Genomic DNA, 121,896 nt, shown 5'->3' on the forward strand with positions numbered 1-121,896 from the left:
AGAGCAGTTTCTAGAAGGGTGCTGAACCTCATGTTGTATTCTCTGAGTGTATGATCTTGAGATTTTATATAAGCATTCATGTAATGAAAAGATTTAGAGAAAGGCTTTTCACATGATTATAGAAGAAAAGACAAAATGGGTCAAAAATTCAGCTCAGAACTAATTTTTTTTTATTAGGATTATGATACTTAACAACCTTGTGAAATTACAGTTGTACATTATTATTAGTCATGATGTAGTCAGAACAAAGTTTTGAAAGTGGTTCTAAAGAATTAGTTTAGAATGTTAGTGGAGTGTAAATGTGCTTTCCAGAGCACTTTGAATTAGTCATGTAAGTTATCTCTTTTAACTCTTACCACAAAATTGAGGCAAGTAATATTATTTCTTCTTTACAGATGGGTAAATCGAGACTCAGGAAGGTGTCTCACTTTCAAATATCACATAGATATTAAGGGAGTTTGAATCTGAACTCAATTTTTTCTCCAAAATCCATCCTCTGCCTGGTGGATCATAGTGCCTCCAGTAATTTTGTCAATTTTCTTCTGTGACCATCTGCTAACACATCTTTTGTTTTTAAGTCTTTTAATTCCTCTATTGTTTTAACACTATTATTTTATTACAAACAATTGTATTATTGTTTGGTTCTTTTAAATCAAAACAAATGTATTTAACAAATGTTCTACACATTCGTTGTAGAATAATTGTCGAATAAGAAAAGATCAAAGAAGGAAACGAAAACTGTACATGACCATACCATTTAAGATAATCACTGTTAACATCCGGGCAAACATCCCTTCAGTCTCTTCAAGATCACATTGTAACACTGTTTTGTAATCAACTTTTAAGACTTTACTCATTCAACAAGTATTGACTGAATGCTGAAATGTGTTATTATATAACAATACGTTGTGAACATTTGCCCATCATTAAATATCTTCTTTGGTCATACTTGTTAGACCACAAAATTTTAAGATCGATCTCTATCCTTTTGCTTTTTCAATGTCGGATATAAACTGATAATTTTGTATTTAATGAGAAACTCCAAAGAAATTAAATTACTAGTTTACTATTAGAGTCTCTGAGTTTTCTGCAGAACCATCCGTCGTTACATTTATAATTTGTTTTATCTGCCTTGAAGCCATTTCCTAAGGGTTGATATATGCCCAGGGTTGGCAAACTATGGCCTGTCAGCCAAATCTGACCCACTGTTTATTTTTGTTGTAGAGTCTATAAGTTCACAGTCATACTCATCTGGTTAGTTGTCTTTGGCGGTTTTTGTGCTATAACAACAGAGTTGCTGCCCCACAGAGAGAGTAAGGCTCAAAAAGCCTAAACTATTTAATATCTGGGCCTTTACTGAAAATATTTGCTGACCCCTGTTACTTAACATCAATGTTGATTCCTGCTCTGAAGCTTCTCTGGCCCATGTGCTCACAAATCACCATATTTTGGTACTAGAGAGATGATCCCAAATAGAGCTTCCAGGTTGCAACATATGTCCGATGTCTGATTCCGAATCTGTCTGTACAGCCCCCCTCAAATCCATAAAATCAACACAGTATGCAAATAAAAGCATATATTACTCAGCCTTGAGTATTAGCAGGAGATGGGGAACAGTTCAAACTTCAAATTAACTGTAAGCAGGAAAAAACACACCAAATTCCAACAGAACTCCTGCTCCCACAAGCTTTGGGGTACTGAGTAGAGGAAGTGTGTCTTAACTCCATTTAAAAGAAAAGATGGTAGGGAGGGCCCCATGGCGTAGTGGTTAAGTTTGGTGCACTCTGCTTTGGTGGCCCAGGTTCACAGGTTTGGATCCCAGGCATGGATCTAGACCACTTGTCAAGCCATGCTGTGGTGGCAACCCACATACAAAATAGAGGAAGATTGGCACAGCTGTTAGCTCAAGGCCAATCTTCTTCACCAAAAAAAAAAAAGAAAGAAAGAAAAGAAAAGATGGGACAAAGGACTTAAACAAACATAGACAAAAATTGCCTCAGCAAGAAAATGTCCAACACTATGTGTGAAAACTCAGGTCTGGGAGGTGATCATTCATAGTACTAGACACACGGAAGAGGCTTAAAGGTAACTGGGACCAGAGGCAGCAGCCTCGAAACCAGCATTTCTTCTAAGAGAGAGTCAGATGAACAGAGAAGAGGTGAAGCTCCTTGGAGACACCACAGTGAAGGGAAAGAAGAAGGTTAAATTAAGGATCCTGAAAAATAGGATACATCAACACTTCTACCCTCCAACACGACCACAGACTGATTTATTTTAAAAAACTGTACTTCCCTATCCTGGCTGAATTCATATTGTTTGCAAAATGCCTAGGAATAGCAAAAAATTAAACCAACTCCATACAAAGCAAGAAACGAACACAAATACAAAAAAAAATCACACTTTTAGCTGATGAAAATTCTCCCCCCAAAATCAATCACAAAGTAGTACACTGTAACACAAAACTCAACACTGAATTATATATTCTCAAACAAGCATTTAAGGTAATTTTTTAAACCCACGTAGAATCATAAATTCAAAGACTAAGAAGAGATACAAACCAAAAAGCAAAAACAAAAAAAAAGGAAGTCATGCAACAAGAATTGATCAAACTCAAGACAGTAATTGAAGAAAAAGGCATGTGTCTAAAAAAATGAAGGAAAGCTAAAAGATACCCAAGGAAGAAGGAATTCAAATAAAAATCTGAGAAGAAATGTTGAAGGAAGTGAGTAAAACAACAAGAGAATGAAACTGAGGTAAAGAAAAGGTCAGAGAAAATGTGATGGGAATGGAAAAGAGACACACACAAAATCAACATACAGATAATTGGAAGCTCTGAAGAAGAGAAGTGAAAAAATGGAATAAAACTGGTGTTTAAAATTAAAGAAAAAAAAACTTTCCAGAAGTGAGAAAACTTTAATGTAAGTATGAAAAACTTCAATATAAGTATTAATGTAAATATTGAAAGGGGCCGCCACATGCGTGGGAAAAATGACCCATTTTGATGAACTCTGAGACATAACTTAGAAAAATCACTAGACTTTAAAGGCAAAGGAAAAAGCCTCAGAGCCTCCAAGCATAAAGTTAACATTACTTATAAAGATAAGAAAATTAGGCTGGAATCAGGCTTCTCAAGAGTAACATACAAAACTTTTTAGAAACTTCAGAAAATATATAATTTCATGTCAGAGTAAATCCAATCCTCCTCAAAGAAAGAAAACAAAATCTACCACTCAACAATGAAGCATTCGCAATGTTCCAAATCCAGTTAAACATTACTCAACGTGCAAAGAAAATGTAATCCAATAAACTAAAATTGTTTTAATTGCAACAGACCCAGAAATAGTATGGAATTAGCAGATAAATCCTTTAAAACAACTTTTCTTTTTTTTAAGTTAATTTTTATTGAGTTTATGATAGTTTACAATCTTGTGACGTTTCAGTTGTACATCATTGTTTGTCAGTCATGTTGTAGGTTCACCCCTTCACCCTTTGTGCCCACTCCCCACCCCCAATTTCCCCTGGTAGCCACTAATCTGTTCTCTTTGTCCCCATGTTTAAATTCCTCATATGAGTGGAGTCATACAGAGATTGTGCTTTTCTATCTGGCTTATTTCACTTAACATAATTCCCTCAAGGTCCATCCAAGTTGTTGTGAATGGGATGATTTTATTCTTTTTTATGGCTGAGTAGTATTCCATTGTATATATATACCATATCTTCTTTATACAATCATCACTTGATGGGCACTTAGGTTGTTTCTACGTGTTGGTTATTGTAAATAATGCTGCAACAAACATAGTGGTGCATGGGACTTTTGGAATTGCTGACTTCAAGCTCTTTGAGGGGATACCCAGTAGTGGGATGGCTGGGTCATATGGTATTTCTATTTTTAATTTTTTGAGAAATCCCCATACTGTTTTCCATAGTGGCTGCACCAGTTTGCATCCCCACCAGCAGTGTATGAGGGATCCTTTTTCTCCACAACCTGTCCAACACTTGTTACTTTTTGTTTTGGTTATTTTTGCCATTCTAATGGGTGTAAGGTGATATCTTAGTGTAGTTTTGATTTGCATTTCCCTGATGATCAGTGATGATGAGCATCTTTTCATGTGCCTGTTGGCCATCCGTATATCTTCTTTGGAGAAATGTCTGTTCATGTCTCCTGCCCATTTTTTGATTGGGTTGTTTGATTTTTTGTTGTTGAGTTGTGTGAGTTCTTTATATATTATGGAGATTAGCCCTTTGTCAGATATATGACTTGCAAATATTTTTTCCCAATTAGTGGGTTGTTTTTTTTGTTTCAATCCTGTTTTCCCTTGCCTTGAAGAAGCTCTTTAGTCTGATGAAGTCCCATTTGTTTATTCTTTCTGTTGTTTCCCTTCTCTGAGAAAACATGGTGTCTGAAAAGATCTCTTTAATACTGATGTCAAAGAGTGTACTGCCTACATTTTCTTCTAGAAGCCTTATGGTTTCAGGTCTTACCTTTAGGTCTTTGATCCATTTAGAGTTTATTTTTGTGAATGGTGAAAAAGAATGGTCAATTTTCATTCTTTTACACGTGGCTGTCCAGTTTTTCCAGCACCATTTGTTGAAAAGACTTTCTTTTCTCCATTGTGTGCCCTCAGCTCCTTTGTCAAAGATAAGCTGTCCATAGATATGTGGTTTTATTTCTGGGCTTTCAATCTGTTCCATTGATCTGTGCACCTGTTTTTGTACCAGTACCATGCTGTTTTGATTACTGTAGCTTTGTAGTATGTTTTGAAGTCAGGGATTGTGATGCCTCCAGCTTTGTTCTTTTTTCTTAGGATTGCTTTAGCAATTTTGGGTCTTTTGTTGCCCCATAAGAATTTTAGGATTCTTTGTTCTGTTTCTGTAAAGAATGTCATTGGGATTCTGATTGGGATAGTGTTGAGTCTGTAGATTGCTTTAGGTAGTATGGACATTTTAACTATGTTTAGTCTTCCAATCCATGTACATGGAATGTCTTTCCATCTCTTTATGTCATCATCCATTTCTTTCAGGAAAGCCTTGTAGTTTTCATTGTATAGGTCTTTCACTTCCTTAGTTAAATTCACCCCGAGGTATTTTATTCTTTTTGTTGCAATTGTGAATGGTATTTTGTTCTTGAGTTCTTTTTCTGTTAGTTCATTATTAGAGTATAGAAATGCTACTGATTTATGTAAGTTGATTTTATATCCTGCAACTTTGCTATAGTTGTTGATTATTTCTAAAAGTTTTCCAATGGATTCTTTGGGGGTTTCTATATATAAGATCATGTCATCTGCAAACAGCAAGAGTTTCACTTCTTCCCTCCGTATTTGGATTCCTTTTATTCCTTTCTCTTTCCTAATTGCTCTGGCCAAAAATTCCAGTACTATGTTGAATAAGAGTGGTGATAGATGGCATCCTTGTCTCATTCCTGTTTTCAGGGGGATGGCACTCAGTTTTTGCCTATTGAGTATGATGTTGGCTGTGGGTTTGTCATATATGGCCTTTATTATGTTGAGGTAATTTCCTTCTTTCCCCATTTTGTTCAGAGTTTTTATCATAAATGGCTGTTGGATCTTGTCAAATGCTTTCTCTGCATATATTGAGATGATCATGTGGTTTTTATTCCTCAATTTGTTGATGTGGTGTATCACGTTGATTGATTTGTGGATATTGAACCATCCCTGTGTCCCTGGTATGAATCCCACTTGATCATGATGTATGATCCTCTTGATGTATTGCTGAATTCGAGTTGCCGAAATCTTGTTGAGAATTTATGCATCTTTGTTCATCAGCGATATTGGCCTGTAGTTCTCCTTTTTCATGCTGTCCTTGTCAGGCTTTGGTATCAGTGTGATGTTGGCCTCGTAGAATGTGTTAGGAAGTGTTCCGTCCTCCCTAACTTTTTGGAATATCTTGAAAAGGATAGGTATTAAATCCTCTTTGAAAGTTCGGTAGCATTCCCCAGGAAAGCCGTCTGGTCCTGGGGTTTTATTCTTTGGGATGCTTTTGATTGCTGTTTCAATCTCCTTCCTTGTGATTGGTCTGTTCAGACTGTCTCTTCTTCTTGACCTAGCTTTGGGAGATTGTAATTGTCTAAGAATTTATCCATTTCCTCTAGGTTATCCATTTTGTTGGCATAGAGTTTTTCGTAGTATTCTCTTATAATCCGTTGTATTTCTGTGGAGTTTGTTATTTCTCCCCTTTCATTTCTGATTTTGTTTATTTGAGCTTTCTCTCTTTTTTTCTTTGTAAGACTGGCTAGGGGTTTGTCAATTTTATTTATCTTCTCAAAGAACCAGGTCTTTGTTTCCTTGATCCTTTCTACTGCCTTGTTTGTTCCAATAGCATTTATTTCTGCTCTGATTTTTATTATTTCTCTCCTTCTGCTGACTTTGGGCTTTGTTTGTTCTTCTTTCTCTAAATCAGTTAGGCGTAATTTGAGGTTGCTTATTTGGCATTTTTCTTGTTTGTTAAGGTGTGCTTGTATTGCGATGAATTTTCCTCTTAATATAGCTTTTGCTGTATCCCATATGAGTTGGTATGGCATGTTATCGTTTTCATTTGTCTCCAGGTATTTTTTGATTTCTTCTTTAAGTTCTTCAATGATCCATTGCTTGTTCAATAGCATATTGTTTAGTCTCCACATCCTTGTGCCTTTCTCAGCTTTTTTCTTGTAATTAATTTCTAACTTGATAGCATTATGATCGGAGAAGATGCTTGTTATTATTTCAATTTTTTAAAATTTATAGAAGCTTGCCTTGTTTCCAAACATATGGTCTATCCTTGAGAATGTTCCATGTGCACTTGAGAAGAATGTTTATTCTGCTGTTTTTGGATGGAGTGTTCTCTATATGTCTATTAAGTCCAACTGTTTTAGCTTTTCATTTAATTTCACTGTTTCCTTGCTGATTTTCTGTCTGGATGATCTGTCCAATGATGTGAGTGGGGTGTTGAGGTCCCCTACTATTACTGTGTTATTTTTGATATCTTCTTTTAGGTTTGTTAATAGTTGCTTTATGAACTTTGGTGCTCCTGTGTCGGGTGCATAGATATTTATAAGCGTTATTTCTTCTTGATGTAGTGACCCTTTGATCATTATATACTGACCCTCTATGTCTCTCTTTACCTGCCTTATCTTGAAATCTACTTTGTTTGATATGAGTATTGTGACACCTGCTTTCTTTTGTTTGCCATTAGCTTGGATTATTGTCTTCCACCCCTTCACTCTGAGCCTGTAATTGTCATTGGAGCTGAGGTGAGTTTCCTGGAGGCAACAGATTGTTGGATCTTGTTGTTTAATCCATCTTGCCACTCTGTGTCTCTTTATTGGAGAGTTCAGTCCGTTTACATTGAGGGTGATTATTGATGCATGAGGGCTTAATGCTGTCATTCTGTCACTCATTTTCTGGTTTTCCTGCATTTCCTTTGTTTCTCATCCTGTGTGTTTTGGCCTACCCATTGACTTCTGCAGTCTCTTATTTCCTTATTTATTTTTTGTGTCTCTCTTCTGTTTTTAAGTTTAGTGGCTACCCTGAAGTTTGTATTCAGAATCTCGTGTAGAACATAGTCCATTTTCTGGTGGCCTCTTATTTCCTTAGCCTAAACTTATTCAGTCCCTTTCCTCCTTACCTCCTAATTTATTATTGTCATCTCTTATTCCAACTTGTGTTGTGAGTTTGTGGTTAAAGTGATAAGATTGTCTTTGTTTTGGTGTTTTACTTCCCTTTATCCTAATGCTATAGTTGTATATTTGCTATCCTATTCTGATTCTATCTATTTGTGTCCTTACTCTGTGTTTTGTGACCCTTTCTCCCTTTTTTTCTTTTTTCAGGTATGAGGGCCTTCTTGAGGATTTCTTGTTGGGGGGTTCTCGTGGCTACAAAGTCCCTTAGCTTTTGTTTGTCTGGGAAAGATGTAATTTCTCCCTCATATCTGAAGGATATTTTTGCTGGATAGAGTATTCTTGGCTGAAGATTGTTATCTTTTAAAGTTTTGAATATGCCATTCCAATCTCTCCTGGCTTGTGAGGTTTCTGCCGAGAAATCCACTGAAAGTCTGAAAGGGATTCCTTTGTATGTTATTTTCTTCTGCCTTGCTGCCCTGAGTATTCTTTCTTTGTCATTCACTTTTGCCAGTTTTACTACTATATGCCTTGCAGTAGGTCTTTTTACATTGACATACCTAGGAGACCTGTAAGCTTCCTCCACACACATTTCTCTCTTATTCCCTAGATTTGTTAAGTTCTCTATTATTTCTTTGAGCATGCTTTCTGCTCCATTCTCCTTTTCTTCACCCTCAGGGATACCAATTATTCTTATATTGCAGTTCCTCATTGAGTCGGCTATTTCTTGGAGATTTTCTTCTTTCCTTTTTAATCTTAGTTCTCTCTCTTCCTCTGTCTGGAGCCATTCAACCTGTCTATCTTCAATTATGATGATTTGCTCTTCTATGGCATCCAGACGGGAATTCAGGGAATCTGTATTATGTTTTATTTCTTCCATTGCATTTTTCATCTCTAGTATTCTGTTGATTCCTCTTTATAGTTTCAATCTCTTTTGTGAAGTAACTCCAGAACTCATTGACTTGTTTCTCTACATTTTCCTTTACCTTGCTGAGTCTTTTGACAATAGCTATTCTGAATTCATTGTCATTTAGTTTATTTATTTCTGAGTCCTCAGGACATAATTCTGGGTGCTTGCTTTCCCTCTCATCTGGAGATTTGATGAATTGACGGATGCTGGAAGGATGGGTCTTCCCCATTGTGATATTATTCAGTTGCATTTACAGCCTGTCACCACTCGTCCCAGCTCCTCCAAGAGGGGCTCCAGCCTCTCCACCCTCCATTGTTTAGCTGCTGTAGGTCTCCGAGGATTCCTGTGCTATTAGGATATTTTTTTGTTGGAATATGGCTGCTCCTTTTTGTTGTATGTTGGAGGGGAGAGAGTCCTGGGCAAGCTCACTCTGCCATGACATTGACCTCACTCCAAAACAACTTTTATAAATATGCTTAAGGATGTAAAGGAAAATGTGGCAGTAATGAGGTGAGAAATGGAAAATATAGAAAGAAAAAGCCAAATGGAAATTCCAGAGCTGAAAAAGACAATATCTGAAATTTCTTTTAAAAATCACTGAATGGGATTATCATATTAGACATTACAAAAGAATAGGTCATATACCTAAATATATGCAATAGAAATGGTTGCAAATGGAGGCACCAAGGGGGAAAAAAAGACTGGAAAAAGAAAGAATTTCGCTTCAGTGATCTGCAGGACAATATAAAGTTGTCTAATATAAGTTAAATTTGAATCTCAGAAAAGTGAAGGCAGAAAAATGTTTGAAGAAATAATAGCCTAAATGTTTTCTAATTTGCTGAAAAGTGTAAACCCACACATCCAAAAAGCTCAATGAACTTTAATCAGAAATTTGAAAAAAAGAAAACAACACCAAGTTGTGTCATCATCAAATTTACAGAAAACTATTTGTGTCATCATCAAATTGCTGAAAACTAGTGATAAAGAGAAACTTTTAAAAGCATTTGTAAAACAAAACACAGTAGTGGACCAAAGGTAACAATTACCAAAGACCGTTATCAGAAACAATGGAGCCAGAAAACAATCAAATGATATTTTCATTTTGCTAGAAGAAAAATTCTCAACCTAGAACTCTATATCTAGCAAAAATGGTTTGCAAAATAAAGGCAAAATAAAGACTTTGCAGATAAACAAATGCTGAGAGAAATTTGTTTTGCCTGCCAGACTTGTACTAAACAAGTATTTATGGAAAATTTAAGGAAATTTGTACCAGGAAAACACCACTCTACCAAAGAAGAACAGAGAGAAAGAGGAAATAAAGGGGCAGAGGAAGATACGAAGAAAAGAAGGAGCAGGAGAAGAAGAAGCAAAAACTAGAAGAGGAGACTGGAAGTCCTAGCCAGAGCAATTAGGCAAGAAAAAGAAATAAAAAGCATCCATATTGGAAATATGGAAATAGAGGAAAGCAAGGAAGAACTTGTGGTACCAGATTGGAATTGGAGATATCAGTATGAACTCATGATTTTCTGACTAGTTCTGTGAGGTGAAAGGGCCTAGAAGCAATGATACCCTAGTGGTGATAAGCACACTTAGCATCCAGATCATGGTTTCTGTATACTATTACCCACTAAAAGGATACAGGGCTCCTTAAAGAAATGACTAATCCCAGGGTTAAGGCAGGGAAGGTACAAGCTGAGCCCAGAATATCTTGTTGTGCCAGAAGGTAATAAAGTGCTCAAACAAAAAAAGTATAAAGCATGGGGAAAAGATACAGAAGTCAGCTTGAAGGGGGTCCTACTATCCAAGTCTGGGACAATTTAAGTACCAAAATAAATATGGATGGCAATGGGTTATAATTCATTGAATTAAATAGGATCCATGAGTCTATACTGAGAAGTAAATAAATAAGAAAGAAAAGCTCTTCCTTACTGTCAAATGCTCATTAATAAGTGTGGAGGGAGTGGTGGAATTGGATAAACACTATTTTGGTTTGGGCAAGAATTGTCAAGGAATGTTATATCTACGTTGATGAGGTCTTAAAGTGTCTTCCCACAGATTGCTTATTAGTTGCACAGGGAAAAATAGTGACTATACAGTGGAGAAACCAGACAATATCTTGACCAAGTCATCAAAATTAATATTATCAACCAAGAGCAGATGGACATCCTGTGCCTCCAAATGTGATACCCTGAGAAGAACACATTACTTACTTAGTATTTCTGCCAGAGAATGTATAACCTGAATCTGAATCTAACCATGAGAAAAGACAAATCCAAACTGAAGAACATTATGTAAAATAACAGACATATATTATTAAAAAATGTCAATGTCCTCAAAGATGAAGAAAGTTGAGGAATTGTTCCATATTAAAGGAGACTCAAGAATATGACAACTAAATGTAGTTTTCGATCCTGAGCTGGATCCTGCACTAGAGGGGAAGAAAATACTATACAGACATTATATTGTTGTGAACTCAGTTTGCTAGTACTTTTTAAAGGTTTTTGCATTTATGTTCACCAAGGATATTGGCCCATAGTTTTCTTTTCTTGTAATGTCTTTGTTGGGTTTTGGTATCAGGCTAATGCTAGCCTTATAAAATGGGTTTAGAAGTGTTCCCTCTTCTTCAATTTTTGGGAAGAGCTTAAGAGAGATTGGCACTAATTGTTTTTTAAATGATTCATAGACTTAAGCAATGTGGCCATCTGGTTCTGGGCTCTTCTTTGTTGGGAAGTTTTGGGGTTTTTTTTTTGAAGAAGAAGAAGATTAGCCCTGAGGTAACATCCACCATCAATCCTCCTCTTTTGCTGAGGAAGACTGGCCCTGAGCTAACATCTGTGCCCATCTTCCTCTATTTTATATGTGGGATGCCTGCTACAGCATGGCTTTACAAGCAGTGCGTAGGTCCACACCTGGGGTCTGAACCAGTGAACCCCGGACCACCTAAACAGAGCACACAAACTTAACTGCTATGCCACCGGGCTGGCCCCTTCTTTTTTGGGAAGTTTTTGATTACTGATTCAATTTCTGTATCCATTATTGGTTTGTTCAGATTTTCTATTTCTTCATGATTCAGTCTTGATAGGTTGTAGGTTCCTAGAAATTTATCCGTTTCTTCTAGGTTATCCAATATGTTGGTGTATAATTGTTCATAGCAGTCTCTTATGATCTTTTGAATTTCTGTGGTATCAGTAGTAATGTCTCTTCTGTCATTTCTGTTTTGTTTATTTGAGTCTTCTCTTTGTTTTCTTAATTTAGCCGTTTGTCAATTTTGTTTATCTTTTCAAAAAACCAACTTTATTTTCCTTGATTTTTTCTATTGATTTTCTCTTCTCTATTTTGTTTTATTCTGCTCCAATCTTTCTCATTTCCTTCCTTCTGCTAACTTTGGGCTTAGTTTGTTCTTCTTTTTCTAGTTAAGAAAGGTGTAAAGTTAGGTTGTTTATTTGCAATCTTTCTTCTTTTCTAATGTAGGTGTTTATCACTATAAACTTCCCTCTTAGTACTGCTTTTGCTGCATCCCATAAGTTTTGGTATATTGTGTTTTGGTATATTATTATTTTTGTTTGTCTCAAGGTATTGTTTTTTAAGATTGGCACCTGAGCTAATATCTGTAACCAATCTTCTTCTTCTTCTTCCTCTTCTTCTCCTCCTCCTCCTCTCCCTCCCCCCCTCCTCCTCCTTCTCCTTCTTCTTTTCCCCAAAGCCCCCCAGTACATAGTTGTATATCCTAGTTGTGAGTGCCTCTGGTTGGGCTATGTGGGACGCCACCTCAGCATGGCCTGATGAGTGGTGCCATGTCCATGCCCAGGATCCTAAGTGGCAAAACCCTGGGCCGCTGAAGCAGAGCACACCAACTTAACCACTCAGGTATGGGGCTGGCCCTGTCTCAAGATATTTCCTAATTTCCTTTTTGGGTTCTTCTTTGATCCATTGGTTATTTAGGAGTGTGTTGTTTAATTTCCATGTGTTTGTGAATTTTCCAGTTTTCCTTCTGTTACTGATTTCTAGTTTTATTCCATGGGTGTCAAGAATACATAATGGGGAAAGAATAGTCTCTTCAATAAATGGTGCTTGGAAAACTTTATATCTACATGCAAAAAAGAAGAAGAAATTGGACCCTTATACCATACACAAAAATCAACCAAAATGGATCAAGATTTAAACATAACACCTAAAACTGCAAAACTCCTAGAAGAAAACAAAGTAGAAGTCATGACATTGGTCTAGGCAATGATTTCTTGGGTATGAGAGGTAAAGCACAAGCATCAAAAACAAAAATAAACAAGTGGGACTACATGAAACTGAAAAGCTTCTGCACAGCAAAGGAAACAATCAACAGAGTGAAAATGCAACATACAGAAGGGAAGAAAATATTTGCAAACTAGATATCTGATAAAGTGTTAGTATCCATAATATATAAGGAATTCCTACAACACAATAACATAGAACCAAATAACCCAATTAAAAAATGGTCAAAGTGCTTGAATAGACATTTCTCCAAAGAAGACATACAAATGGCCAACAAATACATGAAAAGGTGCTCAACATTACTAATCAGCAGGGAAAAGCAAATCAAAACTACAATGAGATATCAACTCATATCTGTTAGGATGGCCATTATTTAAAAAAAAAAAAAAAAAAAGATAAGTGTTGTCAAGGATGTGAGAAATTAGAACCCTTGAACACTGTTGGTGGGAATGTAAAATGGTACTACCACTGTGGAAAACATATTGGAGGTTCCTCAAACAGTTAAGAATAGATCCAGAAATCCCACTTTGGGGCATATATCCAAAAGAATTGAAATCAGGATCTTGACGAGATCTCTTCACTCCCATATTCATTGCAGCATTATTCACAATAGCTAAGATATGGAAATAACCTAAATATACATTGACAGATGACTAGATAAAGAAAATATGATATAAGCATGCAATAGAACATTATTCAGCCTTAAAAAAGAGGAAATCCTGCCATTTTCAACAACATCAATGAACCTGGAGGACGTTATACCAACTGAAATAAGTTAGACATAGAAGGACAAATACTACATGATGCCACTTATATGAAGAATCTAAAATAGTCAAACGCACAGAGGTGGAGAGTACAATGGTGGTTGTCAGGGGTTAGGGAAAGGGGAAACTGGGGAGGTACTTGTTAAAGGGTACCAAGTTTCAGTTATAAAAAATGAATAAGACCTAGAGATCTACTGTACAGCATAGTTAACAATACTGTAGTTAACAATACTGTATTGTATACTTAAAAATTTGCTAAGAGGGTAGATCTTAAGTGTTCTTTCACAAAAAAATTATAATGATAATTAGGGTGGGATGAAACTTTTGGAGATGGATGTTGTTATGGCATAGAATGTGGTGATGTTTTCATCGATGTATACTTATGTCTGAGTTAATTATGCATCAATAAAATGGTTTCTTTAAAAAGAAAAGAAATTATAGAATAAAAATCTGGACTTTCCCAGCAATGTTGTGGTTAAGTTCATAGACTCTGCTTCAGCGGCCTGGGGTTCATGGGTTTGGATCCCAGGTGTGGACTTACACACTACTCACCAAGCCATGCTCTGGCAGTGTCCCACATACAAAATAGAGGAGGATTGGCACAGATATTAGCTCAGGGCCAATCTTCCTCACAAAAAAAGAAAGAATAAAAATCTATGGTATATTAAAAATTTGAAAAGAAGAAAAGAAAGAAGGAAATCCTGCCATATGGGACAACATGGATGACCTGGATGAAATAAGCCAGTTAGAAGGACATGTACTGCATGATTCCACTTACATGAGGTATCTAAAATGGTCAAACTCACATAGAGAGTAGAATGGTGGTTTCCAGGGGCTGGGGCAGAGAGGGAAATGGGGGAACTGTTGCTCAATGGGTATAAAGTTATACAAAATGAATAAGTTCTAGAGATTAGCCTATAGTTAACAATACTGTATTGTGCACTTAAAAATTTGTTAAGTGTAGATCTCATGTTAAGTGTTCTTACTACAGTAATAAAAAAAAAGACATTATAGCGATATCTGGCAAGACTGGAATATGGACTTCTGATTTGATAAAAGTATTACATTAATATTAAATTTTCTGATTTCCATAACTGTACTGTGGCTATATAAGAGACTATCCTTGAAAATAGATACTAAGTATTAAGGGGTAAAGGGGCATGATGCATGCAACCTACTCTCAAATGGTTCAGAAAAAATAAATGATAATATGTATGTAGATAAGATATAGATATAAATATGTAGAGGGAATGATAAAACAAGTTTAAATTCATGAACTTAGGTGAAGGGTATTAGAAAAGTGCTCTTTATTATTCTTGCAAATTTTCTGGAAGTTTGAAACTACTTCAAAATAAAAAAGTTAAAAAATAATCTATTCATGACTGCATACAAAAACTATACCTTGCCACTTTTGATGAGCATCACATGCTTCTATAGAATGTTGGGTCTGGTGACTATCATGACCTGACCTTAGTCTTTTCCTGCTACAGCAAGAATCCCAAATTCTTGGGATTCTGGTTGGAGAATCCTGGAACAATTGACTCCTTTATCCTAGGATCTATTTCAAATCTTATGGTTTAAACTGACTGAGGTAGAAGCGAAGCAAAAAATTAATTTCCTGACTAATTCAAACTGAACATGAGCAACTCTATTTGAATGCTAAGAAGCCATATGTCATTTGCTACAATATAATTGTAAATGGGTGCATACCAGTCCCCTGTATGCCATTGTACATTGTTTCCAATGTTTTGCTTATCGCAAGACCTTGAATAAAATGATGAAAACAGGGCATTTGAGGAAGTTTATGTGACTATTTCAAAAGCCTCTTCTTTCATAAGTCCCTCATTGTAGTCCCTTTACTGAATGCAATTTTCCCTTCTTTGAATCCCTCTATTCATTTGCTTTTATGTCTATTATGGAATTTACCATATTTTGCCGTGGGATTGTAAATCACATCCCTCAGTTTAAATTCCTGTGCTGCCATTTGTGATCTTGGGAACTACGGACCATCTTAGTACCTCACTCTCCCTAAATGTAAAACAGAGGTGGTAATGCCCACACTGTAGGCTTGTCGTGAGGGTTAAATTTGATGATATGTGTAGAGAATTTGGAACAATGTCCCGCTATGTGCTATAGACTACATAATTAAAATACAACTATCCCAAAAAGGAAAATAAAATCAATCCCCTAAAAAGTAAAAACAGACTTTAAACTAACTATATCTCAAGTTGATGGCACAGCTGCATAGAGAAAAGAATTAGATCAGATAGCTTTAAAACACAATATTTTGATTGTCTATCCCTAATGGGATGTATTACATAGACCAAAAGAATGCAACAAACTCTTAATTGGGATAAAGTGGATAAGTAATTATGTAAACACCATTAGGGAAAAAATCTTTAGGAGAAGAAAGACACAAATATAAGAATCAAAGAAATTAAGTTAAAACCCTGTAACCTTACATTTGAACTGGAATATTGTATGGATTCAAGATTTTTTCTCTTGAAAAAATTACCTATTCTCTAGCTCTGTTCATTGGGAAGACCTAGAAGCAATAGCCATCCAGTGGCAATGAGTACTCCTGATGGTGGTCTCTAACTGCCATTTTCTACTAAAAGGAACCAGGGCTCTTTAGAGAAATATCTGATTCCAGGTCAGGCACAGGAAATGCACAAGATGAGTCTGGGCCATCTTGTGCCAGAAAGTAAGAAAATTATTAAAGATTAATGTGAACACGTCTACAATAGACAGGAACCAACTTGAATAATTTCTCATTGGCCAAAAGTGGGACAATTTGATCATCCAAATGAATAATTAAAACAATTCAAATATATGAAAATCCATGCATTCACAATAATTTTTGAAAAGACCTCATTGGTCACAACTGGAAGTTGCTAGGGCACCAACTCGTTATTCTGAAAATTGATGAATAAAAAGAAATGAGCATTGAGCCTATCTTTCATCTACAAATTGTATTTCAGGGTAACCAAACAGTTGATGAAAAAAGTTCACCATGGTAGAATTCTGGCTTGTAAATTCAGAAGGAATTAGAAATTCATTATTGTGCAACCGCTAATGAAATATCTGATTTAGTCACAATCATCAGTTGCTAAAACAATCTGATGAAAGGCTGATGAAAAACTTATAATGTAGAAATCAAGTTGACACCACTTGAACCCATGAGCAATATTTCATCATGAAAAATAAAACTACCGGACCATATGTGCCTCAAGATGTGGGGGAATAGGAAGTACACAGCAAATAGTATGAAGTATTCTTACCCAAAATATAGAACTTGAATCTAAAAAAATTCTAGATCTAACTATCTATCTACAGAAAGAAGAGAAATATCACAAGGAAGCAATAAGCTAAATCTAGACTATGAAGCATTCTACAGGACAAATGACTTAGTTTCTCCAGTAGATCAATGGTATGAAAAAAAGGGAAGGATACTAGTAAAACTGAGTAAAAGGGACTTAAGAAATATGACAATTAAGTGTAATGTATGAATCTTGTTTAGGTCTTATCTTAAATAGAATAAAGGAACTGAAAAGAGAATCTGTGAGACAGAAAAAATTTAATATTTGTTGCATGATGGATGGTACTGAGGAGATTTTCTTAATTTTGGTGGGTATGATAATAGCATGGTGGATATGATTTCATTTAAATTTCTTATTGGACATGCATATTGAAGTGGGGATATGCTTTATAATACTTAAGCCAAAAAAAGGACAAAATTGGAAACTACTATGAATTATAAGCCAACAAATTAGACAACCTGGAAGAAAAGGATAAATTCCTAGAAACATACAACCTACCAAGATTGAATCATGAAGAAATGGAAAATCTGAACAGATCAATTACTAGTAAGGAGATTGAATCAATAATCATAAACCTCACAACAAAAAAAAGTCCTGAATCACATGGCTTCACTGGTGGATTCTACCAAACATTCAAAGAAGAATCAATACCAATCTTTCTCACTATCCCAAAAAATAGAAGAAGAGGGAACACTCCCAAACTCAATAGACCAGCATTACCCCAATACCAAAAGCAGACAAGGATGCCACAAGAAAAGAAAATCACAGGCCAATATCCCTGATGAACATAGATGCAAAAATCCTTAACAAAATATTAGCAAACTGAATTCAACAGTACATTAAAAGGATCATACACCATGATCAAGTGGGATTTATTCCAGGGATGCAAGAATGGTTCCATAGCTGCAAATCAATCAATGTAATACACCACATTAACAAAGTTAAGGATAAAAATCATATGATCATCTCAATAGATGCAGAAAAAGCATTTGACAAAATACAACATCCTTTCATGATAAAAACACTCAACAAAGCGGGTATAGAGAGAAGATACCTCAACATAATAAAATCCCTATAAGACAAGCCGACAGCTAACATCATACTAAATGGTGAAAAGTTGAAAGCTTTTCCTCTAAAAGGAGGAATAAGACACAGATGCCCACTCTTGCCACTACTATTTAACATAGTATTGTAAGGCCCAGCCAGAGCAATTAGGCAAGAAAAGAAAAAAAGGAATCCAAATCACAAAGGCAGAAGTAAAACAGACTCTATTTGCAAATAACATGATATTATATATATAGAAAACCTGAATACTCTACCAAAAAACTGTTAGAACTAACAAATGAATTCAGTAAAGTTGCAGGATACAAAATCACTATACAAATATCAGTTGTGCTACTATAATAACAAACTATCAGAAAGAGAAATTAAGAAAACAATCCCATTTATAATTTCATCAAAAAGAATAAAATACTGGAGGCTAGCCCTGTGGCCTAGTGGTTAAGTTTGGCACACTCCACTTTGGTGCCCAGGCTCAGTTCCCAGGCACAAACCTACACCACTCATTGGTAGCCATACTGTGGTGGTAATCCACATACAAAATAGAGGAAGATTGGCACAGATATTAGCTCAGGGTGAATCTTCCTCAAGCAAAAAGAGGGAGACTGGGAAAACAGATGTTACCTCAAGGCAAATCTTCCTTAGCAAAAAAATAAATAAAAATAAAATACTTAGGAATAAATATATCAAAGGAGGTAAAAGACCTGTACACTGACAATTGTAAGACATTGGTGAAAGAGATTAAAGAAGACACAAATACAAAGATATTCTGTGCACATGGATTGGAAGAATTAATATTGTTAAAATGTTCATACTACCCAAAGCAATCTACAGATTCAATGTAATCTTTATCAAAATTCCAATGATATTGGTCACAGAAATAGAAAACAAAATCCTAAAATTTGTATAGGACCACAAAAGACCCTGAAGAGCCAAAGCAATCCTGAGAAAGAAGAACAAAACTAGAGATATCACACTTCCTGATTTCAAACTATGTTACAAAGCTATAGTAATCAAAACAAACCTTGGGTGAAGAGGGTCAAAAGAAAAAAATATTTTCCCTAAAATGCAAAACTGTGGTCACTTTAACTGTACGTCCTTGGGCTATTTGCTCAGCTGCACAAAGACTGAATTGTCTTATATGTAAAACGAAAGTCCTAACAATATCTACTTCATAGTCTTTCAAAAGCATTGAATGAGAATTTGTGTGTGAAAGTCCTCTGTGAAGTGTACAAAGCTACATTAAGGTTAGCTGGGTGTTTACTTACATGTGCTTTTGTATACACACACTCTGTGAGAGTAACAAGATTTCAGACGATCTTTGTAGAAGGGTAGGAGTTAAATTGGCAGAGAACAGATGAGTTAGTTGTGGGAAAACCGGTATGATAGGACACAGAGGCATTTAAAAAAAAGAATGAGTTGGGTGAGAAAAAACATTTTTTTAAATTAAATAATGACTAAATATTAATAAGAATGAATGTAATAGATGAAAACATTCTTATTTAAAACTTAGACTGGGACTCCTTTTGCCTTCTGGAGGTGGAGAAAGATGTGTAAATAAACCATATCAGTAGGAATATAAATCCTATCTCACTTCCTTCCATATTCAGGCACTAGTAAACAGGCAAGTCTGAAATTTCAAATTAGGCCAAATTGGGGTACTCAAAAGAAAGCCTCTGAGAATATGGTCTTAGAGATAACATTAGTGAGCATTTGGATATCGGAAGGCCAACCCAGAGCCCAGGCGTCAAACTATATTGTTGTCTATAATAAGTGAGAAAAATTCAGTTTCCTGGAGAGGTTTAGTGTGAAGGGTCCCCAAAAATGGAGTAGCCAGAGCAACGTGAAGAGACTCCTGAGGGGGGACAGAAGAAGCAGAGGAAAGTAAAACCCTTTCCTTTCCCGAAAACAGCAATAAAGCCTGCTATGTTACCAAATGCTTTGAGTGACTAGATTTTTCTTTTGACAAGGGAGAATTATTTTGAAAAAGAGCTGAGTTTCAAATCTGGGTTCTTTTTGGAGCAGAAGGAAGAGAACAGAGAAAAGAGTGAGAGATCCTTAGTTTAATGGGAGCGGAAATTCAGAGTCAGCGATGGCCAAGAGAATGAAAACTGTGTCCCCCCTACCCCCATCTTCATCCCCACTCAGCCATTTCCAGAACCTTGGGGAGGGAACTTCCCATTTGATGTGGGATAGGATTGTCATGTAAGTTTAAATAAGAATGTCTCCTGGTAAAGAGACAGGACCAGGGAAAATGTATATAAAAGATTTTTGAAATCCACAAAAACCAGTATGATATTGGCAAAAAAAAAAACCAGACACATAGATCAATGGAACAGAATAGAGAGCCCAGAAATAAACCCATGCATATATGGTCAATTAATTTATGACAAAAGAGCCAAGAGTATACAATGGGGAAAGGATAGTCTCTTCAACAAATGGTGTTGGGAAAACTGGACGGCCACATGCAAAAGAAAGAAACTGGACCGCTATCTTTCACCATACACAAAAATCAGCTCAGAATGGACTAAAGACTTGAATATAAGACCCCAAACCATCAAACTCCTGGAAGAAAACATAGGGGGTGAGTTCCTTGACATAGGTCTTGACAATGATTTTTTGGATTTGACACCAAAAACAAAGGCAACAAAAGTAAAAATAAACAAGTGAGACTATATCAAACTAAGAAGCTTCTGCACAGCAAAGGAAACAGCAACAAAATGACAAGGCAGTCTGTGGAATGGGAGAAAATATTTGCAAATCATATATCTGATAAGGGCTTAATATCCCAAATATATTTAAAAAATCCATATAGTTCAATAGAAAAAGAACAAACAATCCAATTGAAAATGGTCAGAGGATCTGAATAGACATTTTCCCAAAGAAGACATACAAATGGCCAACAGGTACGTGAAAAAGTAGTGACATCACTGATCATCAGGGAAATGCAAATCAAAACCACAATCAGGGGCCAGCCTAGTGGCATAGTGGTTAAGTTCATGCATTCCACTTCAGTAGCCCAGGGTTCGTGGGTTCAGATCCCGGGTGCGGACATACACTGCCACCAGCAAGCCATACTTTGGTGGCATCCTACATACAAAATAGAGGAAGATTGGCTCAGATGTTAGCTCATGGACAGTCTTCCTCAAGCAAAAAGAGGAAGATTGACAACAGATGTTAGCCCAAGGCCAATCTTCCTCACCAAAATAACCCCAACAACAAAAAACCACAATCAGGGGCCAGCCCAGTGGCACAGCGGTTAAGTTCACACGTTCCGTTTCTTGGCGGCCTGGAGTTCACCAGTTCAGATCCCGGGTGCGGACACGGCACCACTTGGCAAAAGCCATGCTGTGGTAGGCATCCCACATATAAAGTAGAGGAAGATGGGCATGGATGTTAGCTCAGGGCCAGTCTTCCTCAGCAAACAGGGGAGGATTGGCAGCAGTTAGCTCAGGGCTAATCTTTCTCAAAAAACAAAAACAAAAACCGCAATCAGATATCACCTCGCACCTGTCAGAATGGCTATTATCAAAAAGACAAAAAATAGCAAGTGTTGGGGAGGATGTGGAGAAAAGGGAACCCTTGTGCACTGTTGGTGGGAATGTAAATTGGCGCAGCCACTATGAAAAACAGTATGAAGGTACCTTTAAAAATTAAAAATAGAACTACCATATGATCCAGCAAGTCCACTTCTGGGTATTATCCGAAGAAAACAAAAACACTCACTCGAAAGGATATTTGCACCTCCATGTTCATTGCAGCATTACTTACAATAGCCAAAATATGGAAGCAACCTATATGCATATCGATGGATGAATGGATAAAGAAGATGTGGAACATATATATACAAGGGAATATTATTTAGCCACAAAAAAGGAAATCTTGCCTTTTGCAACAACATGGATGAACCTCAGGGGCATTATGCTTAGTGAAATAAGTAAGACAGAGAAAGACAAATACTTTGTGATCTCACTTACATGTGGAATCTAAAAAAAAAACAAAACAAAACGGAACTCATAGGTAGGGAAAACAGATTGGTGGTTGCCAGAGGTGGGGTTGGGGAGCGGTGGGCGTTATGGATGGTTGTCAAAAGGTACAAACTTTCAGTTATATATTTATACAGAAGTAATTCTTGGGGATCTAATGTACAGAAATGGTGACTATAGCTAACAATAACTGTATTATATATTTGAAAGTTGCTAAGAGAGTAGATCTTAAAAGTTCTCATCATAAGAAAAAAACACTTGTAACTGTGAGGTGACGGATGTTAACTAAACTTATTGTGATAATCATTTCACAAAATATACACATATCAAATCATTATGTTGTACACCTAAAATGAATACAGTGTTTTATGTCAATTATAGCAGTAAAAAATAAATTTAGAAAAAGCAAAATGGGAGGGGACAAGAATGTAAAAATGTTGATAATTGTTGAAGTTGATAATTATTGAACTCATCAGGGTTGGGGCTGATTATACTATTATTTCTACTTATGTGTGTTTACATTTTTTCCAAAAAAGAGTTATAGAAAAAATTATTTAGCTGTCTTCAACCTGGGTTGGTATAAGTTTACTGATTGTGACTACACTAAAAATTGGTTCAAACTTAAGGTAATGTTTGTTAGTGAAAAAAAAATCTCATTGTGTAATTACATTAACATAATATATAGCATCCTATGTTTACGAGTAATAAAAAAATTCACTATGAGAAATGGTTGTAAAATTTTATCTTTCTTGAGATGAGGTGACCAATTTTTAACTGGATTAGTGGGTAAGTTTTAAATCATAAGCTGATAATGTTGGGTGACAGAAAAATGTTCTTGAGTATACAGAAAGTCTATTTAAATATTTTATTTTCATAAGGAAACAATCCTAGTAAACAGTAAAGCTGGTACGTGGGGACGCACACAGCTCATGTGTGCATCTGGCAGAACCCCCAGTACGGAAAAGAGCAGGTGCTGTTTACCATCAACACCTACTTTGCGTGTCCCAATACTATAGTTAGAAAATGGCTCAGATTTTTAGTTGCTTTTCCCAGAACTCAAAGATCGTCTTCCTGTTTATCTTGGTGGGATGCCTATGTTACACTTGTGATTCTTCTGTTCTCTGTAATGTATTAAAATAAGATTACCACAGATGGGGAAACGAGGTCATTCGTTAACAATCAGATGTTTGATTTCCTGGGCAGAAAAGATACTGTCTTGTGAATTTTTAACATATTTTTAAAGGAGAAATGAGGCTAGTCCCTTAAAGGTAAATCCTGTTCACTGAGCTTTCCTCAAGAATCAACACAGTCACTTCTAAATTCAGTTCCTCATTTAACTCTGTCCTCTGCATTTAATCTCAGCTTTGCCTCTATCTTTGAGTAAGTCTCTTGCCAGTTCGTAATGGTTACTGCTTTGTAGTTTAATAAACACTGCCAGAAGAGCAAAGGCAAGCCAAATAGGCGGTCAATTAACTCTGGTTCAAGTTGCTGTGATGTGGAGATGATGGCACTTTTACTTTAATTCATCCTTCAGTTTCTACAACAGTTGATCTTGATTAGAGTGTGGTCAGAACAAATTTGTAAGAATTCCTGGCTTTGGGAGACACAAGCCTTTTTCTCCCCAGAGTCTATTAGGTAACACACCTAGTGTTACTAACTGTATAAGCTTAAGAACTGGGGTGGGGGGGAACGCTCATCGCCTTGTTCTTGTTTCACCTTCTGTAAACGGCATAATAATAATACCCACCTCATGGTGTTACGAGGAGTAAATGAAATGAGTTAATAGTTGTAAAATGATTAGTACAGAGATGGGCACATAACAGTAAGCACCATATAAGTGTTTATGAGATAAATTTCTGCATGACCATGTGAATTTTCTCTACAGCATTTGAATAAGTGATGACTGCTATACTGCTGGTGGAGTTTCAGAGTCTTGTTGAACTTGTCACTAGCTATCGTGCTGCCCGCAAATGGTTTGGTGAAACCCCACTAACTTGGAACTAGTTCACAGATTATTGAGCCTGAATAAGTGAAAATTCTGAAATCATGGATCTTCGGAAATAGCTGAAACACTATTTTATTTTTGACAGTTCTATTTACAAAAACTTTGAAAATGTCATATTTGACTGATTTAAATATTTGCAAGATATACGTCTTCAGTTTGTGATTTTATACACTTAAGTGGAACAAAGTGAAAGCTAATAAGGTTTTGATATAGACATCTATTCTTTTAAGGCGATATCAGTGAAAATATATGAAAAGAGCATATAGAGATGTAAATACCATCGTCTGCATGCCATAGACCTAAATAGTAATTTTTAAAGATATTGTTGAACTTTTAATACCTACAAATAACTAAATTTCGAAGAATCAAGTGCTTGTAACATGTGTTCCCTAATAAAGTTCCTGCCCTTGTGGATAGTTAAGAATCATTTATAACCACTACGACAAAAGGAGGCCTAAGACGTATCAGATTTTACTCGTATTGAAATTATACTTTAAGTAATTTATGTATACAAAATGTTTTAAAAGTTTACTTTCTTAAGCCATTTTTAAGACTTTCTAAATAAATTTGCTTGGAATCTTGATTAGTTCAAACGGCAGAGCTAACAATTCCTTTTTCTTTCTTCCCACCCCATCCTATCCATCCATCTCTTAGGGCACTTGCTCCTAACTCTAGGTTGTCATTATTTGTTGACGTCTGCCCCCTGCACTGGACCATACACTGCCTGAGTGTATCTAGTATAAATACTTCATTTGTGCGCCAAAGACAGCCTGGCAGGTAGCGTGCTCCTAACACATTTGTTGAACAGCCTAATTAGTCATATCTGAAACAATGACATTTTACAGTATTTAATAAAGCTCTGAGAAAGTTGGATACACATCTGAGATACACCCAGGTCTTGATTCTTTATGGAAAGTTGGATTTTTAGTTTGCTTTGGAATTTGAAGCTGTTGAGTATAATATTTATCTCAGTCTTTCTAAAGCTAACCTAATTGGAATTACTGTTCTTTTTCACCAGATTGGATCCCCAGGACACTGCTTATTTTTGTAGCTGAAGTTAATGACAGTTTTAAGTTCTGCATAGTTGATGAAGCGCTTTCATGTTTTTGGACTCAGGCTAGTTTTTTTTTTTTTTAATATTCTGCAAAGTGGTTTATAATAATTCCCTGCATTCTTCTGCCTTTGACCTACACATTTCAGCTCTTGTGTTGTTAACCTGGAAGGCTATCATCTCACTGACTGCCGAAGTTACTTGCAATCCATTCCAATGATACACAAGTCTAGTGCAGCATTTTCCGCATTAGCAGATGTTCAATGAAGACTATGAAAATCTAAATCACAGAACTTTTTAAAGTGGCAGGCGGAAAGAAACACCCTTGGCTTATTGCTGGTAAGGTTTTTATGTTCTATAAAACAAAGAACTGTATTCATCAGCATAGCACAGTTTCTACGGAGATTTTTTTTTTAATTTAAAAAGTCGTTAATGTAGTAATACTTATTTGCCACCAAAATCCAATTCTCAGGAATAGTTCCATCCGTTTGAATTTAAGTGCCTGAATGTGGATATTGGAACGAGCATTGATTCCTTTAACTTGGTAGCCAAAAATTTCTTAAGGAGGTTTTAAACTCGGCAAGATTTCACAGGATTTAAAAACGACAAAAATACATCAAATTTCAGTACCTTTCAATTTGGATCAAATGGGGCAACAGGGGCTTGGATTAACACCGAAGCAATACTTATTTTTGTTTTTAACCATTTCAGGCCTTCTCGAAATAGAGGCTGTATTGGTGTAATGGAAAAAGCAGCCTTGGAATCTGACAGTCTGATTCCTGGATTCAGTCCTAGTTCTGCGTGACCTTTGGCAAGTTACTTTACTTCTCTGAATTTCCGTTTCCTCCACTGCAAAACGAGGACTGCAATAGCCACCTTGCATCCCAGGCTGGAGCGCGCCTAGAACACACCCAGGCGGTCCCAAACAAATAGCAGCCATATTACAAGCCCCCGCGCCGCGACGATCTCGCTCTCGCCAGCAGGTGTAGGCACCGTCCGGCTCGCTGAGCCCGGCGGAGGCTGAGCGGCCTCCGCCCTTCCGTCGTTCGCGGGCCGGGCCCTCGGCGTCCCCGCCAGGCCGCGGCGGGCGGTGGCAGCGCGCCATCCTCTCCGCCGCGCGACCCGCCCCGGGCTGGGCCGGCCGAGGGGGCTGGGGGGCGGGCGCCGGGCGCGGCCCCGAGGCCCAGCCCCGCCGCGCGCGGGCCTGCGGAGGCGGCCCCGGCGCCGCCCGTGCCCGAGCGTGCGCGCGCCGTGGCCGCCCCCTCGGCCCTCCCCCCGGCCCTCCTCCCGCCCCCTCCGCCCGCGCGCGCCGCCCGCCGGGTCGCGGCAGGGCCGTGGCGTACGTGCCGAGCGCGCAGAGCGAGTGGCGCCCGCACGCCCTCCGCTCCTCCGCTGGCCGGCCCGGCCGCCCGCGACGCTGAGGCGGCGGCGACAGCCGAGGCGGCCGGTCTCGCGCGCCCGGGCCCGCGTGCCGGAGCGGAGTCGCCGTCCGCCGCGCAGGCCGCGCTCCCTCAGCCCCTGGCGGCGATGAGGCGCTGAGGCGGCCGCCGGCGCTGCGCGGCCGGACCCGGAGGACGAGGAAGCGGCCGGGCCGAGGGCCCGGGGCTCCGGCCTCCCTGAGGCGAGGGGCGGCCGGTGCATGGCGCAGTGACGACCCCTGCTGCTCCGCCCGCTCCCCGGCCCCGGGCGAGGCCGTCCGGCCGCCACCCCTCCTGCTCAGCCGCCGCCGCCGCCGCCATGGCCAATGACAGCGGTGGGCCCGGCGGGCCGAGTCCGAGCGAGCGAGACCGGCAGTACTGCGAGCTGTGCGGGAAGATGGAGAACCTGCTGCGCTGCAGCCGCTGCCGCAGCTCCTTCTACTGCAGCAAGGAGCACCAGCGGCAGGACTGGAAGAAGCACAAGCTCGTGTGCCAGAGCGGCGACGGCGGCCCCGGCCAGGGGGCGGGCCAGCCCCGGCACGCCGGCTCCGCGCCGCCGCTCCGGGCCGGCGGGGCCGGGGCCAGGGAGGCCCGGAAGGCAGCGCCGCGCCGGGACAGCGCCGCCCCCGCCGCCGAGGCCGCGGGCCCGCCGGCCGCCGGAGGCGCGACCAAGGCAAAGGCAAAGGCCAAGCCCGCGGCCGACCCCGCGGCGGCCGCGTCCTCGCCTCGCGCGGCACCCGGCGGCCAGGGCCCGGCGGAGGCCGGGAAGGAGGAGGCGCTGGCCCGCTCGCCGCCGTACCAGGAGAAGGCGAACCTGTACCCGCCGAGTAACACGCCGGGCGAGGGGCTGAGCCACGGCGGCGGCCTGCGGCCCAACGGGCAGACGAAGCCGCTGCCGGCGCTGAAGCTGGCGCTGGAGTACATCGTGCCGTGCATGAACAAGCACGGCATCTGCGTGGTGGACGACTTCCTGGGCAAGGAGACTGGGCAGCAGATCGGCGACGAGGTGCGCGCCCTGCACGACACCGGCAAGTTCACGGACGGCCAGCTGGTCAGCCAGAAGAGCGACTCGTCCAAGGACATCCGAGGCGATAAGATCACCTGGATCGAGGGCAAGGAGCCCGGCTGCGAGACCATCGGGCTGCTCATGAGCAGCATGGACGACCTGATCCGCCACTGTAACGGGAAGCTGGGCAACTACAAAATCAATGGCCGGACGAAAGTAAGTGTGCGCTGAGGGTGTGCGCCGGCCGAGCCTGGCCCGGCGGGCGGCCCCCTGCCCGCGACAGGAGCCGCTTAGCGTGAAGAACGTGGTTCCTCGGCGAGAAAGTGATTTCATTCTTGTGTGGCACCCCGTAAAGAAAGCGGGTCCAATCCGTAGATGGGCGTTTATCCATTTACCCCCCTTCTCTGTGTGCACTTTTTCCCGTGCTGCCCGTCTGCAAACGCTCCGTCTCATTGCATGGTTTCCTGGCGAAATTTTGTGTCTCCCTTGAACTTTGCTGTCCTCTCCCTTTCGGTGCGCTGTTAGTCAATTCGAGCCTCCTTGGAGTGAGGGCCGCCCGATGGGGGGGATTAGAGTCCTACCCAAGCGAGAGCTGGTTCTGCATCGGCCTTGTGTTTGCACTCGCTCTTAGTTCTCTCTCGGGGTCGGGGCCCCTCATCCGATTCTGCCTTGCAGAGTGCACTGCTGGGTTTAGCTGCGAATCTGCCAGCTGACCACCCAAAAGTAAATGTAAAAGAAGCGTTTAGTGCAAGACTCACGCTCAGGGAGAGCTTGGCAGCTCCCCTCCGCCTATTGTGGCTCTCATCCCTCTCCCTGTCTCTGCTATTTTGAAACACACTGCAAAACGGGGAAAGAAGCATTTCTGTTTTCAGACCTCTCAGTGTAGGTAGGTTACATTTTTAGCATAGGTTTCCTTTATTTGCTTTGTTGATAGGATCCCTCTGTTGAAAAAGGACTGTTTTGCAGTTTCCTGGGGAAACCCCCCCCCACCCCCCTCACCCCCACGGAATTGGAGCAGGAGGGAGGGCTCATTCTAACGTCTTGATTTGGTGAAATCTCTTTGTTTTCACTTTGCTATTGTAGTTTTTCCCTTGCAGGTTCTTCAGTTGCTGTCTAGTCTAATCCCTCTTCCCTCCTCAGGGTGGGAAACCCCAGACACCTTCCTCCTTGATAGTCTCTTGCAGTACTCTGTTGCAGTTCTTTTTCGTTCTGCTTCCCAGATCTTAATGTTTTCTTTGTATCCGGCTCCACCCCGGGGCCACCCTGCTCCACCTTCCACCACCATCAATCTCTGATTTTGTGCGTTTTGGGAGCTTGTCGGAGGAGATCATCACATGAGCGTGTCTGTGCATACACACCAGCTCTTCCAGGTCGTTCTTTTGTGTGTGTCACACTGTCTATTTTAACAGTCATTATGTGTGACGCTCAGGCTTCCCGAAAGGCTGAGCATAGGCAGTGAGGAAAGTTCTAAACGTGACAATTTTGTGGGGGAAAACAGAAGGAGAGGTCTCATTTATGCGTTGGTGCTTCATTGCTGGATGAAGGCACGTCTTCATACCATGTAGTCTCAAAAGAGTGAACTATTTCTTCATATTAAGCTGGAAGATGAAAAGGGTGCCTGATTAAACTTCAGCGTCAGTATTTAACGAGATTTTTCATTTATATTTTTTAAAAACACTGTCATGGATCAAATTCGAATATAGTCATGAGCTGCAGAGCAGGAAAGGAGCTAGCTTGAAGGACTATTAAAATAGCCCTGTGAAAACAGACCAAAGCTCATAGTTGGGGCGGAAGCTTAAGGTAGTCGTGAAGAAAAGGTCCTAAATCTTCCTTGATCTGCTTTCCTTAGTTCATTTAGCTTTCCAAGTTAAGCTAAGTCCTTCCCTCTCCTGTCTTCCTGTTTCCACCTGTCCTCAGGGAAAGGGCAGCAGCCAGCCTAGCTCCTAGAGCAATGCTTCTTGTGGGGAGGCTGTTAGAAAATAGCCACCTCCTTCTGCAGGAGTCCCAGCGGCTGAAGGGAACAGTGGTTGAGGTTTTAAATCACTTGACAACACATATCATCATGTGATGGACTAGCTGAAAGAAGGATGGGTATTAAATTCTTTAGATTTGACCTTATGCCTGCATTAATTTTAGAGACACAATTTCAGGATCTATGAGTGATCTTAGGGAATCCCTTTCATTGCACTTCTTGGCTGAGAGTTTTTGGTGATCGTGTTTGATCCTGTAGTTTAAGTATTACTAAAAAAACCCAAAGATGCTTCCTTTGGAGGAGTGGGCAGCCAGTCAAATTACCAAATTACATATATTGAGCAGCCAGTGTACTAGGCTCAGTACAGACTTAATCACAGTAACCTTAGTCCTGTGAAGGAGGTAGTATTATTCCTAATTTACATTTGAGGCTATTTCAGCTCAGACTTGGCCAGAGCCTACCATTGATGATAACCTAGCTGGGATTGAGTCTTAGGTCATTCAGATATCAAGCTGCATACTTTTTCTGCTATACTGCATATAGGTAGGATATTAGATGAGAAGATGCAGATTACTTAACTTACTATTGGAACTAAAATTTGATATACATGTTTTGTTAATAGTGAATAGCGTTAGCCTTGTCTGTGAATAATTGTACTTTATGTTTGGGCTATATAAACTTTTTATTAGGTGACATACAATGTTTATTTCGGATGGTAGCTGTAAAGCTACTTTATAGTAATCCACCTGAATTATGCTCATTTCAGTGTAACTTTTTCTTTTAATAAAGATTTGCAGCTGAGCTAACAACTGTTGCCAGTCTTTTTTTTTTTTTTTTTTTTTCTTTTTCTCCCCAAATCCCCCCAGTACATAGTTGCGTATTTTAGTTGTGGGTCCTTCTGGTTGTGGCATGTGGGATGCCGCCTCAGCATGGCGTGATCAGTGGTGCCATGTCCACGCCCAGGATCTGAACCAGCGAAACCCTGGGCCGCCGAAGCAGAGCACGCAAACTTAACCACTCGGCCACAGGGTCGGCCCCAGTATAACTCTTAAGAGAGGTACAATATGGATGCTGTATGTGATTGCAGAGAGGTTCTTCAGCTAAGAATTTTAGTATCTTCTACAGCATTATAGTGACTTTAAACGTTACTTGCCTCAAATATGTAGTATTTTTCTCACTTAGATTTTTACAGCAACTCTGTAAAATAGATTGTTGGTGTATTATCCCTGTTTATAGATTAGAAAAGTGAGTCTCAGGAAAGTTAGTTCACTTGTTGGAGATCATGCAGCATACCAGGTCTTCAATTCCGGGTTTCTGATCAAGATTCTGATGTTCTTTTCATTTACATTATTCTGTAGGGTCTTTGTGTATGTCAGCGCCTGATAATCAGATGATGGATAATTGGCTGTGGCTTGTTCAGCGTAGGCTTTGATTTGCCCCAAGTTTCTACTTCAGACATACTTATCTGGCCACAGTTTATCCAACTGCTTTAAAAGAGGAACTACAGGGAAGGATGAAGTAATACAGGAGAAAAACAGGAACATGATTGTAGCCACTGATGTTAACTGAGCTCTGGTTTCCACTTTCTCTGGTCCTTTTTTCGGGGTTTCCCACGTTTTGCCCTTAAGCTGCCCTTCTATCCTTTCTTTCTCACACCCTTTCTTCCATCAAGAAGACTTGCAATGATGTCCAGCAGGAAGGAATCATGATCTGTTGATTTGTGAAAAGTAGTGTTGTTGTGGGCCTTTACTGGGGGGTAGAGGAGAAAGAAGAATGCAGAGGAGTAAAGATCATGGGAAAAGGTTGAAGTATTCAGCTAGAGTTTCTTAGCCACTCTGAAGGAAAAAATTTGCCTGTTAAAATAAAAATCCTAGAATCATATATATATTTTTGGAATTTTATCCAAAACTTACTGTTCACTTAAAATGTACATAAAGAAAAGGAATGATAAAATAGGTTGAGACCAATAAGTAGCAGATTGTATTCCTAAGATTTGTCCCTAGTACTGTATGTAGTTAATTAGCTCTGGCTGATTATGGCTTTTATTTTATTTTTATTTTTATTTTCATTTTTTTGGTGAGGAAGATTTGTTGTGAGCTAACATCTGTTGCCAATCTTCCTCTTTTGGTGTGAGGAAGATTGTCGCTGAGCTAACATCTGTGCCAGTCTTCCTCTATTTTGTATGTGGGATGCTGCCACAGCATGGCTTGATGGGCAGTGGGTAGGTCTGTACCTGGGATCCAAACCCGCAAACCCCCCGCCCCCCCCCCCCCCACCCGGGCTGCTGAAGTGGAGTGTGCAAACTTAAGCCGTATACCCTCAGGCTAGCCCCTGATTTTGGCTTTTAAAGAGCAGAGAATAGGATGAGGAAAATCCTGTTGTTTTATCATCACTACCATAGAGATGTGGTGATAGTCCTCTTAGATGTTACAAACAAAACTTCCTTCCCAATCTACTTCGGCCACTTTCTCTATATGCTTGGCATCCAGATGTACAAATTGAGGCAGCTTGTTTAATGTTTTAATAGCTATATCAGAATTCAACATCAGAGTCAGTTATTCCGTATGCAGAAAGGCTGACACTATTGCAACTGCAGTAATAACAGTTTTGCACAGTGCTTTAAAATTTAAAAGAGATACCTGTGGACTGAAAGAGTAGTCTTAATAGGTTGTGACTGAACCAAGTTCAACTTTGTAGGAAAACATTTTGTATAGTGAATTAGTTTACATGTAGTTTACATATAATGTAACTCTTTTAATTCTAACGGAGTTTTATTTAAGTTACAAGGGTTTGTGGTTTTTTTTGCATGTTTATAACTCCTAACTTATCTACTACCTAATAAGCCGCAAAAATACCGTGCAAGACCTTAGTCACACAGGAGGAGGGCATCTAAACATAGAAGGATAGTGGACTTTGTGCTGCTGTTAGATCTGCGTTGGGTTCTGGATCTGCAACTGTTTCTGTGTCCTTGAGCCAGTTAGTTAATCTTTCTGAGCCTCAGTTACTCCAGTTGTAAAATGGTGTTAAATGATACTGCCTTGTCTGCCTTTTAGGCTTGCTGTGAGGAGTACATATAATTATGCATGTAAAAGCACTTTTTAAATTGTAAAGCATGTGCAAAATTGTGGTTAATGATTATTATTCTCATTTTAAAATTTTTCTGGGGCTGGCCCCATGGCCGAGTGGTTAAATTTGTGCTCTCTGTTTTGGTGGTCCAGGGTTCACCAGTTTGGATCCTGGGCACGGACCTACACACCGCTCCTCAAGCCTTGCTGTGGTGGTGTCCCACAGAGAAAAACTAGAATGTCTTGCAACTAGGATATGCAACTATGTACTGGGATTTTGGAGAGGGGGAAAAAAAGAGGAAGATTGGCAACAGATGTTAGCTCAGGGCCAATCTTCCACACCAAAAAAAAGCATACCTTAAAAAAACAAAAAATTCTATTTTTCTGATTCTTTAAGTTTTGTGCTTTTGCTGTCTTTCCCCTTCTTATAAGCTGGAGGAAAAAAGACTTAGAATGATCACCTGTTTTTGACCTCAACCATGCCACTGCCCCTACCACACATAGATTTTTTTTTCAACAGAGAAAGTAAGTCCCAGAGAGGTTACGTGACTTGTTCAAGGGCATAGAGCTGGTTAGTGTCAGTTTTGTCACTTCAAAACTGTCAGTTCATTGTTATACCTGCAACTTTATGCTGCATCTCGTAAAAATTACGTATTGCTACTTAACTAATTTTGGTATTCTTTATGTCGTTTTTTGGGAGTTGCTTGAACATTTATAACTTCCCTTTCCTTCTCCCTTTTGCTTCTGTCATTCTACACTTTGGCTTCTGACATTCTAGTTTTAAGTTTTCATCGTTTAGGTAATTCCTCCCTAATTTCCCTTGGTGTTCTTTATTCATCTCCTTTCCTTTCCTCCAACATTGAAGCTGTCTTCCCCAAAGCAAGACTACCCTCTCTTGTTTCCTTAGTTGGAACTATCTTTCTGCTCTGTTTTTCTGATTTACATGTTCATTCTCTGTTTTCCTTTCTTGTTTTTTTTCCTGTCACCCTTGAAATCTATCTTTGTTCTTCTTCTTCCATGTTTTCTGAAGCCTGTGCCTTTCTTGTATGCCTTTGGATTGATGTTATCAACTTAGTAGCTTTTTGTTTTTTTGGGGGGTTTTTTTTGCTGAGGAAGATTTGCCCTCATCTAACATCCATGCCAGTCTTCTTCTGTTTTTTAGTATGTGGGCCGCCAGCACAGCATGGCATTGTAGATCTGCGCCTGGTAACTGAACCCAGGCCACCAAAGCAGAATGTGCTGATCTTAACCATTAGGCTACTGGGACTGGTCCAGCTTTGTTGTTTTTATTTTATCTTTTGCTTTAGGCCTTTAAAGTGACACCAAAAGTCTCAGTCTCCCTTTCATTTGAGCACATTCTTGGACAGTGTTCATAGATGCATTTTATTACTGTGCTTGCATCCTACCTCCTTTCCCCTATGCCCTTCTTTCCGCACTTGAAACATTTATGACTACAGGATAGCATTCACATCATGTATTGAGCCATATTCATAGCCTGTCTTTGACTCTTATTCCAGCTAAAGCCTTTCTGTTCTAGAAAATAGAATAAAAGAAACAAACGAAAAACTAATGGATGGTTAACCAAAGTCTTCCCTTACAATCGTTTATTTGACATCTGTATTTCCTAGTCCAAACTCTGAGCTATTCTGCTACCTTTGTTGGAATGTTTTGTACTTGATTATCTCATTTTTCTGGAACCAAATTATAGTTTTATTTCTGAAGAGCTTGGATGGTATTTGTATCCTCTGTTTGCTTATCAAAATCGCCATAAAATTTTCATGAGTTTGCAATTCTCATTTTCCTTATTCAGTGTCCCAAATCCCATTTCTTTACCAAAGCAAAATACGTGTGCTCTTGGCTCCTTCTTATTGTTATCTCTGAGTCCTGTTGCAATAATCTTTTAATTAATTCATTCAACAGATATGAAGTGAATACTTTCTATGTACAGGTACTGTTTTAGGAGCTAGGAACACCTGAACAACAAAAACAAAAAGAGCCCACTACTCATGAGTTTAAATTGTATTTGAGGTAGGTAAGGAGTAGGGAGAGACGGTCAATAAACAGATGTATAAGTAAATACACACTTGTTAGATGGTAGATATTGACAAAAAATAAATAAGGTAAGGACAGCGTGAGCAGGGGGTGCTCCTTTAGATAGGACTGATAAATAATAAGATGATATTGAAATAGAGACTTGAATGAAATGAGGAGCTGGGTTATGTGGGAGAAGAGCATTCCAAGTGAAGGTATGAAATAGCAAATACGATGGCCCTGACATGGAATGTGCTTCGTGTGTTCACGAAACAGCGAGGAGGAGGCCTTGTGGTTATAGCAGAGTGAGGGAGGGAACATGAGACGAGATGGGGTCAGTGAAGTTGTGGGATAGGCAAGGAGATTGTTTCATGTGGGATCTTGTCTTTAAGCTGTGACAAGAACTCTGGGTTTTATCCTGGGTGATATGGGAGGCCATTGGAGGGTTTGTTTTAAAAGATCCCTGTGGCTGTTGTGTGGGAGTAAACTAGAGGGGAGCAAGAATGGAAGCAGGATTACCAGTTAGGACATTCTTGTGATAGTCTAGGCTCCAGATGATAGGGACTTAAATTAGAGTAGTAGCTGCAGATGTGGTGAGAATTAGTTGGATGCTGGATGTGTTTTGAAAGTAGAGTCAGTGAGATTTGCTGACGGATTAGATGTGAGATATTAGAGAAAGGGAGGAGTCAAGAATGACTCCAAAGTTTGTGGCTTGAGCAATTTGAAGGAAGTAATTCTTATTTTATCTTGCCCTAAAATCTTCTGCTTGTCTTGTCTTGCCCCACTTTTTCAGTTTCCATTTATAGCAGATTATTGACACTTATATGGCACCCAAAGCCAGAAGGAAAAAGTTCTGTGCTCTACCTTTCCATATTCCTTCAAATTGGCTGTGCCTGCCACTACTGCTATTGACCTTAAAGCCCCATCCTTTCTTCTCCAAGGCTTTATGGCTGCTTTGCACAGTATGCTCTCATCAGCTCTCCGCTGGGGCTGCCTGCAGAAATTACTGCAGGAAATCTTGCAGCACTTCTGGTGCAGTCAACAAGTGTGTCTGTGCTGTCTTGCATGAACTACTCAAGATGGCCTGTAGATACAAATCCAAAAAAGAATTACACAGATTCTGAAATTTAGGGAAACATTGGAAAAAATTTAATGGTTCCACATGAGAAGCGAGCATAGATTTAGATTAAATGTCAAAATAAAGTGAGAAATAAAACATCTTTATTTAAACATGCTGTTGAAAATATAGCTACTATAGAAAACTGAGAAGAAGTAGAGTGACCACAAAATATAAAAAATAATTCCAGTGACTTATAGGTAGAAATGACTATGTGATAGCTTCCTAAAGTAGTAAATCAAGAAGCAGGAAGTTTGTGATGGCTTTGGGACCATATTTGATGGTCTGAAAAGATATCAGAGAAATATGAGCCCTCATCCCCTTGATGTGGAGCCTGACACTGGAATCAGAAATAACAGTACCAACTATCAAATAGGAACTGATAGTGTTAAAATTGGAACATAGTACTCAGGACTCTTAAAGCATAGGAAGCCTTGCTTTTGACTCCAGGGTAAGGGAGGTCACAAAAGTATGGGTAAATGTTAGCTTATCATGTATGAAATGGTTTTAAAAAATTAAAACGTGGGAGCCGGCCTGGTGGTGCAGTGATTAAGTTCTCGCATTCCACTTTAGTGGCCTGGGGTTCACTGGTTTGGATCCCGGGTGTGGACCTGTGTACCACTTGTCAAGCCATGCTGTGGCAGGCATCCCACATATAAAGTAGAGGAGGATGGGCACGGATGTTAGCCTGGGTCCAGTCTTCCTTGGCAAAAAGAGGAGGATTGTTGGCAGATGTTAGGTCAGGGCTGATCTTCCTTAAAAAAAAAATTAAAACCTGAAAGTTCAAACATGAGCAATGGAATCCAGGAACCTATAATCTCAACTTAATTCAAGCAATTTCAATTTAAGACTGATTTTTGTATAATAAAGCCTAGATTGGAAATATCAGTTCTAGCCAGTTAATTGAAAAGGTCTAATCAGGAGTTTGGAGTATTAAAAGATTGACCATGCATCTGAATTTTTTCTCATTAACATTGGTCTTCATCTCTCATCTATAAGTGGTCACTAGAAGTTCTGATTCTATAGGTTTGGCATATAATTATCTTCTATTCTATCTCTAGTTATTTTTTACCTTTGATTATATCTTCCACTGATTTCTCTTAGCACTATTCCTCTGAAATAGTGTCTTCAGGTTTTTTTTGGGGGGTTTTTTTTTGCTGAGAAAGATGGCTCTGAGCTAATGTCTGTTGCCTATCTTCCTCTTTTTGCTTGAGGAAGATTTGCCCTGGGCCAATCTTCCTCTGTTTTGTCTGTGTGTCTCCACCACAGCATGATTGCTGATGAGTGGTGTAGGTCTGCACCTGGGAAGCAAATCTGGGCCGCCAAATTGGGACATGCCAAACTTAACCCTTAGGCCTTGGGACGAGCCCTGAAAATTATTTTTTAATTAAAAAATGTAGGGATTTTTTTTCCTCTTAAACCAGGTTTGCTTCCTTCTTCAGTAGCACTATTAAGTACCCCACCTCTAAAATCTTTGACCACTCATTTACTAGCCTGAGTCTGAGCCTTTCAATTATTTTTCCTCATTATACTTTTCAGAGTTTTCCTTCTTTTCTCAACTTCTAGCTATAGTTTTTTCTTGAAGCTCAGTTCTTAGCTTTCTGCTGATCACTATCAGAAGATACATGTAGGGAGAACTTGAAACATCTATATTTCTAGATTTTTCTTCTCAGCATCTGTTACCTGTTGCTATGTAACAAATTACACCAAAACTCAGTGGCTTAAAACAACACACATTTATTATCTGACAGAGATCAGGAATTTGGGCATAGCCTAGCTGCATCCTCTACTGCTCTGTCTCTCCCAAGGCCGCGGTCAAGATGTTGGCCAGGGTCTGTGGTCTCTTCTGAAGGACGGAATGAGGAAGGATCTGCTTCCAAGTTCACTCGGGCTGTTGGCAGCGTTCAGTTTGTCGTGGGTTGTTGGAAGGAGGACCTCAGTTCCTTGCCATGTGGGCCTCTCCAGCATGGCCGCTTGCTTCATCAAAGTATGAAGCCAAGAAGACAGTAGAGAGTCTGCTAGCAAGACTGAAGTCCCAGTCTTTTGTAACCTAACCACAGAAGTGACATCCCATCTTTTTGTTAGAAGCAGTTACCAGATTCATTCCACTCTCAAGGTGAAGGAATTACACAAGGGTGTGAATACCATTTTTGAAGTTGCTTCTTCCTTTGCAGTGTCTGCCTCTTAAATGTTACTGTTCTTAATCGTCTGTGGTTTGTCTTTTTTTGCTGTAGTCTACCCTTTTTCTCCCTGGGTGATCTTATGTACTTAGGGAAGCACAAGTTCTTAAGTTAGTCTGCCTGTGTTCAAACCCTTGTTTTGCTGCTTGATTGTGCTTTCGTTTTAGGCACATTTTCTAGCAAAGTATCAGTTTCCTCATCAGTGTAATAAGAGTCAATAATAATACCTAGTTCAGTAAGGTTTGTTTGAAGGTAGATGAGATAATACATGAGAAATGCTCAGCAGGTAATTAGTACTCATTTAATATTAACTGTAATATAATAATAACAGAAGTAGCAAGAGGAGGAGGAGAGAAGCAACCGTGACTTCAGCTGTTAGGATTTGTTAAGACCCTGGCATCTGTAGAGGACTAATGGGTGTCACCTGAATGTTCTGGGAGTACTGCCTACTCAGTGGGATTGAGACTGAAGTTTCCTCCTGGAGGGGATGAGGGCTGGTGGGAAGATGGGGAAACAGGTTTAAAACTGATCCCATCTGTGAACTCCATCTATTTTTTGAACAGCTATTTACAGAGTGCCAAATATATGCCAGAATCAGTGCTATGCACTGATGGTACCACAGCGCCCAAGTCAAGGGAATTCCGTCTGCCCTTCTGGAGTTTTATTGTCTGAGGGGAAGAACAATGTTGAACCTGCAATTTCTTGTGTGGTGGATGTTTATGAGATGTACAAGATCCTGTGGGAGCACATTAGAGGAGACCTAACGTGGTCTGCATGCCAGGAAAGGTTTCCTTGAAGAAGTAGTTACTTAGACTGAGACTTTGAATGGCCGAGTCCCTCTCAGTGGAGGATGTCCACTGAAAGTCTCCAAGTCCGAAAAGAGCATGATATTTTAGAGGAACATACTTTCCATTAACAGTATGTGAATTTTACTCATTTAAAAATTATTTCTTATCTGTCTCTCATTTCTCATTCCCATTTACGCTTTCCTGTTGAGACCCATCTTCATCTCCGTCCTAGATATTATAAAAACCTAGTTTTTTTCTTGTATTTTTCCTTTCAGTCCATTCTATCCATTGCCCTGGTGTTGTCTTTCCAAAACACAGATTATATCATTCTCCTGCTTGAAAATACTTGCTTCTCCCAGTGTCTTGGTATGCTATAGAAAGTTTTTTTAAACTTTTCCCATCACGTACTTTTTACTCCAGCCCCTGGAGCCTACTTGCAGTTTCTTTGAACCTGTGTTCCTTTTCTACCTGTGTGAATTTCCCTGGCTCTCTTTGTGTGGGAAGGTGGTAGGGAGGTTTTTCTAACTTGCTTCTTGCCCCACTCCCTCTGAGCATAATTATAACTGTGCTGTCTGTTGCTATGGCACTTATCACTGATAGAACACTTTTCACAATGGTGGGTTTCCTCTACTAATTGTGAGCCACTGGAGGATAGGACCCTTGTCTTATTTGTGTTGGTATACTTAGCTTCTTGCATCAGGCATTCAGTAAGTGTTGTATTTGAATTTCCACTGCACCACCCTAATTAAGATTTTAATCACATCATACCCGGATTGTTATACGATGTTATTTTTTTCCCTTAATTCATTCTTTTCCATGTACCACCTATATATAAATCCATCTTATATAAATTTGGCAACACTTATGAAAATCTTAACGAAAATCTTCCAAGATTTATTTAAAGGATACAATTTAATTCTTATGCATTTAATGCTTCCCAACTGCTTAGGCCCACACTATCTATCCACTGTTATTTGCTATTCCTCTTTGAAGTACAACCACTATTTCAGCCAGACTGTTTTCCTCCTTATTGCTCCTCTTCTCACTCCTCCTAACACTAATCAGTGAATTCTTTGACTCGTTTATGACTCCCACACCCCTGCCCCAGCACTTCATATCTTATACATTCTTTAGGGTCTAGCTTAAGTCCCATTCCCAAAGAGCTCCCTGAACTCTGAACCTCCATTGATCTCGCTTTTTTCAGAAACTTTATATACCTTTTGTTCCTGAAGTATCTTCTCCAGAAAGTTATAAGGGCAGGGAAGCTGTTTTATGCTATTCTGTCTTATGCAAAGCACCTTTTGTGGTTATTTATTATTCATATATTAACACTTAGTTAATTGCCCTGAACTGATCTGCCCTGTACCTCGCCTCTGCTTCCCTTCTTTCCATCCATTTTCTAAAACTACAGTAAGACTTTGAAAGTCTATGAGGGTTTTTGTCCTATTGTGGTCAACTGTCCTTTCTCTGTTTACTATGCTGTTTCGAATCCCTATTTTCCAGATAAAAATAACCCAGGCCAACATGACCTAAACTATTTTTAACTCCCAAGTATGGGAGAAGGGTCTGCTCTGAAGGTGAAATGAAGTTTTACACCATTGTCTAGGCCCAAAGTCAGTTGATCAGGTTACAGATTGTGGTAGAATACTGCACAACCGTGAGTCTCAAGAGGAGAGCGCCCGCATAACTTCCCTCCCCTACCCCCACCAATGGCATGAGAATCCCCAGGGAACATGTGTCACTTCAAAACAAAGCAACACAATACACATGATGTTGAAAGTGACCTCTTGTATACTCTTTTACACGACCTAGAAGAGAGAAGCTTGTGGCTAGCAAGGTGACACAGCTCAACATTGATACCACATGATTGGTGTCTAAGTAAAAATTTTGAAGAGCAAAATTTTAAACTTCTGAAATTATTGTAGTTTTGATTTGGTTTTAGAACTGTAATTTATTCAAAATTTCAAATAACATTAAAGGAGGTTTAAGAGTTATATCTGACAAAAGAGGGCATAGGTTAAACAAGATGAGAAATTTCTTTATGATTAGACAACTTTCGCTTTAACCACACTTCTGGATTCAACGTTTAACCAACCTGGGGTAACCAGTTGATTTAACTGTGTTAAAAGAAGGCACTGGTAGTGCAGATGATATAGAAACTGGATGGTGTAAATGTCATTTGAGTTTGGTCTTGAAATGTAGTGAAATATTTTTATGCTTAAAAAGAATTCCACTTCCCAATTTTGCTTAACTTTGATGTTTAAAATGTGTTTTCATTCTCTGAGTCCAGTTTTTAGTTGGTAAGGAAAGTAGCCTGGGGTTAAATATTTACCACAGATAATTTATGTGCAAAGAATGGTTGCAGTTTTGGGTGGTTACAACTTAGAGTATTTTAGAATCAAATTTCTTGAAGAAAGAAAATCTTGGGGGCCAGCCAGGTCGTGTAGTGGTTAAGTTTGCACACTGCACTTTGACGGCCTGGAGTTTGCCCGTTTCGATCCTGGGTGTGGACCTACACACCACTCATTCAGCCTTGCTGTGGCAGCGTCTCACGTAGAAGGACTTACAACTAGGATATACAACTATATCTTGGGGCTTTGGGGAGAAAAAAAAAAGAGAGGAAGATTGGCAACATGTGTTAGCCTAGGGCCAGTCTTCCTCACCAAAAAGCATACCTTAAAAACAAAAAAATTTGGCAAAAAATCATGTATGATAAAAATAGCACCCCTCCCCAATAGCTTACAAGTTTTTTTCAAGGTAATTATGTAAGTTAGTGGTTCATACTTTGTTTTGCTTCTGGACCCGTTTAGGAATCTAATGGAAGCTATGCACCTTCTCATCCTAAAAATAAACATAAATGCCAAGTTTTTTTGGTGAGGAAAATTGGTTGTGAGCTAACATCTGTTGCCAATCTTCCTCTTTTTGCTGGAGGAAGATTGTCCTTGAGCTAACATCCATGCCAGTCGTTCTCTGTTTTGTATGTGGGACGCCACCATAGCATGGCTTGATGAGTGGTGTGTAGGTCTGTGCCCAGGATCCGAACCCGCGAACCCCAGGCTGCCAAAGCGGAGTGCACAAAATAACCACTATACCACCAGGCCAGCCCTGCAAAATTTTGCTTATAGTAAAACCCATCCATACCCTACATTAAGAACTCCTGTTGTAAGAGGAGTTCTAAAGAACAAAACAAAACAAAAAACATTTTTAAGCATTTCACGTCTGGTTATGGTAGAGCCAAGTTTCTCTGTTTATTCAGTTGCTATTCTTGCCCCATGTCTACAGAATTAGGCTTTGAGTTCCCTCCCCCCAACCATAGTAGTCAATTCAAGCTATAGAGACCCAGATAAGGGATATACATTATAACTTAAACTAGTGGTATATATGTACAGACTTCTGAAAGATGTTTACCTTGTATAATCTGGCTGTAAACCAAAGTGAAGTGAAATGGTATGACCAGGATGGAAGCCATGACCTTAGTGAGAATGTCTTCCCTGGAGGGCACACCTCTCCAAGCACACCTGCCAGGTTAATCCTTGCTTTAGAATTCTACATGTGCACTTTTACCATAAAAGACTGAGAGCCTTCATCACTAATGATTAACACTGGATTGTGGTTCTTTCTCTTTTCCCTCTTCCTCTTTAAACTGTCCTGTTTCCTGCTCCCATTGCATATGTTCATGTGTGTTTTGCTTTTGTTTTGTGTTTTTTTCTTGTAACTGGCATTTAAGTAAGAATAATCTGAATTTTTTTAAAAATAAAAACCTTAGTAATAGTGCACCAGGGCTGGGGGTGTTAGGGGATATTCTTAACTAACAAAACTGAAACTAGAATTCATATTAGTTGGTTTTGTTTATATTAGAAATAATTCCTATAATTGTTAGATCTGAAGCATCTCTTGATAGTTTTGGTAGAAAGTATCTTTAAAATATGTAAGAACAGTTTGTTTTCAACAAAAGAATTGCTAGTGTTCAGGAACTGTGCTTTGTTGCATAAAAACAGTAAGGTTTGGGGGCTGGCCTGGTGGCACAGTGGTTAAGTTTGCATGTTCCACTTCGGCAGCCTGGGGTTCGCCAGTTTGGATCCCAGGTGTGGACCCACACACCGCTTGTCAAGCCATGCTGTGGCAGGTGTCCCACGTATAATGTAGAGGAAGATGGGCCCGGATGTTAGCTCAGGGCCAGGCTTCCTCAGCAAAAAGAGGAGGGCTGGCAGCAGATGTTAGCTCAGGGCTAATCTTCCTCAAAAGAAAAAACCAATAGGGCTTTTCTCTAATGTATACTTACTGTAAAGATTCTTGCAATGGTCTAGGGAAAGGGAGAAAAGTAGGGGAGCAAAGGTGATTGTTGACAGAAGCCAGGAATAGGACCTGCTAGCACTGCTGTGGATTCGTGTCATCTGGCTTTCTTGGTGCTGAGCAAGTCACTCAGCACCTCTCCCATCTCATCGTCTATAAAATGGGAATAATTGACCTAATTAACAGAATAAAGGTTAGATAATTGATTATTATAAGAAGCTTTTAAAAAGGTGATTACATTTTTAGCTCTCAGCAGTGCCTTTTCAAGTTATTAGTACTTGGCCTTGCCTGCCCTTAATTCTAAACCTTTGCTCTTGTTCATCGTGTTGGTTAACATTAACATCACAAGTTTAAAGTTCAGTTTTAGATTCAGAATTCTTGACTTGCTTTTAATGAGATATCAGAATGTTATTTTTAATTAAAATGGATCTTTTGTTGCTTAGGCAGTTGGCACATAGCCTTGGCACTGTGAAAAAGAAAACTGGTCAGTGGATAAGGGCATCTTGAAGTGAATTTCAGATAGTTGTTTACATCGTGGATAATGAAATAGACTGAAGGACACTTTGATCAAAGCATCTTTCTCTTTCTCTCTCTCTCTCCATGCCCTCCCCCTTAGCAGAATGAAGTCAAATGGTGATAAATATTTTATTTATAATTGTTAATTTAATTATTTAAGGTTAATTTTAAAAATTGAAGCCCTTGAATGTTGATTAATTTTAAAAGCTAGTCATGCATGCAGATAAGCTAGTGCCTATAAAATGATTGGTCAGATCTCACAGAAGTGAATTTATACTTATTTTATAGTTTTTATTGATGTAAATATAGGTTAGATTGTTCTATAATTTGTTGATATTCCTTAGTATTTCTTATATTTACCATATAGTCTACAACTTAATAGGAAGCTTTTAAAACAAAATGCTAAAATTAATTCTTCTTTCTCTAAATTAATGGGAGAAGTTTGGGTGTTAGTTTTTCAGTCATGCTTTTATGGCTTCTTTACCCTTAATAATGTTGTCTGTGACTATTATTAATTCATAAAGTTACTTTGGTATCTGTGCTATTGAATTTGACTCATGTAGTTAAAAGCACAATGAGATACGCCTATACATACACTTAAATGGCTGAAATTTAAAATATCGACAATACCAAGTTTTGACAAAAATGTGGAGCAACTGAAATCCTCATACACTGATAAATTCATTATTTGCAAGAATGCAAAATAGTATAGCTACTTTGGAAAATAGGTCAGCCATTTTTCAAAAAGTTAGAGACTCATCATATGACCCAGCCATTGTACTCCTAAGTATCTACCAAGAGAAATGAAAACATGTCCACACAAAGAGTTGAGTATTACTTATTAACTGCAAAAAATGAAACAACCCAAGTGTCCTTCATCTCATGATTAGATAAAATGTGATATATCAAATGATGGGATACTATTCATCAGTAAAATGAAATGAACTACTCTTTTATGCAACAGCATGGGTGAACCTCAGAAACATTGGTGCTAAGTGAAAGATTGTACCATAAATTATTTAACTAGCTCCTTGTGGTGGAAGTTTGAGTTATTCTTAATTTTTTGTATGACAAGTAATTCCACTTTACATATTCTTGAAGGTATATCTTTGTGCATTTTTGTGAGGTTTTATAAGACAAATGTCTAGAAGTACAATTGCTGGGTTAGAGAAGATTTTTTACATTTATATTGCCAACATTGACTCAATGTTTATTATGTATCAAGCACCATTATATGTACTGTTTCTACCTAGACTATCTCATTTAATTCTCACAACAACCATATGGGGTGTTAGGTACTATTATTTTCTTCATTTTACAGTTGAGGAAACTGAGACATGGAGAGATCTTTTTTTAAAAAAACTTGTTCCAAATCACATAACTAGGAAGTAACAGACAGAGTCAGGGTACAAACCAGGATAGTCTGATTCTAGAGTTTGACCTCCTATCTGAGATGTGTGAAGTGTGTTTCTATTTATGCATGTTTTGGGGGATGCTGTATTTGTTTTCAGGTCTCCTACTTGATCTTACTCTATGCATTACAGAAATTTCTTAATTTTAAAAAGTTGGAGATAAGCCAAATATTTATCAAATGAGTCTTTCTCTTTCCTTACTGAAATAATTTCAGAAACACACCATTGGAATGTTGGTTAATTTCAACATAACTTATTTATACTCAAGAAAAATACCAACCATTCACTTAAAGGAACATTCTTTTGATAGTATGCAAATATACAGTTCTTTGAGCAGGTTAGTTTTTTCATGTAAATCATAAAAGGCATAGTTTAAGTAGTAAAGTTCATATTAGCCTTAACACTTCTTAAGATACTGTTTTCAAATAGGCAGTATATGCAGAGGGTGTCATAATTCCTTTAACTGTGTAAGCTTTGCATCAGAATGACATTAATGTGAGGGGCCCAATATAGATCATAATATTAATCGGAGATTTTCAGTCCAGGTGGGAGGCCAGACAACCTCTTAAAGCTTCACAGAGATTCTAATTCACATTCGGGTCTCAGAAATGGGTATAGGGCATTCTCTTAAATCAATAAGGGATATAAAAAATGTTATGTCTGGTAACTCAGATACCCAAAAGATGTTTGTTGAGTAACTATTCTAAATACCTCTTATAATCAATAAGTTAGCAAAAAAAGATCTTTTATGAACTAAAGCAACTGGTTTACATTTCCTTGGTTGTATTCATCCCATAAATTAATTAATATTCTCTCTCCTTCTGTCCAAAGGCTTCTACAAGTAGGTGGTACCATCTGCCTTTACTTGGTCATCACTTATTTATTCCTTAGCCTCCTTATAATGACATGGGCCTTCACGTGCTGTTCTGAATCTAGTCTTTTGAAAGTTATTATTCCCCTCTTGTAAAAGGATCTTTTTCTTTCTCCTGCCTTTTTTCTGCTTAGCCACTCATAGCACTTGATCCAGAGGTAGTATGGGGTATTGGTTAAAAGCGTAGGATTTGGAGTCAGGCTGCCTGGATTCAAAACTTTGCTCTGCCATTGGCTAGTTGTGTGATGCAAGTTATCTACCTTGTTTTCTTATTTGTTTCATGGGACAACTGTAGTACTTATGTCATGATTGTGGGGAGGACTAAATGAGCTAATGTATGTAAAGCATTGCACCTGGCACTAGTAACTATCAGAATCACCACTTTTGTTATTCTCTCCTCTCCTTTGCCTTTTCTTCTCCCTTGGCTGACATGATACTGCACTGTCCTGACTCTCTGTAGTCTCTTGAACCATTCCTTCTCTCCTGGCTTCTTTTCTTCTCACTAAATGTAGGTATTTCCGTCTGGTTTTGTGTCAGCGTTCTTAGGGAGAATGGCCACTGGCTTTGGTATCAGGTAGACCTAGGTTTCAGGTCTACCCCTGCTGCATATTAGCTGTATGACCTCAGAATTTTACCTGAATCCTTTTCAAGCTCAGGTTTCTGATCTGTAACTAGAGAGAGGTAATTCCTTTATCGCAGGATTGTTGGGAGAATGAAATAACAGAAAGGGCTCAGCATAGGGTCTGACACAGTGTGATTGCTGAGCAAATGGGATCTGCTGCTCATGCTGTCATGTCTAGCTTGTCTCATACACTTGATCTCATCCAGTTTTGTTCTTCAGATACCGTCACTGAACTGTCAATTCTTCTTTTTTTTTGATGAGGAAGATTGGCCCTGAGCTAACATACATTGCCAATTGTCCTCTTTTGCTTGAGGACAATGAGCTAACAATTTGCTTAATGGCCCTGAGCTAACATCTGTGCCAGTCTTCCTCTATTTTGTATGTGGGACACTGCCACAGCATGGTTTGATGAGCAGTGTGTAGGTCCATACCTGGGATCCAAATGTGTGAACCCCAGGCAGCCGAAGTGGAACACATGAACTTAACCACTATGCCATCAGACTGGCCGCAGTCGCTGAACTGTTGATTCTTAATTCTGTTTCTCTACTTGGATTTCCTTCTCGCACTGTTAAGATGTGCTGTCTGTATGTCTTATTGTTATTAGAATTTTCATATCTGATATCAAACTAATCTCTGTCACCTTCTCTCTGAAATTTGCTCTTTATTGTGTGTTCCATTCTTTTATTCATGTTCTTGACGTCTTCCCAGTCATGGTACCCTGGCATTGAATTGATTCGTGCCCTTGTTTCTCTCTGTCTCTGGTTCCTCTCGAAGTGTAGGTTTCATTCTAACCTGCACTGAGGCTCCAACAGCCAGCCATCTTTGGCTTTCACTTCTCACTATTGTGGTTTAGACCTTCATTACCTTTTTTTGTGTGTTTTTTCCCAGTAGCCATGAATGACTTCTCCCTGCCTCCATTATTCCTTGTCCTCCTAATCCTTTACATTCATCTTTCTCTTATCAGATTCACCTTCCTAAAGTGAGGGGTCATCAGTTTTTTTCCCAAAGGGCTAAATAAGTAGTAAATATTTTAGGCTTTGTGGGCCATAGTCTTTGTTGCATCTACTCAACTCCGCTGTTGCGAAGGGAAAGCAGCCAGGGACAGTATGTAAATAGATGAGAGTGGCTGTATTCCAATAAAGCTTTATTTACAAAAACAGATTGTGGGCTAGATTTGGCCCACAGGCCGTAGTTTGCTGACTCCTGTCCTAAACGAAAGCTCAGATTGTTATCAGTGCTTGCTTGCATGACTTCAGGCATTCTGTAGCTTGAAAAGTCAAGTCTGAATTCCTTAGAATAGCATTTAGATCTGCTGTTAATTGAGCTGTGGCCGCAATTTAGCTTTATTTCCCTCTACTCCTCATCGTGCATTCTTTATTTTAGCAAATGGAACTCTCTCCTGTTCCTAGGACATGCCATGCTTTATTAGGGCATCTCATGGTTCCAAATTACCACTCCATACAGTATTTCCTGAAATAATAATTTTTTTTAATACCGACTGCAAAGTGGGACAGTCTTCCTACCTCCCCACTTTCCTACTCTTACCTAAAGTATTTTGGTTTTAAGTGTTTTGCTTCTCAACATTTGGAGAAGAAAAAATATGATGCAATTACAAAGGTTCCAGAAATATTAACTCCCATAGCAATTGCTCTGAATGATGGTTCCTAACTCTTTCTTAGATGCTACTAGATGAATGTGTTAGTGATACAGTGCTATATGGAAGTTCTTTTGGAAGGCAGCTTTTAGGTCTGATGGGCTTATCAGTTTCTTTAGAACCTGCATTGACCTCTGTTTAGTAATAGTCTATTTCACCTATGTCGACGAAAATAATCCATAACCAATCTGTAAATGAAAATTTGGGTGAGTTTATTCTGAGCTGAAATCTGAGGACCATGGCCCAGGGCCTTTCTTCCCAAAGGAAGAAAGGGCACCGAAGAAGTGGGGTGCACAGAGTGGTTATATACCCCCAAACAGGGTGTTTCACATATGATTGAAATGTCCCTTCCACAATAGTCACAAGATTGCCCTGTCGGCACAGCACTTGATGGACACAGCAGGTAGTGGGTCTGCTATCTTGATGGGCGTAGCAGGAGGCAAAGTCTATTGTCTCGAGCTAGGGGTCACAGGTGAGCGCAGCAATCAGTTTCTAGCCTAAGGAAAGATGCTTAATCCTTAAGGAGACCCCAACGTTGGGAGGGGGAGGGAAGTTGGACCTTTACCTCATGGGCCTTTTGCTCTTGCCATAGGGAATCTCTAAAGCAGATATACAATGCATGCTCAACGGCCTCGGTCAGGCCCTTTTGGAAAGACAAGGTCAGGCCGAATTAGGTTTATACCAAATGGCTTCCTCATATTCTCCAATATATCCTATTGCTTGCCATTTTTATTTGTCACCTATCTTACCTCAACCTTTCAGACTTCACTGAGTGATGAAGGAATACCTCTATTTAGCCGCTGTGTATCTTCCATAGGGTTTGGGGGCATTCTATGTCAGTTTTGTGGACACGTGCCTTAGGAGTGCTTGGAGGTCTTCCTAGCTACATTACAATTCTTTAGGTTAAATATTTTTGAGTACTTTCTCTATTCTTGTGCTGGGATCTTAAAGACAAGTAAAATACAGTCTTAGCCTTAACAGTCTTCATGGTCTATTGCAGGAGTCAGCAGACTTTTTCCCAAAGGGCCAGATAGTAAATACTTTAGGCTTTATGGGCTACATGGTCTCTGTTGCAGCTATTCAGCTCTGCCATTGTAATTTGAAAATAGCCATAGGCAGTACATAAATGATTGAACTTGGCTGTGTTCCAGTAAAATTTTATTTACAAAAATAGATGGTGGGCCACATTTGGTCTGCCAGGTGTAATTTGCTGACCCCTGGCCTGGTGGCATTGTGCGAAGGGATATTTGAAGCCGCAGGTAATCAGTATGTCTGTCTTGAGTGTCAGTTTTACTCAGTTATGTGGAAAAAGTAGTTTAATTGGTAAGTAACTTAAAACAGTCTTTTAATAACATAAGTGGCTACCCATGGAATAGAATGTAAAATTAAAATGACTTTTTAAGGTAAAATTGGGCCTTGCAAGGAAAGTCTCGTTTGTAGTGAGCATCTTAAATCTGTATCTGCAAACTCTTTTGCCATTTGCTGGAAAACTTTGGAAAGCACTGCTAGGCATTGGGAGCCATTGAGGGATTAGAGGACAGCAATGACATCACATTTTAATTTTAGAAAGCAACTTGGGTGGAGTGTAAGGAATGGAGCAGGGCATGGCAATCCTGGAGGCACAGAGATGAGTTAGGAGGCTATTATAGTAATCCAAGCAAAAGAGAAGGACCTCTTTTAAGATAGAAGTAATGGAGATGGAGAGATTCAGACAGATTGGAGGCATAGCAAGGATATTTGATTTGATTCTGTGTAGGGTGAGGGAATGGCAAAGGATGAGTCAAGGATGATTTCTAAGTTTGTCCAGGGAAATTGGTTGAATAAAGATGCCATTTGGTAAAGGAAAGAATATAAGAAGAAGAGCAACTTGAAGGCCAGGGACGACATGCACATAAGTTGTTTTGGAATTGTTGAGTTTAATATGCCTGTGTTGTGCCTATGAGTGGCATTTGATTTTGTAGGTCTGAGGCTCCAGAGACCCATCTCCACTCTGGTGGTTAGCGTGTAAATAGTAGCTGAAGCCACAGGATTGAATGCAGTCCCCTGCGAAAAGAGTTTTGCATAGCAAGAGTAGTGCTGATTATAGAAGGCTTGGGGGAAACAAAACTCTACATTGGTGGTGAAGCGCGGGGGAGAGTATATTGAAAGAAAAGGAAGAAAACCAGAAGACAGTGGTGTTTCAAAAACCAAGGAAGAATAGAGGTACAAGAAGAAGATCAACAATATCAGACACTACAGAGAGGGTTAATTAGCATTGGAACTGAAAGACATGTATTGCTTTTATTTAAAAAGGGGGAGAGCATAATTTGGGACTTTGCCCAGGGTAATTTCAGTGGAGTTATGAGAACAGAAGTCATAATGAGGTGAGTATGAATGGTAGTGAGAAGGTGTAGGCGAGGACTATGGGTTGGCGCTTCTCACTTTAATGGGATCTGTGAGTCACTTGGAGATCTTGTTACACTAGAGATTCTCAATCAGTGAATCTGGGGTGGATCCCGAAATTCTGCATTTCCAGCAACCTCCCAAGCAATGGGAAAGCTGCTATTCTGAGGACTACCTAGACCTGCAGTTGTAAAATTGTGCATTGAGGCACTCTAGGGCACTAGCAAACTCACAAGAGTGCCACGGAACATTTTTAAATTTCAAGGGAAATACAGCAGCATCTCTTGGACACCACTGCATTAGATCACTGCATTCCTTTCAGTGATGTCATGCCTTTGTGAAGCTAGGTTTTCACTGCTTGTTCTGATAAAAAAAAAGTACGTAAGTACCACCTAAAAATCAGTGTGGAACAGGAAATGAGGCTGTCTTGTCCAATCTGATTCCAAGGTTTGAAAAGTTATACAGTGCCTAACAGGTGCTAAATTGTTAGGACTTAAGTACTTGCTAAGTGGTTTGGCCAGTACTACTAAATAGAACTATTAGATATTTCTTTGGCCTAGGAGTGCCATGAAAAAATTATTGAGACACTAAGGACTCTGAGAACCAAGAAACTTTGGGAGCCATTGACATAAACTGCTCTTCATAGAAACTTGCCTAAGGAGCCAAAGAGGTGAAAAGATGGGATAGCAGCTAAAAGAGGAACAAAGGAGGGTTTATCTTAAAATATAAGAAACAGGTATGTTATATGCTGGGGTAACAAGCAGCTGATAGAGAAACAGATTTTGAAGATACAGGAGATAAAGGTGTTGACTTAGAGTAAACAGTCTCTGAGGAGATGAGAAAGATGGAATCTAGACTCTGCTTTTCTAAGTATTGCCCCGAACCAGCAGCATTGGTTTGTTGGAAGAAATACAGAATCTGATGCCCCCCTCCAGACTTCTTGAATCAGAACATGGATTTTTAATAAGAGCCCTGGGTGGTCTGTATGTGTGTTACAATTTCAGAAGTACTAAAGGAGGCAGGATTAGCCCTCCAGGGAAAAGAATGCCTCTTTTATTTGTTCCATCACTGTATTGTGTATCTTGTACATGACAGCCATTCTGACTGAAGGAAGCAAGGTGATGGGGCTTATGGATTTAGACATGTTTAGAAATCTGGGAGGAAGGAGTTGAGAAATTTTCCACCTGGTTGCCTTTACCTCAGATAAATAGGAAACATCCCCACCTAGTGAGTTAAAAAGTTGGGGCTGAAATAGTGGCTGAGAGAGTTGGGTGATGGAGGTTTGGAATGACCACTTTGAGGAATGCAAACAAATTTGACGAGCAGTACAGAAATTGCTGAAATTCTGAAGATCCAGCTAAGGTCAGAGACAACTTTTAGTGGTGTCAGTCTGCGTGATTGTAACTTTTTCCGGTGGTGCCAAGTAGCTTGGTTGTAGGAGCTTCAAAGACTGGATTAGTCTAAATTTGTTGGTTTGTAGGGTGAGGTTAAGGAAAAAATAAGAGGGCTAGCAAAAAATCTATCCTGGATATGGAAAGAAGTGAAGCCACAGGGAGAAAGAGATGAGGAAAAAGAAGGGTAGAAGGAGGGGAGGTCTTCTTGAGAGCCAATGAAGAGGTCACACATCCTGGAGTAGGAGAAGGCCTGCCCTTGTTCTTACCCACCAGGAAGAAGAGAGTTCTTTCCTTTCAGGCTGCAGAGATTTAGCAGGACTTAAAGATTGATTGGCTAGAAAGAAAGAAGGCTCAGTCTAGAATGACTCCTAGGATTCTGGTATTAGACAGCTTAGAACACATTCTTATGAATCAATGAGAAATTGATCTCCAATGAGGGGTTTTTTTGGAGGGGCAAAAGGGTGTTATGGGGAAGTGTGGAGGCAGGATAAGATGAGATTTAGAAATGTTGAATTTGAGGTTGCACAGGGGACTATCTAGGTGGAAATTGCTAGACCACTGGAAGTATAGACATGGAACTCAGGAGTGGTCAGGTTTGAAGATGGATTTGGGAGTCAATGGTAATAATAATAGCTTTTACTAATTGAATGTTTACCCATCGTCAAGGCAAATGACTGAACAGTTTACATGCATTATCACATTTGTCTTCCCATCAACCCTTTGAGGTAGGTGTCACACTGTTTTACAGATGAGGAAGTAGGCTTAAGCAAATTTCCCATGGTTATGCAGCTAGTGGTAGAACCAGGATTAGAAACCAGGATTAGAAACGGATTCCAAATCCGTGCCCTTCACTACTAAGTTCTCCTACAGCCTGGATCACCAGCTTCTGGGAGGTGATTGGTACCAGGTATGTTAGCTCTTCTCAGATGCAAATAACAAAAACAAAATGAAAAATCCTTCAGATGGGCTTAAGCAAACCAAAAAAGGAGTTTCTTGGTCCCTGTAATTATAGGTCTAGTGATCAACCTTCTGGTATAGTTGGAACCAACAGCTCAAACAATATCACCAAAACTTGATCTCTCGCCTCTTCTTTTCTATATTAGTTATTCTCTTGTAAGCTCTCCTCGTGTGATAGCAAGATGGCCCCAATAGTTTCAGCCTTATATCCTGGAGATATACATAGAAAGAGAGCTTCTCTTTAGTAAAGGCTCTTACAAACATCCTGGAGTTGAGTCCCATTGTCTCTGATTGGCTTGGGCCATGTGCCCATTTCTAAAGCAATCTCTGGCCAGGTTTGAGCCACATTCTCACCGTGGAGGGTAAAGAGAGAACCTCATTCAAACATAGAGACTGAGGACGACAGAGGAGGGTTGCCCAAGGAAACGAGGCCACTGGAACGAGACAAGGGGAAACGAATGCTGGGAAAACAAAAGCAGATGTCCACACATGGGTAGGGATGAAATCCTCCTGTGACTGTGTGAGGAGTGTACCAAAAATGATGATAATAGCTAACAGTTATTGGATGCTTACTGGGTCCCAGGTGCAATTCTAGTCCTGTGTATACGTTCTATTTTTAATCCTTACAGAGGTCCTTTGAGCTATATATTGTTGTCCTTCCTACATACAACCAATAAGTAGTGGAGCTGAGATTTGAATCCAGGCTGGCCAGCTCCAAACCTTGATAGACCATTATGCTCTATGTTGCTTTACCTCCTCTGTACCACCGCAACGTTTTAGTTGTGGCTTTGTCATTGTAGTGTTCACATTTTGTTATGTGTTACAGAGTTAGGATGGTTGAAGGCATAGTCAGATAGCCCTAGGCCACCATTTATTCTACATAATATGCTCAATAAATAATTGTTAATGTGACTTAAATAACATCTACCTTACGTGTTATCTTATAGTGGAAATTGCTTGATTTTTTAAAATTAAATTCTTATTTTTTCTCTCTTAAAATATTTTGTGCTTTATATTTTAATCTCTTAAGTGGCTTTTTATATTTAGGCCTAGAACTCTTTCTTTTTTTCTAAGACTTTTTATACCATCCTTGAATATGTAAAATTCTAGTTGAATTGTTGCATTTTAGTATGTCTCCAGAGATTGTGAAAAATTTTTTGTTGGTCTTGGTTTAGCCTTTGTAACAATAGTTTCAAAATTTTATCCAGTATTTTTATAAATGCCATTTTCCCCCTCCCAAAAAAGCTAATAGTTCTACTTCATGTCTTTTATTATCAGAATAATGTATTCTGAGGTTATCCTGTTTATTTATTAGAATTGGGTGTATTCTTTATTATTCTTACTTGTTAGAATTCACAAAATGAAAAGATTAAATATCCCAGTGTGTTCTCATTTGAGGTGCTTGTTTTAAGCAGTAAAACCTGGTGTTTTGTAGGGACTAATAAAGTTTGAGTTTTAGAGTAATAAAAGTTACCAAGTACTGTTTAATTTTGGCATCCGTTATTTTGGGCTTTGTGATGCCAGTTATATTTCTTTTAATCCTGTTTGAAATATCTGTTTTGTGTCATTATAAAGGAAGCAATGCAGGACTGGAAGTTGGGAGACCCAGATTTTTGTCCTTTGGAATTCTCATCTCTCAATAAAGAGTTTGAGCTAGACCTTTATGATCTCTTTCAGTTTTAAAATTCTAGAGTTTTTGTTTTAAATCTTTGCTATATCAGAAGTGCTGTCAGATGGAGTGTATAGTCTTTGAGCTTGACTGGAAAATTGTGTAGTCCAAGTTCCTTATTTTAGAGATAAAGAAAGCTGCCCAGGTGATGTGGTCCAAGATCTCCCACCAGTTAGTTGCAGACGGGGCAGGAACAGAAGCATTTCTGCATCTGCTACATTACACTCCTCATTCCTCGACACAGTTGCACCAAGTTGAAGACAGCTAGCGTTCATTTATTTCATTAAAGAAACATTTATTGAATATCTTCTACATATGAGGTCTTTTACTAGGCATGTTGTTGACTGCCAAGATGTATAAATGAGGGAATGTTCATGAAAAGCCATATAGTGTGGAGGATCAAAATTGGGCTATAGAGTCCGCCAACCCTGGGTTCACGGTCTAGCTGACCGATTCTCTCTGCAGCCTCAGGTCACTTAGCCATTGCAAGCCTCTGCTTCCTTGTCTGTAAAATGAGGATAATAGTAGTAGGCATTTTGTACCGTTGTGAGGATTAAATGAGTTAATAAAGGTTATACTTAGCATAGTGCCTGGCATATAGTAGGCTCTCTTAGAGATTATAAGGTGTTTATGAAAGAAGAAAGGATTTAAGATTTACAGAACATTTTCCTTTGCTGTCTTGTTTAACTCACATCCCTATGAAGTAGATAGTGATAATCCTAATTTTTCAAATGAAGAAACAGTTCTGAACGCTTGGGACTTCTCCAATGCCTCTATTGGTCATAGCTAACATTAACATTATCTGTGCACCAGGCGGTATTTTAAGCACTTTTTACATACTGGTTTATTAGCCATGCAGGTGGTATACTGTTGTTATTTTCTCTTTACAGACAAGAGAAATCAGGCACAGAAAAGTTAAATAACTTGCCTAAAGTGACTCAGCCAGTAAGGGGCAGAGCTGGGATTCGAGTGCAGGCAGTCTGGCTTCAGAGCCCACTCTTCTTAGTCTCTGTGTTCTTCCTTTATTTCATGTGGTCTTGGGAAGGTCAAAGCCATTTTTCAGATTGGAAAGCACTGCGTAAGACGTGGTGCTATTTTCATCTGACTCGGTCCCTGTATTCTAGTGATTACAGTCCACCGGGAACATGTCTTCTCCAAGCTACATCTCCTCCCTTCCTGCACTGCTCCTTATTGGACTTTGCCTTCACCGTTTTGCCGCCGCCTTTTTTTTTTTTTTAATACTTACACCAGTTTGTCAGTATCCTTCCTGTAATGTATCCCCAGAAATGGAGATCAGCCTTCAGATATGGCCTGAGTAGTGCTGAATCTAGTAGAACTGTTGAATGCAGCTTAATGTTGCCGTAGCTTTTTAGTAGCACAGTGGCTCGTTTCATTTATGGTCAACCAAAACTCCTAGGTCTTGTTGGTTTTTTCTGTTTGTTTGTTTTTTTAACAATATCTATTTTGCCAAACCATCTTACCCCCATTTTATCTTTTACTCTGCAAGATGAGAATAATACCTGCTTCCCAGGGGTTGTGAGGATTACATGAAAGAATGAATATAAAGTTCTTAGCACAGTGACTGGCACATAGTAATACCTCAGTGAATGGTGGTGGTGGTGGTTTACTACTTTTGTATGGTATGGTTAGTTTTTGTCATTTTAAAACTAGGATTTACTTTTAGTCATATTAGAATTTATTAAGTTGGTTCCAGTTCACATCACACTGAATCGTCTTTCTTTTGTTTGTGGTATTGGCTCTCTTTCTTAGCTTGTATGAGCTATACATTTTCCTGTTGTGTCTCTTTATCTAAACTTTTCCTGCTCAGAGAAATTACATTGATAAATTCCTTTATTTCTATGATTCAAAATTGATAAAAATGTAGATTAGCTAGAGGCTAAAGACAGAATCAAGTCTCCTTCCAGGCTAATAGAGGGCTAGATGTGGGATTCATAGAGAAGCAATCTATTAGTTTGTCCAGCTCACATTTCACCATCTTATCAACCATATATGTGAGGTTTTTTCAAGATTCTTTAAAATGTATCTGGTTCCTTCCTCATAACTAGTTTACTTAAAATTCTCTCAAATTATATGCAAAAGTGGAGCCTCACCTTTGATGTTCCATCTTAAGACTTATAACATTCTCTTCAAATCAATCATATCCTTTCTGGTCCTCAATATTTGTCTTATGACCCATCAGTCACTTTGTTGGAGTCACTGGGCCCCATTACCTTCTAGAACTAAAACAAAACTTCCTCTTTTATCAACAGCACATTGAGACATAATATTGAGTAATAATCTCTAAAATTCTACCTGTAGTAGGTTTACATGTAATGATATTGATCAGATGAGCAGGCTAGATCAGTTATTAACAAGCTTCAATAAACACTGTGATGTAAAGATTAAGCCTGGGCCAGCAGAAAACTGTGGGTCAAATAAACAGTGGCTCTGAAGACTAGCGGGGAAGCAGCAGAGTGGCACAGATGCTTATTCTGGTGGTTAGTGGGAACAAGGTTTGAGAGAAATACTGGATATTTGTAGTTATTGGCAATACGTCTCAAAGTCACTAGGTTTATAAGTTAGAGAACTTGACTTTTTAATAGTTGTTATGGAAATCTTATATTCCATTTAGACTGTTTTTCTAAACCGCTCGCTAGGTATACTTGAACATTCTTAAGAATAAACTGTGCCAAGAGCCAAAATAAAATCATATGGTACTGAATGTCTGTAGGTGTACTTTAGTAACTCTGCCTCTTTACTCTTTATATATATATATAGTATGTGTGTCTTATTTTTGTCATCCTGTGCAAGTAGAAAGTTGTTGAACTTCCAATTTTTTTTAATAACCTAATAATACTTCTGTCAACCGTTAGCATAAGATAGTAGAACTCAACTTCTATTCTGAATTATATTAAAGTTGTTTACATTATTCTCCCATTCCCTCTCTCCCTTAATCATTAATTCATTCATTCATCAGATATTTAAGCACTTGTGTTTGGCACAGATTAATAAGACCTGGTTTGTGCTCCGTGGGAGTCTAAAATCTGATTGGGGAAACCCAGAAAGTAAATGTTACAAGGATGTCTAGGTATGGCAATTTATAAATAATTAAGCAACTTTTCTAAGAATGATGTGCAAAGCTAAGAACATTAAACTCATTCAAAATGATCAAAGTACAATAGAGGTTAATGTTACTTGAAACAGGGCCATCATTATTTTCTAAGACCAGATCCAATCTTTACATTGATTATACTCTCGAGCAGTGGTCATTAAACCACTAGGCAGATTAAACACTTCAGCACTTAAAACAAGACCCAGACAGAATAATTTGTAAAAGGGAGATAGTCACTTGCCTGCAAACTCGTGTTGCAGGACTGAAATGGGATGTGCTCTCTGCAAGCTCTGTAAACTAGAGTTCTGTATAAAGGAGCTTGTATTGTTGTAAGGGCTGTGATTTGAATCTCTGTCAGCCATGCCACAAAAACTTTTCAGAAGTGTTTGGTTATCTGCCTACAAAGGGAGTGGTACTATTATTACTGAAAAAAAATCAGCTCCCTGTTGGAGTTACTGATTTTTTTAAGAGTCTGATTTATAGGTTTTTATAACCAGTCTTAACAGTAAGAAGGAGTGCTGACTCTTATTAAGTCTTAAATTGAAATAAGCATTTTAATGATTACTAAGTATCTCTCCAAGCATTCAGGCTAGGGCTAAGTTTAAACTTTTAAGTACTATATTTGAGCTCATTCATTTTGAGAATTTAAAACAAAATCAGCCTTTTGTTATTTTTGCATTGATTTTGCATCAAGAAAATTAAATGCAAAAACTTTTATTCCTTTCTGGAGTAACCCAAAAGAGGAAATAGCTAGCTGTTTCCCAGCTCCAGTAATATAAGCAGACTCATTGCTTCACAGCTGTACTTCAAAACTGGTGCCACTCAATGGCCTACTCAAGCGACTGAAAACTTACAGAGCTGATTGTGTCACTTCCTTGCTCAAAACTCTTCAGTGGCTTCCCATTTACCCACAAGATCAAGTCCAAGTTAATTATCAAGGACTGCTAACCTTCCAGGTTGTGTCCACCCTCATCTATCACAACCCTTGCCTCACACTTTGGGCTCCCCCTGCTTGTAGTTTCCACACAGCACATGCCTGTGCACACACACCAGGCTGTTTCTTGTCTTCATTTGTGACTTTTTCTCTTCCCGGAACATTCTCCCTATCCAGCTTTGTCTGGCTACTTTGTATTCTTCCTTCAAGACCCAGTTTTAAGGAAGCTTTCCCTGACCCCACCTTCCCCCCAGTGGAATACCACTCAGTACCTAGTCTGGTCATTTTAATTGTTGAAATGATTAGTTTTCCTTTCTGTTCCACTGGAGTATAAGTTCTTTAAGAGCAGGAACTATCTTCCTGGTGCTGTGCCTTACAATACCCTAGCTGAACATATTCAAAACTAAACTCCTCATCTCTCACATCCTGCCATACTTAGGCTATGACACCTGTTGTCTTCATCTATTTCTGGTAATTACATTTTTCCAGCTTCTCAAGCCAAAACCTTAGAGTCATCTTCTCTCTCATACCCCATACCAACCCTTCTTACTTGTCTTTATTCTTTTTTTCACAACATTTATCTTCTAACATACTATATATTATACTCCATGTTGGCTTAATTAGTTTGTTTGTCCTTTCTCCTCCTACAGAATGTATGTTCCCTGAAGACAGCTACTTTTTTGTCTGTTCTGTTCATTATTGTATCCATAAGATCTAGAACAGTGTCTGACGTAGAGTAGGTGCTCAGAAAATATTTGTTGAATGAATGAACAAATAGTGGATTTTTTTAATAATTATTTTTCTTTCTGTCCTTCTTTCTTTTTTTTTTTTGAGGAAGATTAGCCCTGAGCTAACATCTGCCACCAATCCGCCTCTTTTTGCTGAGGAAGATTGGCCCTGAGCTAACATCCCTGCCCATCTTCCTCTACTTTATATGTGGGACGCCTGCCACAGCATGGCTTGCCAAGCGGTGCCATGTCTGCACCCAGGATCTGAACCAGTGAACCCCAGGCCACCAAAGTGGAAGGTGCACACTTAGCTGCTGCGCCACTGGGCCGGCCCCAAATAGTGGATAATTTTAAGGTTATTTTTTTTTTAAATGAGTTCTTCCTTCACTCTCACCACCTCAAATCATGTCTGTTTCATATTCTTCATTTTGCTTTAGCTGTCCTATCCTCTCTAGTCCCTCTCCCCTTCATTCAGGCTCTCCTCTCACATCTGTATGTCAGTAACCTCTTGTCCTATTCCATCCTCTACAAGTAGTTGAGTGATGTTTGTAAAATTGAAATATGACTCTTTTGCTACTGTTATTCAGAATTTGGCTGTTTGCTAATCAAATCCACTATGGAATGCTTGTTTAAAATTCCAAGATCCCAGGCCTCATCCCATACCTACTAAATCATGATTTCAAGTGGAAGGGTTGGGAATTATTATATTTTAAGAAATAGACCAGTTGATTCTTAATGAGCATGTTTGGCTACGCTGGCTTTTTAAACAAAGTCCCTCAGCAAGTCAGTAAGAGCCTGTGTGACCCACCCCTGTCTGTCTGTCCTGTCCATCTCCGGCTGCTCTGCACCGGGCACTTCATCTTCCAACAGGGTTTACCCATTTCCATTTCTCTCTGAGTGCCATATTTTTTCTTGCTTTTTGCAAATATTTTGTTCCCTCTACTTGGACTCTCCCCCTGCTCTGGAACACTTCTATTTTTATCCTCCAAAATTCTGCTCATTTGTCACTTTCTCCTTAAAGTCTTCTCTGACGCCCCATTCCCAAGAGAACATTAATCATCTTTGCTGACTGGGTACCTTGTATAAGACTCTGTTGTGTTTACACTGTCCTGGATGCCTTTGCTGACTGTCTCTCTGTTGTGACCCAACCTGAGCCAATTCAGTTGTTTAGTTATTAGGTTCTTTTTGAGAGATATTGCTCAAAAGTTTGCAGGCTACAAATAAGTGAGCGCTATAGATCTACTCCACCAGCACCCAGCTTCCCAATGGCATGTTACTATGAAAGCAAAACTCAGACTGAGTTCTGCTACACATACAAAAATTGATTAGCAAGAAAGCACAAAAATACTCTTACACTGTTTTCTATACTGGTGAAGTCTCTATTTAGGAACTTTGACAAGCACCTTTTATGAAAGATTTATTCCAGGCAGAAGTGCTAATCTGGTTTTAGGATTCAGTTTAACCTAATTGAGATCAGACAACAGAGTTCCCTTAGAGAGAACTAATCACAGAACCAGCAGGAATCCTCAGGCCTAGGGTGCAGTGCCAAAGAGTATGGGCCACTAGGTTCCCTTGAGTCATATGTATGTGCTCCTGGAAGAGCAGTGGTTCCCTATATGATATCTGTAGCCACCCACGTATCTTGAACACCACCCTTTTCTAATACTATAGTCATTTCTAGCGTCTATTATGCTAATTACCAAACTCTCAGGATTTGAGGAGAGATAGGGATACTGGATTGATCCCACATGAGTGAGGTTTTTGATTAGAAGCTTTCAACGTTAACCGATGACTGTGTATGGTCTGGTAGTGGTTTTGTAAATGTTAACTAACTGTTCCATGATGAATATCAGGAACCACTGGTCCATGCCCTCCAGTCCATTAAAACAAATACATATTGCATTCTTTATGCTGAAATAATTTAAATAACAGTTTAAATCACACCTCTCTTCTAGAGTCTGGAATTGAAACAGGTGTTGAATTTTTTGTCTTTATATCCCCATGCCTAGTGCAGTGCCTGCTCAGTGGACCTCGAGAAGTGCTGAAGTAAATGTTTGTAATGTTAAGCAGCTAGGTGTTTTGTTTTGTTTGTTCTGTTTTTATTTTTCTTTGAATGCTAAATTGTAAACTCTGTCAGGGAGTTATATTAATAATGTAAGAAGTTTGCCATAGCCGTCTGAGTATGTGTCTTACCAGTGGCATCTCTCTATATGGGCTGGAGTGAAATCACATAACTCCCTGGGTGGGGGTCAAGGCAAGGCCTGCTCAGATCCCCAGCCTCCTTGTGCAGACAGGTTGCTCAGTCCTCCTCCTCCTCAAGTTTGCACTGTGGGGTGTTGTGGGTAAGTGGCACAAATACAGATCCCTGCTTAGAACCTGAGGAAGAGCTGCATAGAGCTGGTGAGGTTATAGTCAAGGTTAACAAATTATAGGTCTCTGTTCTGACAGCAGAGCTAGACAGCTCAAATATAAACTGCTTCATCAGACAGATTCCTAATTTGTAAAGTATAACGTTATCAATTCCTTTCTAAAAGAGAAATGCAGAGTAGCAAGGCATTATTATGTGTATCCAGTTTACACTGCCTATTGGGAGCATTGCCCTTAAGCAAGTTGATTTTTAAATGTATGCTGAAGTTTTTTCTCTTAGGCTAGAATGAGAGCCCAGTAAGGAAAGCAGTGTGTCTGGTGTTAGATTAAACAGTCCATCATTCTTGGGCCATTTGGGGAGTGATTTGGAGCAATACTATTTATTATCTTTCCTTTTTTTCCTGCATTTTTCACATTCCTGTGAATACGGTCAGAAGAATCTCTTGGACTTTTTAAAACTTCAGTTTATATGAATAATTAATATGATTATACTCTGCCTTCCTGCACAAATCACTACCTTGTATTAAAATATTTTACAGAAGCATAGTAAAAACGCTGAAATGCACTCTTTTCCAACTTACATATTTATTTTAAGCTTAACTCAGATACTACTTCCATAAAGTCTGCCATGATGTCCTAATACTCTCAGTACCTCCTTTTATGTCATGTTCTTCTCTTTCTACTTAGAATTAGTCATGTAAGTTTTATATAATACTTACATGTCATGTCATGGCAGAAGGTTAATAGCTAAAGAGCCCTTAAAAATCAGTAGAGTAAGGATGAACAATTCAGTCAGTAAGTGAATAAAGGATGTGAGTAAGCAGTTAACAAAAGAATTAAATGGCCAATAAAAATATGAAAAATGTTTACTTTCACAAATTGACATGTAATTAAAACTAATATAATTTTTGTGTGTATGAGGAAGATTCACCCTGAGCTAACATCCATTGCCAGTCCTCCTCTTATTTTGCTTGAGAAAGATTAGCCCTGAGCTAACATCTGTGCCAATCTTCCTCTATTTTGTATGTGGGATGCCTCCACAGCATGGCTGATGAGTGGAGTAGGTCCACACCCAGGATTGGAACCAATGAACCAGGGCCACTGAAGCAGAGCATGCAGAACTTTAACCATTCGGCCATGGGGCCAGCCCCAATATTATAAATTTTTACCTATCAAGTTGAGCGGTTTTTAACAGAATGAGATAGCCAGGGTTGGCAAGTGGGTGGGAAGATAATGTGTACTCACACAGAGCTGATGGGAGTATAAGCTAATGTAACCATTCTGGACCTTTTGGCAATAAGAAAATTTTAAAATCTTATCATTTCATTTCCAGGAATTTAATTTTAGAAAGGTATCAAGGATGTTTACAGTGATAGCACTCCAAAACTGTTTTTGATCACAATATTGTTTATAATAGCAAAAAGTTTTTTAGAATATTTTAAGGAAACAACCTAAATGCACTTGAAAGTCGTATTTTATAATATGTCTTTATCATTTACAGTCAAAAAATAATTAGTAGAAAAATTAATAAAAAATTATTTACAGTTAGTCAACTTTTGACCAGTTATTTAACCATTTTCCTGTGATCAAGAAGGCAACAAAGCTTAATGAGTTCTTATTCTAAATGAGTGTATTCCATAAGAATCTGTCCTTTGTTCTCTTCTTTTCTCCCTACACTCTCTTACTTGGCAATCTCTGCAGCCACATGGCTTCAGGTGTCCCAAATGAAGATGGCTCCTAAATCTACAGCTCCGGCCATGACCTCTTTTTGGAGTTCCAGACTTGCATTTCCAACTGCCTTTTGAACATCTCCACCTGGATGGCCTACCAGCATGGCAAACTCAGTATGTCCAAAAAAATGAACTCATCTCTCCCAAACCCGTGTTCCCTACCTCCATTAATGGTCTGTTAATCTCAACCAGACACAAACCCTCTTAAACCACGTTTGATTCAACCCCATCCCTTGCTCTATCTGTGAAAGCACTTATCAAGTCCTTTCACTTTTCTCAAATTCGTTACACCTCCCCCCTCCGCCCGTTCCACTTTGCCTTCTCCATCTTTCCCTCACCCTTCCCAAAGCTGCTCCTCTAATATCAGACGATCGTTTCTTTTGTCTGTTGCAGCTCTGTTCTGACTGGTCTTCTCAGTGTTGTTTTTTTTTCCCGTCACCTTTCCCAAATCCATCTTACATTCTACCTGTCATGTTTCTGAAGCACCATTCTGATCATGTTGCTCCCCTACCCAAAAATGATGGCTTCCCTCTACCTTTAGAATGAAGGTCATACTCCTTAAGAAGGCGTTCAAGTTTGTCCACAGTCCAGTCCATCTTACCTTTTCAGTTTTCTTCCCCCTTCTCAAGAACTCTGTGGTTTAGCAAATCTGAATATTCCTTGTCACCAAATATGTTCTATATTTTCTCACGTTTAAAACTTCTCTTATATAATTCACTCTGTTTGAAATGCACTCTTTTCCAACTTACATATTTCTTTTAAGCTTAACTCAGATACTACTTCCATAAAGTCTGCCATGATGTCCTAATACTCTCAGTACCTCCTTTTATGTTCTTCTCTTTCTACTTAGAATTAGTCATGTAAGTTTTATATAATACTTAACTTCTGAATGGTCTTTATTGCCCCGTGTGGACTAGAGGGTTGTACCAAGAGAAACTGCCCTGGTTCTTATTGATTTATCCTTTTTTTCGGTGCTAGTTTCATTTTTGCCATGATACAGATTGAAAAATTTACCTCCCAAACACAGTCTGAGTTTATGGTGAGATATGTTATTTATAACATTAAAGTTTAGCAAATAGGTCAAGAGATTTAAAATTTTAAATGCACGTAGATTGCCCTTCCCCATAGCCCCCATTTAATATGCTAATTAATGCAATGAACAAAATTCATAACTCTTTATAAAGTTTTTAATTGTATCTTTTAGAAAATGAGATTTACCTAAACTAAGTAGGTATAATTAAAATCTGCAGTTTTAAAGATTAGATTGTTCTTTTTTTTTGCTGAGGAAGACTAGCCCTGAGCTAAGATCTGTGCCAGTCTTCCTCTACTTTATATGTGGGTCGCCACCACAGCATGGCTGATGAGTGGCGTAGGTCCACGCCCAAGATTTGAACCTGCGAACCTGGGCCACGGAACCGGAGCATGCTGATCTTAACACTACACTGTGGGGCCAGGACCTAAAAATTAGATTATTCTTATAGTAAATAACAACCTGCTCTTAGTCCAGTTCTTTTGATCATCTGTTTTTTTCTGTAGTTTGCTTAGGTTTATGTATACCTCAGAGGTCATGATAATGTGGATGGGTGTGCTTTGGGAATGGGTAGGGAAGAGACTTAAAATGTCTAACTATGGAGTTGGAGAAAACCTTATGCAGTCCATCTGTAGGTCAGAGAGTTAAGCATTATGCACGAGTGCATGTCACTATAGCAGGTAGGGGAGTCACTTGCAGGCCTCTGTTGCTAATTTCATCTGAACTCTTCAGTCAGACTAAACACAAACCTTACTGGAGCCAGGAACTGAGGAAGAATGCAGAAGGAGGTTATTTTTCCCTCTAGATCGCTACAGTTCCTATCCCACCTCTGCCACTTAAAAGTCTCTGAGACCTTCAGCAAGTTTTTTATTCTCACTGTAGTTCAGTTTTCTAATCTCTAAAATGGAGAGATTAACTGTACCTACCTCATAACTTTATTGTGAAGACTGAATGAGATAATCCACGCCTAGCCTGTGTTAAGTGTTTACTGTTAGCTGTATCTACAAAGGGCAGAGTGCTGTGTAGCCTGAGGTGATATATGTTAATAGGATAAACTTTCATATAGTAAACCTTTGCCCCTTATTCTGGGTAAAAATAGTACTTTGACAGCCCATAAAATTTTAGTTTTCTTAGCTTTGAATCAATGTTTCAAAATAATTTAGTTTAAAAAGGAAAAAAACACCTTTCCTGCTTCAGCTTCATATTGAATTACAAGCCTTCCAATGCCAGAAATAAATGTCTTCAGATTCCAAAGAGGTATCGCAAACCTCTTCCTTCCTTTTATTCTCAGAGTAAAAAAACAAATTTATGATCTTTCTTATCTTAAGAACGTCCTCAATCATGTATATTTTCATATGAAAAAGGAAAAAATAGTTTTTAATTGTTTTGCTTATGTTTAAATAGGCTTTTCCCAATGGGAAATTGAAATGTTTAAAGTTGGTATCTCAAAGAGATGGCAGATTAGGAACATACCTCAGAATTATACAGTGGGCCATTGCATTTTTTCTTTTTCAGGCAAGTGTCTAGACTTCTGCTGTCTTCCACCCTACACTTTATAGGAGTGTATAATCATGTCTAGTCCCGCCACTCCTCAGGAAGGACGGAAGCACAACCAGGGAGCATCACTTCAATTCCTAACAGATCTCTAGAGACAGGGATATTTTAATTTCTCTTGAGAGACTTCAATGCATTTCCTTGTCCTTAAAGCCAGTACATCTAACGTAAATCTCTTGGAACAGTTTTCTCCTTCATAGGTGTGTCTTAGCCCATTCGGGCTGCTATAACAAAATACCACAGACTAGGTAGCTTATAAACAGCAGACATTCATTGCTCACAGTCCTGGTGGCTGTAAAGTCCAAGGTCAAGGCAACTATGGTGGTCGCCTTCTGGTGATGGCCCCATCCCTTGTTCATAGCTAGGACTTCTTGCTGTGTCCTCCCATGGTGGGAGGGGCAGGATCCTTCCAGAGCCTCTTTTATAAGACACTAATCCCTTTCATGACTCAATCACCTCCCAAAGACCCCACCTCCTCATGCCCTTATCTTTGGGGGTTAGGATTTCAACATGTGAATTTGGGGCGAGGAGGCACAAACATTCAGACCATAGCAGTCTGCTTCATCTTAGAATCATCTTTCATATGAATTTTAGAATAAGGAAGCTGCCTTAAAAGCTTTCATTGTGGCCATCCCTGCCCAAGAACCACAGTGGCTCACTGTTGCTTACCTTTCATATCCTACTTCCTCTGCTTAATTTTCAAGATTTCATCTTTTTTCTACCAAATTAACTTTAAGTAGTTAAGTGACAGAGCAGACCATTATAAAATACCTCACTGTCACTTAACTGTTTCCTATATTTGTTATGCTTATACTGTTTGCTTTTCTTCCTGTCACCTTTCTAAATCGCATCTGTCCTTTAAAGATAAGTTTAGGTTTTATGTGTAGCTCAAAGCCCTGTCTATTATGTTATCCCACACGAATAGTTCCCTTTTTTTAGAATTCTTTTCCTGTTTGTTATTTGTACTACTTGGTTTATCATTTGTTTTGTGATTGCCCAGCTTTTTCTTTCTTTCCAGTTAAGTCCTTTCAGACAGATACCATAATGACCCTTTTTGTAGTATGATATGGTAGGTATGCCGTAAATGTTTTTTAATGCTGCTAATGACTTCTAGACTAATCAGGTACTCAGGCAGGTAGAATCAGGTGTAGAAGAGATTAAGAGATTAAAAGAAAATAAACTGAATTTACTAAAAGTATTGTGAATAAGAATGTTAGAATCTGCTGTGTATTAAAACAACAAAAAAAGAACAGCAATGTCAGAATCTTTTTTTCACAAATGTACATAAAATGCATCAGGAAAACCAAATTACCTATTAAGAAATCGTGCATGAATATTATTTCGAAACTGGAAAAGGTATGTTACATTTAAGGAACTTTAAAGTTTGTTAATCCAAACCATAGATAAAGATACCTTTGTTTAAATACAAATATTGGTTGGTTGGTTTGTTTTTGAGGAAGATTTAGCCCTGAGCTAACTACTGCCAATCCTCCTCTTTTTGCTGAGGAAGACTGGCCCGGAGCTAACATCCATGGCCATCTTCCTCTACTTTATATGTGGGACGCCTGCCACAGCATGGCTTTTGCCAGGCAGTGCCATGTCTACACCCAGGATCCAAACCAGTGAACCCCGGACCGCTGAGAAGCGGAACTTGCACACTTAACCGCTGCGCCACCAGGCTGGCCCCCAAATACTGGTTTTAAATGTAGTAGCTGTCAAATTTCATGAGACTAATACTATACCTTGTTATGTTTTCCAAAATCCAAATGGGGAGGAGTCTCAGTACATGCGTGAATTACTAAATGCAGTTTCACCATATCATTATTAGGACACACAGCTATTTGAATGAATTCATGACCCTTCCAAATCTTTGCAAGTTTCCTAAAAATTTCTCTTTCCCCAGAACCCCTAGGAGTTTGGCTTTTTCAGGTCTCAGATTTTTCCATGACAGTCTGGTTTTTCTGAGTTTGCTTAGGTTCTCCCTTCTCCTCTTAAAGTCGCTAGTTACAGGGACAGAGAGGCTTGGCAGTGCTCTAGGACTCTTACTCCTCTCAGACCAGGATTGCCTTGCTTCCTTCTCCTTTACGTAGCACTCTTATTGTATACCCACCAGCCTTTAGCTGTACTTATTGTAGGCTTTCTAGTTTACCAGGTTACACCGATGTTTTCCATTTTATCCTTTTTCAATTGTAATAATGTACTGCTGCCTTTTCTAGAACTAGTATTGACAAGTTGAGTTGGCAGATTAAATTCAGGCTATTAGTACTCATCCTCCTCTCCTTCCTTCCTTTCTCTTCATTTGGCAGTGTCCTTACTACCAGAGCAGAGCTAAAAGGGACCTAGGGAACGCCAAATAAGGCTAAAGTGATAATGGCCACTTCAAGTAATACATTTAGATGGAGGTAATTGAACTATATTAGGAATTGTAAAATTTAATTAACACAATTGTTTAAAGCTTTTCTTTTATTGCATGTTTTATTTTTTTCAAAAAGTCTCACTTGGAATTCAAATAAAGGAAACAGATAAATGCTGCCTCTAAGGCTGGGGCAGAACCTGCTCGGTTGGCCTCTTCACGTTTTACTTCCCACCAGTCACCACCCGCAGGTATTTCCATGTAATCCTAGGCCTCTAAAGAAAGCAGTTTAGAAGTGACTAATACAAACAGATCCCCCATTGAGGCGTAATCCTGGTGTCTTCAGTTTTGTTCTATTCTGGGATATCTGGCTCATCATGACCATTGTTGATAAACTCCTTTCCTACCCTGTGCATGTTATTAAAACTGCTCTTTCACCTGAAATTTCCATTTTAGCAAATGGTTAACTCCATTCATTCAGTTACATTAAGATGCAGACCTCAGCGTCGTCCTCAATCTTCTCACTTGCCACTTTAATCCGTTAGCAAACCATGTTGGTGTTCTGCCTTCAGAATACATCCCACTTTGCCACCCTGGTCAGCCTCTTTTTTTTTTTCTCTCCTAGAAACTGCAATACTTAACTAGTCCTCTTCTTTTTTTCACTCTCCACTCCCTCCCTCCCAAAATCTAGTATAGTGGTTAATTACATGGATTCCAAAACCAGATTTGCCTGCATTCATACATGGTTCCACTGTCATGTGACATTGAGAACATTAATTAACAGTTCTGAGCCCCATTTTCCTTAACGGTTAGATAAAGATGAGGATGATGATACTTTTTACCTCATACAGTTGTGTCAGTTGAGTTATTACACATAAATTACTTAGAATAGTGCTTGGCAAATAGTAAATATCCAATACATGTTAGGTAGTAGGTGATATTAAGGTTATTGCAATTATTATTTTTTATTCATACAGAATTGAAACTGACCTCCTTCAAACATTAATCAGATGTATTCTCCATTGGCTTCCTGTCACTTTTAGAACAATATCCCACGTCCTTACCATGGCTTGCGGGACCCTCTCTGATCATTGTTTTTCTCATTCTATCCCCACTGGCCTGCCGCTGTGTTCCACCCTGCCCAGCCACTCCTGCCTTTGCACTCATTTTTCTGCTGCCAGGTACGCTCACCCCACAGATATTTGCACAACTTGACGCTCCCTTCATTTAAATCTCTGCTCAAATGTCAGCTCCTCAGGGAAGTCTTCCCTGACCGCTGTTGTAGAATATCATCCTGACATTTTCTTTATCCTTCGACTTAAATTTTTTCGTAACTTACGAAAAGATATTTTATCACTACCTAACATTACATTATATATCTGTTTGGGGTTTGTTTTTTTTTTTAAAGATTGGCACCTGAGCTAACAACGTTGCCAGTCTTTTTTTCTTTTTTTCTGCTTTTTCTCCCCAAATCCAAAATCGCCCCAGTGTATAGTTGTATATTTTATTTAGTTGTGAGTCCTAGTTGTGGCATGTGGGACGCCGCCTCAACATGGCCTAATGAGCGGCTCCATGTCTGCGCCCAGGATCCGAATCGGTGAAAACCCTGGGACGCTGAAGCGGAGCGTGTGGATTTAACCACTTGGCCTTGGGGCCAGCCCCCTATTTATCGGTTATTTACTCCACTACGCTAGGTTCTGTAACAAATGAAAGCAAGGAACTTTGTCTGTTTTGTTCATCATATTAGCCCCAGGGCCTTTCATATACATAGGAGGTACTCAAGAGGTATTTGTTAAATGGATGGATGGGATGGGATGGGGTGGGTGAATGCAGAAAGATTTTCCCCTTCGTGCTTTGCATGAGAGATGCTCAAGTTACCAGAAAGTTGGAGAGGCTGAATGAACTCTTTTGAGATGAGATCACTTTAGGAAAGAGTTCAGGTGTGGTGTTTTTTTTTCCATTCTTTTCTGTGGATAAGAATGTATCATGTAATTCACCATAATTGTCTCAATTAAGTGGATTAATTGCATTGTTAAATTAGTACCTCCTATAGTTGCAGTTCAAGTTTGGCTACATATGCCTTTCCTTAGCAGCTAATGACAAGGAAATTGTTGGATTTATCTTTTATTAAGCATTATTAAACCTTCTAAACCTATGCCATTCTCCCTGTTATTACCAGCCTCAGGTCCCAAGAGGAGGAATTTAAGTCTGTCTGGAATCAGAAAAAATAGAGATGTCTAATGTTCACCAAAAATTCTGCTTCTGATAAAGAGCAGTAGGCCAGGGTGTCCACAAAAATGTGCTTTTTTTTTTTTTATAGCATTCAGGTTTGAAATGCTTTCTTGTATCTCAGAATTGGAACAGAGTTACCTATTCACTAATCAAGTGAACATGAATTTTAAAAATTAGCATTTGACATCTATCTTAAATAATGATGTAATTTAATTACTGTTTGGTAACTTTATGCTAATTCATTGACATTAATACTGATCCATGGGCTATAATACATGAAGAAATTGGAGAAATAAAGGATTTCAAAAATAACTGGTAACTTTGAACTTCTTTGTTTTTGTTTTCTTCGTAATTCCTGAGATTTTTTTTTAAGTCGTCCATACTAATTTCAGTTGATTATTATGTACTACATGCTGAGAACATGTAAGTTGTTTGGTGCTTTTTATTTTGGGCGTCTCTTCCACCTTCATGCTTAACACCCAACAATCTTCTGAACTACATCTTGTTGTGATTTGAGTGAAAAAATTACTTTCTTTCTGATTTGCAGAGGTCTTAGTCACATGCTCATTTATCATTGAGCCTTTTTTTTTTTAAAGATTGGCAGCAGAGCTAACAACTGTTGCCAGTCTTCTTTTTTTTTTCTTTCTGCTTTTTCACCCCAAATCCCCCCAGTACATAGTTGTATATTTTAGTTGTGGGTCCTTCTAGTTGTGGCATGTAGGGCACCGCCTCAGCATGGTGTGATGAGCAGCGCCACGTCCACACCCAGGATACGAACCAGCGAAACTCTGGGCGCCCGAAGCAGAGCGCGCAAACTTAACCACTCAGCCACGGGGCCGGCCCCCTAGCCTTTTTTTTTAAATCATTGACAATAAATGAGTTGAATGCTTGGAGTTGACCTTCTAAATTATGCCTGTCCAAATTGGTACCTTTCAGAGACAGTGTCAGATGGTGTGTTTGGCTGTCAGACAGTAATGTAGGTGTTCTGTGATGAGCTCAGGGAGGGTAGAAGTCTCCCGTGGAGCAGGACAAAAACTCAGTTGATCTTGATTACCAGTATGAGTAAAGATCATGACAGTGGGTTCTGCGATCTTTCTGATCTTTGGGGTTTTAAGCACGGGTAACTGACTTGTGACAGCCAAGTGTTCATAGCAATGTTGTTCTCTGATTCTTCGACGTCAGCCCCATCACTGTGAAGCAGGACTCACCAAGCCTTGGATTGTTTACCAATCTACCTTTGGATTCTTTATAAATGTCAACATAGAATATCTTTACCTCTTCTTTTCTACAAAATAGGGTTTTTATTAGAAGAATTTAAGTGTGGGTCAGAGTGGCCAAAAATCAGAGATCTCTTTTATAAGCTGTTTACCTTTTTTATTCATACTTGGATTTTTAAAATCGTTATTGTTATTATTATTACAGGCTATGGTTGCTTGTTATCCAGGCAATGGAACAGGTTATGTACGCCATGTTGATAATCCAAATGGAGATGGAAGATGTGTGACATGTATATATTATCTTAATAAAGACTGGGATGCCAAGGTATGCAACTTAATTGAGCATTTGTTTTTTTCTCACAAGTATTAAGATTCATACTCCTCACAGGTGAGACTGTCTTTAACAAATGAACAGTTAGAAATTTTTCTCTTAGATTTGTGCCAGTCTCAGGTTTTAGGAGTGGATCTTTGTAAAATGAAATAGTTACTAATACGTTTCAAAAAAAAGAGATTGCCTTATCTTCAGTTATTTAACTTTTACAAAAGTATCTTTATTAAAATATACTACTTTTAATAGTTTCTATAGAAACACTTCTGAGAATAATTGTTTTATAATGGCTTTTGAGGGAGATTATGTATAAATAATTATTATGGATTATTTCCTACTTACTCGTACATTTTATGCTTTGCATTGTTGGAAAGAGGTTATCTGGCATTGGGCTATTGAATGAATATTAGAGGCAGGATTCCTTCTTGCCTTGATTAGAGAAAAACTAAAAGTTTATCAATACTGACAAATCTTATAAAACCAGTTAGAATGTACAATACATTTAATCTCTCTTGTTTTAAATATATATTCCCTTAATATTAGCCTGCATTTCACTTAAATGAGTTAAACTTTAGAAGTATATCATGCATTATTGCATTGGAGGTTGTATAAACTAATTTTTCATTGATTTTTTTAAATCTTTTTTTTTATTTACTTTTATTGAAGCAGTTTATTCAAATAGAAAAGTGAACATAATGTACAGCCCAGTGGATTTCCATGGAGTGAACCTACCTATGTGGCCAGGGTAATTTTTAAAGATCAGCCTTTAAAACAACTCCCCCCCTATACACACACACACACACATATGTACACAGATGGAAACCACCAAGTTTTAAATGTGCAGAAACGTAGTCCTTTCCTAAAAGCATCTCCTAGAACTTAGGATATGCTCCCAGCGCTCCAGTAATCTTTTATACCGTAGTGATGTAAAGAGTTTCCTCTGTCCTGGTCCAAGTGCAAAATTGAGGTGAGTTTTACTGCTAGATAGATTTGGAGGCATTATGTCAACAACCGTGGTTTTTCTGTTATCGCTTTCAAAGTTTGAAATAGAGAAATAAATTTGATAATTCACCGTGAGCCCAACACACAAAACAGATTGGTTAACTCTGGTTAAAACTTAAAAATTTATTTTTTTTCAGATTTTGTGAATATCTAGAAAGCTAGAAATATGTTTAATCAACTCCTAACTTCTGTATTTTGTTCAGTTGTTTCTAGGTTGATCTCCTTTTAATTTTGATAGGACCTAGTCAAGGTCATTAATATATAGTTTTCAAATTTGTACATAAGCAGAAAAAAGTCTTTAGTATTTTTATATGTAGAACTGAAAACTTCCTCTGCAAGATTGCACTGAATATGTGCAGTGTGCTTGACACTGTTCTGGGTACTGGAGGTAGAGCAGAAATAGAAAAGCCCTCCGAAAGCTTCAGATCTACTGGAGGGTGCAGATCAGCAGATTGACAGTTACAGTGGGTTATGCCAGCAGGACACATTGCTGTGGGAGCATGCAGGAGGCTACCTAATTCAGAGGTCAGGGATGTTTTCCCAGAAGAAGATTGGGAAGCTTCAGCTATCTGTCTTTTTCAACATTTTCAGCAGATCACCTGTGATATTCTCAGTGACTCCAGTCAAAGGGAAGCGGGCAGGGGGAAAGAAAAGAAGACATGTTCTCGGTCACAGTTTAGAGGTTCTTTAGATGTTTGGTGAATACCGTGGGAATCACTCTGAACAACACTGGAACCTGAGGAAGGTGGGCAAAGGTACTAAGTAGCTTGAATTTAACCTACTTGAGGATGAGCCTGATAAACAGCTTTTCTAATTTTATGTTCTAGGAATGGGCTCAACCTCTATGACGTCTTTATCAAGTATTAAAGTTCCCTGCAACATAATAGTCTGCCTGCCTAGGAGTTTAGTTTCTCAAGTGTAAACAGCCACTCAGTTGGGTAGGTTTTGCCTCACTTTAATTCCCCCCAGATTATAAATACCATGAGGACAATCTCTCTCTGCATTATTCCCTCTCTGCACCCAGGGCCCACCACAGGTCCCAGAAGAATAGATACTCAGTCAATGTTGGAATGAATAGGTGAGTCCATATAATCCCAAATAGAGAAGGAAATATAATTTGGCAAACAGTAATATTCCTGTCTAGATGGAATCCAGTTTTATCAATGTGTCAGGCCCAGTCTGGAAAGGAAGAGCTGCAGTTTCTGATAACGACCATGATAATGATGATGATGATGATGATGATAAATGGTGACACTTTCTACTGATATATTGAATTCTTTAAATAAGAGGCATTACATTTATGACTGTCCTGTTAATTATCTGTTGAACTTTAAAATATGATGAACTATTTATGTGATATACTTAACCATCTGTAGTAATTTAATCAAGAAGATTTAAAATGGATACATTTTTAAGAGTAGATTAAGCAAATCAGTAGCATACATAAATAAATGTTTACTAGTTTTTAAAACTTCCAAGTGTCATTTTAAGACTTATGAATTCGATAAGTTTCATATGTTTTATCAAGTATTTACAAAAATCTCTGAAACAAGAAATGAATTTTTCCTTGTATCAGTGTATGTACTTGGAATCTCAGCTCACCTTCATACCTTGTTAATTGAGATATATTTATGAATAATCCAATTAAGAATTTTGATTCACTGATAGGGTCTTTTTCCTCCCTGAATTTAATTTTGTAGCATTCTTGTTTACTCATACTTACGTATTTGGCTCTTTTCCTAGGTAAGTGGAGGTATACTTCGAATTTTTCCAGAAGGCAAAGCCCAGTTTGCTGACATTGAACCCAAATTTGATAGACTGCTGTTTTTCTGGTCTGACCGTCGCAACCCTCATGAAGTACAACCAGCATATGCTACAAGGTAGTATTGCTTTTAAGAAAAAATTGGTAAAGAGTATGATAGGATAGGAGGGGATAGATAGGATAAACTTGAAAGTTTTCTAATGAGTATCTTCCTGTTCTTCAGCTACCTTTATCATAATGCTTCAGTCATAACTGTTTTAATTTGAATAGTTTTATAAGATTGATTCACAGTTAGTACTGACTGTGACTTTCTTTGCAAAGCCACTCCTTGTTTGGGGTAAGAAATTGAAGCACAGGCCTTCTCGTCTTTCCAGCTCTGTCTCCTTGTTGTGTGCATCTCTTAACTACTATCTAGTCCCTGATTTTGTGAGAGTATTCATTTGGGGGATAGAAAAATTACTTGGAGAAGGAAAAGGGCAGCTTTTTGAAAGGTGGTAAGGGGGAGAAGGAGAGGGATGTTGTAGAAAAATGATAAGAGTAGAAAAGTAAGAGGTAACCAGAGAGTAGAAATGAAGAGAAAAAAGAATAGAGGAAAGAAAAGTAGAGAAAAGGTTGCCCATGGGTGGGAGTTAATGTTAGAAAAATAATCCTTCAGCTTTAATAGAAGCATCTGCGAGGCTCATTACTCTCTTTTTCTTCATTATACTCTTTTTCTACAATTTTTTGTATTCTAAACCTATTATGTTTAATGTATTCTTTAAAATTTTTTTTTTTACCATTTACTATGACCCAATTAAAATGTTAAGTCTGTTAAAATGGAGAATGTTACAGACATTGTTATAAAAATAAATATTTCTAGAAAAATAGTACTGCTTTTTAAATATCTATTTTTTATTATAGAAAGGACTTCGAACCTTACGATAGTGAATTACTGACCTGCAGTTGCTTAGATCTGGTGAGAAGAGGCATACCCTTAGATACACTGGGAGAAGAACTGGCTTTTAATAATGATGTTAGAGGTTGGCCAGCCTTTGATGAGGTTCAAATTCTAAAGACTCTGTTGTCACCTCTCCCTTTTTCTTGCTTATTTCTGAGTCATGTTGCCTTCAGCCCTAACTCACATAGTGAGTAGCAAGCTGAGCAGTTTGCAACTAGAGATCATAAGAAGCCATGAATGGAAACCAGGGGGCTCCTGTCACATCACATGATATCCATTCCGAATCCCCATCTCTCCTCTCAGCATCTCAGCGCCGTCTCTAACCTGACTGCTCCGTTAGAACCTTTTCTGACCTGGAAACCACATCAGAGACCTTCCCTTTTGTGGAATCTTGAGTATGGTCTGGTCGTATCCTTTCTAGATGAAGAGATAAGCATTTTTAGGTAGGAAATAAATGCCAAACAATTACAGAAGATACGTGCTACAGGAGTTTGGAGGAGGGAGAAAGTGGTATTAAATTGGAATACATGGGTCAGGTGTCACATTGAAGAGAGGAGCTCAGCTGAGCCTAGAATGATGAGAAGCAAGAGGAGTACCATAGTGTTAGTAAAGCCCTGGGAGAAAAGGGCAGGATTGTTCGAGTTACAGTACAGAAGTTCATGTGAGGAGAAGGATTCTTTAAATGGGAGATAAACCAGGATAAGTAGAACAACATCCAGTATTTACAGTTTTTTTCTGGTAAGAACTTAGGGCATGAAGGGAGGTTAATCTAGGTAGTAGAACCCTGATTTCTAAGTAACTAAAAGTTTGGGGCATGAGCAAGAGATAGAAAATGATTTGTCTGTGCACCTTTCCCATTACCAAGGCCACCTGGAAAAATAAAAGAGGCTACGTGGTAAGAAAGGTGCTGGAGCTCTGGAAAGAGCAGAATGTGAAAGTCAGGAGGCCAGTATTGACCTCAGCTTTGTCATTCACCAGCTGAGTGATCTCTGGGCCTCAGTGTCCCCAGTTGTCCAAACTCCTAGACTCGGACTCTACTCTGCCTTTGACTCTTCAAATATGTTACATGATTTAGTTCTGTCACATTTACTGGTTCTTTTTGGATCAGCATTGCTTCAGTGACCACTGGCCAGAATCTGCAAGATACTTTAACTAATTTCTATATTCCACTAATGGAACCATGTTCCACTCAATCATTTGTAGCATGTTTTCATTTCTTATAGTGTGTGTACATTTTCCCTGTTACTGGTACCAAAAGGGGTAACTCTGTGCTTTGTAGTATTTAATAAACCAGAGATTGCTCATTTATTTGTGGAATGAGATATTCCAAATAAGGGAAATTTTCAGAAAAATGAAGTTTAGCTAAACTTTAAATGTCAGGACATAGTATAATTGTTTTGATTAAAAAATTCTTAGCATAATTTAACTCTTTCTTGATGATTGCAGGTTATAAAATTCTTTGGTATAATAAAGTGATGTCTTTCAAAGCTGAGACTATTAGCCCTCCCTTTCACTAAAGGGCCTGCACCTTCAGTTCTTTTCTGTTTCTCTTCTCTTCTTTTAGAACTTACGCTTTTTCTGTAACAGCCATTCTTTTACCTTCTTATTGTCTGTTTCTGATCTGCTATGGGCTTGCAAAACAGATAATCAAATAGGTTAAGTAGGTATTAAGAAAGTCATAAGGGGCCAGCCACCTGGCCTAGAGGTTAAGATCGGTGCGCTCCACTTCAGCAGCCTGGGTTTGGTTCCTGGGCATGGACCTACACCACTCATCGGCAGCCATCCTGTGGCAGTGACCCACATACAAAACAGAGGAAGATTGGCACAGGTGTTAGGTCAGGATGGAGCTTCCTCAAGCAAAAAAAAAAAAATCATAAAAACTCATCAACTGGAGCCAGCCTTGTGCCTGAGTAGTTAAGTTTGTGTGCTCCACTTTGGCATTCCAGGGTTTCACTGGTTCAGATCCTGGACACAGACCTAGCACCACTCATCAAGCCATGCTGAGGCAGCATCCCACACAGCACAACTAGAAGGACCCACAACTAGAATATATGACTGTGTACTGGGGGAGTTTGAGGAGGAGGAGAAGAAAAAAGACTAAAGAAAAAAAGATTGACAACAGATGTTAGCTCAGGTGCCAATCTTAAAAAAGAAAAAAATCATCAACTTCGTGATATCAATTTTAGCTTCTCCTGGTTCTCTGCTATACTCTTGAGCACTGAGGTTACTGGATAAGTGGGTTATTACTGTACTCATTTATCCTCTGACACCATTCCAGTTTAGGCATTATTTTGGCATTATGAGTTTTAGTAGACCTTTGCAACAGCATACTACTTTTGTCCCCCCAGTGTGATCATTCTTACCGTGTTCTGAATTTTCTTTTAGGTACGCAATCACTGTTTGGTATTTTGATGCAGATGAGAGAGCCCGTGCTAAAGTAAAATATCTAACAGGTAAACATGATTTGGGGCAGGGTGTGCTGGAAGGAAAGTGCCTGCAGTCAGGCAGTGCTTTCAGGGAATGCAAATGCAGTCTTTATTAACGTCATCAAGACTTGCTCCTTGTTTTTGTCAAATTCCTTCATTCCCTTATTTAAAAGAGGGCTTCTCTTAAGTCATCTTCATTGTTATCTTTAATCAACAAAATTGTCCCAAGATTAGGAAAGTTTGAGGCAAAGAAGTCTGAGAAAAATTATTCAAATACAAGCTGATTTTTTCTGTGATTATCCTTTTCAGTCACGGGCTGCTGAGCTCTGGATAACCGCCATCTAGCTTCCTTTCCTTCTCCCATTAGAAGGAAGGTAATATCCTTTCCCTTTAAATCTACATGCTCTAAAGAATACTCCAGGTCTTCCACATTGAATGTGGACGTGAAGAAAATTAATAGAAAAGAGATGAATTGAAATGCCAAAATCCCTAAATCAGACAGGCATGGAGAGGCCATATCTGCCCATAGTGTCCACAGGTCAGCACACTTTTCCTAAATCTGAAGGTCCTTCAGTATGCCCGTTCCCCGCCCCCACTTATGGACTGCCTAGAGCAGTGGGTCTTAGTTTTCTGATAGACCGCTTACGTGTCTTTTTCTTTAAGCCTACCTTAGATCTCCAAAAGTCTGCTCACTGTTCACATTGCTGATTAACTAGCTGTATTTTCATGAGCCGCTGATAATCTCACATCAATCTTTTATAAAACTATAGAAAGTCTATGTTCATCAGGCTGACCTGGTGGCGCAGTGGTTAAGTTTGCATGCTCCGCTTGGCAGCCCAGGGTTCATGGGGTCCCTGGCGTGGACCTACATACCGCTCATCAAGCCATGCTGTGGCAGCGTCCCCCATACAAAATAGAGGAGGATTGGCTACAGATGTTAGCTCAGGGCCAATCTTCCCCACACACACACACACACACAAAGTATGTTCATGCATTTTCTGTGTATTTTTAAAGTCATTATTTGTGGCAGAAGCCTAGTAGTGTGCTTTGAGTGAGACTTAACACACTGTTATTTTATAGCAATTCAAGTTACTTTTAAAATACAAAGGAGACAAAATCATTCTCTCGGAGTAGAGAATGGTTTTTCCCTTTGAAGGTTTACTAGTTCAGAGTAACACATTCATCATAATACAGTGCTGAGGGTAGGTTTTGGAAGTACAAGTGTGATAGTTTTCAGAAAGTGGAAACTTTGTGCATACTGGTAGGAACTCAGTGGGAAGAAGTAACAGAAGCTCTCTGGTACTGAATGAATGAATGAATTTTTTTTTTTTTTTTTTTACCTTGCAGGTGAAAAAGGTGTGAGGGTTGAACTCAATAAACCTTCTGATTCAATCACTAAAGACGTCTTATAGAGCCTTTGATCCAGCAATACCCCACTTCACCTACAATAATTGTTGACGCTGTTAACTTGTGAATATGAATAAATGGGATAAAGAAAAATAGATAACCAGTTGGCATTTTAATAAGGAAACAGAAACAACTTTTTTGTGTTGCATCAAAAAGAAGATTTTAACTCTGTGGCTTTGTACTGCATGATTGACTCCAAACCTGTGATTGCTGATGGGAAGAATATAAGCTATCAACTGAAAATGGTATTTACATCTGGACGTGAAATAAGTGAAATAAGTGCCCTAGGTAGAACTTTTTCATTCTTATATTTTGCCAGATCTGTCATCTAACTGAGTTCATTTCATCTCTCCCTTTTTTATATAGTCAAGTTTGAATTTGAAGTAATTTTTGTATGATCAGGTACAATTTATCAAAACTGAATTGAGAAAAAATTACAACATTATTCCCCAAGATAGCATCAATCTATTTTTGTAAACCTCTTCGTACTATTAAATTTTGCTCTAAAAGACCTCTTATAATGATTGTTGCCAGTGACTGATGATTATTTAATTTTCTTTTTGCTTAAAATAAGAAAAGGTGCACTTTAATTACCAACTGAAAAATCAGATTTTCTAGTCCTGTCTTAAACTAATTTGAACTCTTAAAGATTGCTGCTGTCATTTTTTTGACATCGTTAATAATGAAACATAACAGTAAAACCATCACCATTTACTACCAATAACTTTTAGTTCATGTTTTATAAGAAAAAATATGGTGGGCAGGTTTTATCTTTTAAGTTAAATTTTTTTAAGAACTAAAGTGACTGGCACTAAATGAACTTGAGGTTATCCTCAGCATCAAGTTCCCAAGATAAAGGGCTTTCTTATGCTTTCAGGTGTATCCTATAGATGTAAAGATAATGTCCTCATTCCTCAGACTTTTCCTTTTGCTTCCCGTCACGTTGCTTGTACTCCCAATTTTGCTGTTATGTTTTCTTCCTACTCCTGTGACCCATCTGATCTGCAGATGAGACCTCGTTTCTGTCGGATAGCATCAAGGGGAGACTGTACATCGAGACTGAACTGTGTTGTTACGACTTCACGTTAGTGACTCCTCAGACCTTGCGAGGCATTCCCCACACGAGATGCTGGCCTCTTTGTCAGTACTGAAAGATGGATGTTTAGCTTAAAAACAAAAACAAAAGCGAAAAACCGGATAATTTTATTTTTATGTTTTATGAGTTTTCTTTTTTACTTTTCAGAAAAAGAGGGAATATTAAAAAAATCACACAAGGCCTCCCAGACTTCTGGTATTTAATGTATGAATTGGGATGGATGTCTTAGACTTCGATTTCCTAGACTCTTTAGCGAAGCCCAAAGGGTGGTATCCATGTTTTGCATGAATTTTGGGTGTGAGACCTTGCCCACTTCAGTTTTCTATCTCTGTCCTTGATCTTCTTTGCCAAAATAATGTGAGTGTACAGAAATATTTCTGTATATTTCAACTTTTGACAGTTTTAGCATCTGTATAGTTTTTATTCAATTAGAGACCTTTTCTATGGAAAGCTCAGTAATTTTTATTAAAAGATTGCTATTGTTCATGTAAAACATGAAAAAAAATTTAGTGAAACTGACAGTCTGGACCTAGGGTGGGATTAAATATTCAGTATTCTGATCTCATTCAGGAGAACTTGCAGGAGAAAGTTATAGTTTATTGTTGTTTTTCCTTGCCCATGTTCAGTTTTGTTCCGCTTCCTCTCCTTGTTCCAGATAATACAATGTAACATCTCTACAGTAAGTGCCTCTGCCAGCCCGCCCTGGGAGTGCGAGTTGTCTCTGCCATCTGGTCTGCAGTGCAGTGCGCTGCGCTAGGCCACAGCTCCAAAGCACCGTCATTTGTAGGTCTGGTAGAAATTGCATTCTGTTGACGGGAGATTTGTTTGTCAAGGTGTACAGCAGCAGCCTTTTATCTGGGAGCCCCTGTGTCATTCAAATGTGTATCTCTGCAGTTGTGCAAAGTGTCAGATTCTACTATCTGTGGGTTGTGCTTGCCAGACAGATCTTAAATTTTGTACTTTTTGGAAAAGTTTATATAATTTCTTGGAGATTATTGTGAAAGGATCAAGAAATCAGGATAGCCATTTCTTTAATATCCACTTAAAATCTGTTCTTTTCATGTTAGTGGGACCGTTAACTTGTCACCAAGCAGGAGTCTATTTAAAACAAAATTTAAAACTGTTGTGGCCTATATGTGTTTAATCCTGGTTAAAGATAAAGCTTCTAATGCTGTTTTTATTCAACACATTAACCAGCTGTAAAACATAGACCTTTATCACAGCAGGCAAAGAATTTCAGGATTCATATACAGATAGACTATAAAGTCATGTAATTTGAAAAGCAGTGTTTCATTATGAAAGAGCTCTCAACTTGCTTGTAAAGCTAATCTAATTAAAAAGATGTATAAATGTTCTTGAAAAAACTATGGTTGTTATTTCCAGCTGTCTTTTTTTTTTTTGCTTAATCTTTTATCATACACTGACTTTCTTAATGGGCCCTTCCATCTGGTAATGTGCTTTTCTATCACACATCTCTGGCTTAGTCCAGAACATTTGGTATTATGTTTTATAAATGAAACAAGAGAAAGAGAGGAAACAGTAAACATAGGAGTCCAACAATTTTAGAAATACCCTGGAGGTAACTGGACTGTCCGTGGGATCCATGAGCTCCGCGTTTGGATTCTCAACGTTTGGATTCTTGCCTTTTTAATAGGATTTTAAAAATTACTCTAACACTCATGCTGTTGAGCATATCTGTATCACCCCTCTGCTGCAAAAAGGAGGGGGCATTAGGCATTTATCTCGGATTGTCACAGGTGTCCTATGTGTGTATGCAAGAAAGTTTCGTTTCTGTGGTCATAACTAAAATATAAGAGCTTTTATGATGTGTGATCAATACACATGTTCATTTATCTCTCATTTAAATTTTTTTTCCAACCTATCTTAGGGCATTTGGGAATTGTACTGAAATATAGCTGAGTGGATTAAAGGAGAGGGCAAGTGAGTTAGAGATGAAGGCTAATGAAACTGGACAGTGTAGAAAAAAGAACATTCTTTTCATGGTCACCAGCAAGTAAATTTCACCTGAAATACAGGGATGCTTAAGGATATACCACTGGACCAATGATAGGTATAAAGGCATGGCCTCATGAGCTGGAAAGAATTTTATAAGTCGAAAACATGTAAATATAAACCGTGAGGCAGGGAGAGCCTAAACAGCTGCAGTCAGCTAAAGCTCTTTATCACGTGAATAATGTTTGAACTCTGAACAAGGTGTCATAAAGGCTATTGGATAAGGTCTTCCTTTCACTGAGATTAGGATTTTCTTCTGTCAAAATTACTATATTTCTATGGTGTTCTATAAAATACCTTTACATCTTTTTCTCAAAACAAAGGAGCCAGAGCAAGCTTTATGTCCATTTACAATTAGAGCAGGATCAGAGACGTGACTTGCTGACAGTCACATCGTTAGTACATGGTAGAGAGCCAGGCCTTGAATACAGGCTTTCCTTTTCTTGTTTAATCGTTTTTAAGTCAAAGTTATACATGCACATGCACCTAAGTCAACATATTCTATAAGGGTTAAGGAAAATAGCCTCTCGTGTTCTTCTCCCGAGAACAAATTTTGACTCTTTCAAGTGATTCTTTGGGTATCTGTCTGATTAGTTCTAAATAGCGTAATTACATCACTTCATCTTGATTTTTCAGTGTTAGCCATTATCTACTAACTTCTCCACATGGAAGATAAGAGTGTGGGTCTCTCTCCAGCCCTTTTCACCATCCCTTCCACACGTGTACAAGAACACTTCCATGTCCCCTGATCTTATAAGGTCATTTGTAACTGAGGTTGGTTAATAGTTAAACTATCTTTGCTATTCACATCTGAGATACAGAATAAACCATGATGGCTTTTCTTCCACAACTGACTATTTCCCTAAAGTCTTCATCTTTCATTTCCCTGTGGCGTCCGACCTGCAGGGGTCTGGGGCCATTGCCCTTTCTGCCTGGGACACAGCTGTCTGTCTGCCTCAGATCCCCTTCCCCCTTGTTCGGAGAGCCCACTACCACTCTTTGTGTTGGCTCTCCTGTTTCCTGGATCATGTCTTCCTCTTTCTTTGTTTACTTCCTCAATCTGGTGGAGCATGTGCTTCACTATTTCCTGTGAAAGTATGTGGGTGGTGAATTTTCTGAGACCAATGTCTTTTTACCCTCCCACTTAATTGGTAACTTGCCTGAGTTCAGAATTCTAGTTTGGAAATCATTTACCTTAAGAATTTTTAAGGCATTGCCTCACTGGTTCTAGGTTCCAGCGTGGATTCTAAGCAATCTGAAGCCTTTCCTATTCCTAATTCTTTGAATGTAAGCTGCTTTGTCCCTGTGGAAGCTCATAGAATTATTCTTTGTCCCCAGGGCTCTGTGTGCTTCAGTGAGTGCCTGTTCTCAGCCAGCATGGTAGGCACGCAAACTGTAAATTCATGCCCTACACTTGGGGACGTTTTCTTAAATAATTACGTTCATTATTTCTCCCCTCCCATCTCTCTGCTCTTTCTGGAACTCCTGTTGTTCAGAAAGTGCATCCACTGGTTCAAGCCTGTTAATTTCTTCTAGTTACTATGTGTCTCTGTCCTTTGGAGACATCTGTTTTCCAGTTCTCCCAGTGAGGGTTTCATGTCTGCTATCAGGTTTTTAATTTTCAAGAGCTCTCTTCTGTTCTCCAAAGTTTTTTAATATATAACATTCCGTCCTATTTATTAGATGCAGTATTTGTTTTAATTTTTGTCCTTCATAATAGAAGTTTTCCTTACATTATATGTCGGGTAATTCTTGTTTGTGTGTTCATATTTAAGGGGAAGTACTTGGGCTCCTGGTTTTGTAAGAAATATTGGCAGTTGCCTAAATCTAAATCTCTTTCATAATTTCCCAACACCATACAGACAAGAACAAAGTCATCTGTAATCCATACCTGCAGCATAACTGTGAGTCACAGAAGAAAGGTCAGCTTCTGTGAAAGCAGAGAAATAAGCATCTGAAACTAGAGTCTGCATCAGAAGTCATGGAAAGCAGAGTCAGGTGGAGACTGTATGGTTAAAGGATGAGGGCAATGAGGCCTAGTAGGAGCAGTACACATGGAAAAACGGACCCACCACGTATGATGGAAAATACTAACGGTTCTGACACCGGTGCATCAGAGCACTGGCCATTGGGGCATCAAGAGGAAGATGTTTGAAGTTCATGAGATTGAAGATGGCCATTTGGGGAAGGTACCATTTCTGGGAGGGGGGAGATGGCTTCTGGAGGCTTGATGATAAAGTGAAAGAAGGAAGCAAGGGTCTTAACAGGAAAAAAAAATTAGAGAATCAGAAGAGACACAAACCTCATAAAAGTGTCCCATCTCATAAAAGTGTCATCTCTGAGAAATACTGCATTTCACTGTACCAACAGAAAAGAACATTCTTGAATCAGAAACCTGGTAAGCCACACAAACCCGTCATCCCCGCCTATACAGAACCAACTGTTTTTGCAAGTCAAGGAAAATAATACCTTTCAAAATGAGCAGAAAAGGAAGACAACATCTATAAATACCACTATAAGAAGAAAACAAAGTGAGAATTAACAGCTGATGAAAATTCTCCTCAACCATGAGGCAGAAGAAAACTGCAACAATATCCAGTCCAAATTAAACATCCTTAAACAGGACTTTGTAGAAATAAAAATTAACACTTGCAATTAGAACAAAAATGGGCCAAAAGAAGAAAAAGTCCTCAGGAAGATGTGAAACAAGAGTTGACGTTGGGGCCGGCCTCGGGGCCAAATGGCTATGTTCACATGCTCTGCTTTGGCCGCCCAGGGTTCCCACAGCTCAGATCCTGGGTGCAGACCTAGCACTGCTCATTAAGCCACACTGAGGCAGCGTCCCACATGCCACAACCAGACGGACCCACAACTAAAATATACAGCTATCTACTGGGGGGCTTTGGGGAGAAGAAGGAAAAATAAAAAAAAAAAAAAATCTTTAAAAAAGTTGATGTAAATCAGCAAAGAAATTGAAATAGACAAAATTATCTCAAATTAAGATTAAATTATGGGGCCGGCTCCGTGGCCGAGTGGTTACATTCGCATGCTCTGCTGCGGCGGCCCAAGGTTCGGATCCTGGGCTCAGACATGGCACCACTCATCAGCCCACGTTGAGGCGGCATCCCACATCCCACAACTAGAAGGACCTCCAACTAAGATATACAACTGTGTACAGGCGGGGTTTGGGCAGATAAAGCAGAAAAAAAAAAAAAAAGATTGGCAACAGTTGTTAGCCCAGGTGTCAATCCTTAAAAAAAAAAAAAGATTGGCAACAGTTGTTAGCCTAGGTGCCAATCTTTAAAAAAAATAAATTATAAGGTGCCCAAGGAAGAACAGATTCGACTGAAAATATAATGAGGGGCATTAAAAAAAAGTAGGAAAACAGCCAAGAGTACCAAACAAAATAGTTACAAAGAATAAGTAGAATGGACACACACACGTACGTATGCATTGTGGTATGCTTACACAATGAAATACTATACAGCAATGAGAATGAACAATCTACAAACACACAATAGGGATGACTCTCACAGACGTCATGTTGAGAAGCTAGACTCCATCCTCACCTCATGGATCCTGTGGAGGTGGCTATCTGAATATCTAGTGTTAAGAATGCAAATGAACAAGTACGTGTGGGTGCATCTTACTTCCTAAGTGAGTTACTGGAAACCATTTATATATGTGTGTATGTATGTGTATATATATGTACACACACATTTATATTTATCCATTGAATTATTTTAAGTGTATACAAATACATAAAAGAATCCTGTGAGGAATGTTTTGTAAAAAAGACATACCCTCCCAGTTTCTTTGATGTAGATGCAGATTTTCATATATTTAGTTTGCAAGGAATGCTTATCACCTGGAATGATTTAGGTCTTAATAGTATTCTAGCTTGTGCTACAACTAGAAGGACCTGCAACTAAGATATACAACTATATACCAGGGGGGATTTGGGGAGATAAAGCATAAAAAAAAAAAAGATCGGCAACAATTGTTAGCTCAGGTGGCAATCTTTTAAAAAAAAAAAGTATTCTAGCTTGAAAATACACAAACTTTGATTCTTAAGAGAAGTATGGAGAAGAGTCAGTGTTCATTAAGGTGTTTTTTAAAAGCAGCCAATAATGGAACTTGAGAAACGCCTAGCCATTTCATTAACACCAAGAATCTAAGAGGCTCTTCTTTGTTCTATTAGACCTTTGATATAGGGGTGAAGGATGTTATTTATGTCCTAGGAAGCTTTCAGACAGTAATCTAGACCCTAAAGAGCAAAGTGATGTTTAGACATAGTCAAAGGAAGTGTACTATAATTTCAGAAATAGTATGAAAGTGTAGGTCTTGCCTTGTCTAGAAGACTTCCCTTTGGGAATTACCATGTTTTGCCATATAGGGGTACTGGTCTCTTTCTTGCAGAAGACTTGAGTATTACGTTAGTGTTCAGACTGAAAGGTGAAATGAAAACACATGAGAGATTAAGGTGTCCTTGTGTTTTTTCCTTTTTCTTCCCAAAGCCCCTTGGTACATAGTTGTATATTTTTAGTTGTGGGTCCTTCTAGTTGTGGCATGTGGGACGATACCTCAGCATGGCTTGACGAGCGGTGCCATGGCCGCACCCAGGATCTGAACCAGCGAAACCATGGGCCGCTGAAGCGGAGCGCACGAACTTAACCGCTTGGCTACAGGGCTGGCCCCTAAGGTGTCCTTGTTTATTTAAACAAGCATGCACGCTTGGCCTGCTGTGTCCCCCCTCACAGAACTTAAGATCATAACCTATCCTTTCCTATGAATCAAAACTGGCAATTGTTCCGGCTGTTGGCAAGTTTCTCTTGTTCACTGGCTCTGCTTTGCCCTCTATTTTTCAGAGAAGTTTAATTTATCAAGAGCGCCACCTGGTGTTCAGTAAGCAAAAAGGTAAATCTTTTGGTAGTTTTAGCACCAGTGCTGAAGAAAGCAAAGAGCAGCTTGTTTCTGTAGTACAATATACAACACTGTAAACTTTAAAAATGATGTGGTTCCAGAATCACCTAAGATCAACTCTTTTACTTTTCATTTCAAAAGATAACATGATGAAGTGTGTAATCAAATAACTTCTGACATTCCAGTGGAATGTTAGAAAAAGTAAAAGAAAGTCAGAGCTAATCTCCACATGGCATGCTTTTCTATAAATTTCAACTCCTTAGGCAGTCTGATCTGTAATAATAGTCATATTAGTTTCACTTCATTTGGTGGAAATGCTGCCAGTCAACAACTACAACAAATTGCTAAAAAGGCAACAATAGCCTCAAGGAGAAAAAAATCCAAAGAATAACAGGAAACCATTGCCCCTCAATAAGGGTTAACGAACTACAGAAAGAAAAGAGCTCAGCCTTGTTCTCTGAGCAGCCCAGTGAGAGGAGATGCTGCATGTGCCCCAGCACAGGCTCCTGGCTGGGCATTAAGTTTGCAGGAGGATACAGCACAGCAGCTGTTTCACTTTGACATTCTAATTTACTCTAAAATCCTATGGGCTTTGAAAAAAATACAATCTTAGCTTTAGGACAATGGGACAGTATGAGAAGGTGTTTATCGAATTGTCCCACCCACCCCAGAATTTTCAGTTGGGATATGCATTTATAGTCTGCAAAAGCCCAAAACAGAACTTTCTAAATTTAGTTTTGTTAGATAGTGTAGAACCTTGACTTTAAAAAGCACCAGGTTTTTATAGAAATAAAGCTCCCTCACCCCAGCTCCCCACAATGAAGGGCAACAGCATTTAGAGGTTGACCAGAATCGCCAGCTCTGTTGTCACGGAAGGAAATTTGGTTTAAAGGGGTAAAACCTAAACCAACAGAAAACTATTTCTTTGGTATAAATGACTCAGATTTGGGAGTAACAGAAATCTTAGGGTGCAAGTTCTCTCAAAAGTCTTTAATACAGATTGAAGTGAAGGCTTATTTAATTCCAAATTTAAAATTAACCTTCATTTTCATGCTAGTTAACATATTAAAACTGACCAACTCTATCTTACCACCTAAATATTTCTCAGACCATCCTCTCCATCCCTGCCACTGCCCTTCTTCCTCCCACCTGTCACCCACAGGGAATCCATCAAAACACTTCTCAGAGGTTCCTGACTAGCTTACACCTTCCAATCCCCATTGCACCACCCTCACCTGAATCAAGAGATGGGTATGATCAGGGACCAGACACACTAGATATGAAGTAGAGAACTGGATCCATGGGGTCTCTGCCCTCCGAATTCGATTTAGACAGATCTGTCCTGTCTGCAGTCTCTCCTGCCATTCTACCCCTCACATTTTTTTATCCTATTCATTTGGAGCAGGTTAGTTCTCCCAGTAGAACGCACAAAGTCTATTCCCATGCCTTTTCTGGTGTTCCTCTTGCCTTTTCCTGTGACCTTTGCGAGGTCCTTTCCATCCTTCTTTACCAGGCTAACGTGACTCAGCTTGGATGTTGCCTCCTCCAGGGCACGTCCCCTGAAGCCCTGGGCTGTGCTGATGGCCTTAGGTTCCCACAGCACCTAGCCGACACCCATCACCGCACTTACTCTACCGAAATTACTCCGCTTTTGTCCCACTCTCCAACTCGGCCGAAAAGCTCCCCAAGGACAGGTACTGTCTGATTGACTGCATTCCCCCAGAACCTTGTACAGTTTGGGCTCCAAGAATGTTTAACTGCTCATAGTTTGTTAAATCAAATTAGAGAAATGATCCTCTATGCAAGTATAATGGCATATATTCAACATCATACACATATTTTAGTTGTTTATAAATAAATATTTATTAAATACCATCTTTCAACTTCATGCTTAAGAAATATCAAAACTTGTGAACACTCAACCAGACAGGCTAACATGAGAAAGGCTGATAATAGTGTTAAGACGCTGAACAACTGAAATCTCACAGTGCTGGTAGAAGTGTAAACTGGCAGTATTTACTAAAGCTAAACATAAACATACCCTGTGACCCAGCAATTCCACTCCCGGGCATATGCCCAACAGAAATGAGGAAGCATGTTCTAGCATAATGGCCAGCCCCAAATTGGAAATAATTCAAATGTCTGTTAATATGAGAACGGATGAATACACTCTGACATATTCACACTACACAGCAGTGAAAAAGAATGAACCTGTGTTACACATGGCAACAAAGATACTACTTTATGAAGTTCAAAAACAAGCTAAACCAAGCTGTGGTGACAGACGCAAACAGCGGTTACCTTTGGGGGTTGTAGGTACTGACTGGGAAGAGGCGCCCATGAGGAGGCCTTTTGTGGTAGCTGCAATGTTCTCCAACTTGATCTGGGTAGTAGTCACACAAGAGAACACTGCAACATTTCACCCAGCTGCACACTTAAGATCTCTGCCCCTTACGTATGTACAAGTCATGTTGCAACAAAGTTAAGAAAAAAACTTGTGAACTAAGGTTTTGGGGATATGCCAACATGCTGGAGGTATAGCCATGAGACAAAAAGTAAACTGATAAAAGTATCTTTGTCCCTTTGCTATAACAGGGAAAAGAATGTTTTTACAACAAAATATAGTTTTTTAAATGCACAAACGGTATTCCTTTTATTCTAATGGTTTCAACTTTGGCTTAAGGTTCCTAATACTGTTTCCAGATAATGTTCCGCTGTTACCTAAGTTAGGCAACTTTGTTATGTTATATATACCAGTTATGTAGCACTGAGTTTTAACCACTCCTTTTGCTACAGTTTGACAAAGTTAATCTTTGGCCTGCAGAATTACAGTGGCTATTTGTTACTAGTAATATTCCAAAAGAAATTTACTTTATCTACTTTAACCTAAACCCTGCCGCAACCTTTTAGTGAAACGGAGAAGTAAAATTCTTTAAAATATAGAAAATGTACTTTCTGTTAAGATTTTGGGGGAAAAAAAACCAAAAATCAAAAACCTTGAGTACCCTAAAAGAACGGATATACTTTGTACTCTAGATTGTGTTTTTGGTCAATATGTCTGACACTATGAATATTAACATCAATTCTGGAAATGAGTTTTAATATTAATAAATATTCAATTTAACCAAATACCTGACAGGATTCCTCACTGAATATTCTGAAGAAAGTATACAAATAAGAAGAGTAACAGATTTAAATACCTTTAAGAGCAAGAAAGAACAAAATAATCTAAAAATTATACATGCAGAGCAAACTGGACTACAGCATATATGCAAGGCAAGAGTGAATAGAGCACCTTTAGAGAGGAAATATTTTTAATGACAACTTCATATAAATGTTTATAAAATAGAACATTTTGTATTAGCTGTATGAACTATCATATAAATGTTTATAAAATAGAACATTTTGTATTAGCTGTATGAACTAGATTATAAGCTACAAATCTCAGTATTAACCAGAACTTCCTGAGTGGCTGACACTATGTTGGTGAGGTAATACAGTGGTATGGGAAACTCATTCATTTTTCACAGATTTTTTTCAGCTTTTGACTTTGATGCTATCACATTCAAGGCACCAGTCCAAGTGTTCATTAATTTGAGACTCCAAAACTTCATGCTGACAAACAGGACAATTAACGGTTTTGCTGTGGCTAGCTGACCTGCTGGAATTCTGAGCTGCAGCTGTAGGATGTGAACTACACTTTGGCTCATTACCACCACTTCGTATTTGCTCTTTCTTGATTAAAAACTTGTCAAAAACAGTCTTGTCTTCTAGCCTGGGTCGTTTGCTTGGGAATTTATCTTCAGGCCCACTTGCATCCTGGGATGGAGTCACAGATGTTGACTCCATTGCTTTTAAAGAATTTCTTAGGGATATCTTAGAAGATGTAACCATTCTTTGAGAAGTAGAAGAGACTGAATTTTTAGTGATGTCGCCAACTGCGACACTTTCCGTTGGAGATCCATTCCCACTTCTGAAAGCCTTTTGGTTGGCAACTGCTACTCTAGGAAAGTAGTTGCTTAAAACACTTTGGTGACTGGTATTAAGAACAGGGGAGACTAGAGAAGTTTTTTTACTTGAACCATTCTGTTTAAATTTCACCTCAATTTTAGAATTAGGTCTCACAGCATTTGCCGAACGGTCTTGACTTAAAAGATCTTGGGTTTTATTAATAGCATGTGAAGTGATAAATTTCCCAGATGAAAGTGAATTGCTTGTTTCTCCTAGCACATATCCTTTCCCGCTAAAAGGGATTACCAGCTGTGTCTCACCTCTGCTGGGTTTATCTGCAAAAGAAGCAAGTAAGATTTTTCCTTGACTCAAAATTAATACAGTGACAAATATTAAACTGATGGATAGTTTTTTCAAAATGAAGAAATACTATTTTGTTCTAACTTGGGTCCAAGTAATAATTACCTATTAATGGGAGAAGGACAATCTTCAGCAGTCAGAGAACTCTGATATTGGAAGAACATAAAGGACAAAAACATCCTCTCATATTTAGATAAGGAGTTCTGTCATGCAAAGGCCAATAGCAAAGTAACTTTTACCTTGAAAATTGCTTAGTATGCTTTAACTTTAGTCCCAAAAGTGAAAATTCTGCTACGGCATTTTCTTTCCTTCTACTCACAAAAATGAGGACACCATCTCTCCACATAAATTCTTCGTAGCTCCTCATCTTACTTACATTTCACATTTGGGCAATGGAGCTTATGTTCCTGGTCCTAGCACATCAAATCAATAATTTCCCAAGGGAAGAAGCATTCGCTTCAGTAACCCTGTTACTCTTCCAAAGGCAGTGACTGAGTTTCAGAGGAAAGGACTAAATCTAGAAGATGAAGCACCAGCACAGACGAGCCGGATCCGTTCCCATCCTTCTCCCAATGAAACGCACACAGCAATGGGAGATGGCACTTGGGTAGACTCCAACTGATGGGAAGGGGTGTAGCTAGGGCTTACATTCCGGGCATCGTTATTTGAATTATTGTTTTTATTTTGACAATCTTTTTGCCTTCTGTTTCCTAGTGGCTGAGTGAGTCAAGACAGGGAAAGGGACGTTATCCTCAAATATTATCAGTGGAAACTATTTCTATTTTTACTCACATCTATATGCAGCAAAGTACATTTTTCTACCATCATTTCGTAGACAATGGGATTTTTCTGAAGTCTACATTTGAAAACTTAGTCCACATTTGAAGACCTTCTACACTAGAAACCATCCTTAAGCTTATCTTAATAATAATAATATTGATAATAATAATATTCTCTGAAGGACAGTGCTGTCTTTACATTGTAGCTGTAGGCATGGAAAAGCTGGAAGAATGTACATAAAGTTACCTCTATTCTCTGCTGCTGACACTGGCTGCTTTCCTTGTGTTGTCTTTCCTTTGCCTTTTTTTGAGTAGTTCTCTGGTTCCTTGATCTTTATGTAAGTGCCTCCGCAGGTTTTCTGGTGCTCGGCCCACCAATAGTCATGAGCAGAGGGCGCCCTGTTGGTCGCACGTTTGACATAGCCATAGTAGGGCTGTTTGTACTGACACGGCCCATTGCAGCGCCACCAGTGTCGCCGGTATTCATCCACCTCATCGTGGAAAGTATGGTATACCTTGGGGGAGAGGCAGCTTTTGGCATTAAATGGGCAAGTTAACAATTCTAAGAAAATATCTAAGTAGCTTTTTTTTTTAACTTTCCAGTTTTCTAGAGTTATATTTTGGGAAAGACAGAAACTACATTTAGTTTCTGTTCAGAAGTTCATTTTAATGGGAAACATCAGCAGTTCATTTAATACTTGATAAACTATGTAAAGATAGAAAAATATGAGATCAGAAGACCAAAAAAACCCACAAAAGCCTCTATAAATGCTAAAAGTTTTAGAAACCAAATTTTAAAAAATCAAAAATTAAGATAAAGACAGGATTTGAGATAATGTCATAATAAATAAGAATTGTTCCCACTGCTAATTTGAAAATTTTCCCTCTCAGTAACAACACCAAAGCGTTCTGAAGGACAATGTCCTATGACTGCCAGATCCTAACAACACAGCATCTTGCCTGACGCAGCCTCTGCTAAACCCACTCTCCGCACTCTCACGGCTCTTTCTGCTCGTGTCTTTGTGATAATCCTTATGGGGGTCTCGTTCTGTCTGCTTATGGGTGAAATGCTCTCCAGGATTCGAATCTTTTCATCTTTGTCTCCCTAGTGGCTGATAGAGGCTTGGTACAGTGAAGGTGCTCAGTATTTGCTAACCGAGGAAATAAAAAGCTTCATTCTCTGAGTCAAATAAAATTCTCTGCAAAGTGCTTTTCAATCCTTAAACAGGATCCTCTTTTTTCATCCTCTAGATGAAATCTTACTTAGAAACTGAGCAGAAGACAGATGAAGAAGAGTTCTGAGTGGAAAGAAGATTAGCCCTCCCACCGTGATGGCACTGAGGACAGCAGGGCACCATTTAAAGACTGATACTCCTAAATGACCATCACTACCTTTTTCTTCTGTCTTCTCAGTGGAATGTTACTATTTGTATAAGATAAAGAGCATCTTTATATGAGGTTTTTTTTTAACCAAAGACATTTAATTTTCTAATAAATTCCCCTTGTGGGAAAGAATGCTAAACTTTCTGTAACTCTACTGATAAATAGTTTTACACTCACTATCTCTTTATCACAAGGAAAAAAGTTCTATTACTTGGGAAGCATGCAAACAATGCACATCATTATTAGGTGCAGAAGAGACTGGAGGACAAAGGTTAGGGGCAAAGCAATATGTATGATATGTATGACCCCGCCTTCACTCTCATGTTAAGAACTCCTTGCTTAATACTTAAGTTGCAAAAAAGATAGGGGATTGGAGCTGTGTTGCTTCCAACACTTACAACTCCTACAGCCTGGGGAGGCGACTTTTTAACAATGTAGTCACTAAAAGAAAATTGTTCTGCAATGTGAAACTGGGTGCCCTGTGGAGTTCATTATAACAGGATGTAACGTAAAAGCACGGGGCGTCCACTCCGTAAAACTTGTCCTAAATAAAAACACATTGACAGCCAAGATAAAAGAATATATCCTCTTCCAACTGAACAACAGGAAGTAAACCAGGACTCTGCTTAAAGTGTAAATTCTAATGAAGAAACTAAAAGCCTTTTATACTAGTAACTCTATAATACTTTTGCTAATTCGGACTTTATGTGATTGTTTTTGATGCAAGCCACTTTCCTGATGTTGAAGTAACTCTAAGTTTTAACTGAGCTCTCTAGAAAATTAAAACTGATACCTGGAAGCTAACACAGAGGGTAAGCATTTTCATTTTCCATCACACTGGCCTTTACTGCTTTTTAAAGAAGGAAACACCCAAGCATACCAAACAATTTAATCTCTGGAGGAATTAACATTCTATTTGGTTCAATTCAATTCAATATTTGTCAAGCCCTTGCAGGGGCAACTCCATTATACATCTTATACAGACGTATATAAAGATAACTAAAGAGCCACCCTGTGTTCAGAGGTAGGGAAGTCAAGTAAAATATCGTAAAAGGTTAAATATCTGCTAAGGAGATTCCAAGGAGGGGCAAATTATATTCCACCGGAAAGATGGGTATTTTGACAGAAAGCAGAGGAAGTGCTACATTTTAGGGCCAGAATATATGAGGAAAGGCAGAGGTGAAAGTTCAGTTAGAAACACAGGACACAAGCAGGGGGGTTGTGGGAGGTAAGAAAAAAGGAATAATACGGTTATTTGGTAAAAGGAATCAATAATAAAAACAACGACTATGTAATGACTGCTCAAACTGTGCTACAACGTTTTGCATGTTTTTTCCCCTTTAACCCTCACAGGGAATCAACAGACAGGTATTGCTATTATCCTCATTTTGCATGTGAGTAAACTGAGGCATAGAAGAGTTACGTAGGTCCCACAGGTGTAATCAGTGGAGCTGGCATCTGAACCCAAGCAGTCTGCCTCCTCATGCCCTTTGACCCCAGGCTCTGCCACCTCCTACAATATTAGGCAGAAATATGAATCAAGGAAGACCTCCGGTGAAGGGAACGACATACAACACGGTAGCAGGACACAGGATGGACTGAAGGAGGCGACTGGAACAAGGAAACACCGTCAAGAGATGACTGCAATAGTCCAGGAATTGCAGGCCTGAAGTGACTATGCATAAAACGTTGCCCTAGATATGGTCAGAGGCCTCAGGGATGTCGCTGGCTCAGCTGCCATTCCACTATGTGGTCCGACACAAGCCAGTCAGCTTCTCCAGGCCTCTCGCTTGCTGTGGAAAATCCTCAAAGGTGGTATTTATTTCTACCCAGTTTTCTATTTTTAATTAAATCCCAGGAAATACTGAATAATTAACTAGTAAATATTATAAATGTGTGTGGCTTTACATACCGTTATATTGGCTCCCGTCAGGCGATTGATTCGATGCATATGTTTACAAAACTCTGGGCCATGCCCTTCCCTGTCTTTATCATTATTAGTGACAAATAAATAGGCATGTATCATTTCATGTAAGAGGGTCTGAAACAGAAAACAGTCAAATTAATTTGTATGACACTTTTGAAAAATACAAATGCATTTTCTTACTCTACACTGAGGGTCTTAACCTTCTTTGGATCACAGGCTCCTTTCAGAAACTGATAAAAGTCATGAAGCATCTTTATAGAAAATTTATAAAGCGCACATTCAGAAAACTTTGCATATAGTATCGGAAGCTCTGCAGGTCCGAGGTTAAGAACTCCCTGTTCCAGGAAAGCCTTTTTAACTATTAATCAAAATCCAGAAGAAAAGATCAATGAATTCAACTACATAAACACTTCAAAATTCTGTATGGGTAAAAAACACCATGAGTATGGTGAAAAGTCAAACTGAGAAAAATACATGGGGCCGACCCCGTGTCCAAGTGGTTAAGTTCGTTCACTCCACTTCAGCGGCCCGGGGTTTCAGCGGTTCGGATCCTGGGCGCAGACATGGCACCGCTCATCAAGGCCATATTGAGGTGGCATCCCACATGCCACAACTAGAAGGACCCACAACTAAAATACACAACTATGTACTGGGGGGATTTGGGGAGAAAAAAGAAAAATATATGTGCAACTCATCTCACAGGCTATTAACTCCTAAAACATAAAATATAAACTCCTAAAATATAAATATAAAATCAACGGGAAAATGACCAACAACCCAATTTTAAAATGCAAATTAATACTACACTAGTATATAACTTCTTGGTTATCAAGATCGGTAAAACTTCTCAAGTTTGACACCATTAGCAAAGCTAAGGGAAAACAAACATTCCCATATATGACTGGTAGGAGTGCAAAATGGTACCACCCCTAGGGAGGAGAATTTGGTAACATCTAACAACATTACAAACGCATTTATCCTTCGACCCAGCAATCCCTAGACTAACACGAAAGGTCAAATGTGCAAGGCATTTTCATTGTGGCATTGTTTACAATGGCAAAAGACTGGAAATCAGTGTTTAGCAATAGGGGCCTGGCTGAAGGCACTAAAGAATGAAAAAGATCTCTATGAAATGATTTGGAGAAAGCTACAGAGTGTATTGTTTTAATGAGAAAGGCAAAGGACAGAAGAGTGCACACAGTTATTTGCATAAGAAGTGTTATGTGGGGGGGAAGGGGAGTAAGAGTGGACATAAACATTTGCGAAACAGAACAATGAAAGAAAAAAGAAACTAGCAGCAACAGTATCCTATAGTGGGTACGGAGTTCAGGATAGAGACGAATGGGGTAGAACAAGAATTCTGTGTACAGTTTTCTATAGTTTTGGGATTTTTAATTATGTAAAGTTTTAAAACAAATAAACAATAAAATCTACTGCTCATTCCACACCAAGGATGCAGAAGTTTACGCACAAAATTAACAAAAGCATTTAACGCTGCTGTTTCATAATGTGTTCTAAAGAATACATTTTTTTAAAAAAAAGTGAAAATCATAAAGGTCTTCAAAAGCATACCTTTTTCATAATCCTCCATATTTTTTTAAAAAAATTTCCATTAGGAGAACTAGATTGGCATTAATGAATTTTGGTCTTATAAAATTATGCTATACAGAAAAATGGGATAATCAGAGAATTTAACTTGGTCATTATGAAAACATCCCTTTTAAAATCATGAACTGTATCTCTGAAAATGAACTTTATCTTTTCAAGTAAATGTCACTCTACTGTGACTCCAAAGACCATTCTACATTTCAAACATTTCTCAACATTCTAAAATAATGATAAATAACTCTTCTTCTAAAAGAGCAACACATTTGGGTTTCTGATTTTTGGTTCAATTTAAACACATCTTGAAAATGGTACATGGCGCCATACTAACCATTTCTATTTTTACATACCATTTTCCACATTTAGGCCTGATTCAAGGCTCTAGACAATGTGGCCCCAAAACACCTTTCTGTCCTACCACTGTTCTCTTTCCGACCAAAAGCAACTATTTCTGATTCTAAATATGCTGTCAGTTTAATGGGCTTACTTTTGTTCACAGCATTCCCATTCCTTCTGCCAAGAATAGTCTCCTCCAGTAACTCTACCCATCAGAATCCAGCCTGTCCTCTAAGGCTCACCTCCACGTTTTAATTAGCGGCAGGAATAGTCACAAGGCAGTTGTGACGGGCCAAGTGGCATAGGGGACAAGACAAGAGCTTTAGAGCCAGAGAAACTCGACTCGAAACCAAGGATCTGCTATTTATTATTGATTGTGCCTGAGACCTTGGACAAGTGACAACTTGTTCCTCATCCCTAAAATGGGGATAGCCTAATCTTGCAGGGCCGTGGTAAAGGCACACACTAGATTAACTACATTAACACTAGTTAACAGTAGTTAAAAACAGTTAACATAGTCCAAAGTCTGGCACACAATAGGTGCTTAATAAAGAGTGAGTGGTAGGAGTGGCGATATCAGTAGAAGTAAAACCTGTATGCGGGAAGCTCTTCTTGACCTCCTCAACCAGCTGGAGTTCTTTCCTTTTCTGAGCCCCATTCATTGTAACTCAGGTGGCTGCTTTAGATACAGACCAGCACTCCACTGCTCCTCCCGTGCCCTTCTCACCCCTGATCTGATACTGTAACTTTCCACCAACAGCAAACGCTTACTTGATACCATTACCACACACTTCCCATTCTCTTCTTACCCATTACCTTTTAAAACAAAATTTGTTCATGTTTATTTAATCATTTATGCAATAAATATTCATTAAGCAACTATTATTCCAATTAGGGCTCCTAGTATAGTTATTTGGTTGATCATGTTGTTCAACATTTTTATGTCTATTTTTTCCTGCTTATTCATTGAGTTACTAAGACTTGTAACATCTGCAACTATGACTGTAGATTATTTCTCTTTTTGCTTCTGCTAATTTATGCTTCCTCTGTTTAAAGCTATGTAATTATTTTTAGGATTGTTATGTTTTTTTACTTAATAGATTATTTTATCACTATAAAATGTCCCCCTTTTTTCCAAGTAAAACTTCTTCCTTTAAAATCTTTAGTTTGATACTAACACAGCCACAACACTTTCTATTGTTAAGTGTTCAGACGATATTCTTTTTTCTATCCTTTTACATTTAACACGTGTTTGTCTACTTTAGGTATGTCTCTTTTCATTTAGATGCCATTCCATGTCTTTAACTGGACTGTGTAGTCCATTTACATTTAATATAATTACTGATTTTGTGTGTATGCCTACCTTCCTCTTTATCCAGGCTTTGTTCTTTTATTCCTCCTTTCTTTTTTATTAATCAAGTATTTCTGTTGTACTACTTTACATTTAGTAGCTGTTTACTTTTTTAAAAATTGTGGTAAAAAACACATAACATAGAATTTACATCTTAACCATTTTGAAGTGTATAGTTCAGCAGTGCTAAGTATATTCACACTGTTGTGAAACTCATTACCTTTTATTATCCTTAAAAACAGCATCCCTCATATTTCCAAGCATGTTTTAACATATTTCCCATCCAGCCTCTACCACCCTAGCCTCTTTTGTGCATACATTTCAAGTGATATAATCGGGACAAGACAAGTCACACTGGGTGCATCTTGGGGGAACTTCAGGCATCTATTAGATTCAGCTAAACATAATCTGGGAGTTCCCAGATTATGCTCCATTTTGCTAGCAGGAGTGACGACCAGCTCTAGATAGGAAGTGTGCCCTCATGCTGGATTCTTCTGCCAACTCAGCTAGGTGTCCTGAGAGGGCAGCACCACGGTGGCTGAATAGAGGAGAATCAAAATTCAGGTGTCTTAATAGGAAGATATGAATCCTAAATTTTTCTCTGCTTCTAAATATATAACTTAAACCAGTTACTTAACCTCTCTGAATCTTCATGTCCTTTTATAAAGATGAGGATAACACATTGAACATAAACAGGGTTGCTGTAAAAACCAAATCAGATGATATACCTGAAAGCCTTTAACTTTGAAGCACCATAAAAATATAAGGTAATCATTATTATTTGCCCCACAGAGTTTGCAAGGAGGGAAAACAGATTTCTTTTTTTTTTTTTTTTTTTACAAGTACAGCTCAATTCACAGGAGTCTAAATCAATAATAAGCATTTCTAAATGACTGAATTAAGAATCAAGTTTATGCAAAGAATACCTCTACAAGATCCTTCCTTGGTCTCAACTTTAACAGGGGCTCACTGAGACGGATGGAACACATTCCACCCCTCCCTTCATAGCTGCATATCCCAGCACACCTGGAAAACAACCACCACAAGCGCGTTATTTACCAAATATACACAAAAGGGAAGCAGAGAGGAAAGAGCAAACCCAGATATCTTCTCGGGCAGTTGGCACTAAGAGATCTCCATGGCAGATGGCTTTCTTAAAAGTATACCCCCTTTGCTAGGAGATATTTGCATTTGACCCCAGTTAGGGAGATATGGGAACAGTAGTGGCTTCCCTTACCCTAACCAGGCTGCGACAGCTCAAAGATAGTCCTATTCTGCTGCCCCCAATCTCCTCCCTACAAACTATAATCAGTTTGTGGTGGTAACAGCCATTAGCACATCTACAAAATTACTAGAAGCCCATCTGAAGGAGATGCGCACTTTATAACCTTTCTTAATCTGTCTTATTTTAGGTTGTCTTGTATCAATTCAAAAAACAAGCACCGTAGCATACAACCGCATCTGCAACTTGCTAGCTCCGTTCAGATACAGGAACGGATTATTTCAAATCGAGATTTCTCCAATTTAGCGTGTAGGCAAGGAATGCTTTTAGAGGCATCCCTGAAGATCCCACGGGTCCAGAAATATGGAAACTTTAACCCCTGGCCCCTTCTAACACACGAGCTCACTCCTAAGCGGTGCTATCCTATGGGACACAGAAGAGGACGGCACACATCCAGTGGAGGTTTCACTGCGTCCTCACCATTCTTTCTTAGGGGCAGCCTCTGGCCGTTTCCCCCTGCTGGGTCCTTGATTTACTACGCAAATCAAGTCCTAACTGTGCTCATTTGTTTTCAAGGGAGGTGAGATTCAAGAAAACATCCTCTTCCCTCTCTGTGTCCCTTCTAAGCCAAACCGTAGAGAGGTGGGCCACACGGCTTTCTTAAAGTCGTCTGGGCTGGAGAGGAGCAGGGCAGGGAGCAATACAGCGAGCGGAGCCGCCTGGTTCAGAACCAGACGCCCTCGTTTAACGCTCCCTGGGCCGTCGGGGCGGAGAAAGAAGAGAAGCCCAGGGCCGGGGGCTGCGGAAGAGCTGCCCGCCGCCTCTTTTCCCAGGGGGCTCGGGACTCACATGGTCATTCGCATGCTCCACTTCACCTCGACGGCCTCCAGCTGGCCCCAGAAGAACCGGTCGTTGAACTGCACAAACAGGGCCTGCAAATCCGGGGTGGGGTCCACCAACTCCCAGGACGCGTCCACCAGCGACAGGGGCTCCTGGGCCTGATCGCGCCCCGAGACCTGCAAGTTCCACTCCTCGTGAAGCCGTAGCGCCAAAACCAGGTCCTCATCCATCGCTGCCACGATCCCGGCGACGTCCGCCGGCGTTGGGGTCGCTGTCGGGGGAGGCCGCAACTCCAGGCCCAGAGGTCCGAGCGCCGGGCGGGGCTCCCAGGAGATACCGGCTCTCGAGTCAGCAGGCCGATGTCGCGAGAACTCAGGGAAAACTGGCGCGAGAACGAGAACTGAGCTTGCCCCAAAGGCCGAAGCCGAGATTCTGGGACTTAAAAAAAAGTCATCAGCATGACACCCCCTAGGGGACTCAAAACTTGGATTCCCATGGCTTGGGCGGGAGGAAGGCTTCAGAAAGCCGGTTATCGGCTTTACTTTGAAACACCAACGCTACGCTCGGCCCATGCGCAGTACCTACGCCTCTCTGCGTCGCCCTCCACTCGCTTCCGCAATAGCTCCTCCGACGCACGCGCTCTAGGCCGCTGGCGTTCCTACGCAGGCGTATTATCTGCGCTCGGCCCCTCGCGCAGGCGCAGTGTCTAAAGCTCAGACTTGGACCCAGGCGTACTCGTCTCTCTCCCAGCCAGTTCCTCAGCCGTGGAGCTCGGTCGGGTTTGGGTGGGTCTGGACAGCGGCGGCACCGGTAGCAGCGATAGTGACAGTGACCGCGTGAGGCCCGGACGGAAATGGTGATGGCGATGTCGGACAGTGGGGCGAGCCGCCTGCGGCGACAGCTGGAGTCGGGGGGCTTCGAGGCGCGGCTGTACGTGAAGCAGCTCTCGCAGCAGTCGGACGGGGACCGAGACCTGCAGGAGCACCGGCAGCGCATCCAGGCGCTGGCGGAGGAGACGGCGCAGAACCTGAAGCGCAACGTCTACCAGAACTACCGGCAGTTCATCGAGACGGCCCGCGAGATCTCCTACCTGGAGAGCGAGATGTATCAGCTCAGCCACCTGCTGACCGAGCAGAAGAGCAGCCTGGAGAGCATCCCGCTCACCCTGCTGCCGGCTGCTGCCGCCGCTGGCGCCGCCGCGGCCTCCGGAGGGGAGGAGGGAGGAGGCGGCGCGGGCGGCCGAGACCCCCTCCGCGGCCAGGCTGGCTTCTTTCCCGCTCCCGGGGGCGCCTCCCGCGACAGTTCCGGTCCGGGCGAGGAAGGAAAGCAGCGCACTCTCACCACTCTGCTTGAGAAGGTGGAAGGCTGCAGGCACCTGCTGGAAACGCCGGGACAGTACCTGGTGTACAACGGGGACCTGGTGGAATACGATGCGGACCACATGGCCCAGCTGCAGCGGGTACACGGCTTTCTCATGAACGACTGTCTGCTGGTGGCCACCTGGCTGCCACAGCGGCGGGGGATGTACCGCTACGACGCCCTCTATGCCCTAGATGGTTTGGCTGTGGTCAACGTCAAGGACAACCCGCCCATGAAGGACATGTTCAAGCTGCTAATGTTTCCCGAGAGCCGTATTTTTCAGGCAGAAAATGCTAAAATCAAACGAGAGTGGCTGGAAGTGCTGGAGGAAACCAAGAGGGCCCTCAGTGAAAAAAGACGAAGGGAGCAGGAGGAGGCAGCGGCCCCTCGAGGGCCACCCCAGGTGGCTTCCAAGGCCAGTAACCCATTCGAGGATGAAGACGACGACGAGCCAGCTGCTCCTGAGGTAGAGGAAGAGAAGGTGGACCTGTCAATGGAATGGATCCAGGAGCTGCCTGAAGACCTGGATGTCTCTATTGCCCAGAGGGACTTTGAAGGGGCCGTCGACCTGCTGGATAAGTTGAACCATTACCTGGAAGATAAGCCCAGCCCCCCTCCTGTAAAAGAACTAAGGGCCAAAGTGGATGAGCGTGTGCGACAGCTCACCGAGGTGCTAGTTTTTGAACTCTCCCCAGATCGTTCCCTGAGGGGTGGTCCCAAGGCCACTCGCAGGGCAGTTTCTCAACTAATCCGGCTTGGCCAGTGCACGAAGGCTTGTGAGCTGTTTTTGAGAAACAGGGCAGCAGCTGTGCATACTGCCATCCGTCAGCTTCGCATCGAAGGTGCCACTTTACTGTACATTCATAAGCTATGCCACGTCTTCTTTACCAGCCTTCTTGAGACTGCGAGGGAATTCGAGACGGATTTTGCAGGCACTGACAGTGGCTGCTACTCCGCCTTTGTGGTCTGGGCGAGATCAGCCATGGGCATGTTTGTGGATGCTTTTAGCAAGCAGGTGTTTGACAGTAAGGAGAGCCTCTCCACAGCAGCTGAGTGTGTAAAAGTGGCGAAGGAGCATTGTCAGCAGCTGGGGGACATCGGACTAGACCTCACCTTCGTCATCCATGCCCTTCTGGTGAAAGACATCCAAGGGGCCTTGCACAGTTACAAAGAGATCATAATCGAAGCCACTAAACATCGCAACTCTGAGGAGATGTGGAGGAGGATGAACTTGATGACCCCAGAGGCCCTGGGTAAGCTCAAAGAGGAGATGAAGAGTTGTGGGGTGAGTAACTTTGAGCAGTACACCGGGGATGACTGCTGGGTGAACCTCAGTTACACAGTGGTGGCCTTTACCAAGCAGACCATGGGCTTCTTGGAAGAGGCATTGAAGCTGTATTTCCCCGAGCTGCACATGGTGCTTTTGGAGAGCCTGGTGGAAATCATTTTGGTTGCTGTTCAGCACGTGGATTACAGTCTTCGGTGTGAGCAGGATCCAGAGAAGAAGGCTTTTATCAGACAAAATGCATCCTTTCTTTATGAAACAGTCCTCCCCGTGGTGGAGAAAAGGTTTGAAGAAGGTGTGGGGAAACCTGCCAAGCAGCTCCAGGACCTGAGGAATGCGTCTAGACTTATTCGTGTGAATCCTGAAAGTACCACGTCAGTGGTCTGATGCTTGGATCTGTTTATATGCATACGTATATATTGCTTATATATTATTTATATTTATATTAAGTTGCATTAGCATATTCTTTATAGTCTCAAACACAGCTTAAAAATAAAAGATGTCCTCTCAGAAAGGCAAAATCAAAAGGAGAAAGAAAAAAATGTTAAATTAAGCCAAAATAACAAAAACATTGGAATTATTAAAATATTTAATATGCTTTCCTTTTAAATTACACCCACTCTCTAATGAATATATTATCACATTATAGCATTTCAGCTTATCCTTTGAGTCAAAATACACCTTCTCACAGTATATATTATGCAGCACAGAGAAATAACATCTATAAATACATAGAGTCTATGTTGTGAAAAGTTTCCCAATTCACTAAAATGTTAGGTTTCTTAAAGGATACAATGCCATATAAAATACCGTTTCATATACTTCCTTAAAATGCTTAATATACTTCACCTTAAAATGTGATTGAACAATTTGGGGAAACGGAAAGAGGAGTTGAAGAATTTGGTTTCAGGGTAAATTTCGGTCAAAAGAATACATTCTTGAGAGTAGCTAGTGTGTGGACTCAAATACTCCTCGATCCTTCTAGAATACAAGAGGAAGCGTGCATGAAAACAGTTCAGATGTTTCCACTGTAATTTGCACAGCTACTGATTTTCAGCTGCTAAGTAGCAGCCTTGTAGTATTTGATGTGGGAGCCTTTACTTGAAAATCTTAAGGAGTGTGATAAATATTTTTTTTCAACATATTCGTGAATTGTGTGAATTTCCAGCTGGAGCTTTGTCTTTTCATATAAAAATAATAAAAAACAGGACGCATTCAGGAACCTGGCGGCAGCAGTGGTTTTTAGCTGCCCTCCCCCACTGTCAGTGTAAGTTACAGAGTGGCTCAGACTCCTGCCAGTGGGGAAAAGTTTTCATTGAAAGATTTATTTCGATTTCAGCGTCTGGGTGGATGGGAAATTAGAAAAAAGCCTGTGCAAACCGCAGTGTTCCCTGTATGACTGCTTTGGGCGGAGGTTTGTGTTTATTTTTTTGTAACAAAGTGGAGATCAGAAAGGTGAGACAATGTTCCCACGCGAAGGATGGGAGGAACCTCCCTGACTCCCGTTGAAATGCTCCAGGCCGCAGTTTTCTTGTTTCAGTTTTTATTTTCCTTGCTCTGTTTTTAAAGTGAGTATAATGCTTACTTCAGATCGTTTAGTAAAACAAAAATAACTAAAGACGTTTGAGCTTCCCAGGGTTCTAACCTATTGCTTTTACTGTACACTGATGGTGTAACATTCCTCATACTTGGAGAGAAATCGTGCTAAGATCTGTTTCTTCCCTGGCTTCTAGTTGTGATTCCTGTCCTAAGTGCCATTTCTGATGCTGATGACTTCAAAAGGTCATTTCTTTTATCTGAATACAAATAGTGGTATTAAGACTGTGGAAATTATGTAAAACCTAAAATAGCTGGCAAATGGTGGCTTAGGGAGGGTCGTAGAGCTCCTTGACTTAAGGACTCAGATGCCAGCTGAGCCCTTTTATTTTCTTTTTAGCTATGCATATTTAAAAGGCTGAAAATGATCAAAGTTACAGATTTTCTTTGATTTTTTCGTATAACTTTAGGGTTTTCTCGATAATAGCCATAACTGGATATTTCAGCTAGTCAAAAACAGTTATCATTTGTCATTTTTAAGATCACTGGAAACTTGAATATGATCAAAATTTTGTGATTACTTTGTGCCACTTACAGTTTCTGAAATTATATTGTATGAAACACTTACTGTGTAAATATTTGATGCTGGGTCCATGAAATGATACTTCTGAAATCAAAACTTCTCTGAAGGCGTGAAGTTGTAAAAACGTAAATGTGTATGCCAGATATGTCTGCTTTTTAAAACTGGAAGTACAGAATTTTCTTCTGTTAGAATTTGTTCCTCAATCAAAGTTGTAGCCGAAGGAAGTAGCTTTTGGTGAATCAATTAGTGTGGGAAGTTGATTAAAGACCACCCGTGTCGTAATGTCCCTTTTCACCAAGACAGAGCAATGACGTTGCGTTCCTCAAAGTGAGTCACAGCTCTTCTGATTCCTGTTTCATCAGACTCCCAAACAAGTCCTAAAAATTGAATGCAGTTACAGATTGTCCAAAAATATAGCACATACTGTAATATACCACTTGAGCGTCAATTGCCTTTTCTTGTCTTCTTGAAATATAACACTCGCTTGAGCTTGGAATCATAGACTTGATTGGAATAATTACTGTTGAAAAAAGACACCCTGTGGAATTAAGTATCTTTTTGATTAAAGCCTCATTTCATTAAGTGCTGAAGACGTACTTATTTTTGTGTAAAATGCTACCTATCATTACATGATCAGCACTTGTATCTTGCAACTGGCTTACGCAGGATTGGGAATTTGGGCCTTGACGTGGAGAATAAAATCAGCCTGTGTACATTTTGCTATTGATATGCTGTGATATGAGGGAATCTGAAATGTTTTATCAAAATAAAGCTTAAAATTTTTCTTACACTGGATGAAATTGACTGATATTACAATGTTATATCTATTTCTCTTCTTCATCAGAATTTAATATTCTTATGCAGTTGCTACTGAAATACTGTTTTACGAGTCTATGTTGTGTTTTTGTTTTGTTTTCCTATATGGAGATGATAGATAGGAAGCTGTTAGCTAATTTATGTAAGTGTGTTCTTATTCTTATCAGAATTGTGAATAAATCAGGTCTCAGTTTTTTTGGGATTTTCTTGAATGGGAAACTTCAGATATGCCAAATGTGAATTTACTTAAAAAGTGGATTTTATACCGTCTGCACATCCCTAAATGAGGAAAATATAATGTAGAATATGTGACTTAGGAACTAGGATCATAAATGACAAGGGTCTGGTTTTTTTAAATAATAGGTAGATAGGGAACTGTCACATATAATTGATTTAAAAGAATTTTTATTGAATGCTATGCCTCACATTGACTATAATGTGGGGTGAGGAGGACAAAATACATTTAAGCATACTTTCTCTTGAGATGCTTAGAAAGTGGAAAAACTAGAGAATAAAAAATTGGAAGAAATAAATTAGAGAGTAAATGCAAAACAGTGTGTTGCAAATTAAATTAATTTAAATAATTGAATGCAAATAGTGCGTTGCAAAAAAAGAAACACTCAGCGGGTTGTGTTAAGTACTGTGGGATACTGAGAGGGAAGAGAGCAGGATTGTTTTGAGCAGTTGGAAAAGTCCTCGCGGAATTGTTGGCATTTGAGCTGATCCTTGGAGAAGGGACAAGATTTAGATGTTGGAAGAAAAAGGAAGAGCATGACAGGAGCAAAGACAGAAAGGGGGGCTCGGGAGGCATATGTGCGACGTGCTCGAATGGCGGGCAGAGAGGGCGGCGGACGGTTTTGTTAAAGTAACGTTGCTGTCACAGAGCCATAGCAGATGTTTTCAATATTAGAGGAAAGAAGCGTTATGTAAGCAATTCATGCTTATTCAGAAAGCTTCAATCCCCGCAGAGGGGTGTGAAGTAAAAAATCGGAGTCATCCCACCTCCCCAGGCCCCAGCAACCCCACTCCCCAGGGGCAACCCCTGGTAAGAGTTCCTGCTACATTTTTTCCCCAGAAATTGGATCATACCTACATACTGTTCAGCATCTTGCTTGTATTCACTTACCACATTCAGTACTTTTCAGATTCTTCTTACATTGGTACCTATAGTGGTACCTCCCTGGGTTTGTTTTTTTCTGATTGCATAGTGGTCAGTCACAATGGATGAGTCTATCACGATTTTGCACTTTCCAATTACGTTGTTGGCTTCGGGTTTTTGTGATTACAAAGAATCCTGAAAAGAATGCCCTGTACATAGATCTTCGCTTACATCTGGGAATAGTTCTATAGGATGTATTTCTAGAAATTGCTGTGCCAGATCATACATTTTAAATTTAGGTAAACGTTGTCAAATCACTCCACAGGCAGGCTGCACTATTTTACATTGTCCCAACAGCATGGAAAAATTCGTTTCCCCAGATGCTCATCAGCATGTATTCATTCACTTTTTAATAATAAGATCATTCTTATTAGTAACGAGATTTATTCATTTTTACTAATCTTATCTGTGAAAAAAGTGTCTCGGCTTTTTGGTAATTTTTGTAAAGTCGAGCAACTTTGTGTATTTCTTTTTTATTAAGCTACTTATGTCCTTTGCTATTTGTTTCGTAGATTATCTTTGTATTAGGATCTTGTGGGGATTTATTGTCATTTATGAAATTCGTCCTGTGTACTAAGTGTTGTCGATTTTTCCTAGTTTGTCGTTTATTTATTCATTTTTTTTTAGTACAGTAAATTTTAATCTGTTATGAAGCCAGATTTATCTAGGCTTTTTCTTTGTGACTTCTGTTTCCCATCAGGCTTAGAAAGGCCTTATCTAATCTCAGATTCTAAAACCATTCAGGGCCAGCCCCAGTAGTCTAGTGGTTAAGTTCAGCACTCTCCTCTTTGGCGGCCCAGGACCTACACCACTTGTCTGTTGGTGGCCATTCTGTGGTGGTGGCTCATATTAAAAAAGAGGACTGTTGGCAACAGATGTTAGCACAGGGCGAATCTTCCTCAGCAAAAAAAAAAAAAAAAGAAGATTGGCAACGGATTTTAACTCAGTGTGAATCTCAGCAAAAAAATAAAAACATTCAATTGTTTTACTTCTAGTAACTTATTTTAATATTTGAATTTATGCTCCATCTATAATTCATTGTAAAGAATGAGGTAAGGACCCCATATTCCTACAAATAATTATCAAGTTGTTGCCACAATTTTGAATCATCCTTCTTTTTCCCCACTGACTTGAAATGCCATCTTAATATGTTTATACTAGATGTGTATCTGGGTACATTTTTGGGCTCTATGTTCTATTTCACTGATATTTCTATTTCTGTGCTATTATCAAGCTGTTTTAATTAACTGTAGATTTATAACATAATTTAATAACTGGTCGGACTGGTCTCATTCTTCTGCTGTTTCAGGTTTTTCCTAAGTATTCTCACGTATTTATTATTCAGGTTGCATTTTGAATAATTTTATGACGTTCTCTACTATGCCCTAAAAGAATTGGCATTTTGATTGAAATCATATTGAATCTATAAATTTAGGGAGAACTGACGTGTTTATAATTTTGAATCTTCCTGTTCATTTATGCAAGTGTTTCTTTTGTATTTCAGCAGCATTTTCAAATTTTCTTCAGGCAGATCTTGCCCATTTCTTGGTGAGTTTATTCCTAGGTATTTCATCTGTTAATGCAGTTGTGAGTGAAATCTTTACCCTTCTGATTGTTTGTATGGAGGAAATGTACTGATTTTTAATTACAGATATTGTAACCAGTGCCTTATTTAATTATTTTGTGAATTTTAATAGTTTTCTGATTATTTCTTCGCAGTTTTCAAGTATTTAAGCACTCCACCTGCAAATAAAGATCATTTTGCCTCTTTTCAATTTTTATACATCTCATGCAGTTCTCTTAATATTCTGTATTAAGTTGAACATCCAAAACTGTGTGAAATCATATTTTTTTGCTTGATATTAATATAAAGGAATTAGGAATTATACTAGATGTGACCTAGTAGGAATGTTTTACCTATTTTTTTACTTAAAGCCTGATGTTGGCTTTTGGTCATTACATTAAGGAAGTGAGCGTCTATTCTGGGTAACTAACAGTTGTGGTTTTTATTTTTTGGGGTCAGGAATGCATGTTGAATTATCAAATGAGTCTCAGCGTCTATTGAGCTATTCATGATTTTTCTCCATTGGCAGATTAATTTGGCAAGTTTTAAAAATAGATTTCCAGGGCTGGCCCCGTGGCCGAGTGGTTAAGTTCGCGCGCTCCGCTGCAGGCGGCCCAGTGTTTCGTTGGTTCGAATCCTGGGCGCGGACATGGCACTGCTCATCAGACCACGCTGAGGCAGCGTCCCACATGCCACAACTAGAAGAACCCACAACGAAGAATATACAGCTGTGTACCGGGGGGCTTTGGGGAGAAAAAGGAAATAATAAAATCTTTAAAAAAAAAAAAAAAAATAGATTTCCAAACACTGAACTACACTTACACTCTATGAATTCATTCTATTTGGTTATAATACATAATGCTTTGAATATCCGACCTGACTCTAATGAATATTTCATTAGCATTTTCGCCTTGATAAACATGAGCGATACTGGTCTCTGGCTGTGTGTGTACTGTCTGGGCCATGCTTCTAACAGTCATAAGGTGAGTGTTTGGAGTATGACAATAATGGTGGTGAAATGAGAAGACACATCCCCATTTCTTTTGATTCCTGAACAATGAGAGTGAAAAATCACTTCGAATCATAATTAGCCACTCTAAGATTATAGGACAGTTAGAGCTCTTACAAAAAGAGATAAGGAGGCCTTCCATTGCATCTCATGTCCATTTCAAACTTCATCAGAGTTGCCCGGGGTATGTAAGATATATGTGTGTTAAATATATTCTGTGTACTTTGAGAAACTCATGTATGTTTTATTAACAGATACACGGAATATTTGCATTTCCTTTTTGTCCCATCGACTTCCCCAGACCAGTGTTGGTCATAACGTAGACACTGGTAAATGCTTATTAAATGAATCCTATTGAATGTGTAACTTTAATGGCTAAAGACGGTTCCCATTTCTGGGGTGTCTAGTTTGCACCAGGCCCGTTACATGCATTATCTCATTTGATCCTCACGAGAACCTGGAAATAGGTGTTGTTATGCTCATTGTGAAGCTGAGGAGGGGGCTCTGGGAGGGGGCTACTTGGCCCAGGTGTCTTCCCGCCGAGTGTCAGAGGCCGTATTCAAGGCCAGGCGTGCTCAAATGCCAAGCCCGCTCAACTGCCAAGCCCACGCTCTTCTCCGCCCTTACCCACACCATGGCTTACACACAATCAGTTCCAATCTGTGTCTGCAAGTACATTTTCTGAAAACAAAATTTTCTTGATGTGTGTCTCAATCAATAAAAATGAGAATATCTGTCATGAAAAAAACTCAAGCATGACAAGCAATGTGTGACCCTTCCTTTGGGGGGCCATTTATCAATGATCACACGTTCCAAGCAGGTTATTTCACTTCATCTCCAATCTATGAAGGAATTGGGATTTTGTGAAGGTAAATAATTGGCAAGTAATTTAATCTACCAAGAGTTCGCTAAGTGGCCCAGGCAGGATTTGAACTCAGTCTTTCTCCAGGGCTAGTGTTCCGAGTCATTGAGCTATATTATTGGATTATGTCTGATGTTGACATCTCACTGGTATAGACTGCTCTTTCTTTGAAAGGCTTATCCATGCATACTTTTAGGTACTCTGTTAAAATTAAAGGTATGATATCATATCAGAAGATATTATTTATAATGTCCTTTCAAAAAATTAAAGTAGCAGATTTGAGTTAATGAGAGAGTTAAAACCAGATTATTGCTATTAACACCAATTTGTACATCACTGAATTATGAGTAATTGGCAATATTAAACAGAGTCTTCAGCTTGCTGAAACTTCATTAGCACAAGATATACATAACTTAGATCCAGGCACGAGGTGGCCGAGCTCCTAACCAGCTGGGTAGGTGTCACTTAAGTAGGAAAGTGGCAAGAAAAGCCCTATTTTTCTCATGTCACGCTTGATTAGTTTTGCCTTATAAGTTGACTTACTTTCAGATTTATTATACCTAGTAAACACCAAAGTTATATGAGCCAAGCCATAACTGATAAATCTCTTTAAAATATTTGTGTATAGGGGCTGGCCCCGTGGCCGAGTGGTTAAGTTTACGTGCTCCGCTGCAGGCGGCCCAGTGTTTTGTTGGTTCGAATCCTGGGCATGGACATGGCACTGCTCATCAAACCACGCTGAGGCAGCGTCCCACATGCCACAACTAGAAGGACCCACAACGAAGAATATACAACTATGTACCAGGGGGCTTTGGGGAGAAAAAGGAAAAAGAATTAAAAAAATCTTAAAAAAAAAAAATATTTGTGTGTAGTTTCATCCATTGCTGGTGGGAATTACTGCCAACTGGTTCACTGGGAATTTGGGAATATTTATTAAAATTACAAAATTATACAAACCCTTTGACCCAGCAATCCACTTCTGGAGGTTTATCCTGCAAATACATATGCTTACTTTCCAAATGAAGTTTACCCATTAGACAAATTGATATGTGATTTATGAACAAGCTTTTAAGGACACTTGCAGTTTCCGGTGCTGCATGTAAGCTTGGAAGTTGGCACTCTGTCCTAACAAGTAAAAAGCTGAACAGATTGAAAAATCAACAACTCTTTTTGGATCCATAAAAGAGAGGAGGACACAGGGCAAACCTCTGGTCCCAAGATTGGAGAGACAGGCAGGCCAAGACAGGAGCAGAGGTGCCAACTCAAGGACACCTCAGCTATGATGACAAACTGCTGGGGGCTCAGTATGGACAAGCATGAGAGTTCGAAACTCCAGGGGGGCCCAATCATTTGCAGTCCAGAGGCACAGGCTCGCTCAGACTGAGACCAGATCTCAGGGCTGTAGGACGCCTCCTCTCCCCCACACCACATCCTGACGTTGCTGAAGGCCTATTCACAGCAGCGTGTTCCTTTCACCCAGTACATCATGTCCTGCTATTAAGAAAAAATTACAGGGCATACCAAAAGGCAAAAACACAGCAAGCATCAGAAGCAGACGTGGCAGGGATGTTGGAACTATCAGACCAGGAACTTAAAACAACTGTGATGAATGTACTAAGGGCTCCCATGGATAAAGTAGACAGCATGAAAGAGCAGATGGGCAGTGTAAGGAGAGAGAAGGAAACCCTAAGAAAGAACCAAAAGAAAATGCTAGTGACAACGCTGTAATAGACACGAGAATGCCTTTGATGGGCTTCTTAGAAGACTGGACCTGGCTGAGGAAAGAATCTCTGAGCTGGATGATGCATCAATAGAATCCTTGAAAACTGAAAAGCAAAGAGAACAAAGACTGAAAAAAACCAGAATATCCAAACACTGTGAGATAACCACAGAAAGTGTAACATATCCGTAATGGGAATACCAGAAGAAGAAAAAGAGAAAGAAACGGAAGAAATATTTGAACAAGCTGTTGGTTTTTGGGGTTTTTTTTTTTTTTTGGTGAGGAAGATTGGCCCTGAGCTGACATCTGTTGCCAATCTTCCTCTTTTTTTTCCTCCCCAAAGCCCCAATACATAGCTGTATATCCTAGTTGTAAGTCATTCTAGTTCTTCCATGTGGGATGCCGCCACAGCATGGCTTGATGAGTGGTATGTAGGTCTGTGCCCAGGATCCGAGCCAGGAAACCCTGGGCCGCCAAAGTGGAGCATGCAAACTTAACCCTACACCACCAGGCCAGCCCCCATAAATAGGTTTACCTCCTGGAAGGGCTCACAGCTGAACGCGCAGAGGGGACATAAACGTAAATAAATGATTGTAATGACCTGCCATAGATATTTAAAATAATATGGATCCCAGAAGTTAATTGACAACTGAAGAGTTAGGGGGAAGGTTCCAGAGAAACAGATTTTGGAAGGGTGAAAAGAGAGTTTGCCTGGGCAAAGAGGAGGGGGCCTGGAAGTGCCAGATGCATTCGGAACCGGGCAGGGCAGGGATGATCACGCTGGGAGCACTCAAGGGGAGAGTGCATGGGAGCCACATCTTTCCAAATTCATCTGGTCTGTAACACACGCCCTCTGATTGTTCCTTCCGATTTTGCTCACATCTGGTTACCTGGCCCCAGACCTTGGTTCTGGCCCTGCAGCCCCGCCTGCCTAGCCCGGTCTGACTTGTTACCATGAAGGTGCCCCTCGGCCTACCGTGGCGGCTGTGTTCTCTGTGCCAATCACCCCACCCGGCCCCGCCTGCACCCTCACTCCCCCAGCGGCTCCCTGTTGATTTCTGGATTCCGAGCCTGCCCTCCAGGGCACGTCCTGAGTCCCCCATCACCTCCCGCTCCCCCTGCCTCCCGAGCGATGCAGACTCTGGCAGTGATAGAAAGGCTTACCAGATAAAATACGGGGCATAATTAAATTTGAATTTCAGAAAAACAATGAGTACTTTTCATATAAATATGTCCCAAATATTGCAATACTTGGGACAAATATAAGCATCCCGTATACTTATGCTGAAAAAATTAACAGTCATCCCATTCCAGGCTGGCTGCCTGCAGGATACAAGGACTTTCTCCACTCCTGCTGGAGGTCCAGGGTTGGCCTGGGGAAGGAGAAACAACCTGCCTCTGGCTGGGCAGTGTGGCATTCAGTTTTATCAGGGATAAAAGCATTCGTTTCTCTGTCTGTCTGCCTCTCACGTCTCTCTCTCAACTAGCTCCAGAGGTAAGGAAAGGGCAGGGCTGGGTTCGTTATCATCATAATCGCTGACTCTAACCCGTGTCCTGTTGGGGTGCTGCCCCGAGAGCATACCCAGCAGGCCTTGTTAACACTGCGGCTCCTATGGTGTGGAGGGCTCCTGCGGGTCATCTGTCGTAGGGCCACGTGGGTTACTGCAGAGATGTCCCTTTTGCCAGCCAGTCCCAGGGGCTCCTTCAGACTCGGCAACCCTGTGGGCTTCTGTGCTATGTTTGGGACTTGGGGACCTTTTCCAGATGGCACCTCTGCCGGGTCTTGCTGTCTTCTCAGAGTGCGGCCTGGGAGCTTGCAGGGCAAACCCCAGCCCTCTTCTCCTCCAGCCCTGAAGAAGTGCTTTCATTGTGTGTGTGTGTGGGGTGGGGGTGGGGGGGGGGGCGGGAGGGAGCCCTCTCTCCCGCCTGCCCCTTTCAGGCACTCGGCTGCTGCCTGCAAACCCTACTTTCTGCCTCGGGTTTAAATCACCGAAAACAAAAGTCTAAGAGGGAGACATTTTGCTGGCGATGTTTTGCTTCCCACCCTGGCTGCTAACTTCTCCCGAGAGAAGGAAAACGAAGCTTAATTATTTGTTTGAACTGCGAAAAAGGAAAAGGAAAAAGATAAGGAGAAAAATAACAAAAACATCAAGAAATATTATCCATCTGCATATGTAATAGGTTTATATACTGGGACCTCACCAGGATGAGGATTTTAAAGAAAGAGAAAGAGAGTGGGAAAGACAGAGAGAGTGGGAAAGACAGAGAGAGAGAGACAGAGAGAGCCCGCGAGCGAGGAGGTGCTGGGTCCCGTAAGGGTAATAAAGCAATAAAGCTGTGGTCTCAGCTTGAAGCCCCAGCAGCCTCCCCCGGGGGGAACCTCAGTCCCCACTCCAGGGCTATTCTGTCCCTAGCAGGGTCCTAGGGTGGCCTGAGTGACACTACCCCCTTCCCCCCCATCCCATGGACCCATGGCAGTTCTGCTGGCCCAAGGCCTGCCCTGAGCAGCTCCTGCCACTCTAGCCATTAGCCCTCTGGCCTGAGATGTTTGGGATTTTTTTTTTTCTTCAAATTTTTTTTTATTGAGTTATTGATAGGTTACAATCTTGTGAAATTTCAATTGTACATTAATGTTTGTCAGTCATGCTGTAGGTGCACCACTTCACCCTTTGTGCCCACCCCCCACCCCACCTTTCCCCTGGTATCCACTAAACTGTTCTTAGTCCATGATTTTAAATTCCTCATATGAGTGGAGTCATACACAGATTATCTTTCTCTCGCTGGCTTATTTCACTTAACATAATTCTCTCAAGGTCCATCCATGTTATTGCAAATGGAACGATTTTGTTCTGTTTTGCAGCTGAGTAGCATTCCATTGTATATGTGTACCACATCTTCTTTATCCATTCGTCTGTTGCTGGACACTTAGGTTGCTTCCACGTCTTGGCTATTGTAAACAGTGCTGCAATAAACACTGGGGTGCATAGGACTTTTGGGATTGCTGACTTCAAGCTCTTTGGATAAATACCCAGTAGTGGGATGGCTGGATCGTATAGTAGTTCTATTTTCAGTTTTTTGAGGAACCTCCATACTGTTTTCCATAGTGGCTGCACCAGTTTGCATTCCCACCAGCAGTGTTTGAGGGTTCCTTTTTCTCCGCAACCTCTCCAACATTTGTTGCTATTAGTTTTAGATATTTTTGTCATTCTAACGGGTGTAAGGTGATATCTTAGTGTAGTTTTGATTTGCATTTCCCTGATGATCAGCGATGATGAGCATCTTTTCATGTGCCTATTGGCCATCAGCATATCTTCTTTGGAGAAATGTCTGTTCATGTCTCCAGCCCATTTTTTGATTGGGTTGTTTGAGGGATTTTTTTTTAAGGAAGCAAGAATTGGACTTTCTATCTTGTTAGCCTATGATTCTTTGAGAAAAAGCACTTGTGAAAGGGAAACAGAAAATGGAAAACAGTTTACTTTGTCATGTCCCTGAACTTCCGTGCAGTTCACTTTCCTCGGTGATAAAAGGAGGATACCCCACCAGTGGCGGCCTCAGGGCTGTTTGAGGAGCACACGAGCCAATATTTGTAAAGCACGTAGAAAAGTGCACATGGTAAGCGCCCCCTAAGTGTCAGTCAAACAGAACAAGTCAGTCACTGAGCTTCACCTCTGCGGGGGACAGAGCCAACCCAGAGGGGCCTCACACGGCCCAGGCCCCAAGATCCCGCCCACCTCCCCCAGTGTTCAACTCTTCAGTTCAGAGGCTGTTGCAAATGACAAACAGGACAGTGGGTTAAAGTAAGCTTCCATTTTTTGAGCAAAACATTCCCTTCAATTTTAATTCACAAAATTCACACTTAAAGAGTGTAATTCCCTTCTCTGAAGCTAAGGATAGCGTGAGTCAGCAGAGATTCTGTTAGTTTCCTAAAAGTAGCTGCTTCCCCGGGGAATGCACTGCTAGTCCAGCAGGGCCCGCACTGCGGGTGGAGCTAACACACAGGCAGGGCGCTCAAGCTGAGCCAGCCTCCGCAGGAGCCGGGCTGTGAGCGAACGGACAAGGGCCAGCAGTGACGTTGTGTCACTATTTGCTTGCAATGTTTCTGCATGCTACCTTTGGGTTAATGCAGAATTAAATAGGTACTCAACAGATGGGGAAACTGAGGCACTGGGTGGATAGGAACTTGTCCAAGGTCAACAGCTGCTAAGGGGTGCCTTTGACCTGGGTTTTCTAAACCAGAGCCTAAGCTCTGCCGCTTTCACTGTCAGGCTGCCTTTCCAGATGGGCAGAGTACAGAGCTCAGGCGAGGCCCCCGGCAGGAAGGGGCAAAGGCAGGGGGTGGCCAGCAGTTCCACCAGAGAGCACACCCTGTACCGCTACCAGGTTTTCAGATACGGAGCAGCAGGGGACAGTCATCAGAATCGTGGCCCTGCCCGACCCCTCCCCTCGCTGCTCTTTCCCCACCCTGTCCCCTAGTCCTGGCGGGAGAAAGGCCAGAGGACTCGGCTGTCACCTACCCCACTACAGCCTCCCCTGCCCTTCCTCGAGGGCCAGGAGTCTGCAGGGCAACATGTGGCCCTTTTTCCTCCAGGGAATAGCTCTTCTCCTCCTTTTTCCTTAGAGGTGGAGCCTTTCTCCCCTTGCCCCTTGAGTCATCACTGCTTCTGCCCTAGGCCAGCTCTCTCAGGGGCAGCTCCGTGATAAAATGCCTAAGTTTGACACCCAGTTCCCTGAATTTCTAGCTCTGTGAATCTGGGTAAGTAATTCAACCCCAGTCAGCTTGGTCAGCCACACAATGGAATGGCAGAACAGGGCACACGGTCCACGGGATTATCTTGAGGATTAAAGGAGCTAACACATGTAAAGGATTTAGAATGGTGCCTGGCACACAGTAGGTGCTTAATACATGTCAGCTGTTATGATCACTGTCTTCAGCAGAGGGCAGGGCGTGGCAGCCTGCACAGTGCCCAGAACACCTGCCTCCCCGAGGCACAGAGGAGACCTGGGCGTTGACTGGCCCCGGGAGACCAGTCCTGTTGCCACAAATAGGCAAAAACAACCAAGCAGCTGCTTGTGAGCACACACCAGTGTTTTTTCAAAAGTAGCACTGGTGCGGTCAGCTGAAAACCTGCAACTGGAAAATACCTGAAATGGGATTGGGTTTTTCTAATTTTAAACTCTTCACTGTACTGCGGAAGGAATCTAGTCCCAACTCACAAAAGAAACATCACAAAAGAAAACAGAGAAAAAACAACCCAGCATCACTGGGAAAATGTAAAGACATTGGTTCTGCTTTGGCCAGAGGAGGCGTATTAATAAGGGCTCCTGTTCAGAATATCACACGTATTAATAGGAAACCCACAACTTCCGCTGCCGCTGAGTGCATGCTGGAAGGGGTGCCGGCTCCCCAGCATGGCTGAGGCAGGCATGAGTCTGTTTCCCCAGTCCTCAGATTCTGCCCTTCCTGAGTGGGGATGCTCAGCACAACGTGAGAACCAGCCGTCTAGGTGACCTCTCGGCTGGTTTCCGCCCAGCGTCCCTGAGATGGATGCCTCCTCAGAGCCGTCAGATTTAGGTGCCTAGACCCCGAAAACTTGCCCTGGTGGGACAACCTGGGAATCTGCACGTTAAACCAGCTCTCCAGGCGATTCTCAGGCAACATCTGTAAACACAAGCATAAAATCCAGCTGATTACAACCAGGCAGATATGGTCTGGTTCGACCTCCATGATCACCTTCAGAAACTGATAAGTCATTCTGCCCGAGTTTCCCATGGAAACAGGAAGCTGAACAACCTGCTCTGTCTCTTTGTCCAACAGAAGCAATCGGAAAACTCACTTTTCCTTTCCAGTTAACACAGCTGAGGCAGGATCACACTCTAAGAAAAGTTCATTTTTATATGTTAGCTATTTGTGGAACTGTTTCCCTTTCGTTCTCAGTACTTAATGGTCGTTTCCAGAGAAAGCTTAGGTTTCAAACCTTAAGAGTCTACACAGAAGCAGCAAAGACTTTGCTGAACCCCAAATCCATTGTTTCCCCGAGATAATTGTAATCTTTCCTCACAACTCCCTCCCATTTCATGGTCAATGACTTTAATAGGTTTCTCATTTCCTGATCCCCAGGAGCTGCTCTCCATCTGGTTTTGTTCCAGACAATGCAGAAGATGCTAATTCAAGCTCCCTGAACGTCCCACGCAAGCGAGCTTTGGTCTCAGGGATGGGCCCGTTCAACAGCTCTTTGCAGATCAGTATAAACCGGTACTCAGCGGGGCCCAGTGGCTAGACTGGTTCCAACCATTCGGGTGAAGTCTGCGATGGGACAGTCAGATGAAATCTTTCCCCCCACAGAGCAAACTGGTTTTACAGATTACCTATTAAAAATCACAATAAAAGTGAAAAAAAGTCAGAAGGGCCATTCTTTTTTTTTTTCAGTTTATTTTTCCTTCTTCTCCTCAAAGCCCCCCAGTACATAGCTGTATATTCCAGTTGTGAGTGCCTCTGGTTGAGCTCTGTGGGACGCCGCCTCAGCATGGCCCGATGAGCGGTGCCATGTCCGCGCCCAGGATCTGAACTGGCAAAACCCTGGGCCGCCAAAGCGGAGCGCACGAACTTAACCAGAAGGGCCATTCTTTCACAAAGAGGTGATATGTATGCTTCACATTACCATTTTTTCTTAAGTAGAAAATCAAGAGAAATCTGGCCATCACATGGCAGGCTGAATATTTGTAAACTGAAGGCCAAGAGATGAGTGCTAACCGACTTTGCAGATCCGAACCTGAAGGGGTAGGAGATGAAGCCAGACCATCTGTGCCACAGAACCCCAGAAAGGTTCCGGAATCGGAGGTGCTGGAAGGCAGGGGCGTGAGGAGGGGACTGCCTGGACATCTGTGTGAGAAGTGGTTGAAGCCCTAGAGAACCCGCCCACCTCGCCCGCCAGGCAGCTACTCCCCCACCCTCAGAAGGCTGGGGCTTACTTTCTGAGGAGGTTGAACTAAAGTGGCTGTAGTTTAGCTGTGGCGAGCACAGGCGGGGCCAGGGTGTTGTGAAAGCCTATACACTGGATGAGACCCCCAGGCCCCGAGATGTTGGCAGTGAACTGCAGGAAACTGAGAGATTCCTCTCTGGAGAAACTGACTGGCCAAAGAGAAAAACCCAAAATATAGTGAAGTTTGGGATCTCCCGGCAAAACCGCCAAGCCTCTGTCCTAGCAGCCGACCTGTGCAGCCCGCTCCGTGGGAAGGCCACCCATGCACAGATAGCTGTCGGTCAGCTTTGTGAGGTCTCACTCCCAAATGCAAATGGATAGCCAAAGGTCACTGGGTATCTCGGGGAAATCTCAAACATGAAAGGCAAAAGCAGAACCAAACAAACTTGGAGAGAATAGAGAGAAGTGCAGGAGATGAAGAAAACTTCCACAAAACCATAAATGTGATCAGAGAGAGAAGAAGATGTTGCATCCACGAAACAAAAACAGGGTGTTAGGAAATTAGAAGCCAGGAGGTCCTAAAATAAAGTAGTATGGATTTTAGCAATAAAGAGTGGAGAAAACAGAAGGGAGCCAATTATAAAAGAAATAATACACCATCTTTCCTAGCACTAAAGAACACATATTGAGAAGGTCCACCGAGGGCCCAGAACAAAGGATTTGAAAACACCGACAACACGTCAACAAAATGAAAAGGCAGCCTACTGAATGGGAGAAATGCTTGCAAATGACATGTCTGATAAGGGGTAATATCCAAAATATATAAAAACTTATACATTCAACAGCAAAAAAATCCAGTTAAAAAATGGGCAAAGAATATGAATAGATGTTTTTCCAAAGAAGACATATATACAGATGGCCAACAGGTACAGGAAAAGGAGCTCAACATCACTAAGCATCAGGGATGCAACTCAAAACCACCATGAGATCTCACCTCACACCTGTTAGGATGGCTATCAGCAAAAAGGCAAGAAACAGCAAGTGTTGACGAGAATGTGGAGAAAAAGGAACCCTTGTATACTGTTGGTAAGAATGCAAATTGGCGTAGCCACTGTGGAAAACAGTATGGAGGTTCCTCAAAAAATTAAAAATAGAACTACCATATAATCTAGCAATTCTACTTCTGGGTATTTATCCAAAGGAAATGAAATACTAACTCGAAAAGGTAACTGCACCCCCATGTTCACTGCAGCATTATTTACAACAGCCAAGACATGGAAGCAACCTAAGTGCCCATCGATGAATGAATGGATTAAGAAAATGTGGTACACACACACAATGGAATATTATTCAGCCACAAAAAAGGGAAGGAAATCTTGCCATGTGCAACAGCATGGATGCACCTTGAGGGCATTATGCTAAGTGAAATAAGTCAGACAAAAAAGGGCAAATCCATATGATCTCACTTATACGTGGAATCTAAAAACAAACAAAAAAACCGGAGTTCAAGGATATAGAGAAGAGATTGGTGGCTGCCTGAGGTGGGGGTTGGGAGGTGGGCAAAATGCGTGAAGGTGGTCAAAAGGAACACATTTCAGGTTATTAAAATGAGTAAGTTGCGGGGATGTAACGTACAGCACGGTGACTATAGTTAATAACACTGTATTGCATATTTGAAAGTTGCTAAGAGATTGGATCTTGAAAGTTTTCATCACAAGAAAAAAACTTTTTTCAAAACTATGTATGGTAACAGATGTTAACCAGACTTATTGTGGTGATCATTTTGCAATATATACACATATCAAATCATTACACTGTACACCTGAAACTAATATAATGTTAGGTCAATTATACTTCAATTAAAAAAAAAAGTGGA

General features: G+C 40.0%; 3 protein-coding genes across 11 annotated transcripts; 2 read left to right on the forward strand and 1 right to left on the reverse strand.

Moving 5' to 3' along the window:
- The first annotated feature begins 26,548 nt into the window (after positions 1 to 26,548).
- EGLN1 (egl-9 family hypoxia inducible factor 1) lies at positions 26,549 to 81,881 on the forward strand. Of its 9 annotated transcripts, none has more exons than XR_011423793.1 (7): positions 26,549 to 27,595; positions 71,765 to 71,884; positions 73,481 to 73,634; positions 73,717 to 73,827; positions 74,633 to 74,769; positions 77,974 to 78,041; positions 79,362 to 81,881. XR_011423793.1 is itself a non-coding variant. In XM_014733482.3 (5 exons), the coding sequence occupies exons 1-5, from the start codon at positions 26,693 to 26,695 to the stop codon at positions 79,424 to 79,426; spliced, it is 1,293 nt and encodes a 430-aa protein (XP_014588968.2). In that variant the 5' UTR covers positions 26,549 to 26,692; the 3' UTR covers positions 79,427 to 81,881. The 9 variants fall into 9 exon arrangements, 1 of the variants encoding a protein (XP_014588968.2); XR_011423795.1 differs by having other exon boundaries at positions 73,484 to 73,634; XR_011423794.1 differs by lacking the exon at positions 73,717 to 73,827 and having other exon boundaries at positions 73,481 to 73,644.
- A 7,410-nt stretch (positions 81,882 to 89,291) lies between these two features.
- On the reverse strand, positions 89,292 to 102,475 carry SPRTN (SprT-like N-terminal domain). The gene is made up of 5 exons (XM_001492833.7): positions 101,217 to 102,475; positions 100,072 to 100,171; positions 95,839 to 95,967; positions 92,791 to 93,058; positions 89,292 to 91,739 (listed from the first exon to the last, which is right to left on the reverse strand). Exons 1-5 carry the CDS (start codon positions 101,435 to 101,437, stop codon positions 90,991 to 90,993), a joined length of 1,467 nt encoding a protein of 488 aa, XP_001492883.3. The 5' UTR covers positions 101,438 to 102,475; the 3' UTR covers positions 89,292 to 90,990.
- Positions 101,954 to 104,365, forward strand: EXOC8 (exocyst complex component 8). Its single transcript, NM_001256924.2, has one exon. The coding sequence runs from the start codon at positions 102,061 to 102,063 to the stop codon at positions 104,236 to 104,238; it is 2,178 nt and encodes a 725-aa protein (NP_001243853.2). The 5' UTR covers positions 101,954 to 102,060; the 3' UTR covers positions 104,239 to 104,365.
- The last annotated feature ends 17,531 nt before the right edge of the window (positions 104,366 to 121,896 follow it).

Source organism: Equus caballus, chromosome 1, assembly GCF_041296265.1.
Source record: "Equus caballus isolate H_3958 breed thoroughbred chromosome 1, TB-T2T, whole genome shotgun sequence".
NCBI classification, from domain to species: Eukaryota; Metazoa; Chordata; class Mammalia; order Perissodactyla; family Equidae; genus Equus; species Equus caballus.

Bases quoted from the DNA above. Each gene is read 5' to 3' on its own strand.
- EGLN1 (XM_014733482.3), top strand. From the start codon at position 26,693: ATGGCCAATGACAGCGGTGGGCCCGGCGGGCCGAGTCCGAGCGAGCGA. The intron at 27,596-71,764 runs GTAAGTGTGCGC...TTATTATTACAG, and splicing joins AAATCAATGGCCGGACGAAA to GCTATGGTTGCTTGTTATCC. The intron at 71,885-74,632 runs GTATGCAACTTA...CTCTTTTCCTAG, and splicing joins ATAAAGACTGGGATGCCAAG to GTAAGTGGAGGTATACTTCG.
- SPRTN (XM_001492833.7), bottom strand. From the start codon at position 101,437: ATGGATGAGGACCTGGTTTTGGCGCTACGGCTTCACGAGGAGTGGAAC. The intron at 100,172-101,216 runs GTGAGTCCCGAG...GTTGTTTTCCAG, and splicing joins TGGAGCATGCGAATGACCAT to GTGTGCTGGGATATGCAGCT. The intron at 95,968-100,071 runs GTATTCTTTGCA...TTTCTGTTTCAG, and splicing joins CAAGGAAGGATCTTGTAGAG to ACCCTCTTACATGAAATGAT.
- EXOC8 (NM_001256924.2), top strand. From the start codon at position 102,061: ATGGTGATGGCGATGTCGGACAGTGGGGCGAGCCGCCTGCGGCGACAG.